General features: G+C 33.4%; 1 protein-coding gene and 1 long non-coding RNA gene across 2 annotated transcripts; one reads left to right on the forward strand and one right to left on the reverse strand.

Annotated features, from left to right (window-relative positions):
* The first annotated feature begins 5,831 nt into the window (after nucleotides 1-5,831).
* Nucleotides 5,832-6,190, forward strand: LOC126879518 (uncharacterized). Its single transcript, XR_007696097.1, has 2 exons — nucleotides 5,832-5,981; nucleotides 6,088-6,190. It is a non-coding gene; the product is annotated as an uncharacterized LOC126879518 (long non-coding RNA).
* Nucleotides 6,191-20,016: 13,826 nt separating this feature from the next.
* Nucleotides 20,017-76,781, reverse strand: LOC114329304 (vesicular glutamate transporter 1). Its single transcript, XM_050644766.1, has 9 exons — nucleotides 76,696-76,781; nucleotides 65,869-66,124; nucleotides 59,252-59,482; nucleotides 55,138-55,331; nucleotides 44,027-44,300; nucleotides 38,761-38,893; nucleotides 32,299-32,537; nucleotides 23,153-23,326; nucleotides 20,017-20,682 (listed from the first exon to the last, which is right to left on the reverse strand). Exons 1-9 carry the CDS (start codon nucleotides 76,779-76,781, stop codon nucleotides 20,413-20,415), a joined length of 1,857 nt encoding a protein of 618 aa, XP_050500723.1. The 3' UTR covers nucleotides 20,017-20,412.
* Between the last annotated feature and the right edge of the window lie 67,398 nt (nucleotides 76,782-144,179).

The following is a 144,179-nucleotide window of genomic DNA, read 5'->3' on the forward strand; positions in this document are numbered from 1 at the left end:
TTTATATTATAAACGCCAGGTTTAGCCACTTTAGAGAAATGTAGTTTGTCAAAAAATATATGCTCAGAACATCTGAAACCTTATGTTTATATTATAAACGTCAGGTTTCAGATGTTCTGTACATATATGTCTTGACAAACTATATTTCCTTAAAGTGAATGGACCATAGCGCTTATCGCGGATAATGCTCAACTGAATAATACCATCAGTATGACTGCTGGACCAATCAGATCCACTCTAACACAATAACTTCCAGTGCTAAGCCACATTACAAAGCGACACACCTTTAAAGGTACAAAAGAAGAATACCAACGATAATACGAAGGAAGCTAACCAAATTTGCTGTTTGCCATACCAGAGTCTCTAAATTACAGAAATAACCTTAATATTCGTATATAAATTTAACTAGAAATGTTTTATATAAAGTGAATATTTAAATGTACCGAAACGCCATTAAAAAATAAATCCCAAATAGGATTACAACTGCGCCAATTTTAGTATGTAAGTTGCGAGACTTTACGACTATCTCACTTTTTGTTCTAAAGTATCATAATATTTAATTCAATGTAGCAATGCTCTTTAAATTTTATTTTATCGTGTCAAAACGTTAAAACCATACGTTAAACCTTGTCAACTACTGTTAAATTTTGGTTTCCGATTGACAAATATGCTGATCATAATATAAGGTATTAATTATTTTTAATTGCACAAATATTCACGAACATCTATAATATATTGTTTAACTTTATTTTATTAAGCTAGGCTTCATTCATGATAGCTTTCAAACATTCTGCAGAATAGATAGGTGAATAATTCGTATATATGGACCAACCATCAATTATTATTTATTTGTTGTATTGCCAAAAAATTATTTTCAGATTTTGTAACTCCGTATTGCTACTTCTATATATTCCGTGATTGTATGACACCTTTTCGTGCACTATTCGTTGGAAAAATTGCACGACATATCTACAAATATAAAAAATATTTGACTTTGACGACTTATTTTCGAATTCAAAGTGAGTGCACTATTTTGCTGCTCTGGTAAACGAAGTACGAGCAGAGAAAGAGTTTAGAAAGTTGTTGTAAGTTTTCCAGCCTTCGATATTATACTCTAAAATTACGTAACAATTTTCAAGTAAAAACAATATTTCTAACTCTTTCCGGTACTTCTTTAGTTTGAGCAAAAAGATCGTCGTTTTTTGATATCGTACAAACAAAGAAAAACAACATGCCTATACTACGTTCATTCCCACGATAAGCTCGAGGTCATAGTGATTGGTGGGTGTGTCGTGACCTCGAAGCTTGTCATTGGTTGGAAATTAATCTGTGACAAGCTGATACGATACGACACACCCACCAATCACTATAACTTCGAGCTTATTTTGGGAATGAACGCAGTATAGTAACTTTTAGATTTAGACAACTTGGTTCAAATTTTATCCAGTTTAGGTCTTGATCTTCATCTTGTTTACAATTACTTGAAATAATTTCCCATATGCTTTACACTTTCGGTAGTTTCGTTTTGTTAGTTGTATCAAATTTTGTTAGTATCGTCTATACTCTATTTGTTGCTGCGAAGTTTAACTGGTTATATTTATAGTGTGTTTATTTTTTTTTGATCGTTTTAAAAGTTTCTTCATGTACAAGTATTTTTATTATTTTAATGAACATCTCAGAAATGGTATTTCAGTGACTTTCCCTATTACTCCTGTCGCCAGGGGGGTACAACGGCCTCCTTTATTCAGATGGACTTATCCAAAAATTTTTTATGTATTTTTACCCGTAGAACACGAATTTTTTGGGTAACAGTTGATCCGGATGTCGATTAAATTGTTATAAACAAAGAACTTGAGGAATTACATAACAGCGATTTTCCGCAAAACAAAACATTTTTTTGTATTGTTTGGTTCATTCTAAGCAAAAAATGTTCTTACAAGTTTTTTTCGTAGGATGCACAGTTTTCGAGATAAATGCGGTTGAACTTTCAAAAAATCGAAAAATTGCAATTTTTGAACCCGAATAAATTTTGATTAAAAAATAAAATAGCAATTCTGCTAACCGCATTTGAAAGATCAAGTCAAATTTTATCGGTTTTGATTATTTGCATTGGTAAAACTTTATTTTTTATTGTTAAACAAAGCTATAAACACATAGTGCTTGAGTGATGTTTTCAATGATCTCCCATTTAAAATCGAACGAGTAGGTAGAGTAGGTACAAGTGAAAGCGAGGCTAGTTCTACGTAGAATGCATTAAAATGCATGTATTGGGCACGGGAAACACTATGTGTTTAAAGCTTTGTTTAACAATAAAAAAATAAATTTCTAGCAATGCAAATAATCAACACCGATAAAATTTTACTTGAATTTTCAAATGCGGTAAGCAGAATTGCTATTTTATTTTTTAATCAAAAGTTATTCGGGTTCAAAAATGGCAATTTTTCGATTTTTTGAAAGTTCAACCGCGTTTATCTCGAAATCTGTGCATCCTACGAAAAAACTTGGAAGAACATTTTTTGCTTAGAATCAACCAAAACATACAAAAAAAATGTTTTGTTTTGCGAGAAATCGCTGTTATGTAATTCCTCAAGTTCTTTGCTTATAACAATCTAATCGACATCCGGATCAACTGTTACCCAAAAAATTCGTGTTCTACGGGTCAAAATACATAAAAAAAAACTTAGGTAAGTCCATCTGAATAAAGAAGGCCGTTGTACACCCCCTGGCGACAGGACTATATGTTTCAATCTACTACACTGCTAACTTTGAAAAAATCCATTTTTAATCAGGATCGAATACCAATCTTTTCTTCTTCTTCTTTTTCTATAGGCATGACTCTGTCTGTTTTTCAATGTGCTTCCAGCAAGTTGTCGTTTCATCATTTACGTGGTATTCGTACCGATCGTCTTTCTATTAGGGAACCGTGTCTGTCCGTCTTTACTACTATATTTGTTGTCATTCGGCTTATGTGGCCATTCCATTCTACTCTTCTGTTTCTTACCCAGTTATTAACATTCTCCACCTTGCATCTCTGTCGTATATCTGTACTTCTAGCTCTGTTCCATAGTGTCTTACCATCGATTTCTCGAAGGGTGTTCATCTCCGCTGTTTCCAGCAATATTTTTGTCCTCACTGTGTCTGGTCGTGCTTCTGCCGCGTGCGAGTATGTCATTATTGGTATGATTACTGTTTTTTAAATTATACCTTTCATGTTTTTTCCGATATTTTTATTTTTTCATATTGTGTCATTCAGGCAACCTGCGGCTCTGTTGCTCTATTCACTTGATCTTCCACTTCTGTTTCGAGCTTTTCGTAGCTAAATAGCGCGATGCCTAGATATTATTTAAACTCCATTACTTGTTCTATTATCTGCCCCCCAGCTCCAATTTACATCTAATTGGATTTGCTGTTATGCATAAAAATGTATTTTGTCTTTTTTGGGAAAATGAACGTGTTAAATTTTCTGGCGGGTATATTAAATTGGCGTAGCTCACGTTGTAAATCATCTTCACTTTGAGAGATTAGTATTGCATAATCTGTATAGCAGATTATTTTAAGTTGTTTTTCTCTCATTTGGTATCCTTTTTTAGTTCTTACTTTTTTATCATTTCATCCATGATCAGGTTGCACAATAAAGGACTGAGGGAATCTCCCTGTCTCATTCCATTCCCAGCTTCAATTGGGTCAGTTAATTCATCTTCTACTTTTGCTTTTATTGTGTTGTTCTGGTAGATGTTTTCGATCGTGTTAATATTCCTACAGATACCTCTCTTGAATATAACAAATGAATAACTTCCTTTAATTTGTTCTGAAGCTATTTCCTTGTGGCATTTTTGTAATTAACTATTCTAAATGGGAAATAAGTCCCAATTTAACTTAAAATCATTTTTTAGTTAAATTGTGGCTTATTTACCATTTAGAATAGTTAATTAGTCCTTTAATTTGACCCTGTCAAATGCTTTCTTAAGGTCTACGAAACATAAATATGCCGGTTTGTTGTATTCTAATGATTTCTATTGGACTTGCCTCATTACAAATATAGCGTCGGTGCATGATCTTCCCGACCTAAAATCTTGCTGTTCTTCTGCTACCAATCTTTTCAGACAAAGAAATTAAATTAAGTAAGTTTTAAAACTGTTATAATGCATATAATAATACTTTGTTCTTCTCCACCTGTAGGTACCCCAGGTTGATAAATGATTACCTGGCGCCCATACAGAATATTTATTGATTAGTAATATATTCTCCATAAGAGAATATCTACTCCTCTTGGAGATTAAGGATTCTTAATAAAGTTGATTATTATTGGCCGGAGTTTTGAGTTTAAGTTAAGCTTTTTTTGTATAATAGTCATAATTACTGGTAAAGCTTTTTTACCATAACACTTCTTGTAAAGATTTTTACTTTATAAAAACGGTTATGTTACTCGTTTTGTATACATGTACCATATTGTGGATTTTATGATTTTAGATTGATGGCAGTGACAAATCAATTATTCACTTATCTTCTGACAACAATTTTACCCATTCACACAAACAGGCACACATCTTAATCCTATTTATTATCTTAGACATGGTAGGCGAACCTACCAATTATTATTGTCAGCACAGCCCTGAGGTTCTAACCTCAAAAATCTTATTCCTATATAAAATTATTTTATAAGAAAATTAAGTCTAAATAAAATAGATAGGAACAAAAAAATTAACAGTTTAACAATATATATTTTAAAGCAAAAATTTGTAAAAATTAAAGATAAAATAGAAGAATTTAACAACTTTTGTTAGCCTAAAATAAAATTATTAAAGTCGCTATAGAATTTTGTAAACAAAATGTTATTTTTCTTCAATATATTCTTAAATTCTTCTATTTGAAGGCAAAGTATGCTTCTAATATTTCTATTTGTAAAAATTGATCACAATATCGAATATATATCAGCAGAAAATCATTCTGTTAAAACAAGCAGGCCCTTATGCCTATTCTAACTAGAAGACTTTATCATTATTCTTATCTTCAATAGCGCTTTATAGACAGTTAGTTTAAAACCAAAATATCTTACTATATGTTGTAAAAATAGGTATATCGTATAATATATCATTATTATGTCAGAGACAAGTAAAACAATTTTACAAATAGTCACAACAATGTCTGTTTGGATACGGATGGTCAGATCTACCTTCTTCCAGGTTTAGAAAACGTTGTTTTTGTGTGGTTTTTCTTTATATTATGTTGATGAGTTGATGAATTGTAGAAAAAATGGTAGATTAGGATAACGAACTTATTGTTATCTATAGTTTGAGGATATATTCCGAGTCATTTAATAAATTATTCACCAATCTCTCATTTTTTCTTAAATTAAATATCTAACATGTATCTTCCGCTAGATACTAATATTTTCTCTTCTACATATTTTTTATCGTATTCAAAAGAAGCAAAATTGAAGACAATTACTGCATAACGTCCCGATAATCACAATAAAGTTTTAAATCTGCTAAAAAATCATAAAAATATAGCACTACCTCTTTTGTTGCTATTTGTCAATGTGACGTAGTATTTACCGGAATATTGGAGATTCAATCAAAATGTCAGACCTTCAATAATGTACTAAATCTGTTTTTGCTTAAGCAAAATAATATTAATTAAGGGACATGATAAAATACTTCAATTGAAAGTTTAAGTGTTTGAAAGTAACTTACCATCGGAAGAAAACAATATTTTATATTAATATTTTCAGTCTAAAACAGGTCCAGATTTTTTGTGAAACTGTTGGTTCTGTGGATTAAAAATGATATATCGTTATCAACCGATTTCTTTCTTCAAGCGGTGGTGGCAAATGACGCTAGATTATTTGATTGGAATTAAAGTACGATAAGAAAACAGTCTACTCCTGAAAAACGAATAGGTAGTCGTAGTCTGAGATGAATCATCTAAAAGTGGAACCATCAGATACAGCTTTCATGATAAGATTTGTAAATTATGTTGAGGTAGGTAGCAATAATTCATGCTTCAAGAGAATAATGTGACTATACATGTAGGTATAAAGAAAGAGTTTTAATTGTTCAAAAAATTGAATTAGATCATTTATTTTAGGTTGAATTATCAATTATTTACCTATTGTAACTACTAAAGACCTGGACTCATCCTTTTGAAAAATAGTTGTTTTTAAAAAAGTATATAAATATTTATTATTGTCTTTAATTTTATTGGTATTCAGCAGTAGAAAATGTGTATATAAGTTTGTTTTCCCAATAACTAATTCTAGTACAGGCTCTTCTTATTCGTCTTCTTTTTCTTCTTCTCCTTTTTCTCCTTCTTCTCCTCCTTTTTCTTCATCTTTATAAGCAATTCTGCTTGTTCATTGGCAGATTAATACCTCTTTGGAAGAATGTCACTCCATCTTTTGAGCGGTCGTCGCATACTTCGCCAATTGTTGATTTATCTCTGGTCATTTTGATCACACGGGATTCCTCCATTCTTCTGTGGTTATTCCATTCTTCTTTTCTCTTTAGTGTCCATTCGTTTATATACTGTACGTCACATTTTTTTCTTCTAATGTTTTTACTCCTCTTTAGATCCCTCAACATCTTTGGTTCTTTCGATGCATATTTGTCATTATTGATTTTACCCTAAATTTATAAATTCTTGAGTTAAACTTCGCCTGCAATTTTGTTGGGTGGATCTAGTAGCTCGATAGAACTGTTGTCGGTCCCAAGACGGATAAAGGAGGAGGGAGTCTGCAGCCAAGTTAGCACCCTATAGATAGACTTTCAACCCATACATCTCATAAAAATGGGATTAGGCCTCAGAATACGAATGATAGTACACACTGGTAGATATAATGCAGGGATTTTGTACCTGAAACATGTTTACGAGTTGTTTATTAACCAATTGTCATCCATAAGTCTGTTCTGAGAGCAAATATGGTAAATATTGATTGGAATGGGAGGCTATGTTGAATGGTAGAGAGGTTTCATCTACTTTACGATGTGTGGACATCTACTTTACGATAAAAGCCAGGATACCCGATCTACCAAGTGTGTCTTTCGATCATCTGACTGACATTGGTAAAAACATTTGGACAGTTTTCTTTAATTTTGCATCTGTCGTTTTGTATGATCTTTACATCAGGCCAGGCAGTATTCAGGCCCCAACGTGTCATGAGATCTTTGTATTTTGTTTTCATTAGTCTCGTGTTTATGGTACAAGCCAGCAACTATTGCGTTGAGGGTTTAGAAATATTTGTTTTTGTCAGTTTTTTCCCGCCTCATCTAACTGTTGTACCATACGCACTTGTATACGTACATACTTTGGAGAGATATTTCTTCAGCTAATACTGTCTAGTCATCATCTCTTTACCGTTTTCAACTTATATCTGCTACGAGGCACTAGACTAGGCTAAAGGTTCCTGTCAATGTTACAATTTTTTTTATACGGATTTGTTCCTGAAATGTTTTCTTGTTGATTCCTTCCTAGTCATTATCGAATTTCATTCCTTTGTAATCTAATCTAGATTCATAATAAGTTATCAAGTAATTAGGAGCAAATCCTCAGGTCGGTTGCCTGAAAATCTGACAATCTGTGTTATCTTCCAGTATTTTCATTTAATTATTTATTTTACTCATGGTCTTTCAGAGAGTTATTTTTCCGGTTTCACCAGTGTTTACTCTTTTGGTTCTATGATTTGCAGTCAACACTAAACATGATTTCCAATGCCAAGTGTCTAGTGCATATAAGATGTTACCTATATACTAAACCATATTTTTGTTTAAATTTACATCGTGCATATCTTAACAATTGCTAGTAACAAGTAATTAAAAGATTTTATTAAAATCATTCCTAGTTTTTAATTTTTTAGTGCACAGTTACATATAAACAGGCTAACTATAAGATAATTTAAATCTAACTAATTGGAAATATGGAACACTAATTATTGGACTAGAACTAAAAAATGTATTTTCATATTTTGGCTTCCAGAAAAGAGTGAGTTTAGATAAAAATAAACAGTATAGGTTTGACCTTTTAAAAAGTTTAATTCGAAACGTTTGCATCAATTTGTCTTTCTCTTCTTCTTCTTCTCAAGTACCATGCTCACACTGAAAGCTGACTGTCATAAGCGCAATCTATACATTGTCAACACCTTGTTTAAAGAAAGTCATCGTACGGACTCCTTACCATTATCTAAGGATATTTAACTAGAAAGTACTCTTACGAGCTGGAGCACTCTGTCCTTCGATCTTTCCTTATATTATTAATTTTAGATGTTCTTATTAGTCTTTACTTAAGATGTCGTGGGGGAAATACTACAGCTTGCTTTTGCTTATAAAACTTCGTGCTTGTTATCCAATCTCAAAAAGATTTCTTCGTTAGCCACTCCAAGATATTGTGAAAATCCTACTTGTACAACCTGTTCTACCTGTTGGACATTCACTTCCAAGATGCTCATGTTTTTTTTTGTTTTTGGGACAACTAACTACTTTGTTTTCCTACATTAAGATTAAGCTAAATGCTAGTCAGAACTTTTGGATGACACATCATCTAGCAACTCTAAGCCCTCCAGAATATCTAAAATTACAACTTCAAGTTGTATATTCTTGTACCTTTTATGGAAAGGCCATCTTCGTAGTTACAGAATGGATTCTCTATTATTTTATTGCCTGTATTATCCGATGTTGAATAACAACATATACATATATGTATTCTGTATTCTTCATTCCGTTAATAATTTGTCCATATTCCCTTATAGTTAACCAGTAATTGTAAACTGAAAGTTAGATTAAGCAAGCCCTTACTCTTGATCTTTTTTGGGGAGTTACATAAGTTAAATATTGTATCTTAAACACAATCAGTCAAACCAATTTATTTTGCCAATCTCTTATTCTAACATGCTTCAAGTTTAGTATGATACAGATGTAAAGTACAGTACAAAAGTAATGATTCTATACAGTGGCGGATCTAGATATTTTCCTTGGGGGGACTTGCCTTGAAAAAAGGACACTAACCAAATGATATAAAAATATAAACCCAAACTACGTAAAAGACATAAATAATAACTTATATGTCGTAATAAGTTCCCTTAATTTTCCAAACTAGTGGATATATTGGGTTGAGTTTTTTCTGTCTATGGTTTAAGTTTTATGTCAGATACTATATTTTTAGGTTTCAACAATTTTTTCTTTAATATCGGACGTTCGGAGGGGGAGGATCTCCTCATTCCCCTCTTGTAGATGCGCCACTGATTCTATAACAAAAAACGAACGATTTTGCGTCGAATAATAAGTGCAAGTTTTAGGCACCAACTTTATTGAATGTATAGATCTACAAATATTCGTTGTTCCTATAAAGAGTAAGATATTTTGAAAATATACCTACTTATCTTTTAAAATTGTAAAATATAACTTTTTTCACGTAAGTATTTTAGGCTTTTATTAATTTTTAAACCAATTTTTCATGAGAGGTTGTTTTGAATTTTATTTTGTAAACTACCCGATATTTTTAAATGTCATACTAGGTGGTATGATTTTAAATAAATTGGTGTTTTATATTTATAAATTTATATATTGCCTCCTCCTATCAAACTTTGGACAAACGGATTCATTTTTTACCAGGTCAAACTGACTTAAAAGTGTAAATTGAAATGAAATAATGTTCACAGATCCTGTTTTAAATTATTAGGTTGGTTTGATCTATGTATATACGATCGTGGACTACTCGCATTTGAATGAGGCACTCTCAGTATAGAGACGAAAGTGCTGCAGTATGGGCATACCAGTCGAATACCAGAGATTGTACACGATACACTTCTGACGACCAAGCCATTCTAGCTGAAGACAAGAGTGATACAGGCTACATGCTTAGAAACCTGGAAGATGAGCTCACGAAATGGGGCCTTACAATTACCATACAAAAAACCGAGTCCTTAGTTGAAGGGGAAAACCAGAAAGCCTTCACATTAAAATGAGAACTAAAAAATCAACCGAATCCGTTAAGTATTTCAAATAGCATTAACAGCAGGATTAACGAAGAAATACATTCTACGATGGGCTAAGAAAGATCAGCCACTAGACAGTTACACAGACTTGTGGAGTAGTAAAATAACAAAAGACAATAAAAAAAGTATTTCTAAAAAAATAATAGAAAGTCTTGGGTTATACGGCTCCAAACTATAGGAAATAAATCAAAGAAACATAATCAAACATGAATGAAAATCAACTATTGGCCAGACGATGTTGCCAGCTCAATATACCTGACAGGGTAAGGAACAAAGATATTCAGAGAGGCATGGAAACCTAATGGAAATATAGACAAAATAGGCACAACTGAAATGAATACCTAAACTGGTTTAGACATCTGCCGATAATGCCTGAAAATAGATGGCGAAAAATAGGCACACTAGAAGAAATTTAGGTAGACCAAGCCATGGAAATCCCATTTAGGAAACAACATAAAATCCAAAATTAGCAATAAACTAACAGAGCCAATATCAATACTAGTCCATTAAAATGTTACATTTTTTAGGCCGTACCTTGCATTTCTTAGAGGAGTCAATTTTATTTCTTTAATGTGTAGAGGGGATCAATAGAAGCTTAAGTTTAAGTTTTTGGGGTCGCCATCCTGGAAATGGGGTGCAAAGAGGCTACGCGCTATATCTCGTAAGCTACCAACCCTACGGAAAATCTAATTAAACATAAAATGTAGCAAATTAAATTTTCCATAATTTTGTTTCTATTACTTTTTATCGTGAAGTTACCAACAAAAAAGATATAACCAAAAATATGTAAATTTTTTTAACAAGTTTCCTCTTGGAGGTTATAACTTTTTTTCAGTTCATTTTAAAATAAAATAACATTATAGCAATTTTGTAGAGGGTTTTTCAGCGAACAATTTCCACTATAAAGTTGTTTAATTCTATTTATTTATTCAGGTTTTACGGCGCTCCAAACTTGACCAGATTCTCGAATGCTCATAGGGATACAATAAAAACAAAAGTTAGGCTTACTTTTCTATCTATATATATTTTTTATTCATACAATTTATTATGATTTTAACATTTCTATGCTATTATTAATCTGTTTTTGACCTTTCTTTCCACTACAAAACTTATAACTCTAAGCATATATAGAAAAGGCCAAGAAGTTGTTTGAGGACAAATTCGCCGCTTCAGAAGAAGAATGACGTAACCGCAAAATGCAAAAAACTGATTTTTGATATCAAAATCATAAAGTATGATAAAAATTAGCCATTCACCACACCGTGGTCAGGATCTCGAGATATAAGCGTTTTTTGGGGTGTGCCGCTTGTATATGAAGTAACATAACTTTTTTCCTATTATATATTTTGACTTAAAATTTTCCAAAAAACTTCTTCAGGAACTATATTTTATTGTTGTGTTGGTTAAAATTATAAAATAAAAAGTTTGTCACTCAACTTTTTTAAGTAAACATGAAACTAACGAAATATGATGGCAAAATGTTAATAAATCAACAACTCCTTTTTTAATGTGTTTAAACATTTTGGACAAATTTCATTGTTATCTACCTACTTCAAAGATGACACAGTAAAATTTTTAAAAGAAAATATTTACAGCAACCAAAGATACAGCGAGGTAAATTTGAAAAATCATCAAAATTGGTTTTTGGCATTTTTGTATTAAATTTATTTTTTTAACATGTTCCACCAACTCTAGATAAAAATAAACTTCATATTCGGATTCAGCGACCTCGAAAACATAAAGATAGACCAAAATTGATCATTCACCTTAAATTTGATTTTCGTGGTTGGCGTAACGGTTAATGCCGTTCGTCTAATATATAGATAGAAAAGCATTATTTTTCTACGAGAATTCGAGAATCTGATCAAGTTTGGAGCGCTGTAAAACCTAGATAATAAATAAAAATAAACAACTTTATAATTTATTGAAAAATCCTCTACAAAATCGCTATGATGTTATTTTATTGTGAAATGAACGTAAAAAAAGTTATAACCTCCAAAAGGAAATTTCTTACAAAATTTTCTTTTATTTTTGTTTATAACTTTTTTGTTGGTCACTTTGCGATAAAAATTAATAGATATAAAATTGTAGAAAATTTAATTTGCTTCATTTTATGTGAATTAAATTTTCTGTGGGGTAGCTAGTTTACGAGATACAGCGCGAAATCCCTTTGCACCTCTTTTTTCAAGATGGCGGCCGGGGGACAAGGGCCTCAACCCCAAAAACTTTAACTTAAGCTTGTACTGAACCCCCCTATACATTAGAAAAAATAAAATTGACTCCTCTAAGAAATGCACACTAAATGTAACATTTCAATGGACTATACAATTAATTATTCATCAGAGATGTTTCAAATATACAATTTGACGCAATAAACATCTATGAACAGACACCAAAGGCCAAGATTTATAAGGCAATAGTGAAGTCTATTGGGACGTCTGTAGAAATGAGAGAATGAGAAAGGTAACGAGAAGGAAACAACCACCCAGTACTTTAAACTTGTCATTGTTAAATACACGCAAATAAAAGGATTTACCTATATATTTTAATTTTTTGATATTTTTATTAATTTTGTGTGGCAATCTAAAATATTTTTATTCAGAATTCATCTCTCTCTTCTTGGTTGCGAAGTTTAAATATCGTTTAAATTTTATTTGGTATTTCAATGGAAAACAAAAATTTCCAATGATATTAATTTGAGATAAATTCGCAATTTGTGTAGGACTTTTTTAAATACCGTCAAATAAAGTGAAAATAATGTCTATTATATCTAGAAAGTTAAAAATAGATTTATATACATTTTTTGACTAATTTAAATATTTTTTTAAAAATGTCTTTTTCTTCTTCTTGTGCCGTCTTCTAACGAAGGTTGGCGATAACTTTTTTAAACGCTTCTCTGTCTTTTGCAACGTGAAATATCTGTTCAACACTGAGGTTAGTCCAATCTCTGATATTCCTCAGCCAAAATTTCTTTGTTCTTCCCAAGCCTTTTTCCCTCTACTCTTCCTTGCATGATGACGTGTAGCTGAGAGTATTTATCTTTACGAGGTATGTGGCCCAGATACGATATTTTTCTTATTTTAATTGTGTTCATTAACTTTCTGCCATGTCCAATTCGTCTTAATACTTCTTCGTTTGAGACCTTTGCAGTCCAAGGCATTTTCAGCATACGCCCATATAGCCACATTTCGAATGCCTCCAATTTTTTTACGGATTGGGCTTTTAGAGTCCAAGCTTCTATCCCATATAGTAGTTGCGACCAAACATAAAATTCGACGAACCTCAATCTAATGTTCATACTTAATTTCTTATTTGTAAACATTTACTTGTATTTCAGTTTAATTTTATGTATTTTCGTGGTCACGATGTTTGCATTATCTTTTTTTCTTCTTCTTTTAAGTTTATATGTTATTTTTATGACAACCGTTTTTAGAGTGTTAAAAGTGTTAAACATTGTAAAAATAACTTCTCTCTTAAAAGTAAGAAATGGTTTTATATAATATAAATTTAACCAATTTTTAAGAACATTTGTTCTTAGATCATTTTTAGATTATATGTATATTTTTATGATAGCAATCTTCATATTCTTTACTCTTCTTCCGTAAGTTTATAATTTAAGTTAATTTTTATGATCTATTACGATCGTGTTAATTTTTGGATTTATTTGTTGTCGATTGGTTTTACGTGTATAACATAATTTAAGTTTTGTTACAATACAGGATGTCATAGTGTGCGACACACACTAGAGGTAGGTAAAATATGGCTGTTGGACCAAATAAAAATGTTGCTGTGGAAAAAGGTAAAGCGAGTTAAAAGTTTAATGTTTTTTATTAGCATGGAATTAAATTAGGATGTTAAGTTAACTTAAGCCTCGGCTACCAAACTAAGAGTCACGCAGAGAAGAATGGAGCGGTCAATGTTAGGAATAACTCTGCGAGACAAAATCAGAAACGAAGAAATCAGGAGAAGAGCAAAGGTGACTGACGTCATCGAGAGGATAGCCAGGTTGAAGTGGAGATGGGCAGAACACATAGCCAGAATGACAGATGGGCGATGGACGAAGAGGTTATTGGAATGGAGGCCAAGAGAAGACAAGAGAAGCGTCGGTCGACCGCCTACAAGATGGACTGACGACTTAAGAAAGGTAAATAAAAGCTGGATGAGAGCGGTGCAGGATAGATGGGGTTGGAAACGAGGGGAGGAGGCCTATGTTCAGCAGTGGACTTTTGAGGCTGGATGATGATGATGAAATTAGGAAAACACAACCAAACAAAACAGTTAAACAAGACAACAATAAAGCGATGTAGATTTAATTTTAGAACGAGGTAATCAGACGCCCAATGCCTAGTAGATATCTGGAAATTGAAATTCTACATGACAGACATGTTTGGAAAGAAGATTGGGAAAATAGGTCTTCTTTTTCTTCTTCCTCTTTATAAGCAATTCTGCTTATTCATTGGCGGATTAATACCTCTATGAAAGGTTGTCACTCCATCTTTTCCGCGGTCGGCCGATACTACCGATTGGTGATTTATCTCTTGCTATTTTGACCACACTTGTGTCCCCCATTTTGGTTATGTGGTTGTTCCATTCCCTTTTTCTATTTAGTGTCCATTCGTTTATACACTGTACGTTACATTGTCTTCTGATATCTTCACTCCTCTTTCGATTTCTCAGTGTATTTCTTGTAATTCTTCTCAGTACTCTCATCTCTGCCGCCTCCAATAGTCTTTTTGTTGTGGCTGTATCGGGTCTTGTTTCTGATGCATATGTCATTATTGGTCTTACACTGGCTTACAGTTTTGTTTGGTGTGATCGAGTAGCTCGACAGAACTGTTGCCGGTTCCAAGCCCGGATAAAGGAGGAGGGGTCTACAGCTAGGTTAGCACCCTGCTGATAGACTTAACCATACAGGTCATAGAAACAGAATTATGCCTCGGAAAAAGGAATATAGGTAAAGCTGTATATTGTTAAGAAAATCAGATTATAGTGCCAGACAAATAAAAAAAGAATAAAAACTAGGTATTGATTAAAACCTTAGTTACTCACTTTTTGCTAACATCCAGACATCACGTCATTTCTGGATATTTAGGCATTCATACCAACAAAACACTCTTCTTAGCAAAACAAACATTTTCTCTGGTACTGCGTCCATCTGAACTTTCTGAGAATGCAGATAAGTTTAGGTGACACCAAAAGGCACACAAAATGTTCACCTAATGCTCTAGCTCCTCTCTTCTAGACTAAAAAAATTAGCGACTTCGTCGGCTGCTGCTTGTTTTGTTAGTAGTTCTGTTGTGTCCTAAAAAGCTACACTTGCAAGCTTCGATATTTTTATCTTCGGATACCTCACTTTCATTATCCACGAAGCGTTTTGTTAAAATACTTCTGCAGTACAGTAGATGAAACATTAAGACTTGGTTGATAGTTCAGCATGGTTCGTATTCGGCTAAACTTTAAGTGAATACATAGATCAAGCATTTGGTTAGGCAAGAAAAGTACTGAAAGTGTTACCTAATAAAAAACTCAGATATTGGAAATGCACTAAATCAGACAATTTGGTCAGGTGGTAAAAATAGCTGAATCAACTAGTAGATTCAATTTATTGTATAGATACAAAAACTAATGGCGAAAATATTACGTAATTGGAAACGTTCATAAATAGGATCCAATTTTAATTTAAGGTTACGAATACATCTTTTATTAAAATCAAGGCTTTAGTCAGTTGTAATGATCTGTAATGGTATGCGTACACGAGATGTTCTCTTTTTAGTTTTCATTAGTTTTTTTTAATAATAATATTATTGTACATTTGTTTTATTAAGAAGTATAAAAAATCAATTAATTAACATAAATAAGGTGAACACTAACGCTTTAAAGAATTGTACAAAACTTTTCCTTCAATTTATTTTATAGGCAAACCCAAATTACAAAAGAATTATTTTATTATTATAATTCAATAAAACTGCTTAAAAATACAATAAAGAAGGTACACTCCTTTCAAAATTATCTATGTTACAGCTAGGAAAATTAAATGAATATTAAAAAAAGAACAGAATACAATTTCTTCTTCTTCTTTTTGTGTAGACATGACTCTGTCTGTTTTTTAATGTACCTACAGTATGTTGTCGTTCCTTTGTTTTCGTGGTCTTCCCACTGGTGATCGTCATCCTATTGGAGAATCGTCTCTCCTATTTGTTGTCATTCGTCTTTTGTGGTCATAGCATTCTACTCTTGTTTCTTACCCAGTTAATAATGTTCTCTACTTTAATGTCATATATCTGTTCTTCTAGTTCTGTCCCATAGTGTCTTATCATCAATTTTTCGAAGGGTTTTCTTCTTTGCTCTTACTAGCTTTTGTCCTCTCTGTGTCAGGTTGTGTTTCTGCCACGTATGTCATTATTGGTGTGATGACTGTTTTGTACAATATCCCTTTCACTTACTTTCCGATATTTTTATGTCCATATTTATTTATTCTCTATAGAGTTTCATTCAGGCAACCTTCGGCTCTGTTTTCTCTGTTCACTTGATCTTGTCTGGTGTTCACTTGAAATAGTGTTATCTAAACACTATTTATGTTTTGAGATTTCCGTAGATTTTGGGAAAATGAATACGTTAAATTTTCTCGCGATTACATATAGTCCTTCTTTTCCCATGCGGTACGATTCATTTTCAATTAAATTAAGTCAAAACAGAAAGTGAAACGTACGCCGATGTGTGTAGTATATAGTATACAGTATACAAAATGTATATACACATCAACGTTCGTTTAATTTGATTGAAAATGTATCGTACCGCATAGGAAAAGTTATAGCAGACGGACTATATATTAAATTGATGCAGATATGTTGTAAATTACCTTCACTTTGAAAGTTTAATATTGCATCGTTTGCATAGCAGTTTATTTTAAGTTGTTTTTCTCCTATGTGGTGTTCTCTCTTAGTTCTTACTTATTTTAACATTAGAGTTATTCCTTCTTTTCCACTATTATGAGCAATTTGAACTAAACTCAATTCAGTTTACTTTCTAAGGAACCTGTTTTACTTTTAAATCATAAAATAAACATTTAATCACTATCTACATTATTATTAGTATTTTGTACAACCCTCAAAGCATAGTGTTCTATCTCTTTAAAGTTATTCATAACATACTCTCTAACAAATTTTACTAATAGCACCAAATGTTTTAAAAATATTCTCACATTCTTTAAACATTTAAATTATGATCAATTGTTTAAAGAATATTAAAATAATATCTAGATATCTACCAAGAACATGTAAAATCGAATCAATATAAATTAAAAATATTCAGTGCCTTTATCAAATCTAAGAAACCATCTATAATCTTACAAGGAACTGCTATTATTCCTCCAACTGAATAGAAGAAACGGCATGGCTCAGTTGACAAGATTAGCAACTTACCACTAAACTATAACTGCTTAGAACTACCCATCTACATGATTATAACTGAAAATGGTAACTTTAAGTTATACTGGAACCTTACTACTCTCACTGACTAACGAGTGGCTTTTAATAGACCGGATTTCACACTAATTAACAAAATTAACAGGAATAATATCGCATGGACAGAACGCAAAACGAATGAAAGTGTTAAAAATGGTAGAAATTTATAACTGAAGGTTTGATAATGAGGAAAAAATGAGTGGAAGAATGAGGGGTCTGGGAAAAAAATTTTGGCTTAATATTATAAATTTTCCATACACATGAATATACGTTTACCTCTGGAAACCATTCCAAACAGATAATAATTGGCGTAATAATGGCGAATTGTCAGTAATGGGTAGATCACCTAAAGAATATTTATCAATAAAAAGATATATGGGTACATTCCATGTCAAATCACTCAGACAAAAACTTTTGTCTTGAATCTTGGTGTATAGCTTCTGCGGGACGTAAAAATAAGATATTTAAACAAAATCAATGGGGAAATCCCAGTAGCTGGCTGTATACCATACCATAATTAAATTAAATGTGTTAGGAGTGCTCAAAGGGCAACATGATTCCCTGCTCGATAAGAACTTGTGGTTTTTGCCAGTTTAATGGACACAGACCAATAAAAGTGAAGGAGATGATAATCTAATTATCAGACCGAAGTGACATGACAAGACAGGTAGTCAATTTTTGGTTATGAATTTCAATTATTAGTGTTGTTTAAAATTTGGATTATATATTAGTAACTGTATAAAAGTGAAATTTAAATTATAATAAATTAGATTTTATTGTAAAAGTCTAAAAGTCTAAAAGAGAGAAGAGGGTTTAGCAGAATCAAGTTGAAAACGAGTGATGGTGGTTGCCTGATAATAATATGATAGGTTGAAATTATTATTTTAATTAAAATTACTGAAAGAATATTAGTTATTTAATGATAATGACCTAAAAGATGTCAGAAAATTTAAAATTATGATTTAAAAGAATCCAGTCAGATTACGTCATCACGCCCAGATGGATGACGTCACTAGTATACCATATATGCCACAATATCATAACTTAAAAATAAAAATCGACCTGTTTCGGGATTTTTCCTTAAAGTCGCCTGTTTACGAAATAACGAATTTATTCCTTTCATTTGCACTATACTGTATGCACATGCAACGGTGGAAAATAGTGTCGCGCACGCTTGATTAGCAATTAAAAAACAAAGGAATTTTGAATAATGTATTGCAAAAAACTCTTCGGAATTCCATCAATCGATGTTTAAAGAATATCTACCTACCTTGACAATATTAAAATTTTTAGTTTTTCACATAGTTTTTGAAGGTTAAAAATGGGCGATTTCGCAATTTTTCAATTTTTAATCGCTTATATGTCAAAAACTATCAACTTTAGAGAAAAGTGACTAAATATCTTTTCTGTTTAGAATGATCCAAAAAACCTAAAAAAACTTTGTTCCATGCAAGAAAAATAATTTTAAGAAAAAAACAAAAAAAAAACGTTTAAAAAATTTTTGACCAACTTTTGGCCCTGGCAAAATGCAAATTTGTTAAAGAGGGTCCTTTTTGAGTAAGATTGTGCAAAAAATCCGAATCGAAATATTTTTCCTAGCGGATGCGCAGTGGCTTTCTGGACTATAATTAATTAACCCACTTACCACGTGTGAGAGTCATATGTTGCCCTAAAGCCACATTTATAGGAATTTTATCCATCCTTTGGATTTTACGATGTTTATATTTATATGAGACTTTTAGTCTATTTTTAAAAGGTTTCAACCTTTGTATTTTTGGGTGGCTCACCATGTTCTTGTAACACTGATGATGCTCTTGTTACAGAGCGAAAACGTTTTGTTTCTATGTTTGTAGCCCCATAGGGGCTTTTTAAACTAATATACCTTTCTTTTACCAGGACAAAAATTTTTTATTAAATTTTATTTAGAATTGACCAACTTGAGCTCAGTATATTCGGTCTATTCATATTTTAATTAATTTAGCTGTTAAGGTTCGGGTATTTGCTAATGTACGCTTGATTTCTGAGTAGCAGTCAGTCAGTCAGTCATACGTGTGTCATCTGCGTATCTCAAGTTATTGATTTTTCTGCCTTCTATAGTGATTCTTCCATCCCATTCGTCTAGTACTTTCCTCCTCCTTCCCATTGTATAACAATAGTGATAGTATGGAAAGTTGGTCTAGTTCCTTTCTTTGTTTTTTTTTGAACATATTTGAATATATTGCGTGTGTTTTAACTTTGGCTGAGTTTTTATCATATATATTTATTATTAGGTTAACTGTATGGTTAGGTATTACCATATTTTCCATTATAGTCCAGGGAGGATCCCATTTTACTGAAACGAAAGCCTTTGCTTAATCTACGAAATAAAGCAACAATAATATATTGTGTTCCCTTGTGTCACACCATTCTGTGACAATTACCTGATATGTCTGGGCTTTATAGAAAAAATCAAGAAAATATCGGTAAGGTACATGAAGAAACAAGATGTTGTTCAAGACCTAGTCCGTTAGGAAAGAAAATAAAAAACACTGTAGAGCCTTGTAAGACAAATAGATGGACACAATATGTCACAAATAGCCACTGTACGAAAAACAATATTAACACTTTTGTATAGAAGTTAGTAAACTATATGTAAAAATAATATTTAGTAGCTTAACTCAAAATAAAATTTTTACGTGTTATTATTCTTCAACAATAAAAGAAAAAAAATCAGTATTTTGGAAAAAAAATTCAAATTTGAGTTGTATGAATAATGGTCTTTGATTTTTTTAACAAATCATATGACTATAAATATGTAGAATCTGAACTCAACTTTAAACCGACTTAAATGTTCTAGGTACATATTTTAGGTGTACTATACAAACAATCTTTTTTTTTAACAATAACATACCAAATCAAACATTTTTTAAACATTCATATATATCTTCCAAGAAAACATTCAATAACCGCGAACCCAACGTAGTTCTAATACGTCCTATCAGTGATGGAGCCGTGTAAATACTGATCTTGAGCCGTTGGTTGAACGGGTTCTTGCCGGAACGGATTTGAAGATGACCGGAAGGGATTTCCGGCGGGAACCATGGGTACCTCCGGTTGAGATTCGACAGTTGTTTCTTGCGGGAACGTTTGAGATGTTAGCGATGGAGGTCTTGGAGGCCGCGGCGGAAGAGGTGTTTCCACGGATCCGTAGTTGGAGGCGTTGCTGGATTGACGTTGAACTAATCCATTTTGAGGCTAAAACATTTGAATTGACCATATAAGTAAAAACCATATATTAAAGTGTTAAGATAGGCAAAATGACCTCACTCCCGGACTTAAATTTTTTTAATTTTTTTACATTCTATGTTAGGGGTCATCAATTAGTTTTCCTGAGGGTCCATTTCGAAAACCTATGATACTTCCGCGGTCCGGATTTAATCCGGATTTAATGCTACCTGTGTCTGGTTGTTCTCTGATTCGGTTCCTGGGCGGATTCTTGTTAAAAAATAGCCCCTATTAGCAAATCAGAAGGGTTCTGGGCGAAATTTTTGGACAGAAATTGTTTACCAATTTTTTTTAAGAAATTCAAAACATCACCTTTTGCCAGCATTTTGGCATTTTGGGGTCATCTTAAACAACAAAAATGTTCTGTCATTTTCTCAAAACTTGATAGATTTGTAGTTTTAAGCGATTTAAAATCTGAAAAATGCGAAAAAAACATTTTAGTAGCTTGAAAAATTAAATTATTATTTTTGCGGTTGTGCCTGTGCCTAAATTGAAGTTTAAACATTAAATTTCAAGATTCTAACGAGTAATCGGGGCTTGTTTTAATATAAACCGTTGTTTTTATTTATTAATTATGCACGTCCTTTCGACCCTTAAGTCGCCGCGGCGGAGCGTTGCACTATACTTATGGTGCGTATCGCACTCTATGATTGGTGTGTTTAATTAGTACAGTGGCAATAATTAATTGAATAAATAAATAGATTATTAAAAAAACTATGGTTATAATAAATTATAAGATTTTAATAAATGTCAAGTATTTGTTCGGAATTTTTCGCATAAGTACATATACGTATAATATGTATAAGTGCGACAGAGACGCACCTTAAAGTGCGACGCGCTGCAGTTTAAAAGTCGAGTGAAGGCGTATAATTAACAAATAAAAAACAACGGTCTATATTGAAATAACTCGTTGAAATCTTGAAATTAAATGTTGGCCACCTTGAAATTAGTTGGCTACCTGAAAACTAATATTTTACATAAATATATCAAGTTTTCAAGCATCAAAAATGCGTATTTTCGAATTTTTCAGATTTTAAATCGCTTGTAACTTGAAAGCTATTAACTTTTCAGAAATATAACAAGAGACCCTTTTTGTTTAGAATTACCCAATAAACCTAAAAATATATTTTCGGGCCAAAAAGGCAATTTTAAATTTGTTAAAATTATTGTTTTCGTTGAAAGAAACTGTTTACAAAATTAAATTAACAGTGAGAAAATTGAGATTTTTTATTATGTATAACCTGTTTGAAGTTTGGAGTGAGTTTAGTGCAACTGATTCTCATTAGGAAGTTGAGATATTCATATATGTTAGCTGAAATCTATAGGTTACCGATTTTTAATAAAGTTCATTCTTGATAAAGCGACTTCGCACACATAATTTGAGCCAAATGTAGTACACAATTTTATGACCAAACATTTTCAAAATTGCCAAACATTATATTCTGAATTTAATGGAGGTCCGGAAAAAACTAGCCCACGGTCCGGATGCGAACCGCGGTCCGCTAATTGGTGACCCCTGATTCGATGTGATAAAATAAGACTCGGTGCAATTTTCCCTACACCCCCATATCCCCGCCTCCTCCACCAAAAACGCCATTTTTTTAGTTTTTTTTTGGTGGAATTCAATCAATTTAAAACTTTCAAAATTGAGGCGTTTGAAAAACATATCTATTTCTATTGACCTGTAGGTTGAGTGTACACAACCTCAAAATACATTTTAATTATTTTTTTTTGAAAAAAGCTACAAAAACTTTTTTTGGAGGTGCATGCAGGTCTAATTTTGTTTTACAGTGTATTTTACCAAAAACTTTATTTAAGATTTTTTTCCGATTTTTCCATAAAGTTCGCCACCTTAAAAAAATCCGAAAAACGGTTTTTAGGGGGTTTCTGGAGATATTTCCTATTTTTTAGACTTTAAAATAGATTAAATTCAGGTTTTTGTAATAGGATATATTTATATAATTTGGAGTAGCTGAGTCCTCTAGGAGATTAAAAAAAATGAAAGAAGGCCGTTCTAATCCCTCAAAAAAACTACCCAGGTTTTTGGGGGTTTAAAAATGTTTTTGCCATTTTTTAATCTCCTAAAGGACTCAGATACTCCAAATTATATATAACCTATAAAAAACCTTAATTGGTTCTATTTTGAAATCTATAAAATGGGGAAAATCCTCATAAACCCCATAAATAACCAGTTTTTCGAATTTTTGTCGGTGGTGCACCTTACTGAAAAATCTGAAAACTATGAGAAACAATGGTTTTGATAAAATACGCACAATAAAATAAAATTAGAACTGCAGCCATTTCCAAAAAAGTTATACGATTTTCCAAAAAAAAAAATTAAAATGTATTAACTATATCCACCGAAAAATGTTCATCCTCTACCTCAATTATGTTTTTTTTCTATAGCTCTATATTAATTATTTTATATAATTTTACTTACGGGTGGTTTTTTAATTGGCATGGCTTCATTCATTTGATTCCATTGCTTTTCTTCTTCAAATTTTGGATCTGCCCATTCTTGAAGTTCTCCTGAGGCAAATAACCCATAAAATAAAATTCCTGAATAATGGACAAGGGCTGATATTATAAGAACTATTCTCCATTCTTCTTTTTTCTGAAAAATAACATTAATATATTACATTTATTTATTTAAGTTGTAGTAGTAAATTCTCCTGATATGACTGTAAGGTAGGTTTAAGCAATAAATTAAATAATTACCAAAATTATTATAGTTTCGCATTTAACTAATAACGATTCTAACGTCCGCCTCTGGTTATTTGTCAAAATAGTTGAAGTCTTTCAATTTTCTAGTTATCTTTGTTTTGCTGAGTTTTTGCAAAAACTTTTCTAATAATTCAAATAAAGTACTGGACCGAATTTAAACAGTTTAAGAATACTATAATAATTATATTATTATAAGGAATTGCAAGTGACTTCAAACGGTATCTTATGTGACCCCCGTTGACATTAAAATATGTTGGGTGATTCTGACCCTGACTTAGGGGTGAAAATAAATAATCGAAAATACCGTAAGAAATGTGTCCCCCTTTAATTAAAAATTGACCTGCTTCTGGGTTTTTCAAAAATGTTGTCGTAGTTACTGATAATGCCTAATGAAACTTATTTTTTACTGCTAATCTGCTTATATTGCTTAATTTGTACACTATTGTAAATGTTTACTCTTAGGCCTCCATTTATATTCTGTCAAATTCTATTTAAAATTAAATAGAAATTAATGGGGTTGCCTTGATTGTATGTGGCAAATTATTAAAGGGATTAAAGACTCCAATAATTAATGAATTCATTAAATTAGCTGTTTCTAGTTTGATAATTGTGCATTTCCGAAATTATCTTAATAAATTAATTAAAAAATGTGTGGCCTAAATTTTTAATCACTTTATACAGTGTGTCCATAAAGTAACGCATAAATTTATTATTTCGTAAACCGGCGACTTTAAGGAGAAATCCCGAAATAGTTCGATTTTTTTTTAAATTATAATTTTTTGGCATATATGTCATACTAATGACGTCATTAATCTGGGCTTGATGACCTAATCGATGATTTTTTTAAATGAGAATAAGGGTCATATTATACCTCATTTGAAAAGTCATTCAATTTTCTATTCACTAATATAAACATTAACATAATTATTTATACAGGGTGTTCAAAAAAAATTTTTATTTAAATTAATTGAGACAAAAAGGATAATGGAAAGGAAATGTAACGTTACAAACGTCACATCCTTGCTATTTTATTTTTAAATAATTATATTACTTTATTTCACAGGGTATTAGTAAATAAGTATTAAAAACTTTATAATTCTACATGAAAAAAATAATGGCAGTTTGTTCTATAAACGTATGTTCTATGTCCTATGTCCGCAAATGCTTTGTTTCCGAGATATAGGATGTTGAAATTTTTATTTCAAACTGCCAATTTTTTTATTGCTCTAAGACCGGTCTAGATATGAAAATTACATTTGGTGGGTTTCAAGAGGTAGTTATTGCGCATTTTTTGGCAAACAAATAACAATTTTATTTTTATCATTGGCGCGCCTACGCGTAATGGTCTGAATTTTTTTAAAGAAAAAATGTTACGCCACTGAGATAATTTAAATTAAAAATTATTTTTGTATTCCATGTTTAATTTATGAAAAAGAACCTTTCCTTTATTTTTTTCCTATGGTGCACCGTTTTTATGCGAAAAAATAAAACATCTTCGAGCGTATTTTTCATTTCTTAATACATTATCAAGAACTCTCCAATATAATATCAACGTCGAACAATAACAGAAAATATTACTAAAAAGATTTTAACTAGGTGCAAAGCTACAACAAATGTTCAAAATTACCTCCTTTAAAGATGACAGATTAATTTTATATTCACCATTGGCGTCCGTACAGGTAATGGTCTGAATTTTTTAAAGAAAAAAATAGTACGCCACTGAAAAGCGTCAAATTAAAAATCATTTTTGAATTCCTCGTTCAATTTACGACAAAAAATTATTCTTGTCTTTTTTCATATGCGGCGCCGTTTTTATACAAAAAATAAAACATCTTAACGCTTAGAACATTGCTTAAACATAATATGCATAGAAACTTATTTCAAATACTTTGTAAACGTTAAGATATTTTATTTTTTTTTGCATAAAAACGGCGCTTCATATGAAAAAAAAGACAAAAACGATTTTTTGTCGTAAATTGAATGAGGAATTCAAAAATGAATTTTAATTTGACATATCTAATAGTGGCGTACTATTTTTTTCTTTAAAAATTCGAGCCGTTACCCGTACGCACGGGTACAAAACGGTGCACCATAATATGAAAAAAAGACAAGAAAAGTTCTTTATCATAAATTAAACGTGGAATAGAAAAATATTTTTTAATTTGAAATATTTCAGTGGAGTACTATTTTTATCTTTAAAAAAAATGAGACCATTACCTGTAGGCGCGCCAATGATGAAAATGCGCAAAAAATTACGTTTGCCAAAAAATTCGCAATAACTACCTCTTGAAACCCACCAAATTTAGTTTTCATAGCTTAAAAGGTCTTAGAGCAATAAAAAAATTCGCAGTTTGAAAAAAAAATTCAACACCCCGTACCTTGGAAACGAAGCATACGTTTGCGGACATACGTTTATAGAGCAAATTGTCATTCTTTTTTCATGTAAAGTTCACCCCTTAAAGTTTTTCATACTTATTTACTAACACCCTGTATATAATATATTATTATATATAATATATATTATAATATAAGTCATCGGTTTACGAAATAATTAATTTATGCGTTACGTTATGGACCATACACAATACACAAGTAAAATAATATCTGCGAGACTGAATACCACTGTAAAGATTTTAAAATAAATATTAACCGGGTAATTCGGGGAAGCCTTATAGTGATATAAAATACAGGGTGTTCCATTTAAAATTACTTAGAAAATAATGTACTTGCGTTTTGACTCACCCTGTATTTAATATAAAGAAAATTAGAAATATCAATCATTTATGAAAATTTTAACAATAAATAAAAAAATATTGCATCAATAATCCATTGCTTTTGTGCTTATTTTTATTTATACAGTGAGTTGAACTTGTTACGATTTTCATATACAATTGGTCATAACTTTGTAAATACCATATATAACGTAACAAACCTTTATATTTTTGTAATGAAGAAGTTAAGAAGATTTCGAATATAAAATAAAATACAGGGTGTTCCATTTTAAAAAACATAAGTTTGGTCTGCCACTATGTTATCGAACACCCTCTAACATTCTAATTAATTTTAAAATGTGAAGCTCAAAGTTGGCTACAATTTTTGTTATTAACTTTTATTGCTATCTATTACTGTAACGGATCTACGGAGCTTTACCCCACTAATCAGTCACCCTGTATAGTGTGTGTGCGTGTGTGGAGTAAATGTCTTCTTACTTAGTAAAGTCGATTTACTTAATTGTCTTTACAAAGAGACGCTTATTAGCCCGATCAGGGAACGCAAAACTTTACGAAAACCTCCAAAAAAATAAAGGAAGGATGAAAATTTGGGAATAGGTAGTTGAAATTGTCTATTATTATATAAGAAAAAGTTACAATTCTACATCCCCTCCATTTTACAAAAATTGGAAAATACGGGGTGAAAAATTTTTTCTAGGGGGTGAAAAAATATACGTTCAAAATAAGTCCGGAATTGGATAAAATGACTAATTCTAAGTAAGTTTTGTTGTATAGAGTTTTTTTACTCAATTAGTCAATACTTTTCGAGTTATTTGCGAGTGAATGTGTTCATATTTAACCAAAAAATATGTTTTTGGACGGTTTTTCGGAGATAACTCAAAAAGTAAGTGAACGAAAGGGCTTCTAGTCGTCCACAGTGTGGCGTATTTCTTGCGCCAGGGTACAGAAAACGACTGTATGTTTTCTCAGATGATGTGTGATTCCTTCGAAAGTGGTTGTATTTCTATGGGTACTGGTTAAAATTTATTGTTTAATGAGTCGAACACTTCTAGTATTTTAATATGAATATATTATTATTATCAAAACATTATTCGAATGGTACATGTCAATGTTAAACAATGTTTGAACCATTTATTTGCTCTGTGGTGATGAAAACGTACAACTTACAGTTTGACGTCGTGTGTGCTCTGAAAGTCGACCGCTTCGGTCGACGATTGAAGGTGTAAGAGAGCGAGGTTTTAGCGTGCAGGGCTATCGTAAGTTCAAAAGTTAGGCAAAACAAGTCAAGAGTTGGCGTTACAAGGGGACAGGGGTATGAGCGTTGTTGCCAGATAAAATGGTTGAGTAAATTCAAACAGTAAGTATTTTAGCGAAAAAATATTCTTAGTAAAAATATAGCTTATAAAAAATTGAAAAAAATGGTGTATGCGTGAGGTCTGCAGACCCAGTAGAAGCAGAGTTGAAGCTACTGAAATGTAAGTTCTTCTTCGGCAAATTCCAAAACGAATAATTCAATGTGAAATAACCAAAAAACGGAGCACTTTTCGTGGAAAATTCATTACAACTTTTCTAAAGTGTTTAAAAAAAGGTTTATTTTTGTTTTTTTAAAAAAACTTCTAATATTAAAAGTAAGTGAGTTACGCTCAAAATATTGTTGGTCCCTTTTATTTTTTGGTAAAAAATGGCGAAAATCAGCCCTTAATTAGCTTCTCAAATAAAAGTAATTGTTACCGCTTTATAAGTTATTTTACTTATGCATTGTTTATATTATCTGTAAGTTTCATTGGTTTAAAGTGCTCAGTTTTGAAAAAAGAAATGGGTTTAAAATAAAACATTTTTTTAATTTTGAAAAAAATCGTAATTGTTTATGGAATTTACTTAAAAACAATTAGGAATACCAAAAATCCCAAAGAGTAACTAAATGTACATTTTGCTTTTCTGAATATTTTTGATTTTTTGGTTTCTTGTTAGACAAAAATTGGTTATGCTATGGCTGTTCAAAATTTACCTAAACTCGTGATTAGTTACTCGTTCAAGTCATTTTAACTACAGCTTTTTCAAAACAAAGCACTTTGAACCGATGAAACTTACAGATCATATAAATAATACATAGACAAAGTAACTTGTGAAGTGGTAATGTTAAAATGTATATGTGATGCTAATTAGGGGGTGATTTTCGCGATTTTTTCACCAAAAAATAAAAGCGAGCAACAATATTTTGAGCGTAATTCACTTACTTTTAATATTACAAGTTAAAAAAAAAAGCAAAAATAAACCTTTTTTTAAAAACTTTGAAAAGTTAAAATTAATTTTCTCCTAAAAGTGCTCCGTTTATGGGTTATTTCACATTGAAATATTCGATTTGGAATTTGACGAAGATGAACCTACTTTTCATTAGCTGCAACTCTGCTTCTACTGGGTCTACAGACCTCATGTATACACCAATTTTTAAATTTTTTTATGGGCTATATTTTTGCTAAGAATATTTTTTTCGCTAAAATACTTACTTTTTGAGTTATCTCAGAAAAACCGTCCAAAAACATGTTTTGTTTTGTTAAATGAACATATTCACTCGCAAATAACTCGAAATGTATTGACTTAGTGAAAAAACTCTATAAAAGAAAAGTTGTTTAGAATTAGTCATTTTATTCAATTCCGGTCTTATTTTGAATGTATTTTTTTCATCTTCGAGAGGGTGTATTCCCCTCCATTTTTGTAAAATATTTTTTCGATAAAATACTTTTTGAGTTATTTGCGAAAAACCGTCCAAAAACATGTTTTTTTTTTGTTTAAAATGAACATATTCACTCGCAAATAACTCGAAAAGTATTGACGTAGTGAAAAAACTCTATAGAACAAAAGTTGCTTAGAATTAGACATTTTATCTAATTCCGGGCCTATTTTGAAAGTATATTTTTTCACTCACGAGAAAATATTTTTCACCCTGTATTTCCCAATTTTTGTAAAATGGAGGGGATGTAGAATTGTAAACTTTTTCTTATATAATAATAGACAATTTCAACTACCTTTTTCCAAATTTTCATCCTTTCTTTATTTTTTTTTGGGGTCAGATTGTTCTTTGATCGGGCTATATTGTATTCGAATGTCTGCGGTCCGTCAGGTGAGTATCGATCCAGGGTTAGAAATTATTTTAAATAGAAAAAAACCTATTATTTATAATTAATATCTTTTAAATTTCAAACATGTACCGGGTGTCCCAATAAGAATGGCTCTCGGCCATATATCTCAGGAACCGTTTATAATACAGCTTTGAGAAAAAATATTTATAACAAAAGTCGCCTCGGGAACACCCTGGAAATTATTTTCATGATTATAAATAAGTCCACCGCTAGAGGGCGTAATTAAATATCAAAAATTAAAAAATCAAAATTTTACAAAATTTGTCTAATGAAAGGGAGAAAGGGCACTGGAGATCACATCATCGGATTCTTCATAAATTTCTGCGCATATTTGATTTCACAAGTTTAAGTCGACCTTTGAAAATAAGAGGTGGGGGTGAGTGGGAACCTTCTTATGAAAAATGGCTATAAGTCCGGTTCTGCTAAATCGAATTTTGCATACTTGGCCTTGTTGAAAACAGCTATTTTTCGTCAACGTAAGTGTCTTATTTTCGAAATAGCCTAGTAAGTAATATGCAAGTTAGGAGGTGGTATTTAATTATTTTCAGAAATCTAGTTTTCTTTGGAAAATATTAAGTACAAGTATGCATTTTTAATCCTGTATTAAAAAATTAGACCAAATTAGCAACATTATACCGAAAACCGCACGTCGATACCTTTTTTCTATCTCGAAATATCTTAAGAAATGTGTAAATTCTAAACATAACTGTTACTGTCACCGGTAGACGGGTTAAGGAAAAGTAGTGTGCTATGGAAAAAACAAATAAACATTTTCCATGTGTAACTGTATATAATCAATTAAAACAAAAATAAGACAAACAACACGATAAAATATAACAAATAAATAAAAGCAACTACTTACCTAGTCTTAGTGACTGTCTAAATGTTCAAATTGTTGCCCATCATTTTCGATGTAAGCATTTACTCTTTCAATAGTAGATTTAACTGTTTTGGAATTTTATTTATGGGGACGGATTAAAAACCTCGTTTTTGCCGCTGGGCCCACTACTCGAGAAAACATGATCTAGAATCTAGAGCATACGCAACGCCATTCAAAGCATTGCGAAAGCAGAAATTGAGAATGCTGTTCAATCTACTCTTGAAAGAGTAATTGCTTGCATTGAACATGATGGGCAACAATTTGAATATTTAGGTCGTCACTAAGTAAGTAGTTGCTTTTATCTCTTTGTTATATCATTGTGTTGTTTGTCTTATTGTTGTTTTAATTAATTATATACGTTTACATCTGGAAAATGTGTCTTTGTTTTTTCCATAGCACACTACATTTCCTTAACTTCGTTTACCGGTGACATTAACAACTGTTTAAAATTTACACGTTTCTTAAGATATCTCGAGATAGAAAAAAGGTATCGACATACGGTTTTCGGCATTATGTTGCTAATTTGGTCTTATTTTGTAATACAGGATTAAAAATGCATACTTGTATTTAATATTTTCCAAAGAAAACTAGATTTCTGAAAATTATTAAATAACGCCTCCTAGCTTGCACATTACTTATTATGCTATTTCGAAAATAACACACTTACATTGACGAAAAAGAGCTGTTTTCAACAAGATCAAGTATGTAAAATTCGATTAAGCAGAACCGGACTTACAGCCATTTTTTCATAAGAAGGTTCCCACTCACCCCCACCTCTTATTTACAAAGGTAGACTTAAACTTGTGAAATCAAATCTGCGCAAAATTTTATGAAGAATACGATGATTGGATTCCCAGTGCCTTTTCATTGGGTAAATTTTGTAAAATTTTGATTTTTTAATTTTTGACATTCAATTACGCCCTCTAGCGGTGGACCTACAATTAGGAAAATACTTTCCAGGCTTTTTCCGAGGCGACTTTTGTTATAAATATTTTTTTCTCAAAACTGTACTATAAACGGTTCCTGAGATATGGCCGACAGCCATTCTTATTGGGACTCCCGGTACATTAAAACTGGTCAAACATACGCCTGTTACTGCTTTAGTATTTCGCTCGAACGCCTCTTTCTGCTGAGTTATAAACTTCCAATGAACAATGGTATCATTTTGGAACGGCGAAAATGACATGCATACAGATACAGCGGGCTCGATTCTGCAGAGGCAGCCGTGCAGAAAAAGTTAAGGTTGTTCTACTCTGGCGGGCACATTGCTCTTTGTGAAATATAATCTGGGCATCACTTTTTATTTTAAAGTGGCTTTTCCGTGACGTGTGATTTGTTGCACCAAAAGAGGGAAACGGAGTTAGCAGCAAAGCTGTGCTTTGGTTTTATGGATGTGATTTATGAGGAATATTTTACACTTTTATATATTAACCTTAAAACGTAAAATATAGTTCCAATGGATTAAAAATCGATTAAAAATAAATATAGTATCATCCACAAGTTGTACGAACGTCATTAATTATAATGTTCCACTAGATACTAGATAGTCCCACAGTTTTCATTGAAGGAAATTTTAGAGAAATTTTAACATTGTTTCTACTTTTAATGCAATTATATCTTAGCGAAAATATCGACGAAAAAGATTTTGTAGCCACTTCCTTCTTAATCCCAAATTATGTTTTCTTGTAAGAATGTATTGTCACACACAAATTTTTTTATCTGCGTTATACGTAAGTGAGCATTTTTCAGTTTTCTAATTCCGGAGGTATATTTAAGTTTCTTTTGGAGGTTGAGACTGAGACGGTCGTGTTTTTTTGGGGGTCTTCTATCTCTTGATATGAGTTCTCGAGCTAAAATTCTTTGACTTGCTTAATTCTTCTTTCTAAGAGTTTCTTGAGTTTTCGATATATCTATTTTTATATTTCATGTATATCCGGACTATCAGGTCTAGGATTTCCTGTGTCATCAACTAGTTTTTTGCTAATATTGTAGGTATTTTCAAAAAAACTTACTTTCTCTCTTACTTTCTTGGAGTACCAACCCTGCTTATAAACTAATCTTCAATACAGGGACACAATTACAAATACATAATAAAGAGTTAGCTATTTACCTTATGTTTTACTATAAGATGAACTACATATGGTACAATCGCCCCGGCTATGGTTCCTATACCGTTCGACATTCCCATTAAAATACTGGCGTATCTTGGGGCAATATCAAGGTGATTGACGTTGAAACCAGATATGGCGAATCCACTGAAACCAACTCCTATTGAAAGAGCTGTCATTCCTTGGGTTATCGTATGGGAATAGGCCATTATAAGGAAGAACGTAGCTTCCATTCCAAATCCTGTGAATTATACAATAATATTAGTTTGGAATAGTTAAGATAAAACTAATAGAACGAGAAACATGTTAAAAATGTAAAATATACGAACAAACAATAGTTAATAATGGTAGGGGAGCCCAAGCGGGGATTTTACAGTTACTCGAGTGAGTCAGTTTATCACATGGGAAGAAACCTTGTACCCTGTAAATGTACCTCTACCATAATATATTGGCTATTAATACAGGGGAGTTTGTTAAGGGGGTCCGAAAAAAAATCTTTCCTTAGAAAAACTCGAAATCGTCAGATTAAGATAAGGTAAGTTAAGTACATGCAAAAGAGTGTATATTTCAAAAATCTGACGATTTGAGCAGGACGTAAGGAAATGGGTGAGTCACAAAGTTTCACAAAAAAAGCGAATATTTCGCGAAATAAACGTTATATCGAAAAACTAAAAAATACGTGTTCAATATTTTTCAAAAATCTATCGAATGATACCAAACATGACCCACCACGGCGAGGTGTGGGGGGTAAATTTAAAATTTTAAATACGAACCCCGCGATATTTCGCGAAATGAACATCAGATCGAAAACCTGCAAAATAAACGTATTCAATATTTTTGAAAAATCGAAAAATCTATCAAATGGCAAAAAACACGACCCCCACGGAGGAGGGTGGGGGTTACATCGAAATTTTAAATAGGAGCCCCCAATTTTTGTTGCAGATTTGGATTCTTTACGTAAAAATAAGCAAATTTTATTCGAGATATTTTTTCGAATTATGGATAGATTGCGCTATAATCGAAAAAAACGATTGTTGGAAATGGAAAATTTAATTAAAAAATGGAAAGTCCCCCACTTTATGACAAACTTAACTTTTTTGGTTTTAGGACCTACTCTTCACAACCCAATAGATCCCCACAACGCTCGAGTGACTGCAAATTTAGCATACTTTCCTCCCCTACTATAATGGCTTCTTTAGTATTTAAGGGGTTACATAGGTCTTGCAGGTAAAAAAGTGACTTTTTAAAAAAATTATATCTCGAAAACTAAAAATTATTTTCATTTATAATTGGTACATGTAAAAGTATAATACTTAAGGTACTCTCAAAAAATTTTCAGATAAAAATATTCATTTTTGTAGAGTTGACTGCAATTTTTCGACAACAGCCCTTTTTTGCGGTGGGCAGCACAACTAAGTCCAGTCTCATCTGAAATCAAAAAATCAAAAAGTTTCTTGTAGTTTATACCTCTGGCTAGTGAATGAACGAAGGAATTTTTATTAGGTGAATTTGTTTTTGTTTTATAAAAAAAAACTACTTTAAAAATGGTCATTTTTGAAAAAATGAGAAAAATTGGGGTCGAAAATGTGTTTAAACTTATGTAAAATCTTCAAATTTCATTTTTTTAATTCTTTCGTTCACTTACTAGCCAGAGGTATAAACTACAAGAAACTTTTTGATTTTTTGATTTCAGATGAGACTGGACTTAGTTGTGCTGCCCACCGCAAAAAAGGGCTGTTGTCGAAAAATTGCAGTCAACTCTACAAAAATGAATATTTTTATCTGAAAATTTTTTGAGAGTACCTTAAGTGCTATACTTTTACACGTTTCAATTATAAATAATAGTATGTTACATACCTAGCGGTAAAGTACTCTATTTCAGCCGAGCGGCAAGGTGAGACTAGAACTACAGACGTGAGGCTAGAATGAGTTCCCGCGCGGTTTGTATACTATTTACTTTTTGACTACGTTTTGACTCCTAAACGAACTGAGAGAACTAAAAGAAAGGCATGGATGATAGAAGAAATTCTTAATTTAATGGATGAGAGACTTGCCTATAAGGACAAAAACAAACAACAATATGATGCAATAAATCGAACCATAAAGAGAATGATTAAAGAGGAAAAAGAAAAATGGCTGTCAGAGCAATGCAAGGATATTGAGGAATGTGAGAGACGGTACGATAGTTTCGGCATGCATAAGAAGATCAGAGAAATGACTGGTACAAAGAAGAAGCCTCATAGTGGAATGGTGAATGATTCAGAAGGTAAGATTATAATAGATTTCAAACAAAAACTCACAAGATGGAAAGAATACGTAAAAGAACTTTTTGACGACGAAAGAGAATTAATAACAGTGAAACGAGAAGAAATGAAGTGTTTAAGGATACTTAAACAAGAACTGGAATATGCTTTAAAAAACACCAAGGATGGTAAGGCACCAGGGCCTGATGAAATACCGGTTGAAGTATTAAAACTTATTGATGAAGAAGTGATGAACATGATACTCGAGTTATTTAACAACATATATGATACTGGAATAATACCACAAGATTGGTTAACGTCCACATTCATTTTAATACCTAAAAAATCAAATGTAAAAAAGTGCTCGGATTACAGAACGATTGCCTTGATGAGTCATATGCTTAAAGTTTTTCTAAAAATCATTAATAATAGAATTTTCCGCAAAACTTGAAGAAGATATAAGTGAAACACAAATGGGCTTCAGGAACGGTCTTGGTACGAGGGAAGCGCTCTTTGGTGTGGGCGTACTATTTCAGCGGTGTTTGGATATCAATCAGGATGTATACGCCTGCTTTATAGACTTTGAGAAGGCCTTCGATAGAGTCCGACACGACCGACTGAGACAACTTCTAATCGAAAACAACATTGATGGAAAGGATATTAGAATAATAACTAATTTGTATTGGAATCAAACAGCACACGTCACGGTCGATGATGAAATGACTGAGGAGATCAAAATATGTAGAGAAGTAAGACAGGGGTGTATTCTGTCTCCTATTTTGTTTAATTTTTATAGCGAAGTCATATTTAAAGAAGCTCTGTCGAAGGTTAGTTGTGGTGTAATGATCAACGGAAATTCAATCAATAATGTGAGATACGCTGACGACACAGTGATATTAGCAGACAACCTTGCAGATCTGCAACGACTGATGGAACACATTAACCACTACTGCAACAGCTACGGACTTACATTAAACCTTAGAAAAACTAAATGGATGGTAATAACAAAAGATCCACACGCCAGGAATGATTTGGTTGTCAATAACACCGTTATAGAAAGGGTATCCTCCTATAAATACCTTGGAGCTTGCCTGGATCATACAGACGGTCAAACAAAAGAAATAGGAGCAAGAATAGAAATAGCTAGATCAGCATTTAACAAGATGAAAATATTTCTCTGTAGTCGTGACATAAATCTTGATCTGAGAGTGCGTATGCTGCGGTGTTATATATACTCCACTTTGTTGTATAGAGTTGAGTCATGGACCATGAAGATGGGCAGCATTAAAAACATTGAAGCTTTTGAGATGTGGTGTTACAGTAGAATGCTACGTGTACCTTGGGTGGACCACGTGACGAATGCCGAAATTTTACGTCGGATCGGAAAAGGGCCATGTTATGAGAGGCGACAAATACTCGCTGCTGAGACTGATCATCCAGGGTAAAATCAGGGGTAAGGGAAGTATCGGTAGACGCAGAATATCTTGGTTAAGAAATCTGAGGGAATGGTTCGGCTGCAGTTCCATCGACCTATTTAGGGCGGCCGCCAGTAAAATAAGATGGCTGTGATGATTTCCAACTTCCGATAGGAGACGGACTTTAAGAAGAAGAAGAAGAAGAAGAAGAAGAAGAAGAAGAAGAAGAAGAAGAAGAAGAAGAGTTAATTCATTGATATTTTGTGTGTGTTAAAACTATTATGTCGTGATTTAAACATCCTTCTTTCTCTTGCTTAATTTTGTATTTTATTTGTTTATCTACTTTTATATATCAATCTATCTACTTTTGTACATCTGATGATCTTTGTTTATATGTAAGCGTCTTTCTTCCATTAGATCTAAAATTTCCACCAACATCCGTTGTTTCGTTTTGTATCTGGTGTCACAATTTCTTTTTGACTTTTATCTATTTATGTCTTTATTTGTTTTGTATCCGTTTCAGTATTTTAAAGAATATCTTCAAGATTCATTAATCGAATATTGGTTTCATCTAATTTGTATTGTAATGGATTAGGTATAGTCCAGAAAGCCACTGCGCATCCGCTAGGAAAAATATTCTGATTCGGATTTTTTGCACAATCTTACTCAAAAAGGACTCCTTTTAACAAATTTGCATGTTGCCAGGACCAAAAAGTGGTCAAAAAATTTTTTTAAACGTTTTGTTTGTTTTTTTCCTAAAATAATTTTTTTTGCATGGAAAAAAGTTTTTTTAGGTTTTTTGGATCCTTCCAAACAGAAAAGGTCTTTAGTGACTTTTTTCTAAAAATGATAGTTTTTGACATATAAGCGCTTAAAATTTGAAAAATTGCGAAATCGGCCATTTTTAACCCTCAAAAACTATGTGAAAAACTGAAAATTTGAATGTTGCCAAGGTAGGTAGATATTCTTTAAATATCTATTGATGAAATCCCGAAGAGTTTTTTGCAATACAATATTCAAAACTCCTTTGTTTTTTAGTTGCTAATCAAGCGTGCGCCACAGTATTTTCCACCGACAGTATGGTGCAAATGAAAGGAATAAATTCGTTATTTCGTAAACCGGCGACTTTAAGGAAAAATCCCGAAATAGGTCGATTTTTATTTTTAAGTTATGATATTGTGGCATATATGGTATACTAGTGACGTCATCCGTCTGGGCGTGATGACGTTATCGATGATTTTTTTAAACAATAATAGGGGTCGTGTGGTAGCTCATTGAAAGGTTCTTCAATTCTCTAGTCAGTAATGTAAACATTTATATAATTATTTATACAGGGTGTCCTTCTACTTCTTTTTTTTTCAAATAATTTAATTTAATAAAAAATTTTTGGACACCCTGTATAAATAATTATGTAAATGTTTATATTACTGAATAGAGAATTAAAAAACCTTTCAAATGAGCTAGCACACGACCCCTATTCTCATTTAAAAAAATCATCGATTACGTCATCACGTCCAGATGGATGACGTCACTAGTATATCATATATGCCACAATATTATAACTTAAAAATAAAAATCGACCTGTTTCGGGATTTTTCCTTAAAATCGCCGGTTTACGAAATAACGAATTTATTCCTTTCATTTGCACCATACTGTCGGTGGAAAATAGTGTAGTGCACGCTTGATTAGCAATTAAAAAACAAAGGAGTTTTGAATATTGTATTGCAAAAACCTCTTCGGGATTTCATCAATCGATGTCTAAAGAATATCTACCTACCTTGGCAACATTCAAATTTTCAGTTTTTCACATAGTTTTTGAGGGTTAAAAATGGCCGATTTCGCAATTTTTCAATTTTTAATCGCTTATATGTCAAACATGCAAATGGTCCTGGCAACATGCAAAGGACATCGCACACATCTTACGGAAAATATAATGTCACTCAAATTCAATAAAATTTATACGAATAAATTCGTTTTAAGTTAACGGTCAATTCTCATCATTGCGCCAACTCTTAATTATGATTAATTACGGCGCAAATTGCAATTAAAGTTTATCGAAATCACATTTTTGGAGTTCATAAACGTGTCAGTTATAATCACTATTGCTCTGGTTGCTATTCAAAACAGCTTAAACCCCGCTGGGTCTAAGCGGATTAGTGAAACTATTATAATAAGATGCTTAATAGTCCGAGAAGATTTATGAAGTTACCGATAATCTGGGTATTTTAAAATATTTTTTCTCTCTCTAACTTATGTACCTACCCATTTGATTTCAGATTGATTTATATCAATTTCTGCTCTTATTATTGAAAATTAAGAGTTGGCGCAATGATAATAATTGACCGTTAATTTGAAACGAATCTATTCATATAAATTTTATTGAATTTGAGTGACATTATATTTTCCATAGGATGTGTGCGATGTCCTTTGTTAAATGGAGTCCTTTTTGAGTAAGATTGTGCAAAAAATCCGAATCAGAATATTTTTCCTAGCGGACGCACAGTGGCTTTCTGGACTAGTACTTAATTTACTTAGGTATATCTATTTGTGCATCTATAGTTATGGCGAATGGATTTAGTGTCCGCAGTCATATAAACCCAAATAAACAACAACATCTATAGTTATTCGTTTTATTATTTTCATTTTGAGCCCAAGACAAAGTCAGTAACTAATAAAAATAAGGAATAATTAGGAGAAAAAATAAAGACACAATTTATAAAAGAAAACTCAAATCTTTCATAACGATATCTCCAGTTGAACCTACATATGTTATAAACTATAAACAATAACAGAAAAGAAACGTTACCTCCACAATTAAAAAGTTTTCTAACTTGAGTTGTGGTCAGTATCCCTTTTTTCCTTAGACGATCTGCCAAAATTCCTCCAGTGGGAACAATTATGGTCATCAACAAATGTGGTAATGCTCCCAATAAAGCGTTCTATAAAGTGAGATAAAAAATTATAAATATTTATGTAGTTTATTATAAAATAATTTATCATAAAATAAATTTGGTTAATGTCAATGATTATACAGAGTGAACCAAAAGTCTTGAAACGTCTAATTATATCTTAAATGGATGGCCTGAATTGTCCAAAAATCGGGATACGCCTATTCTGCAATATCAAAATTTCAAATTGGATGCTTGCATTGTTGCCAAATTTGCTATTTTTCTGATATCCTTAGTCATTTTGGTTTTTTAAATATAACATTCCGTATATTGATTATTATTGGAATCCTCACTTCAATTAGAGTTCAACCGTATGTAACACTTACAGTATGGTATAACTAGACCCAAACCCAGACATCCAAAGTAAAAGTTATCCTTCAACATCAAATTATTCTATATGGTCCACATGTTGTTCAGTAAAAAGTCACACCATTTTGAGCGTCGGGTTTGGGGGGGGGGGCAGGTGGGGAGAAGTCGATAAATTAAGAGATTTTACGTTTTTCTTCAATATGTATTTATAAATCTATGCGATTTGGCGTAAACAATGTTCTATACAAAAATGTTCTACATTGAATTTTAAACAAAAAAGGTCCATGTCTAATCATTGTAAATCGAACGGTTCCGAATATTGGTCCGAAGAATTGGTCCCAAAAAAGGCCTAACCCCGTCATCCACAATAAAAGTTTTCCTCCAACACCAAATTGTTATATAAAATCCTTTATTAAAGGCATATTTGTTAAAATCCCTATACAGGGCTACATCAAAGACATAACTAGTTTTCGAATGGTTGACCGATCATCATCAGTGTAATCTTAGAATCTACATGCTAACCACCAAAGTAAAAATATTTGGGTATAAACCCTTTATAATTGAGTCGTCATAGAAACATATGAAGAAGATGTGATTTATAACATGGATGTACAAAATATCCAATGTTATACGCCCGAGGTACCAATGAGCTCAATCTGACAAGTTCACATCATGGCTGTATGGAAGCAAATTGTTATATGGTCCATATATTGTTCAGTAAAAAGTTACATCATTTTGAGCATCGGGATTGGGGGGAGGTGGAGGGGACAAATCATCAAATTAGTAGTTTTTTACGTTGTTCGTCAATAGTTCTAAACCTATGCGGTTTAGCGTGAACAATATTCTATACAAAAATGTTCTACATTAAATTTAAAACGAAAAGTTTACTGTTGGAAAGATATTCATGCGACATTGTTCATAGAAAGTTCAGATTGGTTTTCTCCGTATCAGAGATTTATATCACCTAGGCCTGTAGAAGCCTCTTGGTGAGGTTAACGTTTCTTCAAGGGCTTATCAGTAACATACCACCGGCCAATGGAATAGCAAATTATATTTAGAAAACACAATCTTGTTAAAAAAATTAATTTCTTTAGTAATAATATTATAATTTGTCCAAACAATATAAAAATATATGGAAAACCTCCACTTTACACCCTCCGTAACTCCGGAACGGAACGATTGATTTTAGAACAATAATTGTTTTAGAACATAATTATTATGCATAGAACCTTTTTTGTTTCAAATTTAATGTAGAACATTTTTGTATAGAATATTATTCACGCTAAACCGCTTAGGTCTAGAAATATTTACGAAAAACGTAAAAAGCTACTAATTTTTCAAAATTTTCCCTCTCCTGTCCCCCAAACCCGACGCTCAAAATGGTGTAAATTTTTACTGAAAAATATGTGGACCATATAGAACAATTTGGTGTTGAAGGATAACTTTCACTTTGCATGTCGGGTTATGCCTTTTTTGGATCAATTGTATCATACTATTGGTAGTTGTAGTCACGCAAGACTTAAACAAATAAAACTTCTCAGTACCAAACAGTTTTGAAGTAATTCAGTGAATATAAGAAGGATAATGCTGTAATTTTGATATTAATAATGCATAAAATTCAATAGCTTGACGTTTATTAAAAATTTTTGTAAAATAAGTTGTATTAATAACTAAAGCTATTCCCTCTTTGGCTCAGTGGTAAAAGAGCTTGAGTCGCTTTATTATATCAACCACTTATGTTGTTTGGTTCAGCCGCCTAAGGGCCTCCTCATTTATAACTCTGTCGACCCAGCTTATTCTTAGTAGTCATTTGTGTATCCACACCTCAAAGGCTTCCAAGCGTTTAAGCATAGCCTCACTTAGAGTCCACGCTTCCCCTTCATGCAGTAGCACTGGAAAAATACCAGCACAATGTCACTCGGACGCGAAGGTCAATACTAAGATTGGGACTGCAAAGTACTTTCTCATTTTTACAAAAGTAGCTCGGGCTTGTTCTGTTAGGCTTTTAATTTCTGCGGTTGGATCCCAGCTCCCATCGATATATTACTGCCGAAATATATGAGTTTTTCTACTAAAAAGTACAGTAAAGTAAAATATAGGTGTAATTTAGTATGAACGTGGCTATTTCTTTTTGTAAATGTGATGGTCTTGGCAGAGCCAATAACCCAGACATTTTGTTATTTTAAAAACAAAATTTTTTTTTTCAATCAGAGGATTTTTTTTTGTATTTCTAACTCTAAATACTACATACGTGGGTGAATCAAATATGAACCGACCTTTCGGTCCCCGCTTAGCAAATACTGGCAATATGCCTAAATTAGTTCTGTGGTGGGAGGTTATAGTCTAATGTGTGACTGCGAGCTACTGCCTATTCTCTAACGACGTGCAGTCAGTTACTGCTGCGATGAGCACGAGAATAGTGCCATGTTCGGTTGCACAATGCATTGTTATCAAATTCCTTGCAACAGAAAATGTTGGTCCGGCTAAAATTTGGCGAAGATTAAAAAATCAATAAGGGGAATCAACACTGTCCAGTACACAATAGGGATGGCGGTTTTTGACAAAACACCGGTTTTCGGTTATACCGGTTTTTTTTGCTTACGGTTTAACCTGGCGGTTATAACCGGCCAAGAAAAACCGGTTTTTCCAAAAACCGGATTCGGTTTTTTAATCCAATAGGTTACAATGTTACATTTACAATGCACTTTAGTTTGCGATACTCCACTCGACTCGATACACGATATCAATATGATCAAAATTAGTACTATCGAAAGAACATCAATATCAATATAAATAAAAAACAATTTTTAATAAAACCATTTTATTCTATTAATTATTATATTTATTTATTATTTTATTATTATTATATATTTATTGATTATTATTAAATATAATATAGCGTAAGATTAATATACCTATACATATTGCAATAATATACAATTTAACCCAACCATTTTAACTTATAAAAATTTCCTAGACTCTTTCAAATGGGATTTAAAAAAAATAATATCAACATAAATATTTTAATGTTGTTCTAAAGCTATTTTCTTGTGGCATTTTTATAATAAATTAGTGTTAATGGAAAATAAGCCACAATTTTACCAAAAATATGATTTTATTAACGTTTCGAAGCAGGAACGCAACTCATAAATATCGGCGATATCATTTTAAAGTCTTCTACTTTAAAAGTATAATATACGTCTGAATTGCCAATATAAATGAGTCAGATTAAATAAATTGTTAGAAGAATTTTTTTATTTAGCAACAACATTTTTGTTTATTTTAGTAGTATTTTGTATTTTGACAATGAAACCCGATTTGGGCTTCGAAACGTTAATAAAATAATTTTTTTGGTAAAATTGTGGCTTATTTCCCATTAAAACTAATTTATTAAAAATATTTTACTTAAAAATAAATTGGATAATGCAATAATTTATCTTTTATTTTTACTACCATCAAAAAAAATATCTTATATTTCTTTGACCACGTTTGTATATTTGTATAATAGGTACATTTTAACTCATTTAATACTTCTTGTATGGATGTATCGTTTTGAAAACGTAGGGAAATCCTTGGAGATTCGTATTCGTGTAATCGGTAATTCGATATTCATAGTCAGAATATTATTTTTGGTAATCAGAAAAGGTCATTCATCCACTTTCAATGTCAAGAGTCAAGTGTGAAGAATAGATGATGCTTGCGTCTACTTCAACGAGATCACTTCTTATGTAAATATTATGATTGCAAATACCTTTTCAACTAAATATAATAGAACTTAATTGTTTCTGGCTGATATGAGTTTGGACTTTCAGTTTGCTTCTGTATTTATAAAATAAAATTTGAATTATTGTTTTGTTTGGAATAATTACTTGAGAATAATAATTATGATTGGGATCCTAAATAATACCTAACCTAATCCTAATCACTGTAAAAACCTAATAATCGGTTTTTACTTTAAAAAGAAAAACCGGTTATAACCGAGACAAAAAAACAACGGGTAAAACCGGATATTGCTAAGTAAAAAACCGGTTTTAGGTTAAAACCGGTAGTTTTTCCCATCCCTAGTACACAAGTGAACTTTTGGCAAAAATAAGTTCGTGGAGGACGAGATGCAGTGCAAAACAAAACTCATCAACGGCGTCCAAAACAAGCAAGTCTCAGGAAAATATTAACGCCATGCGTGACCTTATTACGACAGTGTTTTGGGATTATCGTGGCGTTTTGTTGCTGGATTTTATTCAAGAGAGACGGACCATTAATGCCGCTTATTACTGTAGTCTTTTGGACCGGTTCGAGCTGCCTATAGGTCCAAAAGACGGGGATGTTCTATACAAGATGTGTTGCTCTTGTAGCATGACAACGTCCGACCGCATACAGCTGCCCTAACACAAGAAAAAAATAGCAGAAATACATTGGAACATCCAGCATACAGTCCTGATCTTTCACCATGTGATTATAAGATGTTCTGTCCATTAAAAAATGCACCAGGCGGAGCGCGTTTTAATGATGATAATCAAGTGGAGCAATTCGTGAGCAATTGGTTAAATACCCGCCCTCATTCTTTTTATGAAAATGGAATACAGAAACTTCCTAGCTGCTAGTAAAAATGCATACATAAGGAAATAATGTATATAGAAAAATGAAGTATTGTTTAATTGTTGTAAAATTATAATTCAATAAAAAGTTATTAGCAAAGGTCGGTTCATGTTTAATTCACCTCTTGTAACTAACAAAAGTGGCTATTAAAATAAAAATTTACTCTTTTCAATACAATAAAAGTTACATTTCTATAATGTTATTAAAAACAAATATTACCTCCGTCATTCCTGAATGAAAACTGTCTTGAAAATAGGACGGTTGAAATAAAACTAGTAAATAAAAATTCCAAGATCTGCAGAAATTCGCTACGAAGATGGCATAACAAGGAAGTGATGTGAAAAATGATTTCCATGGTGTATTAGTTAAAGTTGGAGCCACATAGTGTTGGTGTGCAGTATCTAGAGAATTTTCTATGAAGGCTAATTCTTTGATATCTATACATGTATGATACGCTGGTTTCTCAAAAACTAACCAAAGCCAGGAAAGATACCTAAAAATAAGAGAAACAATTTTTATATATATATCAGTGACATTAGAAGTGTTACACCCAGAAGAAATAATTTCTTGAACTTATTTTTTTGCAACAGAATGACTATAATAATTAAGCCATTCTATATTAACAATACCAATGCTTTATCTTTTATACTGAAAATAAAGTTTTACCTTTTATATTTTTTTGTAAAGAAACCGATTTATGAAGACCAGCTGATACAGAAATTTTTAGTTAATTGTATTCAGCGTAAGAAAATGACTTGAGCTCAAAGACACCAACATTACCATGATACTACGACAACCAGAGATAAAGCCACTTCGAGAACAACTTTTAACCGGTGCGCGCATGACGTCAGCGCCCGACAAAATTGTACGGAGAGTTATGGGAAAGCATAGAGTTTTGGGAAAGCATAAGGTTTTATACATTCTCGTGTTATTAAATAACTGAAATTGTCGTTCGTCTGTTCTGTTACACTGTTTGTTTGGTTTATACTTTGGTGAATTATTATAATCATACCAGTAAAATAATACCATATACTATGTAGGTACTGTACTAAAAAACGTAATAGTTTTTTCACTGCAAAAATTTAAGAGGTCTCTTGACATGCAGAAAACTTTAAATAAACCGCGTCAAATAAAACAAATGATTAACAAATAATAAAAAAACTAAGGTTTCAAAAAAGTATTAAAATTTCAAAAACAAAATTAAGTAGATAGATTTAGATGGATTTAAAGAGGTGGCCGTTTAGCCTATTCCACTGCTACCTTTTCAGATCTATTGTGGTCCTCTAATTCTAGATTACATTCTTTAGTCTGGCCCTTTTTAAAAGATCCAATAAGCCCCAATTCTCACCGCACATTGTTCTACATTTGCCCAAGGACATAGTAGCTTTCTATGTGGTTTTCAGGATGTGAGTATTCCATTTCAGCCTATGATGAGTATAAACCCCAAGGTATTTTGTTTTTTTTGGCAAATTAAATCTCTGTTTCTCCCAGCACCGGTAGTTTTAAGCCTTCTAGTGCTGTCCTTTGGGTACAGTTGGCGATTTGTTTTCTGAGCATTGACTATCAGTCTCTCTTATTTACACCGGTCGTCAACTATATGTGGGGCTGCTTACATTCTCCCAGACACCAGCTGGGCAAACCTGCCCCTGATGACGATTGATATATCGTCAGTGTATCCTAGACATACCATCAAAATCGGCAAAGAAAACGAAATAGCCGAAATAAAAAGACGCATACAATTGTCTTGGGTAGCTTTCGGCAAGTTAAGCTTTATCTTGAAGAATAGAGATATACCAATGTGTCTAAAACGTAGAGTTTATGACAAATGTATCTTGCCTGTAACTACATATGGACTGGAGACCATGGCCTTTACAAAGAAAACCTTAGAACAGCTCAGTACAACTCAAAGAGCGATGGAAAGGGCCATGCTAGGGATTAGTTTGAGAGACAAAATTCGAAATATCGACATTCGTGAAATAACAAAGATTACTGATGTCGCAGAACGTATAGCAAGGCTCAAGTGGCAATGGGTCGGACATGTTGCCCGAGATAATCCCGAAAAATGGACACAGAGACTAACAAACTGGAGACCAAGAGAGAACAGGCGAGGAGTAGGTAGACCGCAGAAGAGGTGGGCAGATGATACCAAACAAGTCGCGGGCAAGCAGTGGATGAGAATTGCCAAGAGTAGAAATCGATGGAAGCAAATGGAAGAGGCCTATGTCCAGCAGTGGACGAACACAGGCTGAAGAAGAAGAAGAAGTATCCTAGACAAAAAGTCTTCTGTGAAAAGGTTTTTAAGATCCAATACAGAAGTAAAAACTTCGAGATGTATTCTGGTATAAAATCGTTTATTTAAAAAAAATTTTTATACCAGAATACATCTCGAAGTTTTTACTTCTGTATTGGTTTTTGTAAACTATGGTATACAGCCAACTATTGGGATTTTCCCATTGAGTTTTTAAGATCATCTACCAAGGTTGCTCAAAGTAGAGGTGACGGAACTCCTTCTTGTGGACAGCCTCCACCTACTCTTGCTTTGATGGTTGCTTTAACTAGAGTTGATATTACTATCTTATTCTCCATATATTACCTTATCTATCTGCATATTACCGCAGGGATTTTTTATCGACTATCTATGTACTCTAGATCTGCTAAATTTAGTTTCAACAGGGCCACCAGAGAAGGGTGCAATCAATGATTACACACCCCCAATCAATGGGGAGTACCCAGCGGTCTTGCACATCCCTCGGCCTTAAAAAAAACAAAACAAAAAGAAACAACAAAAAACAAAACAAAAACAAAAAAAACAATATTACATTTGATTCATTTTACTTAACGATTTTTAAAATTTTTTTTTGTATTTCAGACTTTTTTTTTCAACTTTTGGTCCAAAACTCGCATTAGAAAATACATCCGACATCTAAAAAATAGTTTTTTCACATCACCAGATATTTTAACATCAACTGGTCTTTCCAATAAAGATTTTTGATAAGTTTTGATGCCAACTTTAATAGTGTCCCCATTGAATTGGCAAAAAATATTTTCTAGTTCACGACAGTTCGTAAGTAATATTTCTGAAGGCTTCACCATATCCCCTTCTGAGAGATGATTTACCCACGAGGAAGAAGTGTTACTATTTGTAGAACTGCCCAAACTCTCTTCATGTCGTAGCTTTTCAAACCAGCTAAATTTTCTAGTCCATCATGATACAACTCTTCCATTTCAAAATATGTTTGATGGTTTTCATTTTCTGAAGTTACTGGAAGATTTAATTGACTAAAGAGTGGTTCGGTTATCATCACTGAATCTACTACGTCATTGTTGTAACAATCAAGATTCAAAGAGCTTCCTGCTTTCATGTTTTGAAGCGACATGTTTGTTGTTTCTGGTAGGTTACTTACATTAGCTGAGAGTGAAATAACTTCATCGTTCCGACCCATAAAATTACGAAGACGGTATTTAAATTGCAAAGGAGACGGATAATCATGTAATCATGTAAATCTCTAATCGCACGTATTACTGAGAATAGTCCTTCTAAGCAATCTTGATTTAAATTATATGTTGTTATATAATTGATGTTGAAATGTTTTTTTAAATCTAGAAAAAGTAGTCGCAAAATATTTAATACTAACAATAATACCATGCTGAAAGGGCAGTAATGACTATTTCTAATTATATTTAAGAATTTTATCCCGAAAATATAGCTTTATGCTTTCCGAAACCTTTCGCAAACTGCATAAAAATAACAAACCCAAGTTAAAAATCGGACATTTGACCTGGCGTTTGTCGGTCAGTGACGAAGGCGTAGAAGAGAGAGACAGGCTTATTCATGCGCGTGGCTTTATCTCTGGTTGTCGTAGTATCATGAACATTACCACCATGTTAGCGATTCTGACAGCGTATAATTATCGCGAAATTGGCCATCGTGTTAATTGTACGGCAATGACGGTTATGCGTGTGTATCATATGTGGACACATGAAGGTAGAGGAACACGAAGATGACCAACTGGTCAACCGAAGCGTGCCACAGAGCGTCAAAATACTACTACTATTTTAGACTACTCGCTCTGCGAGACCATTTTGTTAACGCGTCAAATCGCTGACCATATGGTTTGAAGTAGAAGGTAGACCTGCTACTATGCGTACACTACACCGTCGCATTCGAGCCTTTGGACTGGTTTCTTTCCGCCTTTAACTGCGGAGCACTGTAATCAACGTTTGAAATGGTACGAACAACGGCAAGATTGGGTATCAAAATTTCTTAATGTAGTATTCAGCGATGAATCGCGATTTTGTTTAGGAAAGCATGATGGCTGCAGTATGGTAAGACACTGCCGTGGAGAGCGACGTTATATCGGATTTGCTGTTGAGAGGCATGTACACAGGACAGTTGGAGTAATACTTTGGGAGCTATTGCCTTTGGTAGCCGATCACCACTTTTATTTATTCGAGGCAGTATGACAGCTGCGCGTTATGTTCATGACATCTTATAAACCAGTTTACTGCCTTATCTAGTCGTCCGCCGACATGTCCTTTTCAGTAAGACAACGCCTATCGCTCGTCGATTGCTCGTCGAACTATGGACTTTCTTCCAGAAGCTGGCCGTTAATGTTTTGCTGTAGTCACTCCGTTCTCCGAACTTAAATCCTATTGAACATGTTTGGTATATGATGGAAAGGAGACTGTCCACTTTGCATCATCGTTCACAGACTCTTGCACAGTTAATCCATGAAGTTCACGTTAGCGTTTAATACTTGATGTAAATCTACTATGCTTCCCAAAAACTAAGTTCAAGAAATTATTTCTGCCAGGTGTAACACTTCTAATTTCACTGAGTATGTTATATAAAATAATTGAAAAGCCAAATACAGTGATGAGCGAGCTAATAACCGGTGAAATAGCTCAAAAGATGGAAAATGTATTAAGTTGTGAGATAAAAAGAAATGCAACTAGTGGAGGTGGGATTTTATCGATATTAACTTACAATTTACATTACCATTATGGATAGTTTCCACCTTTACACCTTTAATCGTGAGTTAGTTAACTTCGGTCATAATTCTACTATGACGTTCTTTCAAACCTAGTTTTAATAAGTTGTGTAGTATGTCTTCGTCTTCTTTTGTTTATTGGCCTCTACCTGCATGGGTATTTGGCTAGTCCATCGTCTTGGAATAAAGGAATAATCCCTTATTCACCTACAATTTAGAGTTGATATCGGACAAATGCAACAAAGGTAAAAACTTTTCTCGTACAGGGATAACTGCCGACCATTACACAATCTGCTTCTACTTCATCTTCTCGTTCTTTAGTTAATTGGCAATTTTAAATTGTCATGGGACAAATACAACAATGGCAAAAACCTTTCTAGCACAGGGACAACTACCGATCATTACAAGATTTCCCTGGTGTAAGCTGGGCGAATTATCTCGAGGGATATAACCCAATAAAGGAAGAAGAAGATCATTACAAGATTTCGTAATGTGGCCTCGGTTAGTTGAAGTGAAGAACCCAGATGATTACAAAATGTTATTATTACAAAATATTGTATTGTTATTTCACCCAGATTTGAATTATCTAATCGTATGTAATTTTTGACATATTGTTCAAATTATTTATTATTTTATCCATTCATTTTCAATATTTTGCTTTCCTCATAACTACGTATGATGTTAATATGACATTAACATTTTTTTTTTCGCATAAAGTAAAAATCAAATAAAGACAATAAAGCAAAATAAAAAGGGTTTAATTAGTAGTAACTTTTTATTCTAAAATTAATTTCTACCATGATTTTAGACGTCTCGCATTCACTCCTGTCACTACATAATTGTCGAAGGTTGTTTTAAATCCCACATTTGTGACTTTTTTGCAATAATTAAATATTAAAATTTGAAATTATTGTGTTACTAACTATAAATTGTAGATGATTAAGGGATTTCTCCTTTATTCTGATATGATGAGCTGGCCAAAATACCCATGCAGGTAGAGGCCAAAAAACCAAAGAAGAAGAAGACCTACATAACCTGATAAAACTGAGTTTCAAGGAACGTCATACATAGAATTAGAATTATGACCGAAGTTAACTAGCTGACGTTTAAAGGTATAAAGGCGGTAACTATCCATAATGGTAATGTAAATTATAAGTTAATAACGATAAAATCCCACGTCCAGTAGTTTCATTTCCTCTTATCTCAAAACTTAATACATTTTCCATCTTTTGAGCTATTTTGCCGGTTATTGGCGCCCTTATCACTGTATATGGCGCATGGAGTACAATTCGGCAAACCTTTCGTGCATGAATCAGTATCGGTATGAATAGTTATAACATAACGTAATATCTGCATCCCTGCTTCGTCAGATACTCGGGCTGATACGAACTCACACACGGAATGTCCGGCGAATGGGCCATATCCTTGTGTGTTTGTATCAGCCCGAGTGATTGATTGTCATCACTTTTTTCACCTTGCATTTTGTTCAGAATTGCATGTTTATTTTTTTATGAACCGATCTTTAAGAGGTTAATTTTCTACTCTTCCTCGCCTCTTTCCGTTATGAGTTCTCCGTTTTCGTCCTCCACAGCACTCTATTCTTCCAGTCACCTTCTCTGAGGTCTTTATCTATCATAGCATTTCATCTCATAGTAAGTCTTCCTCTCCGACTTCTTCCCGGCGGGTCCGCCATTATTTTCGGACACCTGTGCTCTCCATTATTTGTACCGGGTGTCCCAATAAGAATGGCTCTCGGCCATATCTCAGAAACCGTTTATACTACAGCTTTGGAAAAAAAAAATTTATAACAAAAGTTGCCTCGAGAAAAGCCTGGAAATTATTTTCATAATTGTAAGTCCTCCGCTAGAGAGCGTAATTGAATATCAAAAATTAAAAAATCGAAATATTACAAAATTTGCCTAATGAAAGGGCACTGGAAATCCAATCATCGTATTCTTCATAAAATTCTGCGCATATTTTATTCACAAGTTTAGGTCTACCTGTGCAAATAAGAGGTGGGGGTGAGTGAGAACCTTGTTATGAAAAAATCGCTGGAAGTCCGGTTCTGCTTAATCGATTTTTGCAAACTTGGTCTTGTTGAAAACAGCTCTTTTTTGTCAATGTAATAGTTATAATTTACAAACAGCCTATTACGTAATATGCCGGCTAGGAGGCTCTATTTATGTTTTTTTAGAAATCTAGTTTTCTTTGGAAAATATTAAATACAAGTATGTATTTTTTTCCTGTATTACAAAATAAGATCAAATTAGCAACAGAATATCGAAAACCGCATGTCGATACCTTTTTCTATCTCGAGATATCTTAAGAAACGTGTAAATTTTAAACATAACTGTTGCTGTCATATAAGTGGAAATATATAGAAGCAAGTAGTGTGCTATGGAAAAAAAACAAAGAAATATTGTCCAGATGTCACCGTATATAATGAATCAAAACAACAATAAGATAAATAACACTATAAAATATAACAAAAAAAGAGTGTGTGTACTTTGTACGCGCGTAAGAAGTTATACTTCTATTATTATGATTTTAACGGAATAAATATATTTTAAACAGTTTAATTTTATTTTTATTTGAATATTGAACTGATCTTAATACTTAACATAATACCAATACTTAAAAATAGCGTTAATATGTAAATTTTTATGAATTGTTGCCTCCGCGCATTTGCTTTTCTCTCGATGAATCATAGAAAATGTAAAAACGTCAGATTTTCTACACAAATTTTTAATTTTTATTTCATTATATATTAATACTAATTATCCTATTCTCAACTAAGATAAATACATAACTGTTATTGTCACCGGTAAACTAATTTAAGGAAGTCAAAATGGAAACAAATAGTGTGCTATGGGAAAAATAGAACGATTAGAAGTATTACCTTCAAAAAGTCATCATGTGTCAAATTATGTGTCAAATCAGTAAAACATAATTTTTTTAACATTTTAACATTTAACATTTTGTACTATTCTACGTATTAACGTTATTTTTAATTTTTGATATTATTTTAAGTATTAAAATTATTATAATATTTAAATAAAAATACAATTAAACAGTTTAAAATATATTTTTTTCGTTAAAATCATAATAATAGATGCATAATTTTTTTTTTGTATAAAGTACACACACTTTTTTTGGTTATATTTTATAGTGTTATTTACCTTATTTTGTTTTGATTTATTATATGCCGTGACATCTGGAAAATGTTTCTTTGTTTTTTTCTAAAGCACACTACTTGCTTCTATATATTTCCACTTATATTATGACAGCAACAGTTATGTTTAAAATTTACACGTTTCTTAAGATATCTCGAGATATAAAAAAGGTATCGACATGCGGTTTTCGGTATTCTGTTGCTAATTTGGTCTAATTTTGTAATACAGGAAAAAAATACATACTTGTATTTAATATTTTCCAAGGAAAACTAGATTTATAAAAAAAAATAAATAGCGCCTCCTAGCCGGCATATTACATAATAGGCTGTTTCCAAATTATAACTATTACATTAACGAAAAAGAGCTGTTTTCAACAAGACTAAGTTTGCAAAAATCGATTAAGCAGAACCGGACTTACAGCGATTTTTTCATAACAAGGTTCCCACTCACCCCCACCTCTTATTTGCACAGGTAGACTTAAACTTGTGAAATAAAATATGCGCAGAATTTTATGAAGAATACGATGATCGGATTTTCAGTACCCTTTCATTAGGAAAATTTTGTAAAATTTCGATTTTTTAATTTTTGATATTCAATTACGCCCTCTCGCGGTAGACTTACAATTATGAAAATAATTTCCAGGCTTTTCTCGAGGCAACTTTTGTTATCAATTTTTTTCCCAAAGTTGTACTATAAACGGTTCCTGAGATATGGGCGAGAGCCATTCTTATTGGGACACCCGGTACATGCCCGTATCACTACAGCGCTTTGTTTTCCAACTTTTTGTAATTGAGCATTCTACTCCATTGTGTTCCATATTTCCTCTGTTTTTATTCTTTGTTCTCTGATAATTTGTAGAGATCGTCTTATAAAGTCCAATTCAACTGTTCGTATTTTATTTTATACTGTTGTTGTCATTGGTCATACTTCTGCTCCATATGCAGAATCACATCTTTCAGAGCATAGTGCTCCATAGAGTACTATACTCTGAAATATCCTTTCTTTTTGTTTCCTTTGGTTGGGGTGTTGTTCCATATTACTCCATGGAGTGCTGTTGTAGCATGTTTTCGTCGTGGTATTTTCATTTCTATATCTTTCATACAAGTACCATCTCGATTTATCATTGACCCTAAACACTTACATGTTTTACATCTCTTAATAGTCTTTTTTAAACTTCAAATCTGCAACCTCAGATATCTAATACAAAAGTATTCGGCTTACACATGTGTATCTTGAGTCGCCATAGCTCATACCCTTTCTTTAATTTCCTTATCATATATATTCCATGTCTTCTCTGTCTTGTGCAAAACTGATTTGGTCATTGGCAAAAAATAATGAATGTAATATAATTTCTCTTACTGGTATGTCTATTGCTCCATATTTTCTATATTTAAAAGCTATTTGATGTACCTATATGTTGAAAAGTGTAGGTGATAGATCACATCCCTATTTGAGGCCTTTTGTTGCGGTGATTGGTTTGTTCTTTCATTGTCTATCCTTATTTGCACCTAAGTTTCTTGATATAGTTCTTGTGTTATATTGACACATTATTCTCTAATATGCATTCTTCTCATTGCTTCCCACAGTTGTTTCCTGGGCACGCTATTATATGCTTTGTCTAAGTCGATAAAGTCATATGTGTTTTAATGTTTTTCTCTTTGTTCTTTTCTATCAGTTTTCGCATGATGAATATAAGTATTATCTCGACATGATCTGGATTTTCGGAATCCGGCTTATTCTTCGCCGTAATGGTCCATGTGCTGTTCTACTTTTCTTTTATAATTTTATAGTTTTCTCGCTCAATAAAATAAATCATTAAGCAGGAAACTAGTCAGTTTTTAATTTTTGACGATCTACAGAAAACTGTAAATTCCATATTAACACCTTTTCTTATACAGGGTGTTTCATTAATAATTGTCCCTATCGTAACTGGAGAAACCTTAGCACAAAATACGAAGATTTAACTTAAAACGCTTAAATAAAATGTGTTTCCTTACTGAGTTACAGGGTGTTTTATCTAAAAATTTAAAAACTATTTTTGCTCAGCATTTTAAAACTATTCGACGTATCCTTTTCATACTTGACAAGAAGTATAGGTACTATACACACTACTAAATTATGTTAAACAAACGTATCTGGCTATTACCAGAGGCGTGCGACGGGGGAAAGTGAATGGTTGACCCTTTCCAAATTCTACGCCACTGGCGAAATTGCTATTTTAGTTCAATTTTTGGATTCTCCAATATTTTCTATGAAAATATTATACTCTTCATTCGTAACGATAAAGTCATTAGTTTTCGAGATATTTGAAGTTAAAAATTAAACTAAACGGTTATTTTGATTAATGTATTGTGTCGCTTCATTTTTAATTTCAAATATCTCGAAAACTAATAATTTTATCGTTACGAATGAGAAGTATATTATTTACACAAAAAATTTGCAAAATCAAAAATGCACACTAAAATAGCAATTTCGTCAGTGGCGTAGAATTTGGGAAAAGTCAACCAGCCACTATCCCTTGTCGTACGCCTCTGGTAGTAGCTAGAAAAGTTTATTTATCTTAATTTAGTAGGGTGTACAGTACCTACACTTTCTGCCAAGTATGATAAGGATATGCCAAATAGTTTTAAAGTACTGGGTACAAATAATTTTTAAATTTTAATCATATGAATCATATCATAAATTAATCAAAATAACTGTACCGTTTCATATTTAACTTCAAATATCTCGAAAACTAATGACTTTATCGTTACCAAAGAAGAGTATATTATTTATCTAGAAAGTATTGGAGAATCTAAAAATGGCACTAAAATAGTAATTCCTCCAGTGGCGTAGAATTTGAGAAGGGTCAACCATTCACAATCCCCTGTGGTACGCCTCTGGTAGAAGCTAAAAACGTTTGTTTATCGTAATTTAGTAGAGTGTCTAGTAGTCGCACTTTGTGCAAAGTATGAAAAGGATACGTCGAAAAGTTTTAAAATGCTGAGCAAAAATAATTTTTAAATTTTTAGATAAAACACCCTGTAACTCAGTAAGGAACCACAATTTATTTAAGTGTTTTAGGTTAAATCTTCGTATTTTGTGCTAAGGTTTCTCCAGTTACTATATGGACAATTATTAATGAAACACTCTGTATATGATAATATATAATGTCCTTTTAACTTACCAAAATATACCCATTATCCCGTAAAAGTAGAACGGAGCTAGAGGTCCGAAGTGCTCTATAAGTTCACCAGAAATTGGCATTGAGAACATAACCCCTGCATAACAACCGCTAAAGGCAAGGGTTGCTAGACGGGATCTTTCTAATGGAGGGGCCCAGTATCTCATTATACCGTGACATGCTGGATAGGTAACGCCCTGCAAATCAAGATGCCTTAAATTATCTCTGAAACAATATTAAATTGAACCAACTAGTACATACAGTGATTTATTAAGGATGAATTAAACGATAAAATTATCTAGATGTAGGTTAAATATAAAAAAAAGTTTACATGAACGTCAATTTGAAATTACACTCAGCGGCATGAAAAACGGCACCCCTTGACTTTTTTATACAATTGGCAAATCATACGTTATTTCTTTTTCTAACTTTTATTGATGAATGGCATGTTCTAATAGAGGGTTTTAAGATATGTTTTAGAAAGGAATTGCGTACAAAAAACTACTTTTATTTAAAGAAAACTATACAAACTTATAAATGATTATAAAAAAAACAAATTAGTACCTATTCCATTACTACAGCTTTACAAAGAGGCTGCGCACTTTTAATTGTTTTTACTATGACATTTCTGTTTATTAATGTTAAATTTTTTAGAAGGTAAAGTTTTCAATCCTAATAGCAACATTAATAATATTGAAAAATATTAAAAATATTATCTACTAAAAGATTTTTAAATTGAAAACTTATTGATCCATTTCCCTGGTAACACTTCCAAGGCTTCTAAAATATGCAAGCCAGATGGATGCTGCAGTGAAGACAAAAGGGAAGGAACTCTACACTATGCAATTCACGATCCCCGTCTGCAGCTTGGTAAAGTTCCAACGGAAAATGGACCTAGTTACTCTATAGGAGTAATCATCATCATCATCAATGGTGCTACAGCCCTATGAAAGAGCCTCGACCTTCCCAAGTCTATTACGCCAGTCAGTCCTATCCATTGCCAACCGTTGCCAGTTTGCTGCGCATATTTTTCTCCCATCCTCATCTACACCATCTTTCCATCTAAGTTTTGGCCTACCCCTATTTCTACTTCCCACAGGTTGTGACATAAGGATTCTTCTAGGAGGGTTGTTATGCTGTGATCTTGCTAGATGTCCTGCATATCTTAGTCGTCCTATTCTTATAAGAGATACTACGTCTTTTCCACCAAATATATGTTTATATCTGTGGTATACCTCGTAGTTGTACCTCCTCCTCCAAATACCATTTTCACAGATGCCACCGAATATGCCTCTCAGGATCCTTCGTTCAAATATAAGCAGAAGGTTTGCCTTGGATCTGCCTTGGAGATGGTCCATGTCTCCGATCCATATGTCAACACTGGTTGTATAAGGGTTTTGTATATGGTTATTTTTGTTTTATGGCTTATGTTTCTGCTTCTCATATGTCTACTCAGTCCAAAATAGCATATAGGAGTAATACTAATATAAAATAAAAATAAAAATGTATACCATTTTTTAATCAGTTGCAATGCGAAGGCAAAACAATCTTATTTTCCACTTAGAATACGTAGCGCAGTCCTGCACTCTGAATTGACGATTTTCGACAATAAGAGTCTGTCCAATAAGAGCCAAAAGTCGATTCAGAGTGCTGGACTGCGCTCCGTATTTTAAGTGAAAAATAAGATTGTTTTGCCTTCGCATTGCAACTGAATAAAAATGGTATACATTTTTATTTTTATTTTATATTAGTATTACTCCTATAGAGGAACTAGGTTCATTTCCGTTGGAACTTTACCAAGCTGCAGACGGGGGTTTTGAATTGCATAGTGTAGAATTCATTCCTTTTTGTCTTCACTGCAGCATCTATCTGGCTTGCATATTGTAGAAGCCTTGGAGGTGTCACCAGGGAAATGGACCAATAAGTTTTCAATTTAAAAATCTTTTAGTAATATTTTTAATATTTTTCAATATTATTAATGTTGCTATTAGGACTGAAAACTATACCTTTCAATTGCCAGATTACGCTAGTCACCAAATCCATACACGTCAGTTGCAATGTGGGGATAAGCTTTCATGGTTGGTCACTTCGAGTATAGAGCAGCAGACCTAGGCCTCTCCGATGATGACTTCAATAAGAGTCGAAAATCGTCGGTTCAGAGTGCTGGACTACGCTCCGTATTCTAAGTGAAAAATAAGATTGTTTTGCCTTCGCATTACAACTGAATAAAAATTGTATACGTTTTTATTCTTATTAAATTTTTTAGTATTTTAGTATAGTGCAATGTGTCTTGGTTTATTTATTTCTAGTGCATTTTTAGTGTGATTTTAGTATAGGTTAAACTGAATATTCGTGAGGATTTTCTTACTTCCCTTACAGTTTTAATTTTACTTCGTTTTAGAAAAATATTTATAGAAACATTTACATATTTTATGTGATTGTAAGTAAATAAATAAAACAGTTATTTAAAATCAAAATTTACTAATATTTTAAAGCGGCCGTATTTTATGAACCTGAGCATATCAATTTAAGTAGATACACACTTTCTTTATTTAGTCCAGGGTGCATCTGTTTTGAGATGGACGTTGAGAGGTGACTTATATTTTTTTGCAGAAATTGCTTGGAATTAACTCATAAAAGAATAACTGAGTTATCCTCTCACTCAAAAAGGTCCGAAACATGGTTGAAATAATCAAAATGTCAAAAAATTAAGGAAAAATTCGATTGTTTTCTTCGTTTTTTGATAATAACTTAGAAGTGTTCCCTTCCGAAAAAAGTTGCACCAACATAAAATTTGCGTAATTAAATTTCCTACGATATAGGATTAGTTAAAAATAATTTTAAGAATTGTCTCCCTTGTTGCAAAATAGCAATAATTGCGAAAAAAAAAACCATAAAAACAAGTATTCGAATCTTACGTATTTCAACCATTTATGCTACACTTAAAACCTTCATATTTTACCCAGAAAAAACTTTATGATATAGTAAAGTAAGACTGTAAATTTCATTAAGATCGGCTCAATGGATTTTGCAAAAAAAAATTTGCAATCCAGCTTTCGCAAAAAAATCATTTTTTCAAAATGTTACAGGACTGAAAATAAAGCAGACAGCAAGTTGATTTTTTTTAATTTTAGAAGAGTAAGAGTACTGTACCTTTCATTTTAAATTTGAAAAATTAAAATCGGTTAACTACCACGGCGTCAGGAATTTTTTTAAATAAACATTAATCTTTGGTGCTACGCGCAGGACAGCGGTGTTCGATTCACACAAGTTGATTTCCACCAAAATTTCTTCCAATCTTTATCTAATATATTATTTTTTTACTCTATCTTTTGTTGTATTTTAATATTTTAATTCCACAAAAATCAAACTAATTTGATTATTGTTTGTGAAATATTGTTTGTTTAAGCAATTGCATATGTTTAAGTATAATAAACTTTTATTCTCTAAGTTAAAATATATAAACAAAGAAAGTTTTTGCTAAAAAAGTGTAATTTCAAAGGACAGAGTATGCGTTTTTATTTTGCAAAAAACAAATTTATTTATTTATATCGAAATGTACTAAAACTTAAAAGTTATCAATCATTATCAAAGGTCATTGGAATGTCCAATCAGAGCAAACCTATCAGCTGTCCTGCGCGTAGCACCAAAAATTAATGTTCATTTAAAAAAATCCTGACGCCGTAATAGTTAACCGATTTTAATTTTGCAAATTGCAAAGGAAAGGTAGAGTATTCTTCTATATGCAAAAAATTTAACTTGCTGTCTGCTTTATTTTCAGTCCTGCAACATTTTGAAAAAATAATTTTTTTTTGCAAAAGCTGGATTGCAAAGTTTATTTTGCAAAATCTATTACACCGATCTTAATAAAATTTACAGCGTTGTTATATTATATCATAAAGTTTGTCTGGGAGAAATATGAAGTTTCTAAGTGTAGAATAAATGGTTTAAAAACATGTTCCGCACCTTTTTGAGTTGGAGGATAACTTAAATAATATTATTATATGAGTTATTTTCAAGCAATTTCTACAAAAAAAAATGAGTCACGTTTCAATATCCAAATGTACTAATATTTTTACAGATGCGGCCTGGTCTAATTATCATTAATAAAACTTACCTCTACTAAACCTTGCATAACTTTAACAACGATAAGAACGTCCGGTTTTTGATAAACAGCAGGAATAATAAGATTAAGAACACAAGAAGATGCAATTGCAGCTCCAAATAACTTGTTGGCTGGATACGCTGCCGCTATTAGGCCACCGGGGATTTGTGTCACGAAATAACCCCAGAAGATGGCAGCGTCGACAGCTGAAAGTGTTTCCGGGGTCCAAGTGTTGTTCTGGAAGTAAAACGGAAATGTTAGAAAGGGCGAGATAGTCAATTACGCATTTTAGTTTTAGACTCGGCTTAAGAAATATCGAGCTATCGAAAAAAATCATGAAGTAGGAAGAAACTGAAAGCTTCTTTGGTTGGTAAGTTAGTCACACATGAATTGAAAACATAACCCATTTTATTGTTTGTATTTTTTTTCTTTCTTTAAAATAAAATTTATATAAGGTACACAACAAATTTTGAGAAAATAATACTTCTAAAACACTCAGTATGTTTGAAATTGAATATAAATTATTACACTTATATAAGAAAGAAATTTTTTATAATAAAACGTTTTTATTATTTATAGGAGAGAATATAAAATAATTTGACGATATAAAATCCTTAAATTTCCAAAAATTACACTATAATAAAAAAGTACTTTTTATAATAACACGGTTTTGTAATACATATACAGGACACAACATGTTTCGAAAGAATAAAATAGGAATAATTTTTAGTAGGTGTATTAACTGTTAAAATTATAATTACAAAAATTACACTACTTAGTATAAAAAAGTACTTTATATAATACCGCTGTTGTTTAAAATGGCATATAATATTTATATTTATATATAATAATTAATTTATAAAATATGAATTTTAAGTATATCAACTTTTAATTAGTTATTAAAAAAATTAAAAAAAGATACGCAACAGCCATGGTCGAACTAGGCAACTCTCGATCTGCAGTCTAATGCCACTGACCCACCATCAATTTAGCATTAGCCCCATTTTTAAAATATGTAGTTTGAAAAAAAAAACGATTTTTCCATACAGGGTGATTGATTAGTGGAGTAAAGCTTCGTAGATCCGTTATAGTAATATGTAGATAGCAATAATAGTATATTGCTTTATGAGGCGGAGAAGCATGACTTTTCTTGACGCGCCCGATATTACGCGCCGAACGAAGTGAGGCGCGTAATAAAGGGGAAGTCAAGAAAAGTCGCTTCTTTGCCGAATAAAGTATACTACTTTTTCTTCAAACGTAGCAATTTTCAACCATAAATAGTACAATTCATACGCTATTTTTACTCGAAATTAACTGTGACAACTATCAAAGTCGTCTAGATGTTAGAAATTAAAATAATTAAGTCGTCGGTGGGATTTGCGTCTCCCTGGTTACAGTTGTTTGACAGTTGTTTGCAATTATTAAACCCTCATGATTCGCCAACATCGGGAATGATAGGGCTTTTCATCGATTGTCATTTGTTTCGAGCTTCTGTCAAATGTCGTATAATCCGTGTATAATATTAATATACACGGATTATACAACATCTGACAGAAGCTCGAAACAAATGACTGTGAATGAAAAAGTTGTGCTCGACCATCAGTATCATCAACAATTACCAATGCGTATCAAGAGTCGGTAACATTTTTGCACGGTTTCAATTTTGAAAATGCCTCATTAACTAATTGTACTTTTAATATTACTATAAATAAAAATGATGTTTAATTGTTGTTAATGACATTTGTATTGTTGCTTTGTGACATGTTTCATATTGTTGCCATGACAACATTTTTCCCTCCGCCGTAAAGAAATGGGAAAAAAACTGCTGCCGGCGGAGACATCAAACTTTGACAGGATCAAGTTAGATAAGTAATGTCATCATTATTTGACGTTTGAAGAAAAAAGTTAATAACAAAAATTGTAGCCAACTTTGATTACAGATTGATAATCAATAATCGTAAATTGTTATAGTTGAATTTTTAACCAAGAGGAGTAAACTAAAAAGACAGATTCACACCCAAAAAAGTTACTAGAAAAGTCACCAAATTCATCTTCTTTTTTCGTTGATCATATCAGCTTTAGATGATAATCCATACATATTATATTATATTAAAGAGTTCTAAAAACAACAGAAGTAGAATAAAAAACTAAAAATTAAACGAATAATGTAGAAAACACAGAAAATCGCCGATATACTAAATTAACCTATAAAATGACAGAAGTGACAAAATTTCATAAATGTCATTAGTGTCAAAATTTAATAACAGTGGAGTAAACTTGCCTGCGGTTGGACCAATTAGAAACAAGCATTACGGCGCCGTAAATTTAAATCACTCCTCTTGGTTAAAAAACAAACAATAGTTTTAGACAATTCAGTCATGGCTTACTTAAAATTTGGATAGATTTAGACCCGTAATTAATAATTTGCTCTGAAAAATGAAAATATCTCGAAAACTAATAAATTTAAACATAGGGATTGTTATATAAAAATTAAAGTACGGTAATGTCACTTTTGGATAATGACATAAAATATAGGGTGTTTCATTTAAAATTACTGAGAAAATAATGTACTTGCGTTTTTTACTTACCCTGTATTCAATATAAAGAAAATTAGCAATATCGATTATTTCTGAAAATTTTTTCATATAAAATTGGTTATAATTTTGTAAATACATACTAAACTTTTATATTTTTGTAATGGAGAAGTTAAGAAGATTTCGAATATAAAATAAAATACAGGGTGTTTCATTTAAAAAAAAATACCTTTGATCTGCCACTATGTTATCTAACACCCTGTAACATTCTAACCAATTTTTTAATGTGAAGTTCAAAGTTGCCTACAATTTTTTTATTAACTTTTATCGCTATCCATTACTATAACGGATTTACGGAGTTCACCCCACTAATCAATCACCCTGTATAATAGCAGTTAAATATTGCATTGTTAGCTAGTTCTAAGCTATTCTGAAAATTTGAGGTACCTAGGTAGCCTAGAACTATTTTTAAAATGGATTACAAAATTTGCGGAGACCGTGACAACAACCAAGCCAAGTATATAAAAACGTTTTAAAAAAATCACAGAAAGCTTAGTACCAGTATATTTCTTAGTATCTGCACTTCTGCACTTCAATATATGTAACAGTATTTTTAGAAGACATAATCCATCTTCTGTATAATAGAGAAGTTTCCCTAGATATCATAATAACTATTGTAAAATCTACCAAAACAACAAACTGGAAGCCAGAATAGATGGGCAACTTACAGAACCTACAGATATAGGCAGCGGAATAAGCGGAATAATACTCTTGAGTCACATGCTCTTTAATTTAATTATGGATGAAATCATCAAAAGCACCAACAAAGGAAGGAAATACAGAATGGGAAACAAAGAATTAAAAATACTCTGTTACACAGACGACGCAATACTGATAGCCCAAAATGAAGATAGTCTGCAAAGATTAATCCACAGTTTTAACATAAGACTAAAATAATTCATTATGATAATATCTTTACTAGTTTCCATCTCAGAAAACTAAAACAATAGTAATCAGTAATGAACCAATCACATGTAAAATAGAAATTAATGGCATTAGTATTGAACAAATAATGGAAATAAAATACCTTGGAATTACACTGTTCAGCTATGGAAACATGGACGACGAAGTGAGGAATCAAGTAAAAAAAGCAAATAGACTGAAAGGCTGCCTTAATAACACTATATGACGAAACCGACATATTAACACTGAGATGAAGTCAAGAATTTATAAAGCCAGTGTAAGAGCAATAATGAAATGACATATGCATCAGAAACAAGACTTGATACAGCCAGAACACAAAAACTACTAGAAACGGTAGCATTGAGGATACTGCGAAGAATTACAGAAAATACGCTGAGAGATCGAAAGGGGAGTGAAGGCATTACAAGAAAATGTAATGTAAAGTGTATAAACGAATGGACACTAAATAGAAAAACATAGTGGAATACCCACATAAGCAGAAAGGGGGAGACACTTTTGGTCAATATATATATATATATATATATATATATATATATATATATATATATATATATATATATATATCAATTTACAAATTATTGGGTTAACAACTGAAATGGAAGACTCAGTTAACAGTCGTTAACATCATCAGGGACGCTGAAATAATATAATAATATAATAATAATATTATAATAATATATATATATATATATATATATATATATATATATATATATATATATATCAAACAAATGAAATAGAGAATGTGGAAAAATCCCCTTACGAACAATTCACACATCCACCATTTCAGATCCACATATATATATATATATATATATATATATATATATATATAATCATATCCCTTCTACCATACAATGGTGTAGGGTTGCAACATTAATCTACCAAATTAACATATCTAGTTTTACATAGGTACTTACAAATATACAAATTACACTTTTACATCTAATTCTACATTTCTAAAATTAATTTCATTAATTCTATAAAAGTATCAGTTATCTATATACAAATTTTTTCCACTCTTTTCTGTCTTGTGCTATCGCTTTGGCATCTGTCCAGTTTGATCTTTTCTTTTGCAGAATGGCTCCTATTGCTTTATCCCATGTTTGTCTGGGTCTTCCTCTCTTCCTATTTTTTGATATTTTTGCTTCCCATACTCTTCGAACTGGTCCAGTTTCTTTCATTCGTTGTAGATGTCCCCACCAACATAATTGTCTTTGCTCTATATACTCCAATGTGGATGGTATTTTTAACTCTCTTCTTATGTCTACATTCCGTAGTCGGTCTAATTTAGTGACGCCTTTTACTCTTCTCAGGAACTTCATTTCCATGGCTTGGATCTTGCTTTTTTGTCGGTTTGTTAAGACCCAAGATTCGCTGCCGAAGGTTAGTACTGGTCTATAGATTGATTTGAACAGTTTTATTTTTGTTTCTCTTGAAATTTCTTTTCTACTGATAAATTTTTTATTCATTGTATGGTACAGCTTTATTGTTTTGTCTATTCTATTGTTTACTTCAGCATCTTGAGTGCCTGCCTGGTCAATTATTACACCTAGATAAGTTTTCACTTGTTCAATTTGTGTTCCTTCAATTTCTATTCTTAGCTCCTGTCACTCTTCACCGATCTGTAGTACTTTGGTCTTGCTTTTGTTTATTACCATTTCATTTTCGATGAATACTCTGTTCCATATTTCAATGTTGTGTTGTAAATCTTTTTCACTTCTTGCAATTAACACCAAGTCGTCTGCAAACACTCCCTCTGATATTTCCACTCTACGAAGATATCTGTGTCCAACATTTAATTTTCTGCTTTCTATTGTGCATCTTTTAATTATTTGGTCCATAAACAATATAAACAGCGTTGGGCTAACAGCTCCGCCTTGTTTTAGTCCTCCTGTTACTGTGAAAGTGTTTGATCTATTGTTGTTATTAATCACCGAGTTCACATTCTGACTATATATTTTCTGGATGATTCGTATCATTTTATGTCCTACACCTTTCTCTCTTAGCACTTTCCACACTCTCTGTCTGGGTACTTTGTCGAAGGCCTTTTCTAGGTCTAAGAAGGCTAAGTATATGTTCTTTTTCTCTTGAAGCGCTTTTTCGCCTATTTGTTTTAGCGTGTTGTTGAAACCACTTTGTGACTCGTCTAGTGTATCTTCCGCGATTATTCTTATTCGTTTATCTATGATTTTCTCTAATATTTTCATGGATACACATAGCAATGTCAATCCTCTGTAGTTATTACATTCTCTTTTTATTACATTTATAAAGCCAGTGTAAGAGCAATAATGACATATGCATCAGAAACAAGATACAGCCAGAACACAAAAACTACTAGAAACGGTAGCATTGAGGATACTGCGAAGAATTACAGAAAATACGCTGAGAGATCGAAAGGGGAGTGAAGGCATTACAAGAAAATGTAATGTAAAGTGTATAAACGAATGGACACTAAATAGAAAAACATAGTGGAATACCCACATAAGCAGAAAGGGGGAGACACTTTTGGTCAAAATAGCAAAAGATAAATCACTAATTAATCGGTAGAAGAAGCATCGGCCGACCGCACAAAAAATGGAGTGACAATCTTCCATAGAGGTATAAATCCGCCAATGAACGAGCAGAATTGCTTGTAAAGAAGAAGAAGGAGAAGAACAGTATTTGTTTTTAATAGGTTTTCTGCCACCTACTAGGTACATGAAAAGGGAAGTTTCGCCGTTTTCGCATAGGACGATACTGCCATACTCGGTCGTCAGTGCCTCGTTTGATTGAATAGCGCATAACAAGTCCTTTCTTGACAGAGATGAGGTTCATAGTTTAATAGGAGAGGCTATAACTAGCGCATTACTATACTATTAACAACCCCCTCTCCCAAAATTATATAACAAAAAAAGCAACTCATATAATAGCAAAACTAAATTCAAATTTTACAAACATTGTTAAAAGTTTTGTCCGTTCAGATTTAAACGATATTCTCTCTTCTCTGCAATCAACAAAACCATACACTCTGTAATATTTCTAGTGGTTTGTTTTCATCTTTCTCTGTTAGACCATTTCCAGGTTTTCCAAGTTGTAAATTGGTAAAAAAAATATTTAAAAACTTACCATTTTGATTTTGACAAGGCTCATGCTAGTTCTCATTCCAAACATAATTATAAATCCCAAACAGCTGAGCAAAGCCACCGTAGCTCTCTTGCTGAGATACGGTAGCTCTGCTCTGATATATTCATCGATTTTTCTTGGGGCTGGTCGTTCAAAATCGGGTAAGCTGTCTGGTGAGCTGACGTCCGCAATGGTACCGCTGGCATTAACATCACCCTTTTCCTGTTTCAGTGTTGGCGGAGTAAATTGGTCGTATTGGTTCCTAGAACAAAATAAAACAGTTTTAGAACTACATATAGCTAACAAAAAGATAGAAAAATACTGAGAAAAGTATATAGCCCGATGCAAGAAGACGACGGCACATGAAGGATCAGGAGAAACAACGAGGTTAATGAATTGAATGAAGGTTACGATATTGTACAATTTGTAAAAAGTCAAAGACTGTCATGGCTGGGACATGTGCAGAGGCCAACGATGAAATAACAACAGAGAAAATATTACAATGGAAGCAGAGAGAAAGGCGAAAAAAGAAAGGCCCAAAAAAAGATGGTTGGATGACATGGAAAACCATGAACATAAGACAATGGAGAAGAAGGGCACAAGAGAGATACGAATGGAAGGGCATAGTCAGACAGGGAAAGACTCATCTAAGGTTATGATGCCAAAAGAAGAAGAAAAAGAGCTAATTAAAAATTGATAGAGCGTATTGCTAAGGGCTACTGTTAATTTAGTATATTGGGATACAAGGATCCGGTCCACCGCGCTAACGTGCCAGTTGTAAGCATTGAACTGAAATTGTTCTTCTTTCTTTTCATCCTTATCCTTAAGGATGTTGGCCATTACATTTGCCCACTTAATACTATTTGAAGCCGCTCTGAATAGTTCCATGGAGGGAATATTTGTCCATTGTCCTACGCTTTTAAGCCAAGAGTTGCGTCTTCTTCCTGGTCCCCTTTTGTTATTTATTTTGCCTTCGATTATAAGTTGGAGCAGTTCATAATTTTGATTTCTTACGATGTGACCAAAATATTGTGTTTTTCGTTCTTTTATTATAAGCATAACTTCTCTTTTCTTATTCATCCTCCGCAAGTCTTCCGCAATTGTCACATGGCTGTAGGATATTCTGAGCATTTTACGGTAACACCAGAGTTCGAATGCTTGGATTCTTTTTTGTGTTGCTTCTGTCATTGTCCAGGCTTCAATAGTATAGAGCAAGGTGGATAAAACATAGCACTTAAGTATTCTAGTTCTCAATGAGATACCCAGCTGGCGGTTGCATAGAACTTTTTGCATTTTGTAAAACACTGTACACTGTAATTATAACATTAGCAGAAGAACAACAAGGTTTTAGGTCGGTAAGGTCATGCACTGACGCTATATTTATAATGAGGCAAGTTCAAGAGAAATCGTTGGAATACAACAAACCGGCATATTTATGTTTCGTGGGCGTTAAGAAAGCATTTGACAGGGTCACATTAAAGGACGTTATCCATTTGTTATACTCGAGAGAGGTACCTCTAGGAATAATTAAAACGATCGAAAACATCTACCAGAACAACACAATAAAAGTAAAAGTGGACGATGAATTAACTGACCCAATTGAAGCCGGCAATGGGATAAGACAGGGGGATTCCTTGAGTCCTTTATTGTTCAACCTTATCGTGGACGAAATAATAAAAAAGTAAGAACTAAAAGAGGATACCAAATGGGAGAAAAACAACTTAAAATAATCTGCTATGCGGACGATGCGGTACTAATCTCTCAAACTGAAGATGATTTACAACGTATGCTGCAACCTATGCTGCATGTTAATTTCCTCACAAAAGACAAAATGCATGGTTATAACAGCAGATCCAATTAGATGTAAATTGGAGCTGGAATGTCAGATAATAGAACAAGTGATAGAGTTTAAATACCTAGGCATCACACTATCTAGCTACGGAAGGCTCGAAACAGAAGTGGAAGATCAAGTGAATAGAGCAAACAGAGCCGCAGGTTGCCTGAATGACACAATATGGAGAAATAAAAATATCGGAAAAGAAATGAAAGGCAGAATTTACAAAACAGTCATCAGACCAATAATGACATACGCAGGAGAAACACGACCCGACACAGAGAACACAAAAAGATTTCTCGAAACAGCGGATATGAAAACCCTTCGAAAAATCGATGGTAAGACTCTATAGGACAGAGCTAGAAGTACAGATATACGACGGAGATGCAAGGTGTATAACATTAATAACTAGGTAAGAAAGAGAAGAATAGAATGGAATGACCACATAAGCCGGATGACAAAAAATAGGATAGTCAGAACAGCAACAGAGGGTTCCCCAATAGGAAGACGATCAGTGGGAAGACCACGAAAACGATGGAACGACAACTTACTAGAGGCACATTGAAAAAACAAACAAAGTCGTGTCTATACAAAAAGAAGAAGAAGAAGAAGACTGTACACTGTACGTGCCTTTTCCAGACGTGTTCTTATCTCTAGTGAGTGGTTTCAAGTTTCATCAAGATCTGAAGTTGTTACTTTGTGGTATCTCCATTCGTTCAAATAAATATTCTTATTTTACAATCTCTCTTCGAAAGAGGACATGAATAGGAGTGAAGACAGTGTATAATCGAATGGACACTAAATAGAAAAACAGAATGGAATAACATGTAAGGAGAATGGCTAAGACGCCTATGAAATAGAGCACAAAATCACCGCTATTGTTTAATCTGTATTCGGAATCTATACTCACAGAAACATTAGACGAGGTGCAAGGCAGAATCAAGATTAACGGAACCAGCATAGCAACATCAGGTACGCCGATGATACCATCCTAATAGCAAGCAACGCATAAGAACTACAAAATACAATAAATGCGGTAATTCGTCATAGCGAAATGTTTGGTTTACACTCAAACGTTTCCAAAATTAAAGTTTTAGTCAAAAGTCTAATAAGTCAGGAAATAAAATTCGAAATTATTTATCCTCTGAGCTTTTTAAGTTGGAAAAATAAAGCATAACAGAGTGGCGAAATACTCGACAAGGGAAATCTAAATTGCATTTCACGTCCTGTCATTCACCGTGATAATAATTTTAGCGAACTATTTCCTTTAATATCCACTAAAGGTCAATAAATTATAAACTAAAAGAAAAGAAAAGATGGTTCAGATTTGATTATAGTACAGAGCATCTACTATGTGCTTATACGTATTTCGGAATAAACGTTTCCTCATCGGAGCACCTGGGTAGAGGTACCTACTGAACTGAAATCAAATCCTTATCCTTTTCGGGTAAAAAATGAAAGGATTTGATTTCAGTTCAGTACCTCTACCCAGGTGCTCCGATGAGGAAACGGTTATTCCGAAATACGTATAAGCACATAGTAGATGCTCTGTACTATAATCAAATCTGAACCATCTTTTCTTTTCTTTTAGTTTATAATTTATTGACCTTTAGTGGATATTAAAGGAAATAGTTCGCTAAAATTATTATCACGGTGAATGACAGGACGTGAAATGCAATTTAGATTTCCCTTGTCGAGTATTTCGCCACTCTGTTATGCTTTATTTTTCCAACTTAAAAAGCTCAGAGGATAAATAATTTTGAATTTTATTTTCTGACCTATTAGACTTTTGATTCATAGATGGTGCTAGTAGCATCTTTGGTAATTATTTTGATAATTACCCGGAAAGGATGAAAGGATTTGATTTCAGTTCAGTGCCTCTACCCAGGTTCTCCGATGAGGAAACGGTTATTCCGAAATACGTATAAGAACATAGTAGAGGCTCTGTACTGTAATCAAATCTGAACCATCTTTTATTTACTTTTCTTTTAAAACTTTAGTATTCTCAAAGACACCAATAAACGTACATTTGTGTGCCAAAAGACAAATAATAGAGCTCCTTAGTCTGGAGCTCAGAATCCGAATGATCACATGTGATATGTTTTCTGTCTTGGAATCTGGATGTGGCTGTGAAAGTTAGACCAGGGCTTCTCAAACTGTGCGTCGCGACGCCCTGGGGCGTCGCCGAGTTGTCCCAGGGGCGTCGCGTGTCAAAGCGGACTTTTAATACAGAAAATATATTTATTAAAATACTCATATCCTGCAATTGACAGATAAAATTACTGGGTTTCAGAATAAGTTGCTCTTATGAAAGAGAAAATTAGAAGATCAAGAAATTGACTGTTTCCATGCTTCACAAGGTATTCTACAAGAAAAATCGATAGAAATCCTCGATCAATCTTATCTCGATCCCTCGAAAAAATATGTTTATACAACACTTGTTATCATTGAGCGAACACTTTGAGAAATATCTTCCCGAAAACTTGGTCGAAAACCCTTTCCAGTTATCCACATTATCGACACTTTCAACAGAGGCAGAAGAACAACTAAGAGAATTGTCCTGTGATTCCAGTCTAAAGCTTCAATACGACAACGACACACGGTTTGAATTTTGAGCTCAGTTTCTCTTGAATACAATGCCATCAGCACTGCAACATTAAAGGTTTTATTACCATTTGCGACTTCTTACTTGTGCAAAACGGAATTTTCTGCAGTAAGAGTAATTAAAAACAAGTACAGGTCAAACATAAACTTATAAAAAGAAATGAGAGTTAAGTGGCCGTTTCCAAATTGGAGACCCGGTTTCATAAGCTGAGCTCAATAAAGCAAGCCACATCCCTCACGTTAACCAGCCAGTTACATAAACAAATATCCCTTTTTATTTTTGTGCCTATATTTTGATTTTTTTCTTAATTTTTAATAAAAATATAAATCAAAAATGAATAACCATTTTCAAACGATTGGAGTACGAAGGGAACCATTCTCGTTGGAACTTTACCGCGCTGAGCAGATGGGACGTGAATTATAAATTGTAAAATTCCCTCATCTTCCTTAGTCTCAGCATCCGTTATGGCTTTCAAATTGTAGAAGCCTCGTAGGTGTTACCAGAGAAGGTTCCCATTGTTTTCAGTCTGGTAGGATGTGAAATAACATTTTTGGATGTTGTTTTATGTGCTATTCAGGGGTGGCCGAGCTTCTTAATAGTCCGAGCCACTTTTCACAAGTTTAAGTTTTTCGCGGGCCACAAGAAAATACTTATTCAAAAAGTATCTATGTACAGAAGGTATTTACAATTTTTTAACAGAACTTTTACTTACTGAAAACCGAAATATAATTACGAAATATTTAAACTTAATTACATTTTTGTTTTCCCTCTTTTGATAATTCTTTAGAATTTGGTGATTAATATGTGACTTCTCAGTAATTCTTTTAGATGCTGGTTAGGTAATATTGATCGGTGTTAGGATTTCACGAATTATAAAATGGAATAAAATGGTCCACACAAGTACGTTGTTCCTAATATGGAAATAATTCGACAAGCATTCTTTTTTAGGGTACCTTCTTGGATTCTGGTACAAATTTCCAAAATTCGGTATTCGGCGTCGACTTATAGTTTTATTTTCGAGCTTGATCTTCTTGCGTCTCTATTAATTTTAATTCTCCAGATGTTGTTTGGGTCATATATTGGTAATAATAAAAAATTCACCTTATGAACTATGTTCATTTCAAATGAATTCGGAAAAAATGAAGAGACGATTTAACATATTTTAAGTCTTCAAATCTATTTTGGAGTTCGGTCAATATTCCTTCCGGCTTTTTTATATACCTACTCGTTAAGTTTTTCTAGTATAATATGGTAAAAATTTTTTTTCTAAGTCTAGTAAAATGACTTAAATGCAAAATGTGTACCTAATACAAATTACATCTGTACCAAGAGTTATACAAAAATCGGTCTGGATTCGGTTGATTACTGACTTTTACATTGCGCCACTCTTATGTAATGTTCGTTAGCGCAGTTTTCGATGTGTCATATCATTCTTATCTTGGATGGAAATGGAATTTGTTACAAAGTTCTTTTATGTTTGTTGTCAGTAAATTTAAAGACATTTTGAAACACATATTAAGGAACGATAATAATTTTTTTAGATCATATCTAATACAAAATTGAAAAATAACTGGAATACAATCGAGAGCCACAAGTAATCCTTCAAAGAGCCGCATGTGGCTCGCGAGCCGCAGTTTGGCCACCCCTGCGCTATTAGATTGAAAACTTAGTATTTTTTAAATATAAATGTTCAACTAGTTTTTTTATTATAACTGTAACCTGTTACTAGGCTAGTACTTACTAAAATTGGTAAATTTTATTGGGGATGGTTTGGGGGGCGTCGCAAAAAAATACCAAAATTTCAAGGGCGTCACAGTACAAATAAGTTTGGGAAGTCCTGAGTTAGAAAATAGACTCTGAAACAGAAAAGAGAATAGATGTCTTTAATACGTAAGTATATCGTATATACAGACGGATGCTGAGAATTCGATGGGTACAAAATATTTCTAACAATGAGGTACTTAGGTGCATGAACAAACAAAAATAATTGCTAAGAATAATCAAAGAAAGAAAAATACTTGGGCCACGTGTTGAGAGGGGAAAGATTTATATAGAAATACCACAATATAGAAAAATGTGTAGTGCTCAGAATTGGTAAAAATAATCCACCTGTGCCGTATTTCGTTAACGGACAACCATTAGGTTCAGTGTTCCCGTATAACTACCTCGGTGTTATTGTAAACAGCAGCCTAACGTGGTCCGACCATTGTGAGGTTGGGGGTTGCTAGACGAAGACACTACCCCGAACAAACGAACCTAAACTTTTTCAGAAACTTTATTCTTATATAATTAAATGTACAATTACATTACGTTGACCTTGAGATAGGTCGCGGATAACCCATTTCTCGGTAACAAGATCCCCTGACTAGCGCGACAGAGTGCAACGACAACAAAGATGTCTCAGGTACTCGACCTTCCTATTTATATCTGTTATAGTTAAAAACAGTGCCAATATGTATGACCATATATGGTTAGGTACTATACGTATTTCAATAATGACGTGTGCTTTCTTTGCAGTCTTTCAAATGAGTTCAATACTTTGAACTTTGCTACTATCGTAATAAATTATACAAATTGCAACTATAATATTATGACCTTATTTTTATAATAAATAAATTACGAAAATTCCGTGAGGGTTGTCGTGTACCATCACACCATATTCAGTCTATTTGTAAACGTGCAAACTCCAGACTATATCTTATTCGGAGGTGTTTTTCGAGTTTCAATGCAGTCATTTTGTAAACTTTACACTATTTACATAAGACCGATTCTTGAATATGCTGGCCCAACGTGGTATCCTGATGTGGTTCGAGAAAAAACTTTGTTGGAAAACGTCCAAAAAAAAGCCACTCGAATTCCGTTGGGACTGAGAAGACCTTCTTATGAAGAAATGCTCAGTATGACCCACCTAACTTCTTTTGGAATTCGCCGACAACGTGGCGAATTAATAACCACATGTAAAATATTAAAATTTAATTTCGGAAATCTCGACGAAATGTTTACCATCAATCAAGATGAACGCCTTAGAGGTCACCAATTTAAACTTAAAAAGGAGAACTTATGTACGAGATCAAGACAGAATTTTCTACCAAATAGAGTTTTCGATATTTGGAATAACCTGAATGATAACATTGCCTCAGCCTCCTCTACCAACACATTTAAAAACAGACTTGACCGTTTTTAGTCCTGTCGCTAGGGGAGGTACAACGCCCTCCTTTATTCAGATGAACTTATCCAAGTTTTTTTATGTATGTTGACCCGCAGAACACGAATTTTTTGGGTAACAGTTGATCCTGATGTCGATAAGATTGTTATAAACAAAGAAATTAAGGAATCACATAACAGCGATTTTTCACAAAACAAAACAGTTTTTTGTATTTTTTGGGTCATTCTAAACAATAAATGCTTTTACACGTTTTTCGTAGGATGCATAGTTTTCGACATAAACGCGGTTGAACTTTCAAAAAATCGAAAAATTGCAATTTTTGAACCCGAATATAACGATTAAAAAATAAAATAGCAATTCTGCTTACCGCATTTGAAAGTTTAAGTCAAATTCTATCGGTTTTGATTATTTTGATTGCTAAAAATTAATTTTTTATTGTTAAACAAAGCTATAAACACATAGTGCTTGAATAATGTTTTCAATGCATTTCTCATTTAAAATCGAACGAGTAGGCGCGCATACAGACAATTTCTACGTAGATTACGTACATTAAAACGCATGAATTGGGTCAAGATACATAAAAAACTTGGGTAAGTCCATCTGAATTAAGGAGGCCGTTGTACCCCCCTGGCGACAGGACTATTTATAATATAGTTGAAATATTTTTTTATGTAAACCCAAATTGTATCCTTGTTGTTGTTGTTGTTGTTGTTGTTTTTGTTTATATTGTATTTACTAGTAAGTTACTTATGTTATTTCTTTGTTTTTGGGCATAATAGGGACTTGTCCCTCTGCCCTTGTTTAAGTATAATAATAATAAATAATAATAATAATATTGGAAGGTAAAGTACAAGGCAAAAGATCAGTAGGAACACGCCAGAACTCGTGGCTGAAAGATATGAACGATTATCCGCAGACATTTTTCGTGTAGCAGTTTCCAAAGCTACAATAATTTTCATTTGGAAAACCAATCTTCGAAAGGAGACGGCGCAATAAGAAGAAGAACTATATATGCTCACTTTTCTGAATTGATATTGATATTGTTCCGAAGCTATTTCTTTGTGGCATCTTATGCAATTTACTATTTTATTGGGAACTAAGCCACAATTTAAGTTGGAAATAAAAGTGATTGACGTTTTAACTTCCACTTCGGAAATCGTTATCGAATCAAAATAAAAAATATTAACAAAAATATTAAACAAATTTTAAAGTAAGTTATCAATCAAAGTAGCACAGAAAACGACAATAAATATCGTTCCCATATCGTTCATATATCGTTCTCTCCCATCGGAGAGAAGAGGATATGGGACTACTGATGAGGGAAAAAGACCTCCGGAAACCGGTATAGACTCTTCCTACACTCTCTGATTTAACCAGAGCATTATGCAGATGCTGCATTTTCGTGTTGCAAAGAAATTGAAAATGTTTATACATTTTTAATTCATTTACTCTTTTGTAGGAGTATCAAGGAATCTTTCTTGTTGGAACTTTTACCACGCTGAGCAGATGAGTTGCGAATTATTTAAAATTCTCTCATCTTAATTTCCTAGGCATCCTGTATGATTTATAAATTTTGAAAATCTCGGGCGGTTGTAACCAAAGAAAGTATTCTACCTGTTGTCAATCTAGTGGTATGAGAACGATATTTATTGTCGTTTTCTGTGCTACTTCGATTGATAACTTACTTTGTTTTTCGGTAAATGGCTTTAGCTCATCCGTGACCTTTATTTCTTTGCAATACGGAAAGACCCAAAGTGTGATGCCTGGGGAAATCGGAGAGAAGATGATATGGGACTACTGATGAGGGGAAAAAGACCTCCGGAAACCGGTATAGACTCTTCCTACACTCTCTGATTTAACCAGAGCATTATGCATATGCTGCATTTTCGTGTTGCAAAAAATTTAAAATGTTTATATATTTTTAAACAAATTTTGTTTATGTTGCTTGGCAAAAAAATTGGTATTGATGTTTAAAATTCAAATTATTAATCACTCTTCACTTATGAAAATTATTACCAATAACTAATAGGCACATATAATAAAAGTAGATTTATCAATTCTACGGAACTCATATGCCACGAATTCCCAAGGGTTCAATATAAACACACTTAGGTAACCTAAAATTCAACAGGTTGGTAGAACATTGCCTGTTTATTATTTAGACCCTCCCGGTGCTCGTAGAATTCTCACTTGTTACTCTGATCGGACATTTATTACCCCTATTACACGACGTGCTCTTCCAGATTTTCATCGAAAAATTTCGGATATTTTCCTGCTATTGGATTTTCGTAGATAATTGTATTACTTGTTTCGGAATAAATAAATATATACAATATCTCCCAATAGGTTGGAACCATATTATCGAAAACATTTTTGTTATTACTTTTAGGAAAAAAAAATTATTCTTCATAAAAAGTTCTTCATATTCTAAAATCTAACATAAAATGATAAGATATTAAATTTTATTAATAGTATACGAGGTATGTCAAAAAATATGAATTTTGCTCAAGAGTAAAGTAAATAATTTTTTTTATGGATGCTATACAATGTGCAGCTTCTCTCACTACTTACATACATTCAAAACGACCAATTTATCAGGCTGTGAGAAAAGTCGGCCATTGCAGTGAGAAATATTTTTTCTCACGGGTTCCATAAGCAGAATCGCGGTTTCCATGGTAACATGCACAATACAAAAACAAATACTTGTGTCAAATAAAATGTGTCAAATCAAAACTTACCAGGAATTACCTTTCAAAACAGTTCAAATATAACTGGTAACTATAATTTTAAATAAATAAAAGTATGTATATAAATATTAAGAATATTAAATACCTACATATGTGTATAATATGTATTTTATTTCAATTTTGACATATAATCTACATAAAAGCACCTAAATTATTTAATTTTGAAGTTTGAATCCTTGACAAAAACGCACCCATAGAAAAAGTACAGTGTACAACACGAGAGAAAACGACATACTTCTCCCTCGCTTGATTTGCGCAACAAACTTCTGCACTCATGAGAAATATGTCTTTTTTTTCTCTTGTTGTAAAATATACTATTTTCTACGAGCGTGCAAAAAAGTCTACTTTTCCGCACGCGTTTTAGTTCGGAAAGTTTAACTTTTCCGTATTAGTTTTATGCATTACTTTTCCGCACTGAGTTTACATACATATTGTGGTTTTAATACACCGACTCACAAAAATGTTGTATTCCTTCTTGTACCTGTTTGCTGATTTTTCCGGTAACAGATCAAGATTATTGACAACGCCGAGAATAGATGGGGGTAGTTCTTCGTCACTTGATGCCATCTAGATCACTGAATTATTTTAAAATTCGTAAGTAAAGATGCGTGGAAATTTTAAAGTGTGTGACGTGATTTTTGACAATAATTGCTTTATTTGACATCGTTGCTATGACTTTAAAATATTAAAACATGTATTGATACATATATAGTCCGTCCGCTATAACTTTTCCCATGCGGTACGATTCATTTTCAATCAAATTAACTCAAAACAGAAAGTGAAACGTACGCGTACGCGTGTAGTATATAGTATACAGTATACAAAATGTATATACACATCGACGTTCGTTTCAATTTATGTTTTGAGTTAATTTAATTGAAAATGAATCGTACCGCATGGGAAAAGTTATAGCGGACGGACTATACACCATTCATTACTGCATAACAGGTATTTAGGCACCGCATTGACTTTAATTCGGGATTATTATACTTATTAGCGTTATTTTTTAATTCAATTAATTGATTAAGATTTGGTCATTTTTTAAACCCGCGTAGAAAAAATATTGTTCCTAATTCTTGCGGAAGGTCTCTTTTCCGCATTCGACTGCTTGCCGAACTCCGCTTCGCGACGGCGTCGGTAGTTCGGCAAACTGCAATCGCGTGCGGAAAAGTATGACTTTCCGCACTAGTTAGGAAAATAACTATATATTTCACAATATTGAAAATTGTTATTAAGAAAAGTTATTTAGAATTAAAAATTATGTTATAACGCAATTATATTTTTCTTATTAAAAAAAAATTAAAATTTTTCTCAAATTACGGATACCTAACATAATTTTTATTGATGATAAGTTCGTTATTAATAATTTTACTTCTTCTTTATAAAAAGTTTTGCATGATCTTTGCATGAACTAAGATGCAATCATAAGATATCAAATTTCATCAATTTTATACGAGATAATGTCAAAAATAATTCATTTCGTTTCATGAGTGGTTTTTAAATACTTTTCAAACGAGCATTTGTAACTTAAAATCGTTCTAGTATATTCGAAAACAAGGCTGTTTAAATTAACCAGTTTCTCAAAAATCGCACTTTTGTCATTTTTGTAAACTGAGAGTACTTTGATATATTAGTCCAGGAACCGAAGCTTTTCACCTCGAAATTTTTACACAATAGATCGATTTACTTGAAAAATTAAGAATAAGTAGTGGATAGTCCAAGGATCAAAATATATATGATGCCGAATGGCGCTTTTACCATGGGGGTGGTTGCCACTCCATCTCGGGGGTGGAAATTTTTTATTATATTTGGACCGAAAAAGTTGATAAAAACATTCATTTTAAGCAAGAAATGTTCTATACTTTTTTTGATAAAATTAATAGTTTTCGATTTATTCGCTATCGAAAGTGTTAGTTTTATTTCGAAAAAATCAATGTTTTTCGATATTATACTCATTTATGCTTCACTCGAGTTTTGCCGTAGAACAATTTTTTTTAAACCAAGTTCTTGAGAATTAAATAACCTATAATTTCACATTTAAACATTTTTTCGTATCTCTGATGCTAATCTTTCTATTCTAAAGAAAATGGCATTTTTTACCAAACTACAAAAATTCAACTACCAAAACTACAAAAAACAGTTTTTTAAAAACTAATCAGTCTAAGCCAGTAAAACTTCTGGGATCTATTAATACTGCATAATTAAAGAAGAATAAATAATGCCAATGACTAAAAACACCGCTCACTTACATTATTATGCTTCAAATTTGATTTGTCCTTTTTTTTTTTTCAAAAAAATATATTGATTTTTTAACCGTAACTTTTTTATTCTTTATCCTAGAAAGTTTGATAAAAAAGAATCTTGTGGGTTTTTATAAGGTCTATAGGCATAGTCTATTGATATTAAATCCTTTTAAAATCCTCAGTCGCAAAAAGAGGTGACTTTGAAAGGGTTGGTAAAGGTGGTTTTTGCATATTATTACAAGATTTAAATGTCCATAGCTCACTCAGTTTTTACCGTAAAAAAATTTTATCAGACCAAGTTCTTGCGAATTAAATAACCTACAATTTTATGTTTAAATATTTTTTCGAATCTCTGATGCTAATCTTTCTATACTGAAGAAAAGTGCGTTTTTTACCAAACTACAAAAATTCGTTATTCGCTTTCAACTCCATTTTTTTTTAAACTAATCATTATAAGCCAGTCAAGCCTCTAGAACCTATTAATAATACATAAATAAAGCGAAGACCAAATTAGGTCAATGACTATTTTTAATTAGGGTGTTGATTAGGGGGAAGTTTCCGATTACTTTTTCGCTGAAAAAAATAGGGACTGACATTCTTTTTATTATAAGTCACTAAATTTTGAGCGGGAGACTACTTTTTTATTTCAGGAGATAGATATTTTTAAATACTTTAAATTAGTTTGAACAATTTATCCTCTAAAAATGAATAGTTTTCCCATCTTTTGACTTTGAAACTACAATATTTAGCATTTGACGAAAAAGAGCTAACATATAATAAAGTATAGCTCGATTACTATTGGTCTTAAATAAAACAACAAAAAAGGGTTTTGTTTATTTTTTTAAAAGGTACATTTTTGTTAAGCAAAGTTCCTTTGATAAAACGAAAACTTTTTGAGTAATTAGCAGAAAACTAGCAAAATAAAATAAAAAATGTCCACCCCTGACATGGAGTGGCAACCACCCCCATAGTAAAAGCGCCTTTCGGTCTCATATAGATTTTGATCCTTAGACTATCCACTACTTATTCTCAAATTTTCAAGCAAATCGACCCATTCTGTAAAAATTGCGAGGTTTTTTCCTATTACTTGGACTATATTAATTTGCATAGAAATTTAGGTAAATGTATTCTCGCAATAGTTTCAAGTTCTGAAATTACTAATCTACAAGGAGTACGTAACGTAATACGATTGTTAAATTACCGACAAATAGTTAAATAAAGCGGCTTCTCAAATGCCTTAAACATTTATTACCAAACATTTAAAATTGTATTTTAACTGTTAAAGATGTTTGTTTAACATTTATCTACTCGTTTCGATAGTAACATTATGTTATTATTCACTTTATCAATGTTTCTTTTTTTCTCAATTATTCGTTTTTATTGTATAGTATGTAAATTAGTGTAATCACTGAATACACAGTTAAAAAATTGTATTAATTTAAAGACGAAGCAAGTTTTCAATCCTAATAGTAAATTAATAATATTGAAAAATATTAAAAATCACTAAAAGATTTTTAAATTGAAAACTTATTGGTACATTTTCATGGTAACACCTCCAAGACTTCTATAATTTGCAAGTCATATGGATGCTGCAGTGAAGACGAAAGGGAAGGAATTCTACACTTTGCAATTCACATCCCCCGTCTGCAGCCGGCAAAGTTCCAACTGAAAAATGCACCTGGTTACTCTACGGAGTAATACGAAAAATAAAATAAAAATGTGTACCATTTTTATTCGGTTGCAATGCGAAGGCAAACCAATCTTACTTTTTAATTAGAATACGGAGTGCAGTCCAGTTCCTTTAACCGCGATTTTCTGCTCTTATTGGAGCTTCATCAGAAGGAACGTAGGCACTGTTCTCCATACTCCAACTAAATTGCAATTTAGTTGGAGTATGGAGAACAGTGCCTACGTTCCTTCTGATGAAGCTCCAATAAGAGCAGAAAATCGTAGTACCGGCCTTTGATTTTAATCCGTTTGTCTTTTGTCCAGTCTGTGTTATAAGTTATGTGTTAATTATTTTTAATAAACGAAACTGGAGACCAAAACAATGAAACAAAAAGACGTATCGAAATTGCCAGGGCCACCTTCATAAAGATGAGGAAATTCTTTTGTAACAGAGATATAAGCATCCCTTTACCATTAAGATTCCCAAGAGACTACGTATTTAACACGCTATTATACGGAGTTAGAGGTCTGGACTCTCAAACAGAACAACACAAAAAATATTGAAAGTTTCGAGATGTGGTGCTACCGTCGAATGCTGAAGATAAGTTGGGTTGAAAGAGTCACAAACCTTGAAGTATTACGAAGGATAGGAAAAGACCCAGAAATTTTGTTAACGATAAAACGAAGAAAACTCGAATATCTGGGTCACCTGATGAGAGGACATAAATAAATACGCATTACTTCAAAATCTAATGCAAGGAAAAATAGAAGGGAAACGGAATCCAGGCCGTAGAAGAATGTCATGGTTGCGGAATTTGAGAGAGTGGTTTGGCTGCAACACTAATGAATATTTTGGGTCGCTATATACAAGGTCAGGATAGCCTTGATGATTTCCAATCTCCAATAGGAGTGGCACAAGAAGAAGAAGTTAATTATTTATGCCATTATTTTACTTAAATGAAACAAATATAACAACATTCAAGGATACCTTCCTGATTTGACGAAACGCCCCTGATGATGCTCTAGGAACGAAAGCATTCTTAGGCAAGATTTAATAAACTCGGTGCTCGATATCTGACTTTTATTTCCGTAAAATTTTCGAGCATTTAACCATTACCTAATTTGATACTATGATGGTTGCATCTTAGGTTTTAGACCATGTAGAGGTTTTTATGAAGAATAACTTTTTTTCGTAAAATTAATAATAAAAGACTTAACATATAAATAAAAAAAAAACATAAATGAAAATGATGTTGGGGAAGAAACATTTACAAATTTTTTTTTAATTAGAAGGATGAAATTGCATAATAAACCATAATTTTTAGTTACAAACAACTTATAATAACAATTTTCGATATTGTGAAATATAAAAATACTATATTTTCTCGATACAATTTCAGCGAAATTCATATTTTTTGACATACCTCGTATAATATTGATAAAATTTGAGATACCATGGTTGAATCTTGGGTTTCAGACCATGTACATAGAACTTTTTATGAAGAATAAGTTTCTTTCGTAAAATTATATCTACTAAAAAAAGTTTCCCATAAGAAAACGTTATATTTTATATTTTAAGCAAATTGTGAAAAATATTAACACTGTACCCTCGGTGCTATTTGCTAGCGATGTAGGCTGGCCTTTGATTATATATATGATACACTATACGAGTTGTACTTTGCAAAAACATCATGGCTATTTGTTTTTTGCACCAATGAATCAATCAGACGGTGAAACGGAAGAACGAAAATTTTTTTTCTAGGGCCTAGGGGAATGGTAGAACCATCAGCATCATATCACGGTGAACAACAAGTCGTGGATGCAATTATAGATCCCCTTGTCGACTAATTCACCACTCTTCTGCTTTGTATTTTCCATCTTAAGTAGCGCAGAGGATAACAATTCGAATTTTTGTTCCTGCATCTTTTGACTAACCATTTATGTATAGATGCTAACGAAGACTCATTTTGCACCACTAACTGAAAATTTATTATTTTGCCGCCTCCTATTATTAAGTATTAATTATGATGGAAAAACTTTAAAGCACCCTATGGTAGGGGAGCCCAAGCGGGGATTTTTGAAGTTACTCAAGCGCGTCAGATTACACAGGTTTAAAAAAAAATAAATTGTGGACTATTTGACGAAACCATATGACAAGGGGGTTTTTGGGGTCGCTGATCACGAATCCGGGGTCCATTAATCTCTATCACGTCAGGTAAAGGTCATTTCAAGGTAAAATCGAGATATATCGACAATCCCTCTGAAAAAGTATACTAGGGGGTTCTTGGGGTCTCTGATCACGAATCCGGGGTCCCCTGACCTCTCTCACGTCTAGCTCAAGGTTATTTCAAGGTCAAATCAAGATAAATCGACACAATCGCTCTGAAGAAGTATATTAGGCGGTTTTTGGGGTCGCTGATCAAGAATCCGGGGTCCGCTGATCTCTATCTCGTCAGGTAAAGGTCATTTTAAGGTCAAATCAAGATAAGTCAACAATGGCTCTGCAAAAGTATATTAGGGGTTTTTTAGGGTCGCTGATCACGAATCAGCGATCCACTGACCTCTCTCACGTCTAGCTCAAGGTCACTTCAAGGTCAAATCGAGATAAATGGACACAATCGCTCTGAAAATGTATATTAGGGGTTTTTTGGGGTCGCTGATCACAAAACTGATTTGACCTTGAAATGACGTGGTATAGCTCAAAGGAACCCAATTTTAATATCAGAGACCCCAAAAACCCACTAATTTACTTTTTCAGAGCAATTGTGTCGATTTATCTTGATTTGACCTTGAAATGACCTTGAGCTAGACGTGAGAGAGGTCAGCGGACCCCGGATTCGTGATCAGCGACCCCAAAAACCCCTAGTCATATGGTTTCGTCAAATAATCCACAATTTATTTTTTTTTGTAAACCTGTGTTATCATATGGGGAGAAACCCATATGTACCTCCACCATATATTAGCTCTTAACACAGGGGAGTTCGTTAAGAGAGGCTCGAAAAGAAAATCTGTTCTTAAAAATACTCGAAATTGTCAGATTAAGATAAGGTAAGTTAAGTACATGCAAAAGAGTGTATATTTCAAAAATGTGACGGTTTGAGCGGGGCGTAAGGAAATGGGCGAGTCAAAAAGTTTCACAAAAAAAAGGGAATATTTCGCGAAATGAACGTTAAATCGAAAAACTAAAAACTACATGTTCAATATTTTTCAAATATCTATCGAATGATATCAAACATGACCCCCACGGAGAGGAGTGGTGGGTAAATTTAAAATTTTAAATACAAATGCCGCGATATTTCGCAAAATAAACATCAGATCAAAAAACTGCAATATACACTTATTCTATATTTTTAAAACATCTATCGAATAGTACCAAACACGACCCCCCACGGAGGTCGGGTGGAGGTTACTTTAAAATCTTAAATAGCAGCCCCAAATTTTTATTACAGATTTGGATTTTCCACGTAAAATAAGCAACTTTTATTCGAAACATTTTTTCGAATTATGGATAGATGGCGCTATAATCGGCAAAAACGATTGTTGGAATTCGTAACTTTTTTTTGCATTCTTTATCTGTCTAAAAAATAAAGCAAATCAAACAATGTTTCTTTTTGTGCCGGCTTAATCAAAACACCTTTTGAGCCTCCATTGCCATAATTCTTTTCAGCAAACTTCCACAGCCCAACACCTTGTAATTCTAAGACGTGCTGAAACTCCAAGTTGCCGGATTATCCCTGCAAACTTAAGTAAATCGTAGATTAAATTACAGTGCTAAAATCCAACGTACACAAATTAAATAATGTGTGCGAAGTGTTTCCGTCTTTTTCCACCAATTTGTATCAATTTAGAGATTACCTTTTCGAGGCCAGTTACGTTTCTTTTTTATTCTCCTTTTTTTAAGTAATTAGTATTTTTAACTCATTTCATTTAAATATTGTGTTTATGTGGGGTTAGTTACAGTTGTTTGTAATGAAATTACATTTTTCCCTAAAAACGTTTCGATTTTCCCTCCGGAAATAATTTCAAAAAATATTAATAAGGAAAATTGTGTTGAAAGAGTCTCTAACCGCCAAGATATTGAGGAGATTATGTGTTGTCAAACTTGAGGTGGATAAATTTGGCCTTGGTGTTGTAGGTAACAGCCATGCTTTGGCTAAAAAGATGCGAGGGTGGATATTTTATGCCTAATGGTACATCATTATCTGATTATTCTGTGTGTTTCTGCAATATTTCTATGTGCTTTATGAGGTTATGTGTTGTATATGCAATATATCGACACTAGTCATGTTGAAAACGTAACTATTCGTTACAAAGTACTTGTTACTTACGAATACCGAAAGTAACGATTACTATACAGAGAGGCAAATCGTTACATTGATTACTCTGATTACTTCGTACCAATCATATCAGAGCGAGTAACGAATATTGTATCTACTTTGATTACTCTGTATACGTCGTTACTTCATACCAATCGTATTAGAGCGAGTAACGACTATTGTATCTACATTATTTGATTATTTTGATTACTCTGATTACTTCGTACCAATAGTATCAGAGCGAGTAACGACTATTGTATCAATTTTGATTACTTTGATTACTCTGATTACTTCGTACCAATCGTATCAGAGCGAGTAACGACTATTGTATCTACTTTGATTACTTTGATTACTCTGAGTACCTCGTACTTGGTGAAGGTCGTTATTATATCGAAATACCTATACAAAATACCTACCTGCTGAGAAATACGATTCTCGATATGATTACGGGTACTCAAATAAAAAAGTAATCATAGTAATCAAAGTAACGAACACTGTAAATGATTACTTTATACAAAATACCTACCTACTGAGAAATACGATTTTCGATATGATTACCGGTACTCAAATACAAAAGTAACAAAAGTAATAATAGTAATCAAAGTAACGAATACTGTAAATGATTACTTTATACAAAAGTAACGATTTGTAACGAATACTCGAAAGTAACTATAATCAACATCACTAAAATATATTGTATTGATTGAAGATATGAGTTTTACATTTCCTCATCCGCTCTTGGTATATTCCTGTTCGTCACTTCCTCTTTAAGTATTGGCAACCAAAGCTGCAATTGACTGCCGCATGCTGCTGATGGATTTCCTAACCATTTTTTATTCATCTAGTAGGACGAAGGCTGCTTCTTTGATTTATCTCTTTTTCATGCCATGTTTTCTTCATGATTATTGATACCTCTGTCCATTGTACTCTGTGTTCATTGTCCCAGGCATTTTTGCATATCTGTGTATTGTGGAAATCCCTGTGTTTTTTTTATATGTTTCTTGCTCGGCTATCAGGACGCTTAGTAATCTTGCAGCGCCATTTTGTTATTAAAAATTTCAATGCAATTTATTTATAAACAACGTTTATGTAGACAACGATATTGATGTCTGACTGAAATGTTAACCATCAGTAATAATAACCACGAACTGCTAAATTATTTATGATTTTTTTGGAACTCTTCATAATATATGTATAAGAGGAGATATATACAAGAAAAACAATAATTATATATTTTTCTGTTTTTGCTTTTGTTTTTGTCATTATTGGTTTTAACAATTATACCTACTTAATATTATTTGTTATCTTGATGTATTATTGTTATCTCCAATTTTTGACTCTGTTTTGTCAAAACTCCGATGAGAATCAAACTCGGATTTCTTTCACGTCAGGGAATCCCTTAACTCTCTAGATTCTACAATATTACAAAAAAATTACTTTGAGTATCTTTGTCTTAGTGGTCTAATAACAAAAAAGCTGTACAGGGATTATTAATATATTTTGTGGAATTTTAGACACTAATATAAACACTAAAATTTTTTTTTGAAATAATATATTGTTTTCACCTCTTTTTAAAAAAAATGTTAAAACCTTGAATTATCAATGTCTGTCTGTCTGTCTGTCTGTAAACAAAACTCCTCGTCATTAGACCAGATAGAGTGACAAATGGGTTGTCGAATAAATGCTTATAACCCAAGGATGGGTTGGTCACAAAGGTGATAAAGGGTTGGGTAAAGGTGATAAATTTGACCGTCTGTCCCTCTCTCCGTCTGTCTGTAAACAAAACTCCTCCATCATTAGATCAGATAGAGTAACAAATGAGGTATCGAATAAATGCTTAAAAACCAAGGATGGGTTGGTGGTAAAGGTGATAAAGGGTTGGATAAAGGTGATAAATTTGTACGAGTAATATATTATTCGACGCGCCTTAGCAAGACGAGAAAAAATATATTATACTTCCGGTTTCAAGCATGCCTGTCCGTCCGTCCGTCGACGAATATAACTCCTTCGTTATTAAAACAGACAGAATAGCAAATGATGTGTCGAATGAGAACTTATAACCCAAAGATGGTATTAGAGGTGAGAAATTTGACCTCGGACTTCTGGTTTTAGAGTTGGTAGTCAAAAATGGTCTTAGGGTTTCAGAGTTGCAACAAGAAGTACTGTTTTAAAGTCCCCGAAATAGTACAAGTGATATATTATAACTAAATATATACTTCCAGTTTCATGCCTGTCTGTTCGTCTGTCTGTCTGACCGCGAATATAACTCCTACGTTATTGAAACAGATATAATGACAAATAAATGAGATGTCCAATGAGAGATTATAACCCAAGGATGGTACTAAAATTTCCTCGGATTTTCGGTTCCAAAATTGCAATCGGAAGCATTGTTTTAAAGTCATCGAAATAGTACAGGTTATATATTATTCGACGCGCCTTAGCCCTCCTTTGCCCAAACAAAGAAATCCTCAACCCATGATCATTTCCTTTTAGCATTTTATTGTTTTAGGGCCCAGTTAAGCAAAAATCATATCTAAAATTGTTTCCGCCCCCTCCCCTCCCACATATGCTGCCCAAAACGCACTGGAAGAACATTTTATAAAAGTATAATTGCTAATAAACGAGAAAGTATTAGTGCACTAGGGAAACTTGTGAATAATTAATCTTAAATAACATAATAATAAGTCACTTGAATAGGTTTTTTCATAAAAAAAAGTATTAAAATAGTAACAGTAGATAAACTGAATTTACTGCTTGTGTTGATAGCTTGAAAAACGGGTACACTCACGGAACAAGAAAATAAATCATTCAATCAACGCAACGTTTCTACTTTGGGTCACGTTGGGTGAAAATCTAGGACTTAAGTATGAAGTTAAATTGCTTGTATTTCATTATATTTTTACTATTTCTGATGTTGTAATATTGAAGTCTCTTGAGTACCTACGCTACTGAACTCACCAACTTCCAGTAATTTGAAAACATGAACGAAAAAGGATGAATCAAACAAAATCATTTATTTTATAATTGGATGCAGCAAATTAAACTCAAATTGATTTATCGGTCAGTTGTTTGCGGAATTGAATTTCCATTTTTCTAGAAATATTAATAGGAATAGTTTGAGGATTGGATTTTCCGTAATCCACAAAAATAATTGTTGGACTATAACTCAATAATATACAAACTTGTATTGAACAAGTTCAGAAAAGTAATATTTTACCGAACGCGCTACAGTACGCGTTTTTATTCTTCTTCTTCTTCACGTGCCATATCAGAATAATCCGACGTTGGCGATCACCACTGCGAAGGCTCTCGATCTGCATTTCATGTTTGAGTTCATTCACGAATGTTTTTAAGTATGATCTTGATTTTCCCTCTCTATATGTCTCAGATACTCAGATAAGACATTCTCCGGTAAAAGCACACATCGGCATAGAGTAGACTTTGTTTCTTGAGCTTTTCTCTACTTATTGTGAAAATATCAAGTAAATCGATGTAGTACTATGGAATTCGGAGCCAAATAACCTCATTGACTGCCCTAATAGCAATCGTCAAAATATATTGTAAAGATTTTCAATAAACATATCGCAATTCTAATAGCGAAATATAGAAAAATGTAAGAGTATTTAAATATGCGATAAGTAAGTTATATCTCGAAAACTAGAGCTGATACAAAAAAGCTTTGTATTTTTGAACTAAGAAAAGTTAAATTTATCAAAGTCACTTGCTTTTTTTCGACAGCACGACAATTTTTTTTTGGGCTGCGTTATCTTATTTTGCTTGATGTGTTCTACGTAAAATATTCTTATAGAAATATAATAACCCTCCGAGCATGTATTAAAACGCAAGATCATCACGTTCCATTTTCTCTAAGAAGTGTCGTAGTCTCTTGCCCTCTAGATCGAGAAGCAATTTCCAAGGAACATATTCTGAAGCCACTCGACGTCACTTGCCGGCATCAGCTCTCCTCGCCATCGTTTCGTTACGCTCCGTTCGTGGTCTCTGCTCAGCATTCATTGCGGCCTCTAAGTGCTTCGCAATCAACCGACGATGAGGAATCATATCACAAAGAGCCAGTGTCGGAGATTCTAAAAGGAAATTTTATTGTTCCATATTGCTTACCAAGCAAATCAAAAGGATTTTGACGCCATCGGTCTTATTAGAGATTGATATTATATATCGATGGTTAAGAGCGCAGAAATAGTATGTCCACTTTTTGCTGATTTTAAGATAATATCATAAGAATATTCAGTAGGGTCATATGAATGTTTTGCATAATTATTGTAAGTCCAGAATGATTGTAAATGGGTTAAACCACCTTGCGAAAATATAGTATTTCCCATTTGTACTAAAAACCGACTTGCACAGATATATTATGTCAGTTGGAAGTGCACAAACATAGTATGTTTTGGATATACAATATTAGTGCTCACGCGATCAAGCTTATCATAGCTGTAAATATTGTTTGTCCGGACATGCAATATTTGTGCTCTTCCACAGCTGTCCTTCCACATTCCCAAAAAGGATCAATGTTCTACATGCAATATTTATTATAATGCCTCCGACAAATCTTCTTTGGAAAATAATTGGAAACTCCATAAGCAAAGGGAAGATGAAGCTATGACAATGAAAAAAGCAGACAAGAAGAAAGCTATGGAAGTGAAAGGAGCCAATTATAGAGCGATCACGTTTGACAGAAGCAATTTTGACACTGCCATTTTCTGCAGATTTTCAGATTTATTACAAACGAAAACTTTCAGTTTTTAATTTTACCATTTATGACTCATTTGACCAAAGTGGTCACTACATGTGCGGGGTGAAACCCAGGATTCCAAAGGTGCCTCAGAGATAGGTACATGCCTTTTAAAATACCTGTATAGTTTGCCAGAAACCGATGAACATGTAGAAACTTTCTCAGGCACATGTGGTGGGCAAAATCGCAACCAGTTTGTTTGTGCTTCGATGCTATACGCTGTTGCAAAAATTGACAATCTTAAAATGATCGACCTAAAGTTTATGGAATCTGGCCATTCTTATTTGGAAGCTGACTCAATTCATGCAACAGTTGAGCATACTTGTAAGCAAAAAAAGATATTCACGACCGAAGAATGGGCACTTTTGATTAGCATGGCAAGACACAAACCAAAACCCTACGAAGTACATAGACTGAACTATTCAGATTTTTATGACTTGCAGAATCTTGCTTCCCTTATAATGCAAAATATGAAAACAAATACGTTGGGTGATGCAATAAAATGGTTCCACGTTAAGTGGTTCCGATTCGAAAAAACAAGGCCATTTGTAATTCAATATAAATATTCATTGACTAATGAACATTTTTAAGAGTTTGATATCCTACAAAACAAAAGACGTACTAAACAAATTACACAAATTGCTTGGACAGATGTTCAGCTAAAAGCCAAATATCAAATAAGACTTTTCATATTTGAGGCAAAAAGCAAGACTTGTATTTACTAAATAAGGAGATCATACGAACACGAACAGTTTATAAAACGTATTTTGAAAGTCTTCCAACATCAAGAAAAACAAAAGATCTTGTACCTTGGTGGACCCCTGAAGATGAAGAAGATGATTCTGAATAAAATATATTGCTTTTGTGTTTTACTGTTTTGTACCCACTTTTTGTTTTAACAAATAAAGCATAAAATAAAGAGAACTTTAACAAATTCATTATTTTATTAATCTGGGTTACACATGTTGTATGTCCAAACAGTAAGAACCCTTATGTTGTATGTCCATAAACATTTTCAAAAAAAATATTTTTTAACCCAATAATACATAATATTTTAAAAAATATCTACATTAAGCTAATAATGATATAGGCCAGGGTAATAAGACAAAAATATACCCTGTTCGTGACACTTCAGCAGCCAGGGTACTAAAGCGTTTTTTCGACAGGTTTTTTTTCGTTTTTTCCTATAGGAAAAATTATAACTATTTCCTGCGTAGGATCTGGAGGACATTTTATTTAAAAACAATTAACTGTCAAAAAATGGCATTTTCCCTTTTTTTTTTAAATCAATGGAAAACAGTGAAACTTATGATTTTTTTAGTACAAATATCTTCGAGACTATGGAAAAAGCTTTAAAATTACGTATTACAAAGTTTGATATACTCATTTATTGTTAATATAATTGCAAAAAAAGTCGGAATTGCAAAAAAAATGTTTTCTCAATAACTGTTGCAAAAATTAGTGTACAGCTTTAAAATTTTTGTCAAATGAGGGTTATTTGGTGGTTAATATGTGATAAAAATTTAAAAACGATTCATTCAATTGTTTAAATTTTATTCAAATTGTTTTTCCCAGAGAGTATTTTTTTGCAATAACATAAGTCAGAAAAAAATGACCTTAGAACCATTCCACAGATGTCAAATGAAAGAGCATGAGCTACAGTTTCAACATGGTTTAAAAAAGTGAATAAAAAATGCATTTATTAGTAATAAATAATTATGCAAAAGTATCGTCAAATTTTCTCAACTTTTCAAATCAACTTTTTGAATAACTTTTTCCAAAAAAATTAACTTTTTACCCTGTTGTAAGTGCACAACTACCAAGTAATATTATTTATATCATAATTGATAAAAAATTGTAATAAATATGTGTAATTTGTTATATGTATATCTGTATATAGCAAAATAAAAAGTTTATAAGGAAAGATTTACGATACTTTTGCATAATTATTTATTACTAATAAATGTACTTTTTATTCACTTTTTTAAACCAAGTTGAAAATATAGCTCATGCTCTTCCATTTGACATCTGTGGAATGGTTCTAACGTCATTTTCTTCTGACTTATGTTATTGCAAAAAAATGCTCTCTGGGATAAACAATCTGAATAAAATTTAAACAATTGAATGAATCGCTTTGAAATTTTTATCACATATTAAGCACCAAAGAACCCTTATTTGACAAAAATTTCAAAGCTGTACACTAATGTTTACAATAGTTATTGCGAAAACAATTTTTTGCAATTTCGACCTTTTTTCGCAATTACATTAACAGTAAATGAGTATATCAAACTTTGTATTAATACGTGATTTTAAAGCTTTTCCATAATCTCGAAGATATTTATATTAAAAAAACCATAAGTTTACCTGTTTTCCATTAATTTGAAAAAAAAAAATTAAAAATGCCATTTTTTAACACTTAATTGTTTATAAATAAAAATGGCCGCCAGATCCTACGCAGGAAATAGTTATAATTTGCTCTTATAGGTATTACCTGTCGAAAAAAACGCTTCAGTACCCTATCTGTTCAAGTGTCATGGAAAAAGCCTTATTATCCTGGACTAAAACCCGGACTTATTACGCAAACATTATGATATATTGGTATATCACCAGTATCAAACAAAAAGTAACCCGAAAACTTCAAAACGTTCTCCTCAACAATTAAGGTATTTGGACATACTATATCTGCGCTCTTAACGCTTTACGCACGAATATTGGACACGCTTTACCAAAGAAATGTAAAACGATTTGTATGGGGCGCAAAGAAAAGTTTGGAAAATACTAAAAAATAGGAAAAAACCATTCATTGGGTGACATACACAATAAATGGTTGACCTCAACATTTATTTGTCTCCCAAAAAAGAAAAATGCTAAAGATTGTACCGACCACCGCACCATAAGCCTGATATCACGCACTTAAAATGTTTTTAAAGATTCATCAACGCATTTACCAAACACTTAATATGGATATTAAAGAAACCCAATTTGGATTCCGTAGAGGCGTAGGTATCCGTGAAGCTCTCTTTGATTCAACGTACTAATCCAGAGATGCTTGGATGTGAACCAGAATGTACGTCTGTTTCATAGATTAAAACAAGGATTTCGATGAAGTCCGCCACAAACAGTTAATGGACGTCCTCAAAGCAAAACAATTACAATACAATGACCTTCGAATAACAAATCTATATTATAATCACCAGGCACACATACGCATTATCGAACCCATTTCAGAAGAGTTTGAAATTAAAAAAAGAGTGCGACAGGGGTGTATTGTCAACACTACTATTCAATGCATACTCTGAAGAAATCATGAAGAAGGTAAATGGAACGCCAATTAACAACATTAGATATGCGGACGATACTATCATAATAGCAGACAGCCTTCAAGACCTCCAAAAGCCAATGAACAAGATAGTTGAGTATGGAGAAGAATATGAAAAGAAGAATATTAGAAAACTAAATTTATAAGGATAACCAAAACCCAAAATAATGATGAAAGCCTGACAATTAAAGGTGAAACTTTGGAACAAGTTGAAAACTACAACTATCTTGGCACAATAATTAATCACACAAATCACAAAGTTCGAATAGGGAAAGCAAAAACAAACCTAAATAAAATGAGAAAGGTACTTTGTGCAAGAGAACTGAAATTAGACTTGAGAGTTAGGCTATTAAGGTGTTATATTTTCTCGACTCTGCTTTATGAGATAGAAGCATGGACTCTTAACGCGTCGACTACTAAAAAGTTGGAAGCATTTGAACTGTGGCTGTAAAGAAGAATCCTGAATATATGGTGGACCGAGCATGTAACAAACAACGATGTCATGAGAAGAGTCAACAAAAGATTGGAAATATTGGAAACCATCAAAACACGAAAGCTACAATACCTGGAGCATATTATGCGTAATGAGAGATACAACATACTTCAATTAATTATACAGGGGAAAATACTGGGTAAGAGAAGTGTAGGAAGAAGAAGAATCTCATGGTTGCGTAACTTGAGGGAATGGTACGGATGCACATCAACCGAACTATTCAGAGCAGCAGCATCTAAGATCAGAATAGCCATGATGATTACCAACCTCCGTCCCGGAGATGGAACGTAAAGAGGAAGAAGGAAAAGACACATTATGAATATAGAAGTTTAAATAAAATAGAAGCAGAACAATGGACCGCCTATATAGAAGAAGTATATAAGGAAGATACTATAATACCCGAAGAAGAGGAAGAAACAGGAAACACAAAAGAAGAAATAAGGAATAACATACGTAAATTAAAAAACAGAAAAGCCCCAGGACCCGATGGGATACAAAATAAACTCCTAAAATACGGAGGAGAAACCTTAACTGAAAACATAAAGATTCTCTTTCAAGAAATAATATGTAACCAGCGTGTATAGTATTTTTACTACAAAAGCGATATTACGTAGGTCAAAATTTTTGACGTAAGTGAACTGTCAAAATATTAGAATGTGACTTTTCATTATTGCCATGTTTATTATAACATATTTAATATGTTTAGTTTGTGTAGTTTCAGTTTATGAACCCACAACCACCTAAATTATACTCTTTTATTAAACTACACAAACCTGACCACCCAATAAGACCTGTAGTTTCTTTTTATACAGCTCCGTCATATAAACTTAAAAAAAAAACTGTCAGATATTATTACAGAATACACTAAATTTTCACCTAAATTCACCGTAAAAAATACACTAGAACTAGTTAATAAAATACAACATTTTCAATTGCCCAACAACTCCAGACTAATTTCATTTGACGTAAAAAATCTTTTTCCTAGTGTTCCTCCTAAAGAAACTTTTGTTTTAGTTAAGAATCTTTTAGACCATAATAGTACAAATCCGATCATTGCATCTGAAATTTTACACCTTCTTGAAATTTGCATAAATCAAGACTATTTTGAATTCAATAATCAAATATACACAAACAACAGTGCAGGACTTATTATGGGTAATCCTCTAAGCCCATTGCTATCAGATATATTTATGAACCAACTTGAAACAACAATTTCTAAACATCCCGTATTTAAACAGTTCTTATATTGGTGGAGATACGTGGATGATATACTAGTATGCTTTACAGGAACTAACAGACAACTTGACCAATTTCTATCATATATTAATTCACTTCATAATAATATTGAGTTTACAATAGAAACAGAACAGAATAACTCCATAAACTTTCTAGATGTAACGATTTCCAGACTACACAACAAACATGAGTTCTCCGTATATCATAAACCTACCCATACTGACACAACTATACACAATTCATCATCCCATCCTACCCAACACAAATTAGCAGCCTACCATAGCATGATACATAGACTGACAGAAATTCCCATGACAAAAAATAACTTCGAGATAGAACTAAACATCATTAAACAAATAGCAGTAAACAACGGCTATAACGAACAAACAGTTAACAAAATTTTAAACCAAAAACTCCATAAGAAAGCCCTGAAATGAGTGTATCCACCACCACAGAAAGAACCCAGTACCTTCTGCTCTCTCACATATACTGGCAAGATAACAACAAAAATAGCCAGATACATAAAAAAGAAAGGAATAACACCAGCTTTCAGAACTAACAACAACTTAAGCAAATATATTAAGAACAATAAAAGCCGAAAGAGAAAGCAACTACAGAGTGGTGTGTACAAACTAACGTGTGGTGACTGTCCGAAAACGTACATCGGTCAAACTGGCAGGACTTTTGACAAACGGATAGCAGAACACAAAAGGGCATTCAACAATAGAAAAACAGACACTTCTACATACGCACTTCACCTTCTAGATCATAATCATTCTTTCAATGAAGAGTATCAAATTCTGCATATTCAAAATAAAGGCCTTAAGCTATCTTTTTTAGAATCTATGGAAATTAATAAACTGAAAAATACAGATATAATTCTGAATGACCAACTCGAGACAAACAGCTCCCCACTCCTCAACCTCTTCAGTTGAAGACTTAAAAAGGCAAACACATTGTAAACTATATCACTTGAGAAAGGCACTCTGCCGAAACAGCTGTAGTCACTTAGTTATAATAAATTCTGTGGAAGTATAGAAAACAAAAGTTTTCAGTGTTTTATTATTAGATAAAATGAACTTCCATCAAGTAACGGTCGAATCCATCAAATATACATTAAATTATCTCTAACTCACTTTTAGTTAACATTAAATGGTTTCTCTAGTAAGGAGTTTATTTCCTTTTTTATTAGCTTCAATTTTGATAATAATATTTTTTTTCTAAAAAGTTTTTGAGTTATTGATGAAAAATCGGTTAAAACATGCATTTTTCTCAAGAAAAACTAAAATTTTTGATCTTTAATAACTCAAAAAGTTTTGATTTATTTTAATAACTCTATATAACAAATTTTGCTTAGAATTTGTCCCACTATCGAATTATGGGGTTATTTTCAATAAAATAATTTTCACATTCCAGAAGGGGTGGCATCCACCCTTAGGGTAAAAGCGTAAGTTGGCACCATGTCACCTTTGTTCCTTGAGATATCCTCTAACCACTCACCAATTTTCATGCAAATCGATGGAGGTTCAACGAAATCGGAGGTAATAGCTTATATCCACCTTCAGTGACTCCACTAATATAAGATGACAGAAAAACAAATAAAAATCCTCTGTTATGCTGACGACGCAATCTTAATCTCCGATAACGAGGATAACCTACAGCGAATGGCACAAACTTTCAATACAGTGGCGAAGAACTACAACATGAAAATGTCAACAGCCAAGACAAAATCCCTGGTAGTGTCAAGGGAACCCATAAGATGCAAATTAGTAATTAACAACGAACTAATTGAACAAGTCTCGAGATTCGAATAACTGGGAGTCGAAATATGTAGTTATGAAGATGTTAAAGAGAGCGTCCGAAAGCAAGCAAATAAAGCCAATTACGTGTCAGGATATCTGAGATATGTCATTTGGAGAAATAAAGATATGAGGCTGGAAGGGAAAATACGCATATATAAATCATGTGTAAGACCGATCATGACGTACGCGATAGAAATAAGATGTGACACAGCAGAAACCAAGAGGATATTGAGAACAGCAGAAATGAGAAGGTTGAGGTCAATAACTGGAAAAACACTGAGAGACAGAATACCAAACGACAGAATAAGAGATCTCTGTAATATACAAGACATAGTAGACGTAGTAGACATGTAATATACAAGACATAGGAAGAGAGAGAATACGAGAGTGGAATCAGCCCATTTTCTACATTCTACATTATATATTTTTCCAGCTGAGCATGGCTTAATCGTGCTAAACACATTTTACAAACTACCACATAGACGCCTGTATACGTGGAAATCACCTAGAGACAACGGAGAAAACGTTATTATAAGAAATCAAATAGACTGTAATGCTTGTTAACAAAAGATATCGAAATAGTCTCAACAGTGTTAAAACCTACCCAGGCGCTGATATTTAATCTGATCACAATACTTTAGTGGGCTTGTATAGAACCAAGTTAAAGAAAATACGCGGAAAAACTGTAAAAAAAACATGACATGAGAAAACTGAAATGTGAAGAAGTAAAAGAAATAGTCAGCAAAACATTAAATAAAAAATTCAAAGAAATCGATAATACAACGGAAAGCACAGAAGCTAAGATAGAATCCCTTAATAAAACGATAGACGACATTAAAGACGATTTTATGAAGAACAAATAAGGTAACAATAAACCATGGATGATGACAGAGGTTCTGCAACTAATGGAAGAAAGAAGAAAAAAAAAAGAACGATATCTTCGTGTATAAAACATTACAACGAGAGATACAGAGAAAGATCAGAGAAGCCAAACAGAAAGAACTGGAGAAATAATGCCAAGAAATCGAAATTCTACAAAGTAAATATGACGACTTCAACGTGCATAAGAAGGTAAGAGAAATTACAGGCAAATGTAAAAACAGAAGAATAAGTGAACTTGTTAATGACAATGGAGAGACAATCGTAGACAAAGAAAGTATCGATAATACCTGGAAAAATTACATACGAAATCTATTTTTTGATGAGGGGGAGAACCAGTCCCTAATACCTACGGAAACAGGACCACCTATACTAGTAGCAGAAATAAGAGCAGCCATAATATCACTAAAAGAAGGGAGAGCTCCAAGACAAGACCAGAGGGAGTACAATCTGAATTTCTTAAACTTCTTCATAATGAATCTTTAACAATACTATATTAAATCTTCAATAATATACATATATGACACAGGGAATATCCCAAAAGATTGGCTAGTTTCAGAATTTATAGTCCGTCCTTTAACGGTAAAATATTGCAAAACCTCTAAATTTTAAAGAACCGCTTGGATTGACATGAAATTTGGCATACACATAGCTAACAAGTCAAAGAAAAAAAAGTGATATTGTGCCGATATGTGCTTTTGCCCTGGGGGTGGTTTTCACCCCCTCTTGGGGGTGAAAAAATATTCGTCCAAAGAAAGTCAGGAAATGGATAAACTGGCTAATTTTAAGTAACTTTTCTTCTATAGAGTTTTTTGACTAAGTCAATACTTTTCGAGTTATTTGACAGTGAATATGTTCATTTTTTCAACAAAATAACCACGCTTTTAGACGATTTTTCGTAAATAACTCAAATAGTAAGTATTTTGTCGAAAAAACATTTTTAGCAAAAATATAGCCTGTAAAAAATTTAAAAAAATGGTGTATATATCACGTCTCTACACCTAGTAGAAGCAGAGTTAGTTATAGCTAATGAAACATAGGTTCATATTCGTCAAATTCCAAATGGAATTCTTTAACGTGAAATAACCAAAAATTAAGTACATTTCGGGGAAAATTCATTACAACTTATTTAAAGTGTTTAAAAAAAGCTTTATTTTTGTTTTATAAAAAAAATTTCTAACATCAAAATTAAACAAGTTACGCTCAAAATAATGTTAGTCCCTTGTGTAATTACGTAGGATGTAAAAGACGTGAGTAGCGATAAATACGTTTATTGATATAGACGAACACAAGGATATATTTCAATCCCGGGAGAACCGCCGAACACTGTAACTGATAATTGATACGCGATTAGCTGAAGACTGAATGAGAACTCTCTTTCTAGGCCCAAGAGCCTAGTTTTATAGAAGCTTAAATTGGGTCATAGGTGACGCTAGTCCCCCGTGCTTTGTATATCTAATTAAGGTAAATAATTCTACTTTTGTCAGCAGTTTCGTGACATTTCCAAATTATATTGTTGATAATTGACCAATTTGTATCTAAACTAATTAATCTACGTGCGTGAATATAAAATAAATAAATTCGTGCGGTCTACTGGGTGATAAAATAATTCTGTTCAATATCGAATATGAATTCTGAATATTTATTATTGGACATACTGCCCGCCGGAAGCTGTCCCAAGTATCAGTGTTCGAGGTTTACAAGTATAACATAAATATAAAATATAACAACCATATCTCCAATATGACAACATACATAATTTATTAATAAGTAGTTTAAGAATAATCAATATTTTTCCAACTGTTAACTTAGCTTTCACCGTCCGACTCTATATTTAGATCAAAATTGGGACTACTAGATGAAAAAGTGTTGAGGGGGATGTCGGCTTTGGAAGTCGACGGGGAGGCGTCTTTCCGGTTACGAGCTAAAGAAGTTACCTCGTGGTCGGGTGTCTGCCTAAGTGCTTTTCCTGAGCGACATTTTCGTATACCAGGACAGTATCTCCACAATATGAGCAGACCAATCACCACAATCGAAGTAATGACCCCGGTGGCCGTTAAATAAGTCCAATGTGACTCATGTATCTTTCGCCAGGGCGTATGCGCTACTTCTTGCTCCAGACTTTCTTCGTCCAATAGTATAGTACGGAATTCATCGCCTTGTGTGTTAATGTGTGTGGGTTGAATCGTATTTAACAGATGTCTTGGCATCGTCAGCAACTGCGCTACAGGAGTGATCGGAGTCTTCAGGTAGCTGGTTATCGCTGTCTCCACCCTGCTGCTAGTGGGGAGTAATGTAATGTTTTTCGTTTGGGCGATGCATCGGGGCGAGAGTTTCAGAAATGAGACTCGCTCCAGAACTCTTTCGTTCCGATTTCCATCACAGATAATGGACAGGTGTATCGGAATCGGTGTGATTATTAACCAAAGGTTGGGTGTACCCATCTTACTCCACTGAGCTTGATGTATTGCCCGGGTAACCACTGGACATGTGCTATTCTTAGATCGCTCATAAATTTCTTCCAGTATACAGTTTGGTTTGGTGTCCATGTTCATTACGGCCGTTGGAGAGCACGCTATCTGTGCCCGTGCCAGCTGTAAGCATCTTGCTTTATCTTCTGCGGTCAATTCGAAGTAGTGGAGAGTGTTATAATCTACAATCAGTAGATTTCTTGGGGCGACAAACGAATGCAACACTGACCCCTCGACCTTAAGTGGTATCGCGGTGATCTTGAGCATGCTGTAATTATTTCTCCCTGTCACTATGAAGTAGCCGATGACCTTTATATACTTGTCGTCATGGCTGACCTCTGTTTCTATAATGGGTTGTCGTCGTATTTCCACTCCTTGTGGTAGTGTCTTCCCCGCTCTTTCTATTAACTTGGTTATTTGACCCGGCTTTATTATATCAACGAAATGGCCGTGGTTGTAGTGCAGGTTTAATATTCCCTCGTAAAATTGAATATATTCGTTTATGAACTCCGTAACTTGTAATGCTATGGTTTGTATTCGTAACGTGCTATATTCGGTTTCTAGTCTTAATGCTTTGTCTTCTACTTCATTGAGTCCTTTTGATATTTCTTGTAGGCCTGTGAATAGTGCTTTGTTAAACTTGTTCATCTGTTCATTTATCCTCATCTCCGTGTGGTTTATTGACGTTATTGTCTCTAACATTATCTTTGCCTGATGCTGTGACCCCTTTATTAATTTTCTCTGGTTTTTGTCTAGTGTCTCAATGTCACTATAGGCTTCGTCGTTCACTCCAAATATGGAGGTTAATATTTTGCCTAATATTCCTCTTTTTTCTCTTCCTTTTATTTCTACTGTCAACGCTTCACTTATTGACTCCGCCTTCCTTTGTCCTTCCTCTAACTTCCTTATTATCTCCTTACAATTTACGATTTTTGTCTCTTGGCACAGATCCCGTATGCCTTGTATCATACTTCCTATCAGTTGATGCTCCTTTTGAACTCTTCCTTTTTCGATTAGCACTTTTATTCGGAATGTTCCTCGATCTATGTAAACCTCTCCAAGGTCTTCAGTAAATAACCCTGGTTCCGGATTATATATTTTATACAGTTCTGCATTCATGGGTTTCAATAGTGTTAAAAACATTATTGCGATTAATATTTTCTTCCATCTTGATCCTGATGAATTCTTTGGTTTTTCCTGTTTCTCTTCTTCTAATTTTATCAGCTTATGTATAGGTCTTTTTGTTATTTTCCCGTTTGCCTTTCTCACTGACACTACTCTGGTTAATCCCTCCGCTCCAGGGTGTGTTTCTATTACCCTTGCTAGTGGCCATCTACCTGGAGGTGTATCCTCTTCCTTAATTATGACTATTTCTTCTTTTTTTATGTTTGGGTGTGTTTTATGCCATTTATTCCTTTGTTGTAACTGTTGCAGGTACTCTTGCCTCCAAATCTTCCAGAAATCCCTTTTTATTTTTTCCAATATTCGCCACCTTGCTGGCATCTTCAAGTACGTCGTGAGCTCTTCTTCCCGATTCGGTGATACAATTTCTTTCCCTATAAGGAAGTGAGCTGGTGTGATTGCTATTTTTCCTTCTGGGTCTTCTGATGATTCACATAATGGTCTCGAATTCATACAGGCTTCTATTTGTGTTAGCACCGTACTCAGTTCTTCATATGTCAGTACTGTTACCCCTATGATTCTTTTCAGATGATATTTCATTATTCGCACGGCGCTTTCCCACAATCCTCCGAAGTGTGGCGCATATGCAGGTATGACGTGCCACAGGGTGCCTAGTGCAATTAATCCTTGTTTTATCTCGTCCTCTAGGTTTTGATTTTCTTTTTTTTAGTAAGTTTGCCGTTCCTACGAATGTGGTTCCGTTATCACTGTAAATGTTGACGCACTGTCCTCTGCGTGTCGTAAATCTTTTGAACGCCGCAATAAATGCATCTGTAGACATATCACTTACTACCTCAAGATGTACTGCCTTTGTTGACAGACACACAAATACTGCAATGTATCCTTTATAACTCCTTTGTCCTCTGCCTTTCGTAGTACTTATTTTTATCGGCCCGGCGTAATCTATCCCTGTATTCGTGAAAGGATGACTCGGGTTCACTCTGTCCTCCGGCAGGTCTCCCATTAACTGTTGTGCTACTTGTCCTTTATACCTCCTACACTTTATACATTTAGTTAACTGACTTTTCACGGTTCTTCTTCCGTTTATTATCCAATATTTCCTCTTTATGTATTGTAATGTCTGTTGTAGTCCGCTATGTAGATTTTTTGTATGACTGTCCGATATAATTAACTTTGTTAATGCGCTGTCCTTAGGTAAAATTATAGGATGTTTTTCCGCGTACTGTAGCTTCGTGTGCCTTAGCCTTCCGGTGACTCTTAGAATCCCTTGTTTATCCAGGAACGGTACCAATGATGCTAATTTGTTCTTCCTGTCTAGTTGCTGTTTCTTTTCCAGTTTATTTATTTCTAGCTTGAAGTTGTTAATTTGTGTGAGTTTTATCACTTTTAACAATGTTTCCTCTAATTCTCGGACTGTAAGTTGTCCTTGAGTTTTGTCCTTCTTTCTGCAGTTGTTTGCAAATCTCATACAATATGATACCACTCTTCTCATTTTTTCTAAATTCGAGAATCTCTCGCATATGTCTTCCTTTGTCGTTACCATGTGCGTCGTTACTTTCGTTTTGACTTCCTCCTCATTTGTTTCAGGTATATCCTCTGCCGGTAACCTCAGTGCTTTTTTACTCGTTAGCCAAGTTGGTCCCTTCCACCATAACTCTGCTTCTAATAACTCTGAAGCGGTACTTCCACGTGAGAGGATGTCCGCTGGGTTTTCTTTCGTATCCACTTTATGCCAATTTTCTGGCGCTATAACTCCTTTTATCTCCTCTACTCTGTTGGCGACGAACATTTTCCATCTTTTTGATGATCCCTTTATCCAAGCCAGGGTTATTGTTGAGTCCGACCATGCATATATTGCCATGTTCTCCCTGTTCAATGCTTGTAGGGTTTTCTTCATTAAATTTGCTAATAGTACCGCGGCACACAATTCCAATCTTGGTAATGTCGTTTTCCCTTTCAATGGTGCGACTTTAGATTTTGCTGTCAATAGATTTGTTTTAATTTCCGGGTCTAATACCCTAGAATAAATAACCGCTCCATATCCTTTCAGAGACGCATCTGCGAATCCATGTAGTTCTACTCTGTTTGTTTTATTTAAATTGTTCCACCTGGATAATGTTATTCTCTCAAGATTTATTAATTGTGCCTGATATGCTTTCCACCGGCTTTGTTGCGCGCTAGTTAATTCTTTGTCCCAACTGGTCTTTTGCTCCCAAAGTTCTTGTATGAACATTTTCGCCTGAATTACTACTGGTGCTATCCATCCTAATGGGTCATATAGTTTTGCTACTTCTGACAGTATGTGTCTTTTCGTTATTTTCTTTGTCGTCGTTATTTCTATCTTGAATCTGATTGTATCTTCTTTGGGTGACCAATGTATTCCTAACGTCTTTCGTATTTCTTCTTGCTTGAATGCCTTTGAGTCTACATTCCTCATTTCTTCCGGTACGTTCTCCATTATTTTTTCTTCGTTGCTCAACCATTTTCTAAGTGTAAATCCACCTTTCTTAAAAATTTGTATTAGTTCCTTTTGGGCTGCTTCTGCCTCTTTTAACGTCTCCGCTCCTCCTAATATATCGTCTACATACATATTTTCTTTTATTATTTTCGCTGCTGTAGGGAAATTCCCTCCTTCATCCTCTTGTAACTGTTGTATTGTTCTTAATGCTAAAAATGGTGCTGCGGCCGTGCCGTATGTCACCGTCTTCAATTTATATTCTTGCACTGGATCCTTTGTGTTCTTTCTCCAGAGTATTCTTTGATACATTTGGTCTTCTTCTGCCATTCTGATCTGTCTAAACATTTTCTCCAGATCCGCTGAGTATGCTACCTTATGGGATCTCCATCTCAATAGTATATCTGTCAAATCCTGTTGTAATTTTGGCCCCGTGTGCATAATATCATTTAGGCTTACTGTTGATGAGCTTTTACTTGATGCATCAAACACGGCTCTTATTTTTGTTGTAGTGCTGTCCTCCTTTCTCACTGGATGATGAGGTAGGTAGTAACCTCCTCCCTGGACTTCCGCTATTGCCATATGACCTTGGTTTTCATAATCTTCCATGAATTGTCTGTAATTCGTTTCTAACTGTTTGTCTTTTGTGAACGTCCTTTCAAGTTGCATCAATCTGGCGAATGCCTGCTGCTTAGATTCTCCGAACTTTGTGACGTCTTCCTTAAACGGAATTCTCACTTCGTATCTACCTTCTTCATTTCTTTTTACTGTCTGACGATACATTTCTTCACATTCTTGCTCTTCTACTGATAAACTTGTTTCTTAATTCACTTCTTCTAATTCCCAGAATTTCTTTATTTGTATGTCCATTTCTTGTCTGGATATCATACAGCATACTTCTGCTTTAGTAGTCTCCCTTTCTTTCGCTATCCCCGAAATTATCCATCCTAGTTTGGTGTTTTGACTTAGTAGTCCATTACTTCTTCTGTGCATCCCTTCTGTCAATATGTAACTATATTCTTTTACTCCTAGCAATAAGTCTATTTTTCCTACCCTGTAGTATCTTGGGTCTGCCAGTAGCACATTCTTCTCGTTGTAATCCTGTAGGACTATGTCCTGTTCCGGTAAATCCCTTGTTATTTTCGGTAGTACCAGTGCCTCTATTTCCATCTCGAAGTCACTTTGGTAATGATTTCCGATCAATAGTTTCATACTCCAGTTGGCTGTCTTTTCCCCTGACGAGCCTATTCCGGATATGGTCGCCTGTATTGGCTGCCTTTTTGTTCCTAGCGCCGTCGCCGCTTGTTCCGTTATAAATGCACATTGTGACCCTTGGTCGATCAATGCTCTCATTATGTGAGGCTCTCCATTCGCATCCCTTACGCGTACCACTGCTGTGGCTAGTAATGCTTCACCTTCCTTCTGTCCTCTTTGCTGTGTGTTGTTGTTTCTTTGCCCATTGTTCCCTTGCGTATTGTCTCGTCTTCCGTTATTTTGTTCTCTGGCGTTGTTGGAATAATTATTTCCTCCTCTGTACCTGTCCGATTGGTACCCGTTTCTTCTACTGTTTGATTCTCTTCCATTTCTTTCCTGTATTTGTTCTCCTCTTGTTTCATTTGTGTTTTTTCTGTTGCCTGTGTTTCCTGTTTCATAATGCAACGTTTGGTGGTGGTCTCCTCCACAGTGTTTGCACCTAACCTGTGAAAAGCATTGTTTCTCCTTCTTATGTGCTAGACAATTCGCACACCATTCTTTTTCTCGTATTATCCTGTTCCGGTCTTTACCTTGAGTTCCAGAAATTCTCTGCAGTATGGTACTCCGTGATCTCCGTTGCATATCACGCAACCCATTCTTGTTTTCTTACCCGTTCCTCCTTGTTTCTCTTGTCTCTTTTCTGACTCCAGCAGTTCCAGTGTTTGGAATCGTCGCTGTAGAAACGTTTGTGTTGACTTGAACGTCGGTATCTCTCTACTGTCTCCGCTGTGGTTTTCGTATAGTCTCCTTGTCTATTGTCCCATTTTGTTATGCTAATTCGCGCTATCAATGGGCTCCACGCTTCCGTGTCTGTTCCCAACCCTCCTATGGCTTCCAGGCACTCATGGAAGGTGTCATGTAGTGATTTCAGTGCTCTAGCGGAAGAATCCTTTACTTCCTGTGCTAGTAACATCCTGTCTATTAGTTTAAACAGTATCATCCTCGGATTCTCATATCTTTCCTTTAACATGTTCCATGCCACTTCGTAGTTGGCTTCGGATATGTGCAAGTGTTGTATCATCCTGTGGGCTTCCCCTCTTACTTGTGTTTTGAGGTACTGCATCTTCTCTGCTCTCGACAACTGTTCGTTTTCATGTATTACCTTTGTAAACAGATCGTGGAAAGTTCTCCACGTTTCATATCTTCCTTCATACACAGGGATTTTTACCTGCGGTAATGTTACTCCCTCTCTTCTCTGTGTGCTGTCTGGTCGTTGCATTGCAGGCCGCATTTTCTTTATCGTTTCCCTGACCTTCCTCCTTAGCTGATCTATTCTCTCTACTTCGTCACTGTCTATAACGTCTAGCTCATCATTTACTGTTGCTTCTATGATGAGTGTGTTTATTTTCTCCATGTGTTCTTTCAATTCTGCTTGCAGTTCTTCATCGTACTGCAACTCCTGTTCATATTCTTGTAATAATTGCTCGATTTTTTGTTTTTTTATTTGTATCTCCTTTCCTTTTGTTGTCTTTCCTCTTTTCAATATTCTTCCATATTCTTCCAATAGGGTTTTTCCCTCAATATATGTCTTAAAAACCTGCTCGTAGTATTTTGTTTCGAAGTACTTGTCTTTCGTTACTCCGCTATCTAATAATTTCTCGTGGTTATGCCCAAACCTTGTCCAATAATCCTCTAATCTATCCTGACGCTCTTTAATGTATTATTGATTCTTGCGAGATCCAGGGTCTCTCTTAAGAGACGACACCTGTTTAGAAATCTCTCCTCCAAGCTCAGCTTGCTTGTTCTGTAACGCTTCCATGTTTAAATCCACTTACTTTCTATTTTATGCAGTAATAAATGTTTTTACCGTATTTTTTCGTAACTATTTATATTTTCAATTTACTGTGATTCACCTTTGGCTGAATCGTAAATAGTAATTCTGTAGACCTTGCTGAGGTTTGCTTATTTATCTGTAGGTCAGTGTTATATGTGGGTTAATGTCAATCAAAGTATTATGTTGCACAGTTATAAATAGAATAATAAGAATACAACCTCTGTATTACGATGAGTATTTAAAATAATGCAATCTAAAATTATGTAAATGAAATACCAAGCACTATGAAATTATTAGGGTATAATGTTTTTTCTTTATCAACTTGTAACATAAAGAAATAGGTAGGTAGTAAATATTTGTAGGGCTAACCGTTTATTATTATTATATAGTCAAAGTATAGTTAATATATAAGGCAAATATAGTTAGAATCAATAAATAAATATAGGCAAATATAGTTAACAAAAATAAAAGAGTAAATAGTTAGTAAATATTTAAATTTATTTGAATGGCAACTATTGTATAGAATGCACTAAAATTTTTGTAAATATGTATAGGTCGAATAATTCGGTTTAAAATTGGAAAGAATATTGCGTTATACGATACGAAATAGTTGGAAAAATGTTAATTTGTTCAAAAACTTACGGTTTTTTTTCCTTTTTTATGTTTCTGGACTGGCTCTGCATGCGCACCTGGATATGCCCTCTGACCTGCAGTTTTCTTTCTGGATCTGCAGTAACTCTTCTGGGTACGGCTTCTGGCCTGTAGTTTTCTGGATACGGCTTCTGACCTGTATTTTTCTGGATACGGCTTCTGACCTGTAGTTTTCTGGATACGGCTTCTGACCTGTATTTTTCTGGTTACGGCTTCTGACCGTTATTTTTCTGGATACGGCTTCTGACCTGTATTTTTCTGGATACGGCTTCTGACCTGTATTTTTCTGGTTACGGCTTCTGACCGTTATTTTTTTGGATACGGCTTCTGACCTGTATTTTTCTGGATACGGCTTCTGACCGTTATTTTTCTGGATACGGCTTCTGACCTGTAGTTTTCTGGATACAGCTTCTGACCTGTATTTTTCTGGTTACGGCTTCTGACCTGTATTTTTCTGGATACGGCTTCTGACCTGTAGTTTTCTGGATACGGCTTCTGACCTGTATTTTTCTGGTTACGGCTTCTGACCGTTATTTTTCTGGATACGGCTTCTGATCTGTATTTTTCTGGTTACGGCTTCTGACCTGTATTTTTCTGGATACGGCTTCTGACCTGTATTTTTCTGGTTACGGCTTCTGACCGTTATTTTTCTGGATACGGCTTCTGACCTGTATTTTTCTGGTTACGGCTTCTGACCGTTATTTTTCTGGATACGGCTTCTGACCTGTATTTTTCCGGATACGGCTTCTGACCTGTATTTTTCTGGATACGGCTTCTGACCTGTATTTTTCTGGTTACGGCTTCTGACCGTTATTTTTCTGGATACGGCTTCTGACCTGTATTTTTCTGGATACGGCTTCTGACCTGTATTTTTCTGGTTACGGCTTCTGCTTCGCTCTGGTTCTGTTCTCCCGGGCCTAGTGTCGTCTATTTGCTACTGATTTCGATTGGTGTGGACTGTACTTGTAGGCCTCCTTTTTTTCTCGATAAGGACCATGTGTAATTACGTAGGATGTAAAAGACGTGAATAGCGTTAAATACGTTTATTGATATAGACGAACACAAGGATATATTTCAATCCCGGGAGAACCGCCGAACACTGTAACTGATAATTGATACGCGATTAGCTGAAGACTGAATGAGAACTCTCTTTCTAGGCCCAAGAGCCTAGTTTTATAGAAGCTTAAATTGGGTCATAGGTGACGCTAGTCCCCCGTGCTTTGTATATCTAATTAAGGTAAATAATTCTACTTTTGTCAGCAGTTTCGTGACATTTCCAAATTATATTGTTGATAATTGACCAATTTGTATCTTAACTAATTAATCTACGTGCGTGAATATAAAATAAATAAATTCGTGCGGTCTACTGGGTGATAAAATAATTCTGTTCAATATCGAATATGAATTCTGAATATTTATTATTGGACACCCTTTTGGTTTTGGTAAAAAAATCGAGAAAATCACCCCCTAATTAGTATCTTAAATGAACTTAATCGTTACGACTTCACAAGTTTCTTGACTCGTGTATATATTGTTTATATGATCTGTAAGTTTCATCGGTTCAAAGTCCTTATTATTGAAAGGGCTGTAGTTAAAAGGGGTTGAACGAGTCACTGATCACGAATGTATGCCAATTTAGAAACACCAAATCTTAATCAATTTTTGTCGAACAGAAAAACAAAAAAATACATGATATTCAGAAAAGCAAATCTGACTTTTTTTGTTTTTCGAGATTTTTGGTGTCTCTAACAATTTTTAAGTTATTTTGAAAAAAAGCATATTTTTCAAAATTTAAATTTTTAAAAATTTTACTTTGAAACCAAATTGTTTCAAAAATAAGCACTTTGACTCGATCAAACTTACAGATCATATAAACACAACATAAGTAAAATAACTTGTGGAGCGGTAACGATTAATTCCATTTAAGTTGCTAATTAGGGGGTGGTCTTCCCGATTTTTTTTTTTGCAAAAACAAAAGGGACCAACTTTTTTTTTGAGCGTAACTTGCTTAAATTTAATGTTAGAAACTTGTTGTAAAAACAGAAATAAAGCTTTTTTTAAAACACTTTAAAAAAGTTATAATAGGTTTTCCCCAAAAAGTGCTTAATTTTTTGGATATTTCACGTCGAATTATTCTATTTGAAATTTGGTGAATATGAATCTATTTTTCATTGGATATAACTCTGGTTCTACGAGATCCAGAGACCTAACGCGTACACCATTTTTTTTACTTTTTTATGTGCTATATTTTTGCTAAGAACGTTTTTCGACAAAACACTTACTTTTTGAGTTATTTGCGAAAAACCGTCCAAAAAGTGGTTATTTTGTTGAAAAATGAACATATTCACTCGCAAATAACTCGAAAAGTGTTGACTTGGCAAAAAAGCTCTATAAAACAAAAGTTACTTAAAATTAGTCAGTTTACCCATTTCCGGAATAATTTTGGACATATATTTTTTCACCCCCAAGAGTGGGTGAAAGTCACCCCAAGGGCAAAAGCACACATCGGCACAATATCACTTTTTTTCTTTGACATGTAAGCTATGCGTACGCCAAATTTCATGTCAATCCAAGCGGTTCTTTAAAATTTAGAGAAAAAACCGTGAAAGAATGGACTATTATTATCTTACCAAAGAAACAGGGAGCAAAAAATTGCAGAGAATATAGGCTAATAAGTCTAATGAGCCATACATTAAATCTTTTTATTAAAATTATACATCGTAGAATATACAAGCTGTGCGAAGAGAGAATACAAGACACACAGTTTATATTCATGAAAGGCGTAGGTACAAGACGATGCCTCAGAAGCCAATCGGTGTAAGTCAATAAGTGTTTAAAATGAGGTACTAAAATGTTTTTGACAATAGTTGCAGAAATATAAGTAGTTATTAAAAACTAATAAACTGTCTTTATTTATCATCAGAGATGCACTGTTTAGTCTGCAGGTATTATTTCAAATATGCAGAGATATTGCGATATTTACACCTGTTTTGTGGACTACCAAAAAGCATTTTGGTACAGTTCAATACCGAAAAATGATGGATGTTCTAAGAAAAGCCCAAATGGATGATAAAGACCGGCGTATAATACAAAAATTATACTGGAACAAATCAGCCACAATAAGAACAAATCTTGGAGGTGAACCAACGGAAGCGATCCAGATTCTACGAGGCGTTAGACAAGGATGTATAATTTCACCTATATTATTTAAACTATATTCAGAGGAATTATTTGGTGAAGCCTTGGAAAATTGCGAACATGGAATACTCCTAAATGGAGAACGCCTAAACAACATCCGCTATGCAGGCGACACTGTTATTTTTGTAGACAGTTTGAACAGTTTACAGCAACTATTACACAAAGTAAATGGAGTAAGTGAAAGATTTGGACTACACGTAAATATATCAAAAACTAAATTTATGATCATCAGCAAAAATAAAATTAGAGATGCCCAACTGCTTATCAAGGATACACCAGTGGACCGAGTAAAACAGGATACTTGTCTTGGAACAATAGTAAACGAACAATGGGATCATTCACAAGAAATAAAATGTAGAATAGAGAAGGCTAGGATTGCATTTAATAACCTGGCCAAACTCTTTAAAATCCACAACTTTAATCTGGAGATAAGAGTAAGGCCCCTGCGATGTTATATCTTCTAAATATTATACTACGGAGTTGAATCCTGGACACTCACTGAAGCGATGGAAAAAAAACTTGAAGCCTTCGAGATGTAGCTATACAGGCGAATCCTAAGGATATCATGGAGGGACAAGATAACCAACGGGACCGTATTACGAAGAATGTGAAAAGAAAGAGAGGTGATGTATACCATTAAAAGGAGAAAGTTAGAATATCTCGGACACATAATGATAAACGGCACAAAATCCTTGGATAGATAGATAGATCGATAGGTATTTAAGAGTGAAGACTCTTACCATTAAAAGGAGAAAGTTAGAATATCTCGAACACATAATGATAAACGCCACAAAATCCTTGGATAGATAGATAGATCGATAGGTATTTAAGAGTGAAGACTATGATAAGAATTAGTCTACATGGGAAATGGCCCGAGAAGGAGAATATTTTATCATATTTAGAAAATGAAATATTTTGTAATGTTTATCCTCCTTGTGATCTGTGTTTATCCTAACTTGTGAATAAAATGGGCCTATATGCCCTTTTATCAACACAACAACTATTTCAGTGAATCTTACAAATAAAATTTCAAGCTCAACTTCCATCACTATTGATGGGTTTGCTCCACTACTTCCAAATTTAATAAATACAATTTTATACACTTCAGAAAGATATTAAAGTTTTTGTGGACTATTAAAAAGCGACCTCGAATTTATGCCGACGTCGACGCCGTAGGGTCGTCGTCTGTATTTCAACAAACACAATTTCTATCAATTCGTGAAGTTGAACAAGGGATTTCTCCCTAAGAGGCTGTTTTGTTGTGTGAGCACGTCCCACACATCAGAATTGCAACATGCTACTTTTCGATCGTTCCGAATATTCTGGGCCGAAATTATGTCGATTTGGTTTTCTAATCATCACAGGGAATATTTGGGAATAAAATATATACAAACAAATAAGACCAAGAAATATAATAATATTTTTTTAAACTCTTTTAAACAGTTACCAAAAACAGGAGAAACTCTAGCACGAATATGCCAATATGCCATCCCCTCTTTGTGAACACACACACTCTAGCACGAATATCATTACAACAAGAACATAGTTCAAATCAAGCTTTGGACTCTAAACAGAAGAATGCAAAGCTCATAGGAACTAGTTAAAGAAAGAAGCAAACAAATAGAAATGTAGTCAGGGCCCAGAGCACGCCAAATAGAATTCTATTTTGCTAGAGTCACTAAAATAGATTTCTATTTGGCGTGCTCCTGCACCAGATGTCACATGAAAAATGTGACGTTTTAATGATTCATTTTCTTTTATGATTTTTACTCTTAAAAAGACGCTTTAGAAACGGAATACACTATTTTTTGCATTTTTATACATCAAGCCTTTTTTATTCGATGTTTTCGAATTTTTTTTGTATATGCCATGATATTTTGGGTGTTTGATGACAAACGCTTAAAAAAATGTATCCGAAGAGATTCGGCAATTGTTTTTTGTTATAAGTTATTTGTTAAGGGCATAGGCGCAAAATCTCTACTCCAGTGCTTTTTAAATACATCCATTTTTTCGAATTCTGAGAAAACTAATAAATATTTTTTAAATTTAAACGCAGAATGAAGGATCACATTATTACCAAGGACCGAAAGTCCTTTAGAATAAACAAAAATTTTCTTTTGAATAAGATATTTGAAATTAAAAAAAAAACTACATTTTCTCTTTTTTTCACTCCTGTGACTTATTAAAATAAACATTATAGAAGTTTTCAGGAAATTTTGGCCCTCGGTAATAATGTAATCGTTCATTCTGCGTTAAAATTTTTCAATAATACTTATTAGTTTTTTTAGGATATGAAAAAAAATTAATGCGTTTTACATGTATTGGAGCCGAAAATTTTGTTCCTACTCCCTTAATATCAGTTTTCGACCAACTTGGAAAATTTGTTTGTGTTGCAAATATGTAGTATAAATTTCAGATGGTCGAATACGATACGTTATAGGTAAATTTTAACACATATAGGCCTGGATCACACATACCAAAAAAAAGTTGATCAATAGCAAGCTGAAAATTTGTTAATAGCTTAAGGGTGTCTAGTCGGACAAACTTTGATGAACGGGAACACTGAAGCAAGGGAAGTTTTAATTGTGGAACAGGTTAAAAATTTGGAACGTCAGACTACGAAAACGTTCTATGTATTTTATCGGACAGAACTTTCAATTGATTTGTTACCCTTTCATTAAACTCTCATGTAAAAATCAGACTGGCATTTATCACCAACTGGGCATTTTAATAAGTCCGACACATAGAACATGTCAAATGACAGGAATTATGACAGATGATAAATAAAAGTCTGATTTTTGCATGAGAGTTTAATGAAAGGGTAACATATCAATTGGAAGTTCTGTCCGACAAAATATATGGAACGTTTTCGTAGTCTGACGTTCCAAATTTTTAACCTTTCCACAATTAAAACTTCCCCTGTTCCAGTGTTCTCGTCCAGCAAAGTTTGTTCGACTAGACAGACACCCTTAAGCTATTAACAACTTTTCAGCTTGCTATTAATCAACTTTTTTTGGTACGCGGGATCCAGGCTTAATAGCGACTAGATGTTCTCATTTGCGGCATATTTTATGGGAATGTAGATATTTTATGGGAATTTGGAAATTTTAAATATTGCTGTATGTTGTACCGTTGATTGAGTTATTGGATATCAATATTTCAATCAACGGCTGTACTGAGGTATCTAAGGATAAATTTTTGTAAATAGTTGAGAATGCTGGAATAAAAAAATAATGTTAAAAAACGATTACATATTCTCACGCACTAAATGTTTGTATCCATTATACGTCGATATATCGCATGTTGACAGTAAAAGTAAATGGAAAGCACACACCAGTAATTTCAGACAAAACCGAAGATTAGATTAAGCGCCAGTTAAATCGCTGTTTTATGATAAATGTCCCCTAAAAGACTTGTATAATGCATTTTAACGCAGACTTCCATAACATGTAATCACTATCTCAGCATTGTGTAGGGAACCATGTTAATGTATTTTAGTCATCAGCAAAAAGGGGAGAAACAAGGATGAAAGAGCGCCAGAGATGGACTGGCATTTTTTAAAGATATTTTTAATGGCGTATGATTCAAATGAGTTATTTTTTTCAAAAAATAAGTTTTTAATTTGATTTTAGTTGACATGTTTGACAAGTTGACAGTATTGGTTAAAAACAACATACAAAGAGAGACTACTAGAGATAACAAAACAATTCGATGAAGAACGTTTATATACGCTATGAGCTCGTAGGTAGAGGGGATAATTAAAAATTCGCGAGTGCCAGTAGTGACATATCTGTAAGCTTCTACTGGGACATAAATGTCAAAGTGATTAATTTAAAACATTGAAATTAAAAACATTAATAGGAAATAATATTAGTTGGTCAAAGCTGTGGTGTATATTTTTACCATAAATATACTTACGTTTTAAATACTGAATTTAAGTTTTTTTAATATTTCGTAATATGTAATTATAAATTAATCTAAGCGCCATCTACACGATAATTATTGTGAAAGTATCCGAAGTAAGAAATTAATATTTCATTAATAGAACGTTAAAATGATTAGCAAAATCTTTAAAAAATCGATTACAATTTAATTACTTTTATGCATTGTAAATATTAAGCGATAACAACTAAATAATAAAGTTAAAAATTACCGGTGAAAGTTGCATTAGAAATCCGCTAGGAGCGACACCAGCGAAGCTCAGAGCGTATACGCTATGAGCTCGTAGGTAGAGGGGATAATTAAAAATTCGCGAGCGTGAGTAGTAACAAGTCTGTAAGCGTTTACTGTTAATTTGACATAAATGTCAAAGTGATTAATTTAAAGCATTGAAATTGAAAACATTAATAAGAAATAATATTAGTTGGTCAAAGCTGTGGTGTATATTTTTACATTAAATATACTTACGTTTTAAATACTGAATTTAAATTTTTTTAATATTTCGTAATATGTAATTATAAATTAATCTAAGCGCCATCTACACGATAATTGTGAAAGTATCCGAAGTAAGAAATTAATATTTCATTAATAGAACGTTAAAATGTTTAGCAAAATCTTTAAAAAATCGATTACAATTTAATTACTTTTTTGCGTTGTAAATATTAAGCGATAAGAATTAAATATTAAATTTAAAAATTGTAATCCGCTAGGAGCGACACCAGCGAAGCTCAGAGCGTATAGGTACTGTATTGTGCAAATGAAAGGAAAAAATCGTTATTTCGAAAGCCGGCGACTTTATGGAAATCCCTAAACAGGTCGATTTTTATTTTTAAACTATGATTTTTCGACATATTATTATGAATGATACTAGTGATGTCATCCATCTGGGCGTGATGACGTAATCGATTATTTTTTAAATGGGAGAATGTATGCTAAAACTGTTGAAAGGTTATTCAATTAAACAACAATAACATAATTAGGTACTTATACAGGGTGTCAAACATTTTTTTTATTAAACTAATTGACACAAAAAAAAAGAATGTATGTAAATAATTCTTCTTCTTCTTCTTCTTCTTCTTCTTCTTCTTCTTTTTCTTAATCTTCTGTCGTCTACTTTCGAACATAGTCCTCTCCTAACCCCTTCTATCGGTGTCTATCCTGAGCAACATATTTCCAATTTGTTCCGGCTACTCGTTTAACAACATCAACACATCTCATCTGTGGCCTCCCTCTCGGTTGTTTACTTTTCTAAGGTTTTCAGTGTTGTATTGTTGCATTTCAACGTTGGTCTTTTTCTCTAGCAGTGGGGCCTGCGAAGCTCCATTTTAGTTTGGCAACTTTTGTTGTTATGTCCTCGACTTTTGTTTTTGATCTTACCCAGTCTTTTCCCTTTTTATCTGACAGTCGCATACCTAACATTTCTCTTCCTGTTGTGGCTAGTTTATTTATATTTACCTTGGTTAGAGTCCAGGTGTGACATCTATAAATGTCATGATAGGAAGGATGCACTGGTTGAACATTTTCCTCAGGGCCGCCGCTAAAGTGTTAGCCGCCCGTGTGTAACTTAATATTTGCCGCCCCCCTTTTAACACTTTAGTCGTTTCAACATAGGTACTAGTATTTAAAGAAATGTGCAGGAGATACATCGTAACCGTAACAGGTATATGAAAAATAATTGCTCTGATCTCGACGTTAATTTTAGACCTGGATCCCGCGTACCAAAAAAAGTTGATTAATAGCAAGCTGAAGATTTGTTAATAGCTTAACGGTGTCTAGTCGGACAAATTTTGATTGTTGCGAACACTAGAAGAGGGGAGGTTTTAATTGTGGAACATGTTAAAAATTTGGAATGTCAGACTACTAAAACGTTCCATGTATTTTGTCCGACATAACTTCCAATTGATTTGTTACCATTTCATTAAACTCTCATGCAAAAATCAGACTGCTGTCTATGACCAACTGGGCATTTTAATGAGTGAAACACGAAGAATATGTCAAATGATGGGAATCATGTTGGTTAGTAATAGCAGTCTGATTTTTGCATGAGAGTTTAATGAAAGGGTAACAAATTAATTGGATGTTCTGTCCGACAAAATACATGGGACGTTTTCGTAATCTGAAAGTCCAAATTTTTAAACTGTTACACAATTAAAACTTCCCCTGTTTCAGTGTTCCCGTACATCAAAGTTTGCACGGCTAGGCACCGTTAAGCTATTAACAAATTTTCAGCTTGCTATTAATCGACTTTTTTTGGCACTCGGGTTCCTGGCCTATTTGAAATACAGTAGTGTGTAAAAGAAACGGGCACACTACTATACATATATTACAAACAAAATCGTTTATCAAAAGCGTGTCTAAAATCATCAAATTCTCAACTTAGACTGAACTATAACCCATCTATAACCATACATAAGCATAAAGGAACAATATTGGACAATAAAGGACAACATCGAGTAATAAAAAAGATTTTTTAAACCATCGAGTAATAAAAAAGACTTTGTTATTACTCAATGAGAGCAACTTAACAAGCACTTATCTAAATTCTCGTAAAGTATCCTATTGTCGTGTCGTACTCTCTTAACAAATCATAAATGTTCAGAATTTGAAAAATTCGCATATGGACCACGTAGATAAAAATATCCTTAAAGTCCGAAAACCGCCAGCCTCTTTGAATTAAAAAGCATTCCCGGAACTACTTTATGACTACAGCTGGAAAAGGGCAGTTCATATAATAAATAACATTTTCTGGCATTTTTGTTTAGATTGTTTGGAATATTAGAGTTTATAGAAATATCTGAATCATTACTATTTGTTTTTTGAATTTATTTTCGTTTCAAAAAAAATTATCATCAGTGGACTGCTTTTTGCCGCCCCTATAATCGGCCGACCGTGTGCGATGCACACTTTGTACACATGGTAGCGGCGGCCCTGACTTTCCTACTCAAGTATTTGGGTATTTTGAGGTTCTTAAGTATCCAACTAAGTTTGCCTGCTAACTGTCTGGCATGTAATTTATTACATTTATTTAATACATATTACTGCTATCAGAAAACAAAAAAATGTTTATTTAAAAATAAACATTGCTTTTCGCTTAAACTCGATGTTCAAGATGCTACCCATCTGCCCCTTGGCAGTTGTAAATTTTGGCGAATGCTCTATTATAGTACACTGTTGCGCCAGTTTTTGTTCTGGTGAATTCCTCCTGATTGAATTATGATTCTAAAGATTTGTGAGCTACCTACTTTCTGGCCGTTCTTGTTACTGCCTTTGCAAAGCTGTAGAAGGGTTCCGGTCCAACGAATGACATTGATGAGCCTTGTTGGGTCATTTAATCTGATTTTTCATTGCCCTTATGACCCTCGCTACCCGGTACACAGGTTACTGTAACCATACTACGGTCTTCTAGTTTATTTACGGCACCCACACAATCCCATACTAGCTTAGAATTGACCTCTACAGAATCGAGTGCCTTAAGCGCTACTTGGCTATTTGTGAAAGTGAAGATGGCAATTATACAGTACTTTCTCTTCTGCCTTTCTATTTTTTCCACGAAGTGATGTGTTGACGTTATTTCGGACAGGCAACTTGTGACACGCTCAGTTAGAGTTACCGGGAAATGTATAAATTGCTTTGTACCTTCTATACCTTATCCTATACCTCCTATGTTTTTGAGCCTTCAGTGTACCAGGTAGCTTCCGCTTGCATGGGCACACCTTTTTTCCAATCTTTTCTGTTGGGTAAATTAATTTTGAATGTACTGTCAATCAAGGCTATATGTTGTAGTTGATGCATCGATGGGTTGTCATATTTCAATATATTATGATTTTAGCTCCTGTGTGTTGCTGATTATACATTAATTTATGCATCACCGATATGGCTTCGTCCTGTATAAGGATATGAAATAGTGGCCGATTCAGGGGGACTTTAAACGTTTTTGTAAAAATTGTTTTTATGGTCTACGTAAAATATCATTTGCCAGTGGTGCGAACACCAAGGCACCATCAAAATTTTCATTAAAACAATTAAATAAAAAATAAATAAAATGTAACCTTTTTGTAATGTATAAAATATAGGACTGTATCCCGCGTACCAAAAACAATGATGATTAATAGCAAGCTGAAAATTTGTTAATAAATAGCATAACGGTGTCTAGTCTGACAAACTTTGATGTACGGGAACACTGGAATAGGGGAAGTTTTAATTGTGGAACAGGTTACAGGTTTCGAACGTCAGACTACGAAAACGTCTCCTGTATTTTGTCGGGCAGAACTTCCAATTGATTTGTTACTTTTTCATTAAACTCTTATGCAAAAATGAGACTACTATTTACCACCAATATAATTCCTGTCATTTTACATGTTCTACGTGTAGGACTTATTAAAATGCCCAACATATTCGTCGGACAAACATTTTTTCATGTATTATATATAAATTTTGCTATTGAATAAACTTAAAAACAACCTGCTAATTTTTACAATCATTAACTTATCAGGATGACACGTTCCACAATTAAAACGTCCCCTGATCCAGTGTTCCCATACATCAAAGTTTGTCCGACTAGACACCGCTAAACTATTTATTAACAAATTTTCAGCTTGCTATTAATAAAGTTTGTTTGGTACGCGGGATCCAGGCCTAATATTAATTTAATCACTTGGAATTAAATGAAATAACAATTACTGCTCTAGAAGTAAAGAGAGGAGAAAAAGGAACCATGTTTATTTAGAATTGTTACCTATTAACATAATGGGAGACTATTAAAGTATTTAGTTTAGTTAGATCAGTGGTCGGCAAAGTGCGGCTCCGGAGGCGCATATGGCTCTTTGGCTCCTTAGGTGCGGCTCTGGCACAAATATCCACGGAAAGCGCAATATATTTTCATGTAAAAAAATTGGTAGGAAAAACATTACCTACATCTTATTCTGATAAATTAGCTTTTATCAAACTTACAAACTTTAGCATTTGTCAAAATTCCTCTTAATGCTACGATAACCATATTGAAATTTTCTCCTTTTAACATTTGCATTAATAGTTTGAAATATGTATTTAAGAACAAGGAGGTATGGCGCTCTAAATTCGAACGTCTTCGTGTTGAATTGGAAATATTGGACAAGAAAAAAATATTCACAACACAAGTGGTCTACTTTGAATGACCTGGAGGAAGACATGATCATTTTCAACGCTTGGAATAGTATTCCTGATTCTTCTGATCATCTGAAAAAGCTCAGGTTTGCTATTCTTTCCCTTTTTGGTTCTACATATCAACATTTAAAAAAAGGGATTTTGCGCCAAAATTTTTGTAAAAAATACAGTGTTGTAGGAAATAAAACCTCACAAAACGAAACAAAATAGAACTTTCTACGATGATTAGAAACGAAAATACATATCGCCAAAAAAACGAAAAAATCAAGTTTTAATTTTTTAGAAGTTATGGATGGGGCTAGGTAGTAGGGATTTAGTTTTATTTCGTGTAATAAAAGTTTGCTAAACAAGCAGATTTGGCTCCCAATTTTTTTTAAATTGTTGTAATGTTCATATTTGGCTCTTTGGCTAAAAAGTTTGCCGACCACTGTCGGCTATGAATCTACTAAAAACATGAAATTGTTATGTGGGTGACGTAATCGATTATTTTTTTAAATGAGAATATGTGTCGTGTGCTAACTCATTTGAAAGGGTATTCAATTATTTATTCAGCAATATAAACATTGGGTGTTTAACAGTTTAAATAACAATAATTATTTATACAGGGTGTTCAAAATAATTATTTTTACGTTAGATTAATTGACACAAAAGAAGAATGCAATTTATTGAATTCAAAATACATTTTACTGATGTCAGAAATCATAAAAGAATGTTTCTTTCACAAATAAACATTGCTTTCGCTTAAATTCAATGTTAAAGCTGCCACCCTCCTGCCTTTTGGCAGTTAGGATACCTACTTAATTTAAGCTAAAAGCAATGTTTATTTGTCAAATAGGCAATATTTTATGTTTTCTAACATCAGTAAAATGTATTATGAATTAAATAAATTACATAGAATCTTATTTTTGTGCCAATTAATTTAATGTAAAAATAATTATTTTGGACACCATGTATAAATAATTATGTTAAAGTTTTAATATTACTGAATATAGATTGGAATAATATTTCAAATGAACTAGCACACGATCCCTTTCCTCATTAAAAAAAAATCATCTATTACGTCATCACACCCAGATGAATGACGTCAATAGTATGATATATATGCAAAAAACTCCTAATTTAAAAATAAAACTGTTAATTGACTATAAAACACTTTAAACTTTCTTCTGACGAAATATTTTGTAAAACCTTTGGCGCGAGTACGGCTCTGTGTATTTATGATAAAAGAAGACCTCGATCGAAACGGTCACCCATTAATAACTGTGTTCTGACAATTTGACGAATGTATGCCGGAACACCCCCTGCCATCCCCTTTTGCTGCCACTAGGGTGACTTTAAATCCAACTTCTAATTATATTGGATCAAAAAATAAACAAATTGCAATTTTTTCTCAATTGCTTTTTACTCTATTTTGCTGCGTGCTGGAATTATATTTTTTGTTGGTGGGTGTTTTACAAATTAAGAGGAATAGAGTTTGTGGGATTAAAAAAAATTAATTTTTTGATTATAATTTTTTATGCATTTTAAATTAATTATGAAATTATGTTTCAGAAAGGAGGCAAGAGCTGGTAAAAAAATTTATATAGTAAGTTTATTATTATATGCAGTAAAAATAAGAAACACGAAACTTTATAGCAGGAGTAGCAGGCAAGTGCAATAGTTCATATGAGCGAAAAATGAATATTCTATGCAAATTGAACATACTATTTATACGATTGTACGAGTTTTTTGGCTCTGTAAGCAATTCTGTTTATTCATGGTAATTTATGTTTATTTATGGGTGAATTGATACATCTATGAAAGGTTATCATTTTGTTGCTCTTTTGATCGCTCTAGTCCCCTCCATTCTTCTATTATGTACGTACTCCACTCTTTTTTCCTGTTTAGTGTATAGTCGTTTACTTCTTGTATGTTACATTTAGGTGTTTCATTAATAATTGTCCATATAGTAACTGGAGAAACTTTGGCACAAAATATGAAGATTTAACCTAAAACAGTTAAATAAAAGGTGGTTTCTTACTGAGTTACAGGGTGTTTTATCTAAAAATTTAAAAATTATTTTTGCTTAGCATTTTAAAACTATTCGACTTATCCTTTTCATACTTAGCAGGAAGTATAGGTAATGTACAAGCTACTAAATTATGTTAAACCAACGTTTTTGACTATTACCAGAGGAGTACGAGAGGGGAAAGTGAATGGTTGATCCTTTCCAAATTCTACGCCACTGGCAGAATTCCTATTTTAGTTCAATTTTTGGATTCTCCAATACTTTATATGAAAGTAGTATACTCCTTATTCGTAACGATAAAGTCATTAGTTTTCGAGATCTTTGAAGTTAAAAATGAAACGACACGGTTATTTTGATTAATCTAATGTGTCGCTTCATTTTTAATTTCAAATATCTCGAAAACTAATCATTTTATCGTTACGAATGAAGAGTATATTATTTGCATAAGAAGTATTGGAAAATCAAAAAATTACACTAAAACAGCAATTTCGTCAGTGATGTAGAATTTGGGAAGGGTCAACCAGCCACTGTCCCCTGTCGTACGTCTCTGGTAGTAGCTAGAAACGTTTATTTATCTTAATTTAGTAGGGTGCGCAATACCTACACTTTCTGCCAAGTATGATAAGAATAGCCCAAATAGTTTTAAAGTACTGGGTACAAATAATTTTTAAATTTTAATCATATGAATTATATTCATAAATTAATTAAAATAACTGTGCCGTTTTATATTTAACTTCAAATATCTCGAAAACTAATGACTTTATCGTTACCAATGAGGAGTATATTATTTACGTAGGAAGTATTGGAAAATCTAAAAATGGCACTAAAATAGTAATTCCTCCAGTGGCGTAGAATTTGAGAAGGAACAACCGTTCACTATCCCCTGTAGTACGCCTCTGGTAGTAGCTAGAAACGTCTGTTTATCATAATTTAGTATGGTGTACAGTAGTCGTACTTTCTGCAAAGCAGGAAAATGATACGTCGAATAGTTTTAAAATGCTGAGTAAAAATAGTTTTTAAATTTTTAGATAAAACACCCTGTAACTCAGTAAAGAACCACATTTTATTTAAGTGTTTTTGGTTAACTCTTCGTTTTTTGTGCTAAGGTTTCTCCAGTTACTATATGGACAATTATTAATGAAACACCCTGTATATGCATTCCCCATTTGGTCTCTTAACGTATTTTTTTTATTATTCTGGATACTCTCATCTCCACCCCTTCCAATATCTTTTGTTCTGTTGCTATGTCAGATCTTGTTTCTGATGCATACGTAATTATTGGCCTAATGCTGGCTTTATAAATTCTCGTTTTCTCAAGTTTTCCTCTCTTGAATCTCAGTGTTTGCTTTATGGTCTTATTGGTACTCTGCTGGTCTATTTGCTTAGTGTCGTTGATCTCACACTTCTCTCTCTTTTTCTTCAGGTTTCCATAGTATCTGGTTTATTGTCTACTGATTACAATATTTTGACTCACTGAGTTGAGATCATCATATTAAATTATTTTGCTCTTATAATAAATCTGTTAACTAGACTTTGTAGTTCTTGTACCGTCTTCCTTATCGATAATTTTGAAGACTTTATCTATAAATTAAAGAGCGTAGAGCTTAGTGCCCTGTCTTGTTCTGACCTTAATTACAATTAAATTCTCTGAGGCAAGTCTCTGGAGCAATTACTCAGCAATTTCAAGTACTGACATCCAATATCGGGATGTAACTTTATGGACTCAAATAAACTCCCGTCCGGGTAATAAAATGCACGTTCCTTCAGCTGCTAAAGAAGATCAAAAGTAAACGTGGTCCTGGTAAAAGAAGAACATCATGTCTAAAAAATCTAAGGCAATAGTATGGAAAATCGACTACATTGTTATTCAGAGTTGCTATCAAAAAAGTCACGATAGCGAATATGGTAGCAAACATGATATCCAACGATCTATAACGGACATGGAACTAGAACAAGATGTTAAAGAAGAACACAAAATTACCGACTATCTAAATGTACCCTTCCAAATGGATCTGTCTCATAACAAGTTCAGTATTAGAGAAGTTAAACAAATAATTATGGAGGTAATTAATATAATAAGCTCCTGGTTTCGATTTGGTATCTGGGAGAATTCTACAAGAACTATCCTAAAAGTGCTACAGACTTATAAATTACATATTTGTCTCTACACTACGACTAAACTGTTTCTCTAGCATCTGAAAAGTTGCCCAGATTTTTATGATGCACAAGCCCAGGAGAAACAGAATAATTGTCTTTCTACAGACCAATAAGTCTACTGCCAATTCATTCCAAGGTTTTTGAGAAGCTATATGTATGTTAAAAGACTAAAAACTGTAAGAGACGAAAAGACGATAATCCCAGATCACTAATTCGGTTTCCATAATAAAAACGGAACAATAGAGCAAGTTCAGCAGCTTCCCTCGATATATCTCAGGATTTCGACAAGGTGTGGCATGAAGGATTGCAAGTTTAAATGAAGAAGCTACTGCCCCATCCCCACTTTCAACTTCTAAAATCATACCTGACAGATAGAGGTACTTCTAAATTAAACATGGACGTGAATATACAGAGCTGCACCCAATAAATTCAGGAGTAACCCAAGGTGGCGTGCTTGGACCGATTCTGTACATATTGTATATTGCAGACGTGCCATCAATACGACTTACCACTGTTGCGACATTTGTTTGTTGATGATACAGCCATTTTGACGTCCCACACTGATCCAACATCAGCGTCTAGGAACCTGAAAACTAGTCTGAGTAAAGTCCAAAATTGGTTAAAAGGATGGCGCATTAAAGCAAATGGATTGAAATCAACACACGTAATGGTAGGGGAGCCCAAGCGGGGATTTTTGCAGTTACTCGAGCGCGTCAGATTATCATATGGGGAGAAACGTGGTACCCTGCAGATGTACCTCTGCCATATATTGGCTCATAACACAGGGGAGTTCGTTTAGGGGGGCCCGAAAAAAAAAATCTATCCTTAAAAATACTCGAAATTGTCAGATTAAGATAAGGTAAGTTAAATACATGCAAAACAGTGTATATTTAAAAAATCTGACGATTTGAGCGGGGCGTAAGGGAATTGGTGAGTCACAAAGTTTCACAAGAAAAAGGCGAATATTTCGCGAAATGAACGTCAGATCGAAAAACTAAAAACTACACGTTCAATATTTTTCAAAAATCTATCGATAGATACCAAACACGACCCCTCACAGAGAGGGGTGTGGGGTAAATTTTAAATTTTAAATACAAATCCCGCGATATTTAGCAAAATAAACATCAGATCGAAAAACTGCAAAATACACTTATTTAATATTTTTGAAAAATATATCGAATGTTACCAAACGCAACCCCCCACGGAGGTGGGGTGGGGGGTTACTTTAAAATCTTAAATGGGAGCCCCCATTTTTTATTGCAGATTTGAATTCTCTGCATAAAAATAAGCAACTTTTATTCGAAACATTTTTTCGAATTATGGATGGATGGCGATATATTCGGAAAAAACGATTAATGGAAATGGAAAATTAAATTAAAAAATGGCAAGCGCCCGCTAAAATGGAAAATTTTACTTAACTTTTTTTGGTTTTAGGACCTAATAATCACAATCCAATAGGTCCCCAAAGCGCTCGAGTGACTGCACATTTAGCATACTTTTCTCCCCTACCATAACGTTTACCCTCCGCAGAGAAACGTACCCTCCTGCTCAGATTATTAATTGTCAAATTTTATATTCTGATAGCGACAAATACCTCAGAATGCAACAACTGGATTCACGACTGACTTGGACAAAACACATATTCACTAAGAACAAGCAACTTAGCCTCAAACCAAGCAACATAATATATTGGCTCATCAGTAGAAGATCAAAACTCTCATTAAACAAGAACATAATGATATACAAAACAATCTTCAAACATGTGTGGACTTACGGCATCCAGCTGTGGGGAACTGTTAGCAACTCCAACATATCCATTTTGCAGAGGTTCCAAAATAAACTACTGCGATATATTGTTGATGCTATCTACTACGTCAGTAACGAAATCATCCTGTATGATATTCCGTTATAATGTATCAAAGAAGCCATACATCGTTTAAGTGTCAATTATAGTGAAAGAGTGTCATGCACTCAAATCGGTTAGCCGCCCAACTAAACGTGCGCGATGCCAATGAATTCCGTAGGCTCACACGTCTACTGCCGTCCGACCTCACTACATCACACAGAGTTTAGTTTAGTTTTTAAGGCCAATGTTTATTATAAATTCACACCAACAATGTTCAACTTAAGTCTAAATACCTTTAAAAGAGATTATTCGTTGGAATAATACTCTATTATGTCATCAGCTTCATTGCCAGCGATTGCCTACGAGGCTAATTTCAGATTTCTCTAGGATATATAGTATGGTATAGTTAGACCCAAACCCAGACATCCAAAGTGAAAGTTATCCTCCAACACCAAATTGTTCTATATGGTCCACATATTGTTCAGTAAAAAGTTACACCATCTTGAGCGTCCGGTTTGGGGGGGGGGAGATGGGGGAGAAGTCGGTAAATTAGTAGTTTTTTTAAGTTTCTCGTCAATATTTCTCAAACTATGCTTTAGCGTAAGGAATGTTCTATAGAAAAATGTTCTACATAAAATTTAAAACAAAAAAGGTTGTATACATAATTGTTATAAAATCAACGGTTCCAGAGTTACGGAGGGTGAAAAGTGGAGGTTTTCGATACTTTTTATATTTACCGAATTCTCCCCCCTCTTCCCCCAAACCCGACGCTCAAAATGGTGTGACTTTTTTCTGAACATTATGTGGACCATATAGAACAATTTGATGTTGGAGGATAACTTTCACTTTGGATGTCTGGGTTTTTGGTATAGTTATATCATAAATATTGCCCAAAAAATATAAAAAGTATCGAAAACCTCGAACTTCACCCTCCCTAACTCTGGAACCGCTGATTTTATAACAATGATGTATACAACATTTTTTGTTTTAAATTTCATGTAGAACATTTTTGTATATAACATTGTTTACGCTAAAGCATAGTTTTAGAAATATTGACGGAAAACTTAAAAAAACTACTAATTTACCGGCTTCTCTCCCATCTCCCTCCCAAACCGGATGCTCAAAATGGTGTAACTTTTTACTGAACAATATGTGGACCATATAGAACATTTTATTGTTGGAGGAAAACTTTTACTTTGGATGTTTGGGTTAGGCCTTTTTTTTGACCAGTTATACTATACTACCTCCGTAACTTTGGAACCATTCATTTTAGAAAGATTGTGCATAGGGCCTTTTTTATTTCAAATTTAATGTAGAACAATTTTGTGTAGAAGGTTGTTCATGCTAAACCGCATAGTTTTAGAAATATTGGCGATAAACTTAAAAAACTACGAATTTACCGATTTCTCCCCCCTCTCCCCCCAAACCCGACGCTCAAAATGGTGTGACTTTTTTCTGGACATTGTGTGGACCATATAGAACAATTTGGTGTTGAAGGATAACTTTCACTTTGGATGTCTGGGTTATGCCATCTTTTGGATCAACTATACTATACTAATAGTAAAAAAAAAAACAATATTGAAATGCTGCAAATTTTGATAACGTTAAGTACCAGTATATTATTTATAGATCAGTAAAATAAAACGTATAATAAGGATATAACAATAACTTATATTTCCGATAATTATTTAAGACTATAATAATTTATATACCTACAAGAATAATATAATCCAGTACCTAAATGATACAAAATAGTGTATTATTTTTTTATTTTTACCGGTTTTATTTTTTTCTGGTATATCAAGGGGTGCTTATTATGAGATTAACTTTTTCTTAAAAAATTTCACCCCGGAACCCCCCTTTTCATCCCTTTTAAGGGGGAAATTTGTGATTTTTGCGAAACGTAGCCCTTCCTGTACGTTTTGCAAAAAATTTACTTAATACATAGTAACATGAAGAGGACTATATTTCCTACTATTTATTTCCCGACAGCATATATCTATTACCCACCGTTTAGCTGGGGTGGCGCCCCAAAATTGACAAATTTTAAAAAAGGTGTTTTTAAAAAAAATTAGTTTTCCCTAACTGTAATGAAAATTAAGAAGAAACCCTGCAGCAATTAATCACAAGTAAGTGGCTGATTTTTTGGTATAGGTTTTATTTAAGGACAATTGCAAATTTTTAAATTACAAGGTGTTACATTTTAAAAAACCCCTTTTTATACCATCTGAACCGCCTATGCTAGAGTAAAAAAACTTTTAGCCATTATCAATGTACTGGTGTTATTTACAAATTTGTATAATGCACCCCCATATTTTCGCCGGAACCACCCAAAAAAAGGAGAATTAAAAAAGAAAATAATCAAAAATTGATTTTGGGCCACTACTGTGGCTTTAGGGTGCAAAGAAAATAAAATATGTATAGGTCATAATGTGATCCAGACAGTGTGCTCTTTTATTTTCCATAAGTATGTTATCAATAAAGTGAATAGGCGACGAAAAAAAAAACAAAAACTGGAACCAGCCAAAGCATTTCTGAGGTTTACGGCGCCACTGTGCCGTAACGGTTGCTTATACGAAAAAAATGCATAGGACCTTATTTGTAGAGAAAATAGTGGTCATTAATTCTGTATAAGTTTTGTTTTAAAAAATGTTTATGTAATGAAAAAATCGTAAAAATATGCTCTCCAAGGGATAGGGGTAGTTTCTGCAGTTTATTTTCAAGGATAGGGGAAGTTTCCGCAGAGACGTTGCAATTATTATATATATTTATGAAAAACCCTATTGATGGAGCATATGTTCATATGGGTCAAAAAACAAAAAGTATTTTTTTTCAACACCCCCTACATTTATTTTTTTTTTGGCTACAGGGGTTGCATCAAGAAATCGCTTTTGGTGTCCATGCATGGGTAATAAGAACGTGCACAAAATGATATGTGAAGCATTTCAATAAAGGGCATGGTGTGTGAAGGATTCCAAGAAAATCACTTTCTTTATTAATTCTCCTTTTTTTGGGGGTGGTTCCGAAAAAAATGGCAGTGCTCTATAGAAATTTGTAAATAACACCAGTACCTGGATAATCGCTGAAAGTTTTTTGACTCTAGCATAGGCGGTTCAGATGGTATAAAAAGGGGTTTTTTAAAATGTAACACCCTGTAATTAAAAAATGAGCAATTGCCCTTAAATGAAACCTGTACCAAAAAATCAGCCACTTATTTGTGATTAATTTCCCCAGAGCTTCTTCTTAATTTCCATTACAGTTAGGGAAAAATAATTTTTTTTAAAACATTTTTTTTTAATTTGTCAACTTTGGGGCGCCACCCCCGCTAAACGGTGGGTGATATATGCTGTCGGGAAATAACTAGTAGGAAATATAATCCTCTTCATTTTACGAATAAGTAAATTTTTTGTAAAAGGTACAGGAAGGGCTACGTTCCGCAAAAACCACAAATTACCCCATTTAAAGGGATGAAAAGGGTGGTTCCGGGGCGAAATTTTTTAAGAATAAGTTAGTCTCATAATAAGCACCCCTTGATATAGCAGAAAAAAAATAAAACCGGACTTGTGTCCATTTTGCGAAGTTCAACCTCCGTTTCCTACACTAAAAAGGATAAAATACGAAACTTCTATTATTAAATATGTTAATCGAAACTAAATCTAAATTTTTTTAATAAACGGATATTGGAAATTTCATACAACAAAAATTTTAAGTACAACCTGAGACAGCGTTATCACAGCTTAAAATTTTTTCTTAAAATTTAAACAAATGTTTCAGGTTGAAAAAAAAAATTTAATTTTCAGTGATTAATGACGAGACGCTGGCTTATAATGGGTTAAGTTTCCATAACTTTCTCATATTCTCAATTAATTTTATAATAGTAAACTTTATTTATGTACTTTAAGTAAGGGAAGACAACTTTCATACAACAAAATTTTTAAGTACAACCTGAGACAGCGTTATCACAACTTGAAATTTTTTCTAAAAATTTAAACAAATGTTTCAGGTTGAAAAAAAAAATTAAATTTTCAGTGATTAATTAGGAGACGCTGGCTTATAATGGGTTAAGTTTTCATTAGTTTCTCATATTCTCAATTAATTTTATAATAGTAAACTTTAATTAGGTACTTTAAGTAAGGGAAGACAACTTCCTTTAAAGGAAGTTGTTAGGGCATATTGAAATGAACTAGACATAAAAATAACTCACCTACTTAGAGCCATCAAACAAAACCCCACCGACCTTAATTACAATTAAATTCTCTGAGGCAAGTCTCTGGAGCAATTACTCAGCAATTTCAAGCACTGACATCCAATATCGGGATGCAACTTTATGGAGTCAAATAAACTCCCGTCCGATGTTGTGGAGTTCGCGTTTCGGACTGAAGTCACGTGTTTACGAGCTTTCCGCTTCTCGCTGCTTATGTCTTGATTTTCCTTAAGACTTTGCTCTATTTGGCTGACATTTATTACCCATATCCGCAGCTACTTTGCTCTAATTTCGTATTCAATTCGTCAAATTTATTGACGTAGCCGTTTTTCATATGCGTTTTGTTCGCAGAGTTGTAAATTTGTATTAGCTGTTTAAGCTGCTTGCAATTGTTATTTTATTGGTATAGTTACCTACTTCTTTATACAGTACGTTTAGTAAGAATATACAGCTTTTTTGATTTGTTTAAAATTTGGTTGTTTTAAAACAAAAAAATACCGAGTAAGTTTTAAGTATTGAACGCCTGAACTATCTCTGCCTCATCTTTTTATCACATAGGCTATCATGGAAGCTATATAGTGATGATATAATGATAGCTAACATGTAATATTCTCCTTTCGCCCTGAGAATTTCAGGGCTTTCCATATTTTTTTAGATTATTAAAGTCTGTCTCCCCTTCCTCACACGCCTCAATTGTTTCTGCCAGTTCTTCCCTTATCAATTGTATATTATTTTCCAACCTCCCTTCTTTGTTCCCTTGGTTAATTATGATCGGACATTCTGCATTTTCTACGCTATCTTGGAGGCTTGCCTATTCCCATAAGGTGTTTAGGAAAACCTCCTCTTTCCATTTATCTTTGAAGATACCTCTAAAGTTATCGGCATTTCGACCATTATTAATCACATTTTGTATCCGTTAACTCTTCTTTCTTTATCTTTCTTGCTCAAGATTCATTTTACATTCTTTACACTTGATTGTCTCCTCCGATTGGTCGAGTTCCTTGGTTGTTGTATTATTAAGGGTTTTGATCATCCCCACTAGTTTCTTAATTTATGTTACAACTTCCCTTTTACCTTCGAGGATAGGCACCAACTCTGCAAGTTTTCTGTGTATTCCCTCTTTGTGGATTTCTCCTTTGTGTTTTAGACTGTCCTCCCTCTTTTCTTTTTTTTTAACGTTTGGATTCTGGGCTACTCTTCTTCCTATTGTTCGTACCTTTTACTTAATCCTCGTCACGTAAGTACATTGGATGCCAATATTTCGTCGATATTTCAAATATTTTTCTTTATTTCTCTTCCCTCTTTTTTACATCTGAATTATTGAGTTAAATAAACTCCCGTCCGATGTTTTGGAGTTCGCCCTTCGGACTGAAGTCACGTGTTTACGAGTAGGGATGGGAAAAATCTACCGGTTATAACCGAAAACCGTTTTTTTTACTCTGCAGCAATCGGTTTTCCGGTTATTTATAACCGGTTTTTTCTTTTTACAGCAATAACCGGTGAAAAACCGGATAAGTTACTATCTCTGGAAAAAATAATGAATTTGACTGATGACTGATTTCTATTTTCGATCCCGGTCGATTGGGTACGATCCCAATGCTTTTTATATGTCGATTGATTATCTTGGTATCGATACATTCTTTCGATAGTATCTATATTTATATCGATTTGAATGGAGTATCACAAACTAAAGTGCAATGTAAATGTAGCATTGTAACCTAATGGGTATTGGCTATTGCTTAAAAAACCAAAAACCGGTTTTTGTAATAACCGGTTTTTTTGGACAGTTATAACCGCCAGATTAAACCGTAGGTAAAAAAAACGGGTATAACCGAAAACCGGTGTTTTGTCAAAAACCGCCATCCACGAGCTTTCCGCTTCTCGCTGCTTATGTCTTGATTTTCCTTAAGACTTTCCTCTATTTGGCTGACATTTATTACCCATATCCGCAGCTACTTTGCTTTAATTTCGTATTCAATTCGTTAAATTTATTGACATAACCTTTTTTTATATGCGTTTTCTTCGTAGAGTTGTAAATTTATATTAGCTGTTTAAGCTGCTTATAATGTTTATTTTATTTGAAATAGAACGTCTGGTAAGAATTTACAGTTTTTCTGTTTTGTTGTAAATAATTATGTTAATGTTTATACTAGTGAATAGAGCATTGAATAACCTTTCGAATGAGCTATCACACGACCTCTATTCCCATTTAAAATAATCATCGATTAGTCCCTCATGCCCAGATGGATGACGTCACTAGTATGATATATATGCCAAAAAATTATAATTTAAAAATAAAAATCGATCTGTTTCGGGATTTATCTCCAGAGTTGCCCATTCTTGAGAAAATAAATTTATTTTAACTCAAACGGCCTCACTGTATATTATACTATCTATAAACGGAAAGTTCCAATTGTAAACCAAAGTTCCTATATTTCTTATTAAAATAACTAAGAGGGATACATGCATCTGAAAGGATTCCCTTTAATGAAGACTAACGAGAAAAGTTTCCGCCACCGATAATAAACAGTTCATTATTTCATATCAGGAAGTGCTCTACAGAATTATATCAAATATCAAGTTTAATTATGTGATTGATGTGACAATTAACGCGGAGAGCTCCCACTCTGATGATATCGTTCACTAATTATTATTCAGGAATTCCGTACACCTGATATCTTCATTGTTATTACATTGATGGAAATAAGTAAGTTCAATGCCTCGAAAGTGATATGTATCCTTTTAGTATAGACTAAGATCCGAATATAGGTCAAACTGTACCCATCTGCTTGCCGGATAAAGCATTGTTTTTAAATTTCATACATAGATAAAAATTTCTAGCATGGGTTGCCTATCAAAATCGTGTCGTAGTTAGGTGTTAAGGGGCCGTAGGGAAAGTATGGTAGAATTATTTTATTTTTAAATTAAATAGGCATATTCAGTATAACTCATAGATTAATCAAGAAAACATTCAAGGAAAATACTGAAAAATAAGCCAACGGTGGCAAATTTTTAAAAGACACCTCAAAATATAATGAATTTTGCGGTGGACATCAGAACTCATCATTGGATCACAGTAAACAAAAAATTCAAAAAGATTTTATTAGCTTATGAGGTTTTCCAGGTAACGCTGTCCAATTTTATTAGTTTTATCGACTTTTGACTTTTTGATATCACTCAAAAGTCAAATCAATATATTTGTTATTGTTAAACAAGAAATAAGCATAAAACAAAAAATATCTCAACAGCGTTACCTCAAGGAATGTCTAAAGAAAATATATACAAAATTCCAGGTGGGTCGGTCAAGTAGTTTTTGAGTTACAATGTCTACAGCCTTTGAAAAAAGCAGTTTTGAGAAAAACGCGTTTAAAGTATGGTCAACTTTTATTTTCAATTTATTTTTTGTCTGTCAAATCGTAGAGTGATGCACACCGGAATATGTTTTTGAATCGCGGAGTAATTTACAAAACAAAATAAGAACAGCGGTTGACCATTTCTCACTACGCTTAAGCACGCTGGCGCTAACTTGCTGCAAAGCAAGTTGAAGGTAGCGAGGTAGGGAGATAGTGTTGAATATCCCTACCTTCGACTCGCTTTGCAGCAGGTTCGCGCCTGCACGCTTGAACGTAGTGAACAACGGTCAACAGCTGTTCTCATTTTTTTGTAAATTACTCCGCGATTCAAAAAGATATTCCGGTGTGCATCATTTTATAATTTTACAGACAAAAAGAAATTGAAACTAAAAGTTGACAATACTTTAAACGCTTTTTCTTCAAAACTGCTTTTTTCGAAGGCTGAAACATTGTAACTCAAAAACCACTTGACCGACCCACCTGGAATTTTGTATATATTTTCTTTAGGAATTTCTTGAGGTAACGCTGTCGAGATATTTTCTGTTTTATGCTTATTTTTTGTTTAACAATAATAAATATGTTGATTTTTCCCCTTTTTTTCAAAAAAATTCGTTGTTTTGATTTCTGAGTGATATCAAAAAGTCAAAAGTCGATAAAACTAAAAAAACTGGACAGCGTTACCTGGAAAAACTCATAAGTTAATAAAATATTTTTCAATTTTTTGTTTACTATGATCAAACAATGAGTTCTGATGTCCATCGCAAAATTCATTATATTTTTAGGTGTCACCTCAAAAATTTGCCACCGTTGGCTTCTTGAATTTTTTCTTGAATATTCTATGAATTGTACTTAATATGCCTATTTAATTTAAAAATAAAATAATTCTACCATACTTAAAAAAAGTGCTTCAAATATTGATTTCAACCCCCCCCCTCTTAAGGATAGTTTTGACACGACTTGGATAGGTAACCCATGCTAGAACTATTTATCTATGTATGAAATTTAATAAAAACAATGTTTCATCCGGCAAGCAGATGGGTACAGATCGACCTAGATTCGGATCCCGTACTATTACTACTTATACTGATATAGTTAATGAACGATAAATCTACAACACTAAACAAATATATTTTTATATACAGAGTGGCTGGCTTTAAAAAAATGAAAAAACTTCCACGAATGCCTTTACAGAGGAGAAGTCCCAGATGATTGGAAAGAAAGTTTGACAATAATTCTCTTTAAAAAAATGAGAAAGGGGAGATCTGAATAACTGAATAACTGTAGGCCAATTTCCCTGCTGCCCCAAATGTACAAACACTTTATGAGAGTAATAACTAGGGAGCAGATTTTATGCTAAATGCATGTTGCATGCATATTTCGCATATTTGAGAACTTTACTAAATTTTGCATATTTTTAAAGAAACATGCAAATTTTGTGCATATTTAAAAACATTTAAGTCCAAAAAAAATAAAAATTTTTGAATTCGACACAAAATATTTCCCCCCACAGGCTGTCGTATCTATTAATTCGAGAACTACTTGAAGAGAGACGGTTCATTCACTGCCTTTTCATTTTTTCTTAGAAAATACCCGATCTTTACACAAAGTAAGTACTAGTACTTATAGTACGCCGTTATAAAATGATTGTAAGATGTTAAAACGATGAAGGATGGTTTACCGGGAAATCCGAATTTTATTTACTTTTATTATATTTAGTACAATTTGTATCCCAATTTAGTAGGTACTTATAATTCTGGTGATTCTTTTAAATCCCCTATTGTTAAGAGAATTTACACCTTTAACCATAGTTTTACGATTTTCTAACGGAAATTGAAATATTCATGCTTTAGATCAGATCCCGTCTTTAAACAGCTTTAAAACTTTGGAGGACATATGCAAATTTTTTAATGGAAATTTTGAAATTGATTTTGGTGCAGAATTTTCGGTTTAAAGTTATTTTAAATACGCCTTAATTACTTCTGCTGATGTTGAAAGGAGTTTTTCAAGTTATAAAAATATTTTATCTGATCGGAAAAAATGTTGCCTCGTAAAAAATTGGAAAAACCCCATTGTAGTGAATTATAATCGAAGACATATATAGTGATATTGTTGTTTTATTCTAAATAGGTAACTATTGGTATCAGTTTTTGTAAAAAAATGTGAATAAATTGCAGATATAAAAAATAATGATTTTATTTGAACGATAATAAATAAGATTGCCGCCCCCCTATAAAATAACTCCCTAGAGTAGGATAGAACAGAAAATTTGTGGTTTCTCGAGATGCGCATTTTTTGAATTTTTGTGCATATCTGGCGCATATTTCGTAATTTTTACTGCATATATATGCGCATATTTCATCAAAATTGATCGCATATGAATATAGTAATAACTAATAGGTTAACGTCCAATATGGATAAAATAGTAAACGCAAAACGATGGAAAGATCAATGCTCGGGGTGGGACTTATAAAAAAAAAACAAACAAATGGATTAGAAGCAAAACCAAAATAAAAAACGCAGGAGAACATGCTGCCAAATTAAAATGGAGTTTCGCAGGACACAATGCTGGACTGAAGGATAAAAGATGGAATCATGAAATACAACAATGGGGACCATGATTAGAAAGGAGAAGAAGAGAAAGGCCACAAATGAGATGAGCTGGTGACATTAAGAAGATTGGAGGACACAACTGGAAGCAAGTGGCGAAAAATATAAAACACTGGATTGAATTGGGGGAGGTCTATGTCCAAAGTTGGATTACTTAAGGCTAGAGAAGAAGAAGAGTGGACCAAAACGAACCAAGGACATTACCAAGAACTACGACAACATTTTTGAAAAACAAATAAAAAGTCAATTTTTGATTAAAAGGGGACACATTGTTGCGATATTTTCGATTAATTTATTTCACCCATAAGCCACGGTAAGAGTGACCCCAACTTTTTTAATGGCAATGATGGTCAGATAAATTGTTTTTAAACCCCTCGTTCTTAAATTTGGTCCAATACTTTATTTTATATATTTAAAAAGACTTTTAAATCATAAATTATATTTACGTGATTAATTAGTTGATTTAGCACGTTAATGGTTTTGACTTTCCCTTTTTATTTCTTTTTTTGCACAGTTTTTGTTTTTTTTTGTCACATTTGTCACACAAGTAAATGATATGATCTAACAATAAAACACTAAAAAACTTTTGTTTTCAATACTTCCACAAATTTTAGTAAAAGTTAAGGTCACTATAGCTGTTTCGGCAGAGTGCCTTTCTCAAGTGAAAGAGCCTTTCTCAAGTAGAAGAGTTCATCTAATTGTCTCAAATTAGTCATTCAGAATTATTCATCTAATAAAGATAGCTTAAGACCTTTATTTTGAACATGAAGAATTTGAAACTATTAATATATATTATTAAAGTAAATATTAATCTGTTGAAATGTGGACCTATAGAAGAATTATGAGGGTTTCCTGGGTAGATAGAGGTACCACAAACAATGAAGTACTGATAAGAATAGGTAAAGAGAAGGAAGTTGAACTTACAATTAAAGAAAGAAAGCTACAGTATCTTGGACATGTAATGCGGGGCGAGAAGTATGGCATCCTGCGACTCATAATGCAAGAAAAAATAGATGGCAGAAGAAGCATCGGAAGAAGACGAATTTCATGGCTGGGAGAATGGTTTGGATGCATCTCAAAACAACTATTTAGAGTTACTGCCTCAAAAATTAAAATACATATGATATCTGCCAACATCCGTAGCGGAGATGGCACCTGAAGAAGAAGATTAAAGGAATGATTATGATCTAGCTAGAAGGTGAAAGGTGAAGTGCGCACGTAGAACCTATTTTTCTATTATTGGAAGCCCTTTTGTGCTCTGCTATACATTTGTCAAAGTTTCTGTCAGTTTGCCCGATGTAAGTTTTTGGACAGTCACCACATGTTAGATTGGATACACCACTCGGTAATTGTTTTTTCTTTTGGCTCTTATTGTTCTTAATGTATTTGCTTAAGTTGTTGTTTGTTCTGATAGCTGTGTTATTCCTTTGGTCAAATGAGGTAATAATTTTTTGTTCCTGGTGATAATGCCTCTGTTTCGTTCTTATCGCACTTCCCTGTATTTTTATATTACCAGAGAACGGCAGTTCTCGCCAGTGGCCCACAGCCACACCCCCTACACGCGACACTATATATACACGCAATTTTCGATTTTATAAATCTAACTGAATTAAAAATTGGGCCAACTCCCATCTTAAAGTTCAGGGAAAGATTCACCCATTCATATGTCAACCATCCATTTTGGTCCAAGGATGTGGATTTTACGGCCCTTCTTATTTAGGGTCTGTTTTTCGTTCTCGTCACCAAAACTCCCAAAAACTTTGAAAATTTAAGTCCGACCTTTGCGGCTTCTAATAGTAGTGATCATTACCTTTCCAACGCATGTCTAATTTTAAAAATAGGTTATACCATTCAAAAGTTACCGATCTCAGAAATATGACTCGATTTCTAATTAAAAAAGGGAAAATGTTTGTGGATGTGTATGTATGTATGTATGTATGTATGTATACTCCATCTAATTTACTTACCGTTGCACGTCATCCGCGTCATAGCCCGCGACGTCACATGATACCAACACGAAATATTTAGGCGGTACGTGTGTTCTTTTTTAGAATCTCTTTGCCGAGTACATTGGCATTACAGCCACTAGACATATTTTATTATATACGCGTAGAAATAATATTTAAAGATTTCTATTAATGTTAACTTAAAGAAATACACAATAATATGTTTCATTTAATTTGTATAAATGGATTATATAGCGTTTTTATGAAGCACATTTGTTAGGAACACACTGTAACTATAATCGAACGAAGGGGAGAGTTTGGCATAAATTGGTACCTAACATTTATTTGACAGTTGCGGTGATGACACTTCATATCTGTTTATATTCTTTACTATAAATATTTTTTCATTATATTTGCTGTTTTTATTATGTACTTTAACGTAAGATTATAACTTAATTATTGTTTTCTATTTCTAAAGTTTTTATTTATTTACATTAAATATTAATTTGTTTTGCTGTATAATTCACTTCCGCAAACATTGTGTGATGTATTTGATTTAAAATGAATTCAATAATTTTTTGTAATTGGGCAACAATGTCAACTTAGATCTCTAACGTAGATAATGACGTGCAACGGTAAGTAAATTAGACGGACTGTATGTATGTATGCATGTGTGTGGAAAAGTTAAACCGATCTGATGTTCTTTCTTCTGTGTTTGAAGAGGGAGTCAGGGTCGATTCAGAACCGGTGTAGTTTGTGACTTTTGACCACCCATAAGCCAGCTAGAAGACTTGGTAGGTACAAAACGGCATATTTTTTGGGGGTATATATCTTTGGTTTAAGAAGAGACAAAAGAACTGCAAATACACCAAATTAATGGTGTTTAAGCTTTTAAATGGTGTGTAAGCCGTCAGGATCAGACATAAACACGGCTCAGTATAGCCGAAAAACTGAAAAACTATACCTTGAGAATTTTGGTTTTTCGACAATTACTCAAAATTTCAACCTAAGAATTGCGCCAATAACTAAGCGTTTGTAGAAGGACTTTACACGAATCTAACGGTGTATACCTCATATCTGGGAAAATTCTAATTTTTAAGTTATAGGCTTCATAAGTATGATCAAATCTATTATCTATGGGAAAAAACGGTTTTCAAGCTCAATAATTTCTGTAATAGCTTCAGTTATCATGCTTGACCTTAGATGCATCAGATACTACTTGTCAATACGTTTCAAACTCATGTTTAGTGATCAAAATCGGTTAAGCCGTTTAGAAGTTATTAAGCTACAAATTTATAATCCAATTAACGATTATTCCCGAAATGGTTTATGTAGTTGTAGTGATTACGACGCTAAATTTGATCTGGCAACGGCCAATCTGTGTTTATTTACCAGCCATCCCAATATTTTTTTTCAATCTATTTCGGAAAGAAAAAAAATTTAGTGTACATTCGATGGACACTAGATCATTTGGGAGGTAATGCGACAAAGACGACCATTTATAAAGCTTAACGTGTAATCGAGAAACATTACATTCAACTTCATACATTTAATTTATAAATAACTTTGAAAAACTACTGGTACAAGAATAAAAAACCGCTAAACGCCGTAAAAATGAGTGGCGCATACAATATTCCAGCTACAAAAGATCTGATATGAATATTACGTGGCGCGAAAATGTATTTTCATTTTGATGCAAAACAAAATTCTAGTTTTATTTTAAAAGATTTTTCCATAATATTTGCTCAATTTGAAGTAAACGCGCCACAAAAGGGTTTTAAAATTCAAACTGTATGAAAGTTACTCTTTTGTGACGCGTTTTACTTCAAATTGAGCAAATATTATGGAAAAATCTTTTAAAATAAAACTATAATTTTGTTTTGCATCAAAATGGAAATACATTTTTGCGCCACGTAATATTCATATCAGATCTTTTGTAGCTGGAATATTGTATGCGCCACTCATTTTTACGGTGTTTAGCGGTTTTTTATTCTTGTATACCTACACAACTACTTATTATTATTTGTTTCAGAATAAATTACACTCAACGTGCAATAACTGAAACTATTTAACATGGTTTTAAATTTTAAGTCAGCGGCGTGTATCACTTTGTAAAAATCGTTTTCTGCTCTCCATTAAGTTGATTAAACTGGTACGGCGTTATCCTTTGTGCTGCCTCTTGTGATGACTTTCCACACTCAAGAAGCTACAACAATGTCCGCCTACTTTCCATTGTTGGGAACTCGTTCTACAAAGCCGTATCACTCACGGTAGATTAAAAATGGGTTTTTATTAGTAAAGCAAACCGTGCCATTTTCATGTGGTCTTCCTCCATACACATTCGTTTCAGTAACCTTTGTGTGTTACCCTTGAATGTTGTAATATTTTAAAGGAATAATTTATACGTTTTGTGTATACGGTTAGAGAAATATTAGGAACAAAGAATTTCTACCATTCTCTATTACAATAATGTTAAATGAATACAAAACATATCCAATAAAAGCTATAACTGATGTTTGATTTATATATTATAGTCAAAGCCCGAATTTCAGGCACTCCTAGGTTTGACTAGGTAATCCTCAGGTCTGACTGACGGTCTTAGTCAAAGTCCGAAATAAATTACAGTTTCAGCCTTTGACTAGTCAAACCTAGGAGAAACTAAGTTTTTCAGGCAAAGGTCGAAATTTAATTTTATGAAATCGGGGTTTAACTAGTCAAACCCCGATCGGCTATTAACATGGCGTAATTTGTTAGATTAGGTTTATGATTCAGTCAATTTGTACTCTACGAGCTCCCTAGTGGGAAAGTTTTGGGGTAGTTCTGATTTCTTTCATTATATATAGATTTTGGGCTGCTGAATCCGAATATGAGGTTTGCGGACAAAATTTCTTGCCGGAACATTGAAAAAATCGCGAAAACATCGAAAAATTTCAGCTTTTTTCCGCTTTTTTGCTCAAATCTCGAAAACTATTAACTTTTAGTAAATGGTCTGTTAAAAGAAATTAAAGTACTTAAAATTATCTACAAACACCACTATTTACTTTTTTTCTCAGACGAACCGTTCGGTGTAAAGTGCAAGTTGAAAATTGCCAATTTTTAACGGTCTCGGCAAAACCCACTTTTTACATTCCAAAACTTTAGTTTTTATTAGAATGCTGTCATTTGATAAATTTCTCCTAGTTTTCTGTACAAATAATAAATGCTAGTTCATAATATGAATATGGTATGTCTCTTCTCTGGTCAGGCCATGGACTTCGGGGGGTACGAGGTTTGCAGCGCAGTATATCGTGCCCCCAGTTGTACATGCTATGGCATGCTGGACGAGCCATACAGCCTGTAGTCACTACCCCGATGTATGAGCGGGAACACAATATGCATAAATACTCATACGCTCATGAATCGCACCTGGCGAGTCATGAGGGCCTTCACATTTCACTCTTCTTCAACTGGTCTTAAGTGAAATGTTCTTTGATCTATCCTATCAGCCTCCCTTGGCTAACTCTTGTTTTCTTCCGACCCCGAATGGCTATTAGGTTTCCGAGGGCAGACGGGTCACTATTTTATTCACACTATCTATTATTTCCTCTTAAACTCGCCAACACGCATGGCAAGCGCGGCGTTTTAAATTGCCATTTTCCCTCGAAAAATGAAATGTCAGATAATAAAGGAAGATTACCCCAGGTGAGTAGGGTTCAAAACCCAGAGTCTCACACCGATCTATCAGTCTGTCCCACGGATTCTGGGGGGACAAAGTTCTGACACAACCTGAGAAAAACACAAAGCGATTTACGATGAAAGTTGCAACGCTTAACGTTAGATCCCTGATGTCGGAAGACAGATTACTGGAATTAGAAAACGAACTACAGAACATTAAATGGGACGTAGTCGGACTCAGTGAGGTAAGAAGACGAGGAGAGTCTCTCGAAACACTAAACTCTGGTCACCTACTTTACTATATGGGAAGTGAACACATCTCTGTAGGAGGAGTAGGCATCATAATACACAAGAAACTCTCCAAAAATGTGGTGTTAGTAAAAGCAATATCTGAGAGAGTAATTTATATAAATATACAGTTAAATAAAAAATGTACTGTTAAGTTCATACAAGTCTATTCACCAACATCAACCCATCGTGACGAAGAGGTAGAACAATTTTACGAAGATATATTAGAAGCAATAAGAGAGAATAATGCCCACTACACTGTCATAGGTGGTGATTTCAACGCAAAAATGGGAACACAGTTAGATGCATCGGAAATATCTCTGGGAAATTTCGGAAGTCCGGGTAGAAATGAGAGAGGTGAAATGCTTTTGTCATTTCTACTAGAGAATAATCTTTATCAAATGAATAGCTTTTTCTACAAAAAGCTACACAGACGCTGGACATGGAGGAGCCCAGACGGCAATACCCGCAACGAAATAGATTATTTTATTACAGATAAAAAATTTATATTTAGAGATGTGACCGTTCTTAATAGATTCTCGACAAACACTGACCATAGGATGGTTAGAGCTACTATTGAGATACCAACTCATTTAGATAGAAGCCATATATTAAAAAAGAAATACTTTCACTGGACACGCCCACAAGACGAAACAGCATTTGGAGACTACATTAATAACACTCTTGATCACACCATAATATCAAACGATGTCGATGAGTTGAACAAACAAATAGTTGATACACTTAAACTGGCACAAGCACGTTTTTGCCCAAAGACCAAACGAGATGAAAAGATCACTTTAGAAACACAACACAAAATAACAGAAAGAAGACAGTTAAAAAGTGAAAGGGACATTGATCCACAAACCATTAGGGCACTCAATAAAGACATATCGAAAGCTGTGAGAAGAGATATTAGGAAATTTAAACATGAAAAAATAGTACAGACTATAGAGCAAAACCGGAGCATGAAGGTAATGAGACGAAAAATGACGACAAGTAGAAAAGAAATTTTCCAGCTTAGGGATAAAAATGGTGAGATAACAACAGACAGACAGAAAATACTAGGAATAGTCGAAGAGTTCTACACTATATTATACACAAACCAAGTTAACAATGTCATAAATCCAGAAAATAGACACACGGTACAAAACCAGGGATCTGAGAATATTCCAGAAATTAGTCAAGATGAGATACAATATGCACTCCAAAAAATGAAAAACAACAAGGCTCCGGGAGATGATGGAATAGTTACAGAAGCTATAAAACTTGGCGGAACTTCTCTTCTGAAAAAAATACAAGACCTCTTCAATCTCTGCTTGTATAGCCAAAAAATTCCTATAGCTTGGAATAACTCAATTACAATTCTTATGCATAAGAAGGGTGACAACATGAACCTAGAGAATTACAGGCCAATTTCTCTACTCAACCATTTATACAAACTGTACACCAGAATAATAACCAATCGATTGGAAGCAAAATTTGAGCTGTACCAACCAAAAGAACAGGCTGGTTTTCGCCCCAACTACGGTACAAATGACCACCTACAGTGCCTCAAAGTCTTGATTGAAAAATCAATTGAATATAATAGACCTCTAGTTCTAACGTTTATAGACTTCCATAAAGCGTTTGATACTATCGAATTACCCGCACTACTTAAGGCATTGGAAGAGTGTCGAATTGATCATAGGTACACCAATATTATAGAAAATATATACAGAAATGCTACAACAATTATAAATCTGCACGGTCCTACCAATAAGATATATATCAGGAGAGGTATTCGACAGGGAGATACTATGTCGCCTAAGTTGTTCATTACTGTACTTGAACATGCTTTGAAATCACTGGAATGGGAAAATAAAGGAATAAATATCGATGGTGAGATGCTCAGTCATCTACGATTCGCAGATGATATTGTTCTGATTTCAGATGACCTAAAAACTGCCAATGATATGTTGAATGAACTCCGCAATGCAGCACGTACAGTAGGTCTAAATATTAATTACCAAAAGACCAAAATGATGACGAATTTAGTTCCGAGCCATCCTTTAAAGGTAGAAGACGTCGAAATTGAAGTTGTTGACAGCTACATATACCTTGGACATACGGTAAAAATTAGCAGAGACAATCAAACTGCTGAGCTGCTAAGAAGAATAACTCTGGGATGGGCAGCATATGGAAGACTACGTGATATTTTTAAAGGTGATATACCTATCAGCTTAAAAAGAAGAGCCTTTAATCAATGTGTCCTGCCTGTTCTTACATATGGCACAGAGACACTTACCCTAACAAGGACATCTGCACGAAAACTACAAGTGACGCAACGTAGAATGGAAAGATCATTGTTGGGCATAACGTTAAGAGATAGGGTAAGAAACGAAGAAATTCGTAGAAGAAGTGGTGTAGAAGACATAATAAAACACATAGCTAAAATTAAATGGAAGTGGGCAGGACACGTCGCTAGAATGAAAGATGATAGGTGGACCAAAAAAATCTTGGAATGGAGACCGAGAGCGGATAGACGAAACCCGGGAAGACCACCCACAAGATGGACTGACGACATAAAGAGGATTTGTACCAACTGGATTGCAGCAGCGCAGGATAGATCTGAATGGAAGTTTTTCGAGGAGGCCTATGTTCAGCAGTGGACGACTATGGGCTGATGATGATGTCTCTTCTCATAGTTTCCATGAATCCATTCCATCCTAAAATACAGAAAATGTCTCTGCTTTTCCCTTAGAGCCACATAAGATCAGGCACAGATGGAGTCACAATTTCAGTTGGTGTGAACATTCCCTTCAGATCTTGATTTCTGATAAACCTTGAGGTTTTGTGCTTTCAAAATGTATTAGTTGAACAGCTCTCCATAAACCTCAGGTGCGAGTTTAGTTTTTAGTCGAGGAATGGATTCGTTAGGAGCTATTGCATGTTTTGGTGCAATACAAGAAATGCCACCCGTGACGTAAAAAGTATGGTATCCGTCGATTGTATGTACGTTAACCCTTTCTGTCCCAACGCTGCATATATACGTTTTTGAAAAAGTGGGTCTGTATTCCCAACCGCCGTTTATATACGTTCAAGGTGTTATGGTCTCAATTTACCAAAGCCGAAAATATGCGTTGCTTATAAAATTTTACACTCATTGGTGTCCCAATGCCTTAGAAAT

The sequence above is a fragment of the Diabrotica virgifera genome, chromosome 2 (assembly GCF_917563875.1).
Source record: "Diabrotica virgifera virgifera chromosome 2, PGI_DIABVI_V3a".
In the NCBI taxonomy this organism is placed as follows: domain Eukaryota; kingdom Metazoa; phylum Arthropoda; class Insecta; order Coleoptera; family Chrysomelidae; genus Diabrotica; species Diabrotica virgifera.

Coding starts and splice junctions, on each gene's coding strand:
- LOC114329304 (XM_050644766.1), bottom strand. CDS start 76,781: ATGGCATCAAGTGACGAAGAACTACCCCCATCTATTCTCGGCGTTGTC. Junction 59,483..65,868: donor TGAGCCTTGTCAAAATCAAA/ATGGTAAGTTTT, acceptor TTTCCGTTTTAC/TTCCAGAACAACACTTGGAC. Junction 55,332..59,251: donor TTATGCAAGGTTTAGTAGAG/GTAAGTTTTATT, acceptor CTTGATTTGCAG/GGCGTTACCTATCCAGCATG.